Raw genomic sequence first — 121,896 nt, 5'->3', positions numbered from 1 at the left:
TTTCTCTTTCTTTGTTTCTCTTTGTCTCTTTCTCTCTCTGTGTCTTTTTACCTTCTTTTACTCTCTTCCATTTTTCCTTTTCTCTCTTTTCCACTCTCCTGCTTTCCCCTTCTCTCCTTCTCTTTTCTCTCCTTCCCTCTTTCTATTTCTCTTTTGATATCATTTTTCTCTCTTTTTCTTTCCCCCTCTCTATTTGTCTTTATATCTTTTTGTTTCTCGCATTCTCTCTCCCTTTCTCTCTTTCATTGTCCCACCCTCTCTCTTTTTCTTTCCTTCGCTTTGTCTTATTTCTTTCTCTCTTTTTCTTTCTCTTTAATATACTATTCCGGCCCCCGAGAGAATGTTTGTTCTATCGTGTGGCCCCCGAGGTAAAATTAGTTTGACACCCCTGATTTAGGGGGTTTGTTTTTTTCATTCCTTGGCAATTTAAAGTTTCCCAGGAGTCTACTGTCATATTTTTAGAATACCATCCATCTTAGATGCGTACAACAACGATGCACTCTAAAGTAGCTCGCCAAAAAACAAGATTCCAAAATAGTTAGTCATTTAGCGCAGTCAGATTTCATTTTTGATTTTAATTTGCAGACCTAATGACCATTTTTCCCAATGATGATTTGTAGAACAATTTTCAATGTTTTTTTTCCAAAATATTCTTGAAAATCTGACGAAGTGTACTGAAATGAAAGGATTGGTGGTTGGCTGGTTTTAGGGGCACGCTAGTCAACTTTTACATTTACACAGTCTGTCTTGCTGTGAGTAAATAGGCGCCGCCTCGTGTTTGTAAGGTTTATTATCACTTAATAAGGAGAAGTGCAATCATTAATACGAGGGAATCAATTGGCTGAGTTTGACAGATAGGTATGGGGACTTTTGCAACCGTGACAATGTAAAAGAAGAAAGGAATACAAGTGGACAGACATTTCAGAAAAAGAACAAAATTGTTGATGAATGCAAAAGGGACCAACAGTAAAGAGAGAGAGAGAGAGAGGGAGAGAACAAGTGAGAGAGAGACAGAGAAAGAGAGACAGTGAGAGAAAGAGGAAAAAAAGGGAAAGAGGAAGAGAGAAAAAGAAAGAAAAAGATTGAGAGAGAGAGAGAGAAAGAAAGACAGAGAGAGAAAGGGTAGTGGGAGTGAGAAAGAGAAAGAATAGGGCGTAGATAGAGAGAGAAAGGGTGATGGGGGACAGAAAGACTAAAAGAGGGAGTGAGAGAAAGAGGAAGATTGATAAAGGTACAGAGAGAGAGGGAAATAGCAAGAGAGAAAGGAAGAAAGGATGAGAGTGAGATAAAGACAAAAAGAGAGGGGGATAAAAATAAAAGTGGCTGGGATAGGGTATCTAAGAGAGAAAGAGGTAGTGAGAGAGAAATAGAGGGAAAAGGGTAAGAGACGGTGAGAAAAAAAAGAGCAAGAAAAAGAGAAGAACAGAAAGAGTAAGAGAGAAAGCAAAATCAAGAGGGATTAGAGAGAGAGAGAAAGGATGGGAGTGAGATAAAGACAAAAAGAGGGGATAAAAATAAAGGTGGCTGGGATAGAGTATCTAAGAGAGAGAGAAAGGGGTAGTGAGGGAGAAATGGGGGGAAAGGGTTAGAAAGAGAGAAAAAAAGAGCGCAAGAAAAAGAAGAACAGAAAGAGGAAGAGAGAAAGCAAAATCAAGAGGGTCTAGAGAGAGAGAGATTCAGGAAATGGAGAGAGAAAAGAGAAAGGATGGGAGTGAGATAAAGACAAAAAGAGAAGGAGAGAAAAATAAAGGTGGCTGGGATAGAGTAAGAGAGAGAGAGAGGTAGTGAGAGAGAAATGGAGTGAAAAGGGTAAGTAAGAGAGTGAGAAAAAAAGAAAGAGCAAGAAAGAAGAACAGAAAGAGTAAGAAAGAAAGCAAAATCAAGAGGGATTAGAGAGAGAGAGAGAGAGATGTGGGAAAGGGAGAAAGAAAAAGAGAGAGGATGGGAGTGAGATAAAGACAAAAAGAGGGGGATAAAAATAAAAGTGGCTTGGATAGAGTATCTAGAAGAGAAAGAGGTAGTGAGAGAAAAATGGAGGGAAAAGTCTAAGAGAGTGAGAAAAAAAGAAAGCAACAAAAAGAAGAAAGAGTAAGAGAGAAAGGAAAATCAAGAGAAAGATGTGGGAAAAGGTGGAGAGAGGTGGAGAGAGACAGACAGAAAACAAGATAGAGAGAGAGAGAGAGACAGAGAGTAGGGAGGAGGTAAGAGAGTGAGACAACCCAGAAAATGACACAAAATTGTCTGACCTGAACGCAACACGGACTCATGTTGCGCAACAATCAAAGGTGGGTGTGTTGTAGAGAGTGGGCGTGGTTCTAAAAGGGGGGCGTGGCTTGTCCTCTGTCAGGAGAACAGAGGTTAGAAAAAAGCGGGAAATAACGATAATGATAAGCAAAGGGGGCTGTTTAATTGGCCGGGGGATGCGTTTATGGCCCCTCCCTCTTTACAGCTTTCTCGTGTGGGCGTCGGCTTCATGAAAAGACGGTGGTCCCTAGGGAGAAGGGGAGGGGAACTCTCCTTCCTACGCCGATCTCTTAATTAGGAAAGCCTTCTCATTAGGCAGCCGCCTCCTTTTCGTTTTGACATTCTCTCTTTTCAAGACGCCGCTGAGGACAAAAAATGGCCGTCCCGTGACATTTCAGGACGAGCCTAATAGGGAACCTTGAGTCTTCTGGGGGCCGTGATGGTGACAAAATGGCGGTCCAGGCGAGGGGGGGTCAATAGACCACCTCGTAGACGGTGGCCTTCTTGTCCCCCGAGCCCGTCACGATGTACTTGTCGTCGGGGGACACGTCGCAGCTCAGCACGGAGGACGACTCCTTGGACTGGGGAGGGGATGAGGGTGAAAGAGAGAGAGAGAAAGAGAGAAAGAAAGAGAGGGAAAGAGAGAGAGAGAGAGGGTAAAAGTGAGGGATAATGGGAGAGGAAAAAGAGAAAGAGAGAGAGAGGGAGAGAGAGAGTAAAAGTGAGGGAGAATGGGAGAAAAAAAGACAAAGAGAGAGAGAGAGAGAGAGAGAGAGAGAAAGAGAGTAAGTGAGGGATAATGAGAGAGAAAAGAAAGAAAGAAAGAGCAAGAGAGAGAGAGAGATGGAGAGGGAGAGAAAGTAAGTGAGGGATAATGGGAGAAGAAAAAAAGAAAAAAAGAGCAAGAGAGAGAGAGAAAGAGAGGGAGAGAGAGAGAGTAAAAGTGAGGGAGAATGGGAGAGGAAAAATAGAAAGAAAGAGCAAGAGAGAGAGAGAGAGAGAGAAAGAGTAAAAGTGAAGGAGAATGGGAGAGAAAAAAGAGAAAGAAAGAGCAAGAGAGAGATGGAGAGGGAGAGAGAGTAAAAGTGAGGGAGAATGGGAGAGGAAAAAAAGAAAAAAAGAGCAAGAGAGAGAGAGAGAGAGAGAGAAAGAGAGGGACAGAGAGAGTAAAAGTGAGGGAGCATGGGATAGGAAAAAGAGAGAGAGAGGGAGAGAGAGAGTAAAAGTGAGGGAGAATGGGAGAAAAAAAAAGAGAAAGAAAGAGAGAGAGAGAGAGAGAGATGGAGAGGGAGAGAGAGTAAAATTGAGGGAGAATGGGAGAGGGAAAAAAAAGAAAAAAAGAGCAAGCGAGAGAGAGAGAGAGAGAAAGAGAGGGAGAGAGAGAGTAAAAGTGAGGGAGAATGGGATAGGAAAAAAAGAAAGAAAGAAAGAGAGAGAGAGAGAGAGAGAGAGAGAGAATGAGAGTAAAAGTGAGGGAGAATGGGAGAGAAAAAAGAGAAAAAAAGAGCAAGAGAGAGAGAGAGAGAGAAAGAGAGGGGGAGAGAGAGAGTAAAAGTGAGGGAGAATGGGATAGGAAAAAGAGAAAGAAAGAAAGAAAGAGCAAGAGAGAGAGATGGAGAGGGAGAGTGAATAAAAGTGAGGGATAATGGGAGAGAAAAAATAGAAAGAAAGAGCAAGAGAGAGAGAGAGAAACAGAGAAAGAGGGAGAGAGAGAGTGAAAGTGAGGGATAATGGGTGAGGAAAAAGAGAAAGAAAGAGCAATAAAGTTTTTTAATCGTGACAAAGAAAAAACAGACAAAAAGAAAGAGCAAAGCGTTTGAAACCGTCACCTGGAAGATGCTAGCCCCGTACGGCGTCCTCCACGCGTTCAGGAGGTTGTCTTTGCCCGTGCTCACAAACCACTTGCCTGAAAACACAAGGGTGCAATTTAGTGCCTCAAAAAAGGTCAGGTTTCTAGACTGGGTTTCAAAAGACGGTCTGTATTTAAAGATGGTCTGAATCATAGGGTGGGGGATTCAATTTAGGATAGGGGTTTCAGAAATAGCTTTCACATTTTGTACTCCGGGTGAAGTTAGAAATTAGGGTTTGAATCAGGCTGATTTTTGAGTTGAGGTAGGGTTTCCAAAAAGAGCTTAATGCCTTGAATTGGTCTGAAATCAAGAGTTGGAGTTCTAATTTAGGGTTAGGGTTTTACAAATGACGTTTAGAAAAGCATTCACATTTTACAGCCCGGGTGAAGTTGGAAAATTAGGGTTTGAATCAGGCTGATTTTTGAGTTGAGGTAGAGTTTCAAAAAAGGGTCAGAAATCAAGATTTGGGGTTTCAATTTAGGGTTAGGGTTTTACAGATTACGTTTAGAAGAGCATTCACATTTTGAACTCTGTTGAGTTTCAAATTAGGGTTTTAATATAAATGATTTGGAAGTTGAGGTAAGGGTTTCAAAAAAAGCTCAATGCCTAGAATTGGTCTGAAATCAAGAGTTGGAGTTTCAAATTAGGGTCAGGGTTTTACAAATTTCGTTCAGAAAAGCATTCGCATTTTACACTCTGGTTAACGTTTCAAATTAGGGTTTTATTAAAAATGGTTTTGGGAGTTGAGGTCGGGTTTCAAAAAAAGCTCAATGCCTAGAATTGGTCTGAAATCAAGAGTTGGAGTTTCAATTTAGGGTTAGGGTTTTACAATTATGTTCAGTCCGCCTCAAGTTAGTCAGGTTTTAAACTGAAGTTGAACTTTAAACTGGGTTTAAGGTTTCAAATTGGGTTTCAAAGCTGGTCTCATAGCTTGAATTTGGTGTATAAACTAGGTTAGGGTTTCTGATGTGGTTTTATAAAGGCCTTCAACTGCTTTTATTTCAAGTCAGTTTATAATTAAAAGTAGGATTTTAAACTCAAGTTTGGCTTTTGGCATAAGGTTTCAAATTAGCATTCATGTTTCAAATTAGGATTGCAAAGCAGGACTGTAGGGTTGGGGCATATAATTGGGGTTCCTTAAAGGGCTGGGAGAGCTTTTATTTTGAAGTCTGTCTCAAGTTAGTTGGGTTTCAAACTGAAGTTGAACATCAAACTAGGTTTAAGGTTTCAAATTGGGTTTCAAAGCTAGTCTCATAGCTTGAATTTGGAATAAAACTAGGGTTAGGGTTTCTGATTGTGGTTTTAAAAAAAAACGCTTTTATTTTTCAAGGTCAGTTTATACTTAAAAGTAGGTTTTTAAACTCAAGTCGGACTTTAGGGATAGGGTTTGAAATGACGGTCGGCGTCTCAAAGGCCGGTTGGGACTCGGAGCGGGGTTTTCGGGTCTCACCGCAATAGGCAAACTTGAGGGAGAGGACGCAGCTTTCGTGCAGATGCAGTTGGTACTTGTCGGGTTTGGAGACGTGAAGAACTTCCACGTTGCTGCTCTCCATGCCCACCGCCAGCCACTCGCCCGTCGGGCAGTAGCCCAAAGAGAAGATCTAGAAAGAGGAAGCGGGCGGGTGAAAACTCCAACTCTTGATTTCCCGCCCGGCCACGGCTCCGCCCGGCCACGGGCCGTCCAATCACCTGCGAGGTGAAGTCGTGCTGCTGCAGCTGCCGGCCTTCCCTCAGGTCCCAGCATCGGACCGTGTTGTCCAGGCCGCCCGTCCACAATTTGGTGCCGTCGTTGGAGATGTCGATGCAGCTGGCCCCGTCCGTGTGGCCCTGGAACTGCCTAGAGAGGGGGGGACCGGGGGTCGCTCGCTGTTATCAAACTCGTTATATATACGGGAGTCGGGCGATAAGAAAAAAAAAAAATCTCGCTAGTAGGTTTCAGAGAAAGAGAGAGAAAGAGAAGGTCAAAAGAACAAAAGCCCAAGAGAGAGAGAAAGGGAGTAAAAAGAGAAAGAAAGAGAGGAGGAGAGAAATAAAGTGAGACAGAAAAAAAACGAGAGAGAAAAAATGAGCATGAGAAAGAGAAAGATGGAGAGGGAGAAGGAGGAAAGAGCACAAGAAAAAGAAAAAATAGAGCAATATAAAAAAGGAAGGAGACAGGGTAAAAAATAAAAAACAAAAAGACAGTAGGAGAGAGAAAGAAAAAAAAGAAAAAAAACAACATAGAGAAAGAGAGAGAGAGAGAGAGAGAAAGCGAGAAAGAGAAGGTTAAAGAGACAGAATAATAATAATAATAATAATAATTTCCTTTGTATTGTCATTCTTTGTAAGAACGAAATGTCGATACACCTGACCCGCTGTAGCGAGCCGATGCAGCCGCAGCCAACAGAGGGCGCCGCCATTTTACCAATGTTATAAGTCTTAGGTATGACTCGGCCGAGGCGCGAACCAGCGACCTCCCAGTCTCAAAGCGGGCGCCCTACCATCTAGGCTACTGAGCTGGTATAAGAACGAGCGAGAGAAATGAAAAAAGCCCAAGAGAGAGAAAGGGAGTAAAAAGAGGAAGAAAGAGGAGGAGAGAAAAAGTTAGACAGAAAAAACAAAAGAATGAGACAATAGAAAAAGAGAGTGAAAAAGAGAGAGAAAAAATCAGCATGGGAAAGAGAGAAAGATGGAGAGAAAGTGATATAAAAAAGGAGGGAGAGAGGGTAAGAAAGAAAAAGAAAGAAAAAAAGAATGTTACAAAGAGAAATACATAGAGAAAGGGAGAAAGAGAAGATGAAAGAGGGAAGGAAAGAGAGCGAGAGAGAAAGAACTACGACTACAGATGCTTTGCCTGGCTTGGGTGACATCAAGTGGACATTATCAAAACTGCAGGTGAAAACCTTCGGTGGGCTCGATCCGGCCGGCGAACCCCCCCCCGTTTGACACCCCCCTCCCTTTCATGCCGGGAGCCCCGGGGGCCCTTTTACCTGACGAGGGTCTGGTTGTGCAGGTCCCAGACCACGATGTTGCCGTCGCTGCAGCAGGAGAAGCAGACCTTGTTGTCGGGCGAGATGGCCAGGGCGTAGCAGGCGGGGGCGGAGGAAGTTAGCTCCGCCTTAATTCGGGGGGTGGGCGTGGCCAAGTCCCAGATGGACAGCGTGCTGGCTTCGCCGCCCACGATCAGCGTCCGGCCGTCCGACAGCAGCTTGCACGAACGGATGTAGTTGTCCCGGTTCTGTTCCGGACCCAAACGCGTATCGGCAATTTATACCTTTACTAAGGAACGCTAAATACTACTATGCTACTAATTAGCGATAGCATTGGTCGGAAAAACACTCTCAGAGTGGGCAGTATTACCCTAGTCATATTTCTGTCACAATAATTACGGAGAAGTGTGACAGTAAATGTAGTATTTATATCGTGGTAAATATCTAGTATTTCTCTCATATTATTTCTTCAGTAGTATACTTTAGTCGTATTTTTGTCATATTTCCGTTGTATTTTTTTCTTCTTACATGATAGGAAAATAACATGTTTTAAGCACTAAATTTGATATTTTGTTTTGTAGCAATCTTGTAGTATTTTTGCAGTATTTAGTGGTAGTATTTTAGTCAGGCTAAAGAATGATAAATACTACTAGGCTACTAATTAGCGATAGCATTGCCCACATGGTAGAAAAACACTTTCAGAGGGGGCAGAATTACTGTAGTCATATTTTTATCATATTTCTGTCACAATATTTATGGACAAGTGTGACAGTAAATGTAGTATTTTTGCAGTATTTATATCGTGGTAAATATCTAGTATTTCTGCCATATTATTTTTTCAGTAGTATATTAATAATAATAATAATAATAATTTCCTTGTATTGTCATTCTGTGTAACAATGTACACAGAACGAAATGTCGATTGCACCTGACCCGTTGTAGCGAGCCGATGCAGCCGCAGCCAACAGAGGGCGCCGCCGACCACTTTTTAAGTCTTAGGAATGACTACTTAAGAAGTATTTTTGTCATATCACCATTGTATTTTTTTCTTCTTACATGAAAGGAAAATAATATGTTTTAAGCACTAAAATTTAATATTTAGTTTTGTAGCAATCTTCTAGTAATTTTGAAGTATTTCTATGGTGGTAAATATGTCGTATTTCTGTCATATTATTTCTTCAGTAGTATATTAGCATTACTTAAGAAGTATTTTTGTCATATTTCCATTGTATTTTTTTCTTCTTACATGAAAAGAAAATATGTTTTAGGCACTAAATTTGATATTTTGTTTTATAGCAATCTTGTAGTATTTTTGCAGTATTTCTATCGTGGTATATATGTAGTATTTCTGTCATATTATTTCTTCAGTAGTATACTTTAGTAGTATTTTTGTCATATTTCCATTGCATTTTTTTCTTCTAACATGAAAAGAAAAAAAATATGTTTTAAGCACTAAATTTGATTTTTTTTTGTAGCAATCTTACAGTATTTTTGCAGTATTTACGCATTAGTATTTTAGTGAGACACACAGAAGGATAACGCGGACGCCCCAAGAACCTTTTTTCCGTTAGTAGTACTTTATTGCCTATCGTCATTATATTTTGACCATTTTCGTTTGCCGGGCCGCACGTGGCCCGCCGGCCGCGGTTTGAGAAACCTAGCAAGAAACGGGTACTTGCCAGACAGTCGAGCTGGGCCATGGGGCTTTTGACTCCGGTCTGCGCCACGTCCCAGACTTTGACGCATCCTTTCCCGCCGGTGTAGACGTGTCGCGTGGAGGCGCTGATGGTGACCGCGCAAACTACCTCGCCGTGGCTCAGGCTGTGGATTTGCCGGGCGTGGCGCGGGATGCCCGGGCCCACCAGGGCGTCCGGAGGGAAAGGCACCGGCTGCATCTGACCGTCCGCGCTCACGTGGAAGGAGTACGCCCTGGTTTGGAGCAAAACGAGAAATGATATTGTGGAAGGATTGATACTGGAGATGATGGGTTAACCATAGCCGGCCACCAGGTGGCAGTAGACTTAAGTCAAAGAAAGGAGATTCTCAAATTGGGTAATTTTATTTGATTCAATGCAGGGGATTTTTTAATGAAGTCATGCTTTAAAAATTTAACGATTATTATGTTTTTAATTGTTGTTTTACTTTCTTTTACTTTACTATATTTTGAACCATAATAATACTTTTATTTTTATTTATTTTATTTTAATTCATTGTCAATTTTTTTAAGAAATGTTTACAAGAAAGAATTCATTACATTATTTATTATTATGTTTGAAATATTACAAGGAGTTCAATAAGTAAAACAAGAAATATACAATTTATTGTTTTAAAAACGTTTTTAAATTTTGCTTATCTATCCTATTTGCATGAAGTATATTTATGCATTATGATGTTTGTAATTTTAGAAGATAACAAATAATTAAAAAAAAAATCTTTATTTTTGAAACACGTTTTATATTTCAATAACATATTGCATTTATATGAAATATATTTATAAATTATTATGTTTGTTTCAGAATAAAATAAATAGGTAGCTGACGAAAATACATGTTTCTAATACATTCTATCCTTAATATGTACTGTATCTTGTTTATGTTGGTGATCGGAAGGAGTGGAGAGGTGTTGTGAAAGGATAGTGGGATGTTTGGACGTGTTCAAAGGGATGGGCAGGGCACCTCTATGATGCAGTAGGGGTAAACCAGTGAAAGCTGTCGAACAGAAGTGTGTGTTGCGTCACCCTGACCCGAGTGACACGGCCTCTTTCTTATGTCCCGTTTCATCTGGAGGGACGAAAGCATGACCACTTGGATGTCGAGGTGCCTAACTTGTTTGGGAGTTTGGGCATTTGGGTTGGCCATGGTCCCCCCCAAAATTTTGTGTGTGTTTTTTGCTCCTTTTTTCCCTTTTTAAAATTTTTTTCTTTATTTTTGTATGTTTTTGTCTTGCTGTCAGTCATCCCTTTTGAGGGATATGACCAAGATAGATGTCTAGATAGATGTATAGATAGATAGATGTCTAGATAGATGTCTAGATAGATTCTAGATAGATAGATAGATGTCAAGATAGATAGATGTCAAGATAGATGTCAAGATAGATGTCAAGATGGATGTCAAGATGGATGTCAAGATAGATGTCTAGATAGATGTCTAGATAGATGCCTAGATAGATAGCTTTCTAGACAGATGTCTAGATAGATGTCTAGATAGATAGATGTCTAGAAAGATGTCTAGATAGATAGATGTCAAAATAGATGTCAAGATGGATGTCAAGATAGATGTCTAGATAGATAGATGTATAGATAGATGTCTAGATAAATAGTTATATAGATAGATGTCTAGATAGATGTCTAGATAGATGTCTAGATAGATGTCTAGATAGATAGATTCTAGATAGATAGATGTCGAGATAGGGAGATGTCAAGATAGATGTCAAGGTAGATGTCTAGATAGATGTCTAGATAGATAGATTTCTAGACAGATGTCTAGATAGATGTATAGATAGATGTCTAGATATTTAGATGTCTAGATAGATGTATGTCAAGATAGATGTCAAGATGGATGTCTAGATAGATGTCTAGTTGGATAGATGTATAGATAGATGTCTAGATAAATAGTTATATAGATAGATGTCTAGATATTTAGATGTCTAGATAGATGTCTAGATAGATAGATGTCTAGATAGATGTCTTGATAGATAGATGTCTTGATAGATAGATTTCTAGATAGATGTCTAGATAGATTCTAGATAGATAGAGGTCGAGATAGATAGATGTCTAGATAGATAGATTTCTAGACAGATGTCTAGATAGATGTCTATTTGGATAGATGTATAGATAGATGTCTAGATAAATAGTTATATAGATAGATGTCTAGATAGATGTCTAGATGTTTAGATGTCTAGATATTTAGATGTCTAGATAGATGTCTAGATTGATAGATGTCTAGATAGATGTCTAGATGGATAGATGTCTAGATAGATAGATGTCTAGATAGATGTCTAGATAGATGGATAGTTCTCTAGATAGATGGATAGATAGATGTCTGGATAGATAGATGTCTAGATGGATAGATGTCTTGATAGATTTCTAGATCGATGTCTAGATGGATAGATAGTTTTAGAAAAAAAATACTTCATATAACAATTTTACATACATACATGCATGCATTCATATACGCGTACATACATATAGTTAAATATTATCGATAATTTTTAAAATGAGTGTAACTATCTGTGAGTGGAAAAACAACATTTTACTTGGAAAAATGAATATACAATTTCTTTCTTACTAAACGATTCGTGGTGTTATGCTAGTGAAGGAATAAAACTTTTTTAAAAACTCACGGTTTTCCGCCAGATGACCCAGATAGAGAGGACGACAGACCGGGGGCTCTCAGATGGGAGCGGGAGTCATAACCCACCTGGCGGGGGGGGGGGACAGAACCCCCAAAAACAAAGCGTTTTAGGGATCAAATCTAGTATGTTATTAGATTATAATCCATAAAAGGTGGGGGGGGTCTCACCATGGGGCTTCGGACATAGGGGCCGGCGGCCGCACTGATTTGGGGCGAGAGGCTGAGGGCCCCCCCAAATCCTCCGGGACTCGCCAGCTCCCCGTTGATCCCTGCGTGGGACACCACGCCAAAGTGAGCCGGGTAGGACCCGGGGGGCAAAGAAACGGGGCTGCGCAGTGCTAGGAGAGTCAGGGTGGGGATAAACCACAACGACACATGACAAACAAGCAGGGTTACACAACGGGAAAAACGAATGGAAAACATTGAAATCATCGGTATCGGCATTTTTTTTCATTCAACCAGCCGATTGTTAAGTTTCATGCAGCCGAGATTCTTTCGCTCTCGCTCCTACTCCTCCCCCACCTTGTACCCTCCCCGCTCCTTCTGATTGGATAAACGACCGGGGGCTGAGCCAATGAAGAAGGAGAGAGCGCCAGCTCAGCTAACTTGTCCCGGGATAGAAAAGCGTGTTTGCGATTAAGAGAAAGTGTTTAGATAACTTGTTTTGGAGAGGTACGTTCAGGTGATTAACTCAAACAATGAATTAAATCACTTATCTCTTATCATAACCTAAGTTCGTCAATCAAGCGTGTGTGTTTGTGATTGCGAAAAAGCAAAAACAAAAAAAAAAAATGCTAAAAAGTAAAACGTGTAGTTAATTTGTTTTACGGAAGCACGTTGAGGTGGAGACTGATACATTAGCTCTTATCACATCATCAGTTCGTCAATCAAGCAAGTGTGTTTGTGATTAAAAAAAGTCTAAAAAGCAATATAAGGTGGAAGGCTGAGTGATTAGCTGTTACCATAACATTAGTTCGTCAATTTGGCTTTAAAAGTAATATTTGTAAAAAATTGTACTTCTTTTACGGATACTTATTTAAGTACTATCAAAGTTAAAGCTTTATAACTAAACTCTGGGGTAAAACCTTTAAACCAGCTTTAACACTGGAGTTAAAGATTTAAAACCCACCTAATCTATGAGTTAAAGCTTTAACTCCAAGGTGTATTTGAGTAAGAAATGGTAAATATTGTACACTTTTACAGTTGAATATTTTAGTGCTATCGAGCTTTAGACCAGCTTTAACTAGGAGTTGGAGCATTAAACCAGGTTTTTTATTTTGAGTTAAATCTTCAGTACAAAGGTAAAAAAAATAATCACTGAAACCCATGGTACTAACAAAATTAAAGCTTTCTCTGAAGTTAAAGCTCTTTGAGTTAAAGCCTCAACTCATTGGTGGAGTAATATTTGTAAAACAATGTACTTATTTTAGAGTAACTTATTTAAGCGCTAATAAAGTTAAAGCTCTGTAATTGAACTCTGGAGTTAATGCTTTAAATCTGCTTTAACTTTAGGTTAAAACTCAGAGGTACATAATTCAGTAATAATTATAAAACATTGTACTTATTTCACGGAGCGTCATCTTAGTGCTATCTAAGTAAAATGTTTATCATTCAAGTCTGGAGTTAAAGCTTTAAATCAACTTTAACTTTGAGTTAAAGCTTTAAATCTGCTTTTACTTTGCATTTAAGCTTTAAACTGACTTCATCTTTGAGTTGAAGCTTTCAGTCAGAGTTATATGAGAATAATGTTTAGAAGACTGTACTCATTTTATAGCAACTTATTTTAGGGCCATCAATATAATATAATTTATAATTAATATAATAATTTCCTTGTATTGTCATTCTGTGTAACAATGTACACAGAACGAAATGTCGATTGCACCTGACCCGTTGTAGCGGGCCGATGCAGCCGCAGCCAACAGAGGGCGCCGCCGACCACTTTTTAAGTCTTAGGAATGACTCGGCCGGGGCGCGAACCCCGACCTCCCAGTCTCAAAGCGGGCGCCTTACCATCTAGGCTACTGAGCTGGTGAAAGTTAAAGCTTTATAATTTAACTCTGGGGTTAAAGCTTTAAACGGACGTTTACTTTGAGTTAAAGCTTAAACCCATAGGTAAGTTAAAAAGAAAAAGAAAAACATTGTATTTATTTTATTGTTTCAGTGCTATTGAAGTGTAGCCTTTATAATTCAACGACGAGTTAACTCTGAGTTAACGCGGCGTTAACCCAGAGTTAACGCTGAGTTGAAGCTTTGTCTGATATGTACCGTAAATTCCGGACTATAGAGCGCACCTGATTATAAGCCGCACCCACCACATTTCGGGAGGAAAACCAATTTTGTTCGTACACAAGTCACACCTGTATATTAGCCGCATGCGCCCACATTGAAAAAACGCAATACAAACACGAAATTAACCCATACCCGATACACTCCAAAAACACAGCCGGCAAAATGAACGGAAAATGATACCGGTACTTAAGATTTAATGCAGACCTGCAGAATCCGGGTGCCCGTTGAAAGTAATCCAAGGAAAAAAGTGTATATTTCTAAAGGTAAGGGTGAGAAAAATATATATCCACTATTGTCGGCCCAGTCCACAAACACGTTTCACTTTTACTCCACTTCCCGTCAGCCCGCGTTTGCCCAGCCCCTTCTTTCTTTTTTGCTCGTACAAAACATATCAGAATAAGTTTCTAAAATACATTACAAAAATATACAGTTGCAAATACATATTATACATGGTTACACATATTTACAAAGAAAGACAATACACCGAGAGAGTTTTCAAAGCTTTAATAATAATATTATAACTTTCATCCCAAACCGTGCCTGTGAAGGGTAGCAAAACGCTACTAGCAACACGCTCGCTACACAGTAAAAAAACATATCGTACCAATAGTGATCTTCCTCCTTATAACTGATGTCATTAAAGTCGTCTTCCTTCATTATGGGAAAGAGACTTTGTCAAATAGACGTCGTCCCACGCTCCCTTATCCAAAAACGCGCTAGCATCACGCTCGCAAAGGAGAGTTCCCGTGCGGTAGCTCTGTTTCCTTCTATATCGGACTGCTCGATTGCGTTTAGCTTGAAAGTTGCGTCATGTGCCTTTCTTTTTGCAATTTGCATGATGAGGATATGTCCACGCTAATTTAATCTGTGCACAAGCTAAGAAGTTGCAGTCTAAATCTTACCTTTTGTACTCGAGCGCCGCTGGCGGCCGTTAAAAAAATGACATAAATTGGCCGCATCACTGAATAAGCCGCAGGGTTGAACGTTTGGGAAAAAAGGAGCGGCTTATAGTCCGGAATTTACGGTAGATGAGTAATAATTGTAAAGCATTGCACAATCAGTGCTCTCACACATTCAAATAGCATTCATTTCATCGGGTCTAAACGTCATTCAATATGAGTTTGTTGATTACCAATGACGTCTATAGCCGTCAATAGTCAGGCTTTCAATGCTCTCACCGAGGGGGTCCGCGGCGGAGGCCGTCTTGCTGACCAGTCGAAGGCAGGACGTGCTGGGGCCGGGGGCCCCGCCGGCCCCTGGGGTGAGGGCCTCTCGGTGGGACGGCGATGGGGTACCGGACTTGGATAGGGGCGACTGGGACTTGTCCGTCTGCAGGAAGGGGGGGCGGGGTTTCAATGACACCTCCATTGAAGAATTCGGCTTTCTTCACAATTTTATTACCTGTGCAGGTTCTTTGGCCTTGCCTTGAGCAGGACTGCACGGGTTGGGGGTGGTCGGGGCCTCGGCGGGGCCCGAGGATCCGGCCAGCTCTTTCCTTAAGGCGGGGGCCCGGTCCAGACCGTTCCCGCGGGGGGAATGAGACGGACTGACGGGTGCGGAGTTGGGCTCCTGAGAGCACAACCAACGAAATTGATCGAGGGACCCGGTAATCCCTTTCCTGTGATTTTCATTGTGCATTGTGTTCTGCATTATAATTGGCTTCCTCTTTAGGAAGATGCTTTCTATCGCCAACAAAGTTGGACCTCTCCACCCTCTAAACCTGCTCTGGAGCCACACGCAGGTCTTTTGGTGCTTCCCAGTGCTTTTTCATGTTTGATCATGGAAAAATATATGGCTCCTGTTGGACATAACCAGAAGGTAAATGCAGTTTCCCCTAACGTCCACTAGATGGCGGCAAATTTTCACGGGAAGTAAAGTTGATTGAGTCTTTAATCCATACAGTGGTGCAATAAAACAGCAAGAATCTTTTTGAAATTATGATTTTTGAAATTATGATTTGACAGACAAAACGTTATTTTTCCCAAAAAATTTGTAAAGAAATAAATATTGAGGGAAAAACCCTCAAAAGATTATTTTATCATCAAATCTTATAACCCTAAATCCTAATTGTAAACCTTTTAAAACATTTTAGCCATTTAGGAAGCTATCTAGCGTTTTACATTTTTGAATGCGATCTAGCTAACATTTTACCTTTTTGCTAGTTATCTAGCTCAATTTGAAACTCCTTTCTAGATAGCTATCTAGCTTTGTTTGTAGCTTTCTATCTGGCTTTTTACTCTTTTAGCTTTTTACCTGTTTACCTTTCTAACTCACTATCAAGCTACCCTTTTACCTATTAACCAAGCTAGGTAATTTACTATTTTATAAATTCATTTTGAACTGGGTGCCCTATGCGCTAATTAGCAACTAAAATTAGCTCTGTGCTTGAAAAAGGACCCCTAGTTTATAGGGTCAACAATTTCAAACATGTTCAAGCATTTTCCTGTCCTTGAAAACTTAAAATTCAAGCCTGTTCAAGGTCATTGAAGGAAACAACGAAAAAAGTAAGAAAAATCAAGTAATGCTAAGTAAAAAAGAAGCAAATGAATAGAAAGTGGAAAAAAAGAGAAAATAGAAGTCAAGCCATGTTTATTTGTGTGGCCTTTAGTCACAATAAGTCTCGAAGGGCTGTAAATAATGGAAAACAAAGAAAGAAAAAGAAAGAAAAGAAAGCTAAAGAAATGGAGAAATAAAAATAAAGAGAAAAAGGGAGAGAGAGAGATGAAGAAATTGAGGTAGGGGAATAATAATTACAGAAGAGAAAAAGAGAGGCAAAAGGAGACAGAGAGAGAGAGAGAGAGAGAGAGAGAGAGAGAGAGAAGAAAAATAGAATGAAAAAAATGAGAAAAAAAGAATAACAAAAAAGAATGGGAAAAATGAAAAAAATAAAGATAAGGATAGTAAAAAAAGAAAGAAAGAAAGACAGGAAGAAAAAAAGATAGAAAAAGAATGTGGAAAAAAAGACAAAAAAGAAAAAAGGAAAGAAAAAATAGACAGAAAGAAAGATAAAATAAAGAAAGGAAGAAAAAAGAAAGAAAAAAGAAAGTAGGTAGTTGCCTTGCCTAGCTAACGCTGCTATGGGTTAGTTAGTGTGTAAAAGGGAAAAGTGTGAAGCACATTGTAAAGCCCTTTGGGAGGTCTTCTCGAAAAGCGCTATATAAATGCAGACCATTTCCATTGACATTCAAGGATTTCAAGCACCCGTACCAACCCTGAATGTTCCTACAGTTTCCTCCCTTTTGGTTTTCAAATTGTACTTTTTCACAACGTCAGTTCCAATAAACCTTTCGGGGAAACCCACCTCATTGGAAACGTCCACCACCAGATTGTCTTCACTTTTGTCTTCATCGCTGTCCTGCAAGCAAAAAAAAAGAGAAGACTGCCATGAATTTCCCCAAAGACTTCCTGACACCAACGCCAAAACTGCCCGCGTGCCCTTGAGCCATCGATCCGTCGCTGCCAGTTGGACATTTGCCGCGTCTCTTTATCGATTGCGGCGCTCGCTTTTCCTCCATCAGCCGGCACTTTTTGTACACTTCGGGTTTTTTTCCCTCCTTTCTTTCCAGGGCAGGGGTGTCAAACTCATTTGAACTCGGGGGCCACACGATTGAACAAACATTCTGTCGGGGGCCGGACTAGTAGATTAAAGAGAAAGAAAAAGAGAGATAAAAAAATGAGAGAAGGAGGGAGGGAAAAGGAGAGAGGTCGGGACAAAGAAAGAAAAAGAGAGAGAGAAAGAGAGCGTGAGAAACAAAAAATAAAAAGTCGTGAGAGAGGGGGAAAAGAAAGGGAGGAAAAGAAAGAAATTCAAAGAGAAATAGAAGGACAGAAGGAGAGAAAAGAAAGCGCAAAGGGTTGAAGAGAGAAATATAAAAGAGAGAAAAGGAAAAAAGGAAGTTAGAGCAAAAGAGGTTAAAAGACATAGAGAGAGAAAGAGACAGAGCAACAAAGGAAGAGAAAAAGAGAGACATGGAGAGTGAAAGAGACAGAGACCGAGTGGGAGAAAAGGGGTGGAAAAGAAAGAGCGACAGAGAGAGAGAGAGAAAAATAAAAAATACAGTAGCTTTGGCAACATCAAGTTGACATATTTCAACCTGCAGCTTGTTTTTCTCTTGCACTTCTCTGAGTGTTGTCTCGCAGGCCGGATTCAATCCTTTAGCGGGCTTGATCTGGCCCGTGGGCCGCCTGTTTGACACCTGTGTTCTAGGGCGAGGACGGTGGCTCTTGGTCGTCATGTCAACCAAGCTTCCATCCCGCCGAAAAATTGAGACGGTGAAACAAGAAAGGGGAAGTATGGCGGAGAAATCCAGACTTTTAGAGGGATAAATGGCGGGATATCCATCCATCCATCCATCCATCCATTCTCTGCACCACTTATCCTCACTAGGGTCGCGGGGGTGCTGGAGCCCATCCCAGCTTTCTTTGGGCAGTGGGCAGAGGACACCCTCAACTGGTTGCCAATGAACCTGACATGCATGTTTTAGGAATGCGGGAGGAAACCGGAGTGCCAGAAGGAAACCCACGCAAGCACGGGGAGAACATGCAAACTCCACACAGGAGGTTCGATTTCATGACCTCAGAACTGTGCCGCACACGCGCTAACTGCTGCGCCGACGTGCTGCCCTTGCATTTTATCATCATTATTATTATTATCATTATTATTATTATTATTGTCTTGTCATGGATTTTGTGTTGTTGTTTGACTTTAAATCTGTTCAGAATAAAGAGCTAAAATTGTTTTGTATTTTACACATTTTTTGTAGATCTGTGAATATTTACATTGATAAATCATATGAAATGATCAATTTCTTAATAAATTGGTGGCTTAAATGTTATTGTTATTATAATATATCATTAAAAAACCTGGCTCTTCTCAGTGAGCCGAGCCAAAAAAGCTGTTTTTCTAAATAGAGCTGTCCTCTTGGGTGTGGTGATGCTTCATATGACAACGCCATAATGACAAGCCACCACAGCAGTCGTGTCAGCGTCATTTTCACGTACCTTTTTGTACTTTTTATTTATTTATTGCGCGGTTTATAGTCAGCCCACCAAGGAACATTTGCAACAATTTCAAGCATTTTCAAGAACTTCGCCCGAAATTGCTAATCTCCCTTACCTTGAAAACACAACATTAAAACTCGAGCGATGTCGAGGATTTCAAGCACCCGCTGGAACCCTGATTCATGAAAAGGCACCACGTACGTATGAGTGCGACGCGAGGGCCTCTTTGTCGTCACAGCGCCTCCTTTTGGGTTCGGCCCCTCCCTGCGAGGACGCGTATCCGCCCGAGGGCCCCTGACGCTCCTCCGGGACCTGGCTGTCTGTGGACGACGCCGATTTACTCTGTAAAAGAATATTTCCAAAAATAAATTTGCAACTTATTTTAGGGCCATCAAAGTTAAAGCTTTATAATTTAACTCTGGAGTTAAAGCTTTAAACTGCCGTTTACTTTGAGTTAAAGCTTTAACTCATAGGTTAAGAAAAAAAAAAGTAAAACATTGTATTTATTTTACTGTTTTAGTGCTATTGAAGTGTAGCCTTTATAATTCAACCCAGAGTTAACTCTGAGTTAACGCAGAGTTAACTCGGAGTCAGCAGAGTTAACTCAGAGTTAACTCAGAGCCAGAAGAGTCAACTCAGAGTTAACTCGGAGTCAGCAGAGTTAACTCAGAGTTAACTCGGAGTCAGCAGAGTTAACTCAGAGTTAACTCGGAGTCAGCAGAGTTAACTCAGAGTTAACCCTGAGTTGAACCTTTGTCTCATATGTAGATGAGTAATAATTGTAAAGCATTGCACAATCAGTGTTCTATAGCTGGCTGGATTGAATAGGGAAATACAGTCAAGCCCCTGGATACGGCGCCCCACCTTATGACATTTCACTTTGGGATATTGAAGATGTTCACACTTGCAAATCCTTCGGCAATACAACCCCGGGTTACACCGTCCTTACCTAGCTTTCACGCTAAGAAGTGGAATAAGATTTTTTGAGCGGATTGAATAGGGAAATACAGTTGAGCCCCTGGATACAACGTCCCCACCTTATGACATTTCACTTTGGGGTATGGAAGATGTTCACACTTGCAAATCCTTCGGCAATTACACCCCCGGGTTACACCGTACCTACCAAGCTTTCACGCTTAGAAGTGGAATAAGATTTTTTTGGCGGATTGAATAGGGAAATACAGTCGAGCCCCTGGATACGGCGCCCCCACCTTATGACATTTCACTTTGGGGTATGTAAAATGTTCACATTTGCAAATCCTTCGGCAATACACCCCCGGGTTACACCGTCCCTACCTAGCTTTCATGCTAAGAAGTGGAATAAGATTTTTTGGGGCAGATTGAATAGGGAACTACAGTAAAACCCCTGGATACGGCGTCCCCACCTTATGACATTTCACTTTGGGGTATGGAAGATGTTAAAACTTGCAAATCCTTCGGCAATTACACCCCTGGGTTACACCGTCCCTACCTAGCTTTCACGCTAAGAAGTGGAATAAGATTTTTTTGGGCAGATTGAATAGGGAACGACAGTAAAGCCCCTGGATACGGCGTCCCCACCTAATGACATTTCTGCCTCTTGTTACAGCATTTTCACACGACACCATCTCAACAATTATTTCGTATGCCCAAAAACATACCAAATTGAAACTTTACGGTGTTTGTGAGTATGACATGTTACGTCTCTAGGATACCTGTGTGCTATTGGTTGATGTCAGAAAATGCTGGTCTGCTATTGGTTTGTGTCACAGCATCATAAAATGCTGATATTCTATTGGCTGAATTACCTCCCATGATGCTTTTCTCTCTTTTTATTGTAGCCCTTTACAACTCATTGCCATGAAAGGCTATACAAACTCTTATTATTCGCTTCGGCTACCAAGGGTTGCAGTGATGCTAAAATGAGAATAACTAGAGAAACAAAGCTTGCGATTATCAAGAAATACGAAGATGTCAACTATCGGGACCATTATCAAAAATATGGGTGGGATTAAGGCAATACAAATATTCTAAGGACATAAAACCCCCCTTTAAAATGTAAGTTTTAAAACCAGTTAGAATTTTAATACGCCCTCTCCTCCTTCTCTTCATCCACCTGCTACTCCACTTTACCAGCTCAAGTCAGGTAGCAATAAAGGAACATCAAATTTCAATTTTACTTTACATTTATTTATAAGTTTAATCATCTACATATTGATTACACATAAGTAGTACTGACTATATTAGGTAAGCATTACAATAGGTTTCTATCCCCCGCTATATGGCATTCCCAGCATAAAAACAGATTCTAGGGTCTACTATACTTTTTTTTTTTTTTTTTTAAACTTTTCATGTCTGGCGCCATCTAGTGGTGAGCTAAAGGATATCATGTTGTCTTTTCTGTTTTTTTTCTTCTTTTAACCACACCAAATACAGCTCCCGAGTCAAACGAGAGGAAGTATAGATAAAAGCATCAAAGTGTGGGTTTGTTTGGGTTCATATCTGGAGTAGACCCCCATCCCTGTATTGGGGGAGATCACAACGCAGGAAGGAGCTCACAGGGAGTACAGGAAGGAGGCGAGCAGAAACAACAAAAAGACTTAAAAACGTCGCACTCCTGCCAAATGTTCTTCTGGAGTGCATCTCCCCTCCCCCTAATGCATCCACCTGCTACTCCACTCGACCAGCTCTATTCACATCAGGGGTTAATATAATTTCATTTTTCCTTAACATGTTTATTTATTTCTAATTTTAATAATCTATATTTATAGTACACATGAGTAGTACATATTATTTTGTAATGTTAATAATTTTACCTGTGGGAATTGGGGGTTTCGAAAGCATTATCTACGCGTTAACATAGGTTTCTATACCTTACTGTTTTTTTCTTTGTTAATTAATGTAATGTCTAGTGCCATCCAGTGGTGACCTAAAGAACATTGTATTTCAGAGTCAGTATACATAAACGTGTGCCATCAAAGTGTTGGTTTGATTGGGAAGATAGGGTTCATCTGGAGTCCCCCCCCCCTTCCTTGCATCCACCTGCTATTCCACATGACCAGCTCAACTTACATCACACCAAAGGTAAATATAATTGCATTTTTCCTTTGCAGGTTGCATATTTATAATGTTATTGTATCCCATACATGTATATTACACTTGGGTACTACTTACTAAATACTATTTTGTAATTTTAATAATTTAATCTGGGGTAGCGGGGGTTCAGAACGCGTTAGCTACGCATTGCCATAGGTTTCATTCCTCTGCTATAGGACAAATTCACCTTGCAATTTCCACCTTAGAACAGAATAATGTATCCCAGGATCTATCCATCCATCCATTATCTGCACCGCTTATCCTCAGTAGGGTGGCGGGGGTGCTGGAGTCCATCCCAGCTATCTTTGGACAGTGGGCAAGGGACACCTTGAACTGGTTGCCAGCCAGTTGCAGGACAATTCACTCGTTCATTCACACCTAGGGACAATTTGGACTGGCCAATTAACCTGACATACATGTTTTTGGAATGTGGGAGGAAACCCACGCAAGCACGGGGAGAACATGCAAACTCCACACAGGAGGTTTGATCTCATAACTGTGCCGCACACGCGCTAACCACTGCGCCGTCGTAATGCCTCCCGGGATCTACTGTACTTTCTATTCCTTTGTTCTGTTTTTCAATGAATGTGCCATCTAGTGGTGACCTAAGAAAGGTAGTATTTCTTTAATATCAAATTGTGGGTTTGTTTGGGAAGATATGGTTCATATCTGGAGTAGACCCCCATCCCTGTATTGGGGGAGAACACAACACAGGAAGGAGCTCAGAGGGAGTGCAGGAAGGAAGCCAGGAGGAACAACAACTTTTTAAAAACTTTCCCCTCCAGCCGAATGTTAATTGACGGCTCGATTCTTTATTTTCCGGAAAAAAAAAAAAAAAAAAAAACAGTACAAAGATAATACCTTAAAATCAAAACATTTCTGGAAATTGACTACTTTCCTCCTTTTTTCAGGATTTTTTTTCTTTTTTTTGAGTAAGACAGATCGATAGAGAGATAAAGACAGAGATAGAGAGATAGATGTAGATAGATAGAGATGGATAGATGGATAGATAGATAGATGGATAGAGATAGATACAGATAGATATAGATAGGGATGGATAGAAAAAGATAGAGATAGATAGGGATGGATAGAAATAGATAGAGATAGATAGGGATGGATAGAGATAGAGATAGAGATAGACAGAGATAGATAGATGGAGCTAGAGATAGATATGAGATATATAGATCCAGATAGAGATAGATAGGGATGGATAGGGATGGATAGAGATAGATAGATGCAGATAGATAGATGCAGATAGAGATAGATGGATAGAGCTAGAGATAGATATGAGATAGATAGATGCAGATAGAGATAGATAGAGATAGATAGGGATGGATAGAGATAGATATGAGATAGATAGATGCAGATATAGATATAGATATGAGATAGATAGATGCAGATAGAGATAGATAGGGATGGATAGAGATAGATAGGGCTGGATAGAGATAGATATGAGATAGATAGATGCAGATAGAGATAGATATAGATATGAGATAGATAGATGCAGATAGTGATAGATTGGGATGGATAGAGATAGATAGGGCTGGATAGAGATAGATAGAGATAGATAAATAGATGTGAGATAGATAGATAGACAGATAGATATAGAGATATCGATAGTTAGAGATAGATGGAGATAGTTAGATAGAGATAGATATAGAGATAAATAGATGGAGATAGATAGAGATGGATAGAGATAGAGATAGATAAGTCAATTCGTTCAAAATCAGAGTGGAAAAAATGCATTTAGAAAGGACAATATTAATGTGTTTTTATAATGGGTTAAGATGAATGAGTATATTTGAGTCTATTAAGGAGGTCGTCATGAATTATTCATGTTGCATGAATTGTCTTTGACTTTTGAGAAATTCCTTCATTTTAGCAGGGACGGAGAATCGGACATCCCTGCACTTCCCGTAGCTTCGCATTCTCCGATTCGCAACTCGGAAAAGTGTTAAAGCGGCTCTTGCAACACGCACTTTGCTGCGCTGGTATATTTCACAGGTTTATCTCCAACACACACACATAAGCACTTACCCTGCTGGGTGCGCCCTCTGGGATTTGGGAGGAGGAAGCATGAAAAGAAAAAAAGGGGAAAAAAAATGTCAGATAAGAAGAAAAATGTCGACGTCAGTGCTGATGTTGGCAACGGAAGGTCTCCTTCTTTCAAACGTGCGAAGAAGCGCAATCTGCAAATACTGGATGAACACAAAAGGCTTGTTTTCTTTTTCTTTTTAAACATCGTTTCAGCTGTGTTTTTATTCACGGGTTTCTTGGCAAGGCGCTAGGAACACATACGCTATGGAGGTGAAGGAAAGTTCATAAACACCAGCTAGTGGTAGCCTCTGGTACTGCTCGCCAATTAGATTATCCTGCGTATAATAATCAAGATTTTTTGTTTAACCCCTTAACGTTTCAGTATAATTGGCCTAAAATCCCAATCCAAGATGTACCCAAAGTAAATTAAATGTTAGAGGAATATGGTTTTGAAAGGTAACGCTCTGACATTTTGCCCAAATTGAAATAATCACTGCAAGTGCTACTAACATGGAGTAAACTGAGTTGGAACACACAGAAATAGAAAGGTTGTATCCTCTTTGAGATGTTTCTTGCAATCAAATGCCTGCAAACAGGTGAGAGAGAGGCAGAGAGAGGCAGAGAGAGGCAGAGAGAGAGAGAGAGAGGGGGGAGAGAAAGAGAGAGAGGAAGAGAGCAAAAGAGAGAGAAAGACAGAAAAAGAGAGCAAAAGAGAGCGAGAGAGAAAGACTGAGAGAAAGAAAAAAAGAGAGAGAGAAAGAGAGAGAGAGGGGGGGGAAGAGAGAGAGAGAGGGGAAAGAGAGCAATAGAGAGAGAGACAGAAAGAGTGAGAGAAAGACAGAAAGAGAGAAAGACAGAAAGAGAGAGAGAAAGAGAAAAAGAGAGACAGAGGGATAAAGAGAGAGAGAGAGAGAGAAAGAGAGAAAGAAAGAGAGAGAGAATGAGAGAGAGAGAAAAAGAGATCAAAAGAGAAAGAGCGAGAGAAAGAGCAAGAGAAATAGAGAAAGAGAGAGAGAAAGAGAGAGAAAGAGAGCAACAGAGAGAGGGGGGAGAGAGAGAGAGAAAGAGCGAAAGACAGAGAAAGAGAGCAAAAGAGAGCGAGAGAGAAAGACTGAGAGAAAGAAAAAAGAGAGAGAGAGAAAGAGAGAGGGAGGGGGAAAGAGAGAGAAAGAGAGAGAGAAAGAGAGAGAGGGGAAAGACAGCAAAAGAGAGAGAGAGAGAGACAGAGAGAGAGGAAGACAGAAAGAGAGAAAGACAGGAAGAGAGAGAGAAAGAGAGACAGAGAGAGAAAGAGAGAGAGAGAAAGAGAGAGAATGAGAGAGATAGAAAAAGAGATCAAAAGAGAAAGAGCGAGAGAAATAGAGAAAGAGAGAGAAAGAGGGCAACAGAGAGGGAGAAAGAGAGAATGAGAGAAAGAGAGAAAGAGAGAGAGAGAAAAAGAGCAACAGAGAGGGAGAAAGAGGGAAAGAGGGAAAGAGAGAAAGAGAGAGAGAAAAAGAGAGATAGAGATAGATAGATGTCTAGATAAACATTTATTAAATGAAATTTTTTTCGGTTTTGTTTATTTTATTTTACTTTTATAATGAAAGAGTTGTCGGCCACCCGGGCAGAGACGTTTTGTGAGTTGTACGCCCGACGTAAAAGATGCACGCCCCGGGCGTCCGGGCAGACCTTATTTCAAACACTGGATTACTGAATAATGGGGACTCAAATCCTGACATACCTCGGAGGTGTTCTGGGTCGAGATGGTTGCGCTCGTCCTTGCCGGCGAGGTGAGCGGAAACGCCCAAGGCCCCCGTTAACGCCAGGAGCCCGGAGCCCCCCGCGCCCAAAGACAACCCGGACGGGTGCGGGGTAAGGGGGATACCCGGGGCATGGTGAGACAGGTGCTGGAGCTGCTGCTGCTGCGGCCACAGGAACAAGAGAAAGGGGGAGGAGAAAGAGAGAGGGAGATTATTAGGTAGGAGTTTCAGGTCGATGGGCTCCAGCACCCCCGCGACCCTACTGAGGATAAGCGGCGCAGATAATGGAGTTTCAGGTCACTCAGATATCAAAAGACCTCAGTTGACGGGCTAAGTTGCTATGATCTGACACTGCTTTGGCGCCTGCTCATCTAAAAGCACTCACACACCTCTTCACGGCCAAATTTAAGAACCTTTTTAATGACATTCTTAGTCAAATTTCTAATTTCTCACGCATCATTTAAGGAAGAAATGAGGTATGATTCATGTATTTTTCAGAGGCACAAATATATCTGTGATTTACATCTATGATCTGCTATGATCTGATACTGCTTTGGCGCATGCCTATCTAAAAGCACTCACACACCTCTTCATGGATAAATTTAAGTATTTTTAATGACTTTCTTAGTCAAATTTCTAATTTCTCACGCATCATTTAAGGAAGAAATGAGGTATGATTCATGTATTTTTCAGAGGCACAAATATATCTGTGATTTACAGCTATGATCTGATACTGCTTTGGCGGATGCCTATCTAAAAGCACTCGCACAACACTTCATGGCCAAATTTAAGAACTTTTTAATGACTTTCTTAGTCAAATTTCGAATTTCTCAAGCACCATTTAAGGAAGAAATGAGGTATGATTCATGTATTTTTCAGAGGCACAAATATATCTGTGATTTACATCTATGATCTGCTATGATCTGATACTGCTTTGGCGCCTGCTCATCTAAAAGCACTGACACACTTCTTCACGGCCAAATTTAACAACTTTTTAATGACTTTCTTAGTCAAATATCCAATTTCTCAAGCACCATTTAAGGAAGAAATGAGGTATGATTCATGTACTTTTCAGAGACACAAATACATCTGTGATTTAAATCTATGATCTGCTATGATCTGATACTGCTTTGGCGCCTGCCTATCTAAAAGCACTCGTACACCTCTTTATGGCCAAATTTAATAACTTTTCAATGACTTTCTGTGATTTACATCTGCGATTTTAATCTTGTGTGTGCATTTATCAAAATATAGGATTTTTAGACCTTGAGTAAAGAGCAAATATATTTGTTTTTTTTAGAATTTTTTACTATTACAATATACCACTGGGAGACGCTTCCCTAATTTTCCATGCCTCATATTAAATATCAATCGATACGTAATCCTTGCACCTGTTCCGTAGGGGTTTATGACGCTTCATAGGACATTGCATTACAAACTAAAGGCAGCTGCAGTAAATCACGAAAGGAAAAAAATGCAATGTCGAGATCAATTTTAAGCAGACTTGGTACAAAACATAGCAACAATTTCAAGCATTTACAAGCACTTCACCTTAAGTTTAAGCACTTTCCACTAAAATTCAAGAATGTTTAAGGATTCCAAGCACCTGTAGGAACCCTGCAAACTAGACGTCAGGTCTTTTACCCCTTTACCTCCCTCTAGTGGCTGGAAGGAGCATTTAGTTTGTATTTATTAGAAAGAAATCATAACTTTTTATAAATTGGAGTTAGAGATTTGCTTTTTTGGGGGGCATACTCAGAAAATGTACGAGGAGCAGGATTATATCATCTAATATGTTTAAGCTAAAGCACAGGTGTCAAACAGGCGGCCCGAGGGCCAGATCAGGCCCGCTAAGGGATTGAATCCGGCCCGCGAGACATCAACCAGAGAAGCACAAGAGAAAAACAAGCTGCAGGTTGAAATATGTCAACTTGATGTTGCCAAAGCCAGGTGCCTCAAACAAAGTTACTGTACTTGTATTTATCTCTCTCTCTCTGTCTCTCTCTCTCTTTTCCACCCCTTTTCTCCCACTCTCTGTCTCTGTCTCTTTCACTCTCCGTGTCTCTCTTTTTCTCTTCCTTTGTTGCTCTTTCTCTCTGTGTCTTTTTAACTTATTTTGCTCTAATTTCCTTTTCTCTTTCTCTCTTCCTACCCTTTGCGCTTTCTTTTCTCTTTTCTCTCCTTCTGTCTTTCTATTTCTTTTTGGATTTCTTTCTTCCTCTCACTTTCTTTTCCCCCTCTCTCACGACTTTTTATCTTTTGTTTCTCACCCTCTCTCTCTTTTTCTTTCTTTGTCCCGGCCTCACTCCTTTTCCCTCCCTCTTTCTCTTATTTCTTTATCTCTCTTTTTCTTTCTCTTTAATCTAATAGTCCGGCCCCCGACAGAATGTTTGTTCTCTCGTGTGGCCCCCCAGTTCAAATGAGTTTGACGCCTCTGCTCTAGTGGCTGGAAGGAGCATTTAGTTTGTATGTATTAGAAAGAAATCATAACTTTTCATATATTGGAGTCAGGGACATGCTCAGAAAATGTACGAGGAGCCTGATTAAATCATCTAATATGTTTAAGCTAGAGAGTGGTGGCGATGAGGCAAAAGGAAGGAAATCGGAAGATGAAGGGATGCCGAAGAGATTAGCGGATTAAGATGTCGCCACAAAAGGAAGGAGAGGAAAAAAAGGAAATTGAAAGATCAGCAAACAAGGGGGAAGGGAAAAGGGGAGGAGGATATGACCATTGTGTGGGGGTGAGGTCGGACTGTATGAGATCATAAAACAATTCATGGGATGACAGTAAAAAAAGCAGAAGGGGGAGAAAAGCAAGGAGATAAGAGGTGGGGGGGGTGATGTCTTCTCTCGATGAAAGAGAAGAACGATAGAAGAAGAAAAACATCAACGTGTGCTTAGAAAACGGCTACAAAGAAATGGGGAAATTCCAGCAAAGTGGAAAAAAACTAAAATGTAAATAGATCAAAATAAGGTGTAAATGAGCGAATGAGTTGTCTGTCCCTGTGTGCCCTGCGATTGGCTGGCAACCAGTTCAGGGTGTCCCCTGCCCACTGCCCGGAGATGGTTGGGATGGGCTCCAGCCCCCCCGCGACCTTAATGAGGATAAGCAGTGCGGCTAATGAGATGAGATGAATATTATACATTAATATAATTTGTTTATTCAAAAATATTAAAGTTGTTGGGGTCCGGTGCACCCCCTTCCACCAGAGGGTGCCCAATAGATTCGGAATTGGGACAGGCGTCTACAATGACTACACAGCGGTCCCTAATCTTTTTAAGGACATTTTGGACAGCGCGCAATGTCGGGTAATGACTTTTCACCTTCAATATCAGTTTTCCAGCTCCATCCTGGTTTGTGAGGTTTGGTTTTTGTTTGCAGTTTAGAGGGAGGGAGAGAGAGAGAGAGATAATGGGAGAGGAAAAAGAAAGAGCAAGAGAGAGAAACAAAGAAAGAGAGAGAGAGAGAGGGAGAGAGAGACCGAGACCGAGGGATAATGGGAGAGGAAAAAGAAAGAGCAAGAGAGAGAAACAGAGAAAGAGAGGGAGAGAGATTGTAAAAGTGAGGGAGAATGGGAGAGGAAAAAGAGAAAGAAAGAAACAGCAAGAGAGAGGGAAGGAGAGAGAGAGAGAGAGAGAAATAGGGAGCGAGAGAGAGAGAGATAGATGTCTAGATAGATAGATATGTGGATAGATAGATGGATAGATAGATATGTGGAGAGAGAGAGAGAGAGAGAGAGAGAGAGAGAGAGAGAGAGAGAGAGAGAAAGTGAGGGGTAATGAGAGAGGAAAAAGAAAGAGCAAGAGAGAGAAACAAAAATAGAGAGGGAGAGAGAGAGTAAAAGTGAGGGAGAATGGGAGAGTAAAAAGAGAAAGAAAGAAAGAAAGAGCGAGAGAGACAGAGACGGAGAGGTAGAGAGAGTAAAAGTGAGGGATAATGGTAGAGAAAAGAGAGAAAGAGAGGGAGAGAGAGAGTAAAAGTGAGGGATAATGGGAGAGGAATAATAGAAAGAAAGAAATAGCAAGAGAGAGAGAGACACAAAGAAAGAGAGGGAGAGTAAAAGTGAGGGATAATGGGTGAGGAAAGAGAAAAAAAGAGCGAGAACGAGGGAGAGTGAGAGAAAGAGAGAGAGAGAGACAGACAGACAGACAGATAGATAGATAGAGAGATAGAGAGATGGATAAATAGTTTATACTTTATACTTTATTCATCCCCGTAGGGAAATTCACACTTCCAGCAGAATCCTTGTGTTGTTTATTGACAGATTAACAGGATGGGTGCTGTGTCGTAGTTTAGCAACAGCGGGGTGGATGACGTCACACGCTAGGCCAAAAGTTCGACGTCCCTGCAGCAGATGGAAATCTCTGTGCCCAGGGTTACACCGCCACGTACATAGTGAGTCTGCCTCCTCTCCGCTTCCCACAGGCTTTTTGTGTCTCTGTCTGTCCTAACAGCGCTAAAGCCTGGTAGCTCCACGTTAGCGTCCGGATGCTAGACGTGAGCCACGTTTCCGTAAAACACAGCAAACTGCACTCCCTCTCCACTTTGATGTTTTTCACCAGCACAGCCAGTTCATTGAAGCTGAAGGCTTATAACGCCGCTAGCCGCTTAGCCTTAGCTCCAGCTCTGCATCCACGATAGGGCCCCCTCATCACGCCGGCACGAGAGTACTTCAGGGTAAGGAGTTGATTCCTCGAATAAACGCATTTTTGCACGTTAAAACCCATCACCATAGGATAGAAAGTAATCCAAAGTGTCGTTGTCAAATGGGACGAAAAACACCGAAAATAGAAGCAGACACTTAAAACAATAAATCACATAAAGAGCGAAATAACACAGAGCTGCGGGAAAGGCTGCCGCTCGTGGCGGCGCCTATGATGTTCTATAGGGATAGGTTGGTTACTGTTTGTTACGGCAGTAGTTCAGGAAGTTGCACGCTCGTCTTGGAACCAAGAGGTCGCAGGTTTAATTCCCGGTTTCTCCGCATTTAGTGTCAAAGTGTCCTTGGGCAAAACACTAATGCCGTAGCAGGTAGGCCTTGCTTGGCTGACCGATATCACAGTGTAAGTTAGTGTGAATGGATAATTGTGAAGTACATTGTAAAGCGCTTTGGGAGGTTTTCCCATTTGTTTGTTACTTTGTTTTTTTCTTATCAAATGCCATCGCTTTTGAGCACCTTGTCATGAGTCTTGCTTCCCTGCGTTTGGGTCCAACACAAATCATAACAAAAGTTAATTCTAGCATAGTTTGTCCCTTTTTAACTCATGACTGCCACCTGTGGACAAGCGTGAAAATGCAGCTAGAGATTCCGAAACGATACAGGATGCCTGATACATTTGAAATAAAATTGAAAATAAGAATGAGTAAATCCCTGCAAAAATGAAAAAAGGAATCATAGTGGAAAACTAACAAAGACTATACTAAATACTAATATTTATAAAGGGCAAATATATATATAGATTTAGATATAATTTAACTAAAAAAATGTAAATACTAATGCCCTGCGACTGGCTGGCAACCAACTCAGGGTGTCCCCTGCCCACTGCTTGCTGGAATGGGCTCCAGCACCCCCGCGACCCTACTGAGGATAAGAATGAATGAATGAATGTAAACATTAAATCTGGCATAGTTTTTCACTTTTACTCATGACTGCTACTTGTGGACAAAATTGCAACTGCAGCCAGAAATTCCCAAAAGAAGCAAGATCTTTAACGTAGATGCAATTAAAAAAAAGAAGAAGAAAATAAAATTTACCAGAAAATTGGTTAGTTGACACACCAAAGTGGAAAACTAGCAAAAACTCAAAATACTAATAACTAAAAAAGGTATATAAATTAAAAAAATACATATTGATATGTATGATTTAAAGAAATCATAAAAGTTAATTCTGGCATACTTTATCCCTCTTTTACTCATGACTGCCTCTTGTGGACAAGAGAGAAACTTCAGCCAGAACTCGTCAAAACATCAAAGGTTTTAGGTTTAATACGTGTAAATTATCTAAACAGGTTTGGAGCGGACTTACCCCGATGATGGCGTTGAGCTCGGCCATGGTCACCTGCTTGGCCCGCTCCACAGCTTGGACCACCTGTTGCTGGTGCTACGCACCAAAAATACACAAATAATGCCACACGATTAGTTTTGTGTCCTTTTTTTGTCCCATGACCGTTATTCTCTTCCAATTTATTCCAATTCTTGATTGATTTCAGTTATCACTAGTGTTGGGACTAGCACAGTACAAAGAAACACAATTACCACGTCTACTGTTGTTACTATAAAGCGCTTTACTGCATTATACTAATACTTGTATACAAGTCTTAAGTTACAGTGATACCCGAACAACTCACATTTTCACATACACTTAGAGGGGTGGCCATATTTATATCAACCTTCAGAGTACTATACATAAATACAGTCATTGAGAAGCCATCTCAAACACAAAGTACAAGGATGCTGAATTTCTGCTCATAGAGATATTCTCCCTGCCGTATCTACTTGCGTCAGAGCTGAATTTAGTCGCTTTACTTCCGCATCCTCTCACATTTAGTGACAAGGTGTCTTCATTTTCCTCATGTTGAAGTTTTTGAGTTTTTCCTTGCCCTCATGTAGGTTTTAGATCAGGGGATGGTGTCATAATAGTTTGTAGTTTGTGCAGCCTTTTGAGACTCTTTGTTATTAAAGGTGTCACAAACATGACTATAGGTAGTGAGCTTAAGTCACTAGCTCAGGAGGTCGAGCACTCGATCAAGACGTCACAGGTTTGATTCCCGGCTCCTCCGAGTTATATGTCGAAGTGTCCTTGGGCAAGACACTGAATCCCTAATGCCCCCAATAAGCAGGTAGGCGCCTTGCATGGCTGACTCCCTATTGGTGTGTGAGTGTGTGTGTAATTGGGTAAGCACGGCGGAGCAGTGGTTAGCGCGTGTGCGGCACAGTTCTGAGGTCATGGGTTCAAATCCAGCTACCGGACTTCCTGTGCGGGGTTTGTATGTTTTCCCCGTGCTTGCGTGGGTTTTCCGGGCACACCGGTTTCCTCCCACATTCCAAAAACATGCATGTTAGGTTAATTGGCCGCTCCAAATTGTCCTTAGCTGTGAATGGGCGAGCAAATTGTCTGTCCCTGTGTGCCCTGCGATTGGCTGGCAACCAGTTGAGGGTGTCCCCTGCCCACTGCCCGAAGATAGCTGGGATGGGCTCCAGCTCCCCCGCGACCCTACTGAGGATAAGCGGTGCGGATAATGGATGGATGGATAAGACGTTTAGGTGGACACTGATACATTAGCTCTTTAGTTCGTCAATCAAGCAAGTGTGTTTGTGATTAAAAATCTAAAAAGCAATCTAAGGTGGAAGGCTGACTGATTAGCTGTTACCATAACATTAGTTCGTCAATTTGTCTTTAAAAGTAATATTTGTAAAAAAATTGTACTTCTTTTACAGATACTTATTTAAGTTAAAGCTTTATAACTAAACTCGGGGGTAAACACTTTACACCTGCTTCTAAATCTGTGTTGTGTTGAAATTTGTAAGATTTTCGAAAATTAGATTTAAGACATTTTAATGCCTTATTTCAAGGATATATTCAATGCCTTTGAAGACTTTGAGAATCTGCAGGAAGCCTGCACGCTCAAAGACACACGAGGAGTGTGAATATCGATCCAAGCGACAGAGCCGTGACCTTCCTGTCTGCAGGATGTGGATTCATCACGCTAGCGAATTTGCATTCTGCGCACACCTGACATAGTTTGCAGCGTCACACTTGCCTCGGGCAGATTGCTAAATGCCAACGCTCGCTGACCTTAACAAAGCTAATTTGCTGCAAAAATAACCGGGTGCTGGCGAGCACCTGTTGCCCTCTTGTGGTTGAGATGTGCGCTTGCTCGTCAAGTTGTAAAAAGATGATATATTGCGACGTATTTGGGGATTTTTGTTGCTGCGAAATGGTATTGCGCTTCTTTTCATCGCACTGTTGTTTCTGTTTTTTGCACTTACGCACGATTCTTTTTGGCTGCTCTATTATCAATTGGGCCAGTCCAATGTTTTTGATTCGGCCGGCGAAACAACACCCGAGAGGCACAAGAGAAAAATCAGCTGCATATTGCTATAAGTCCACTTGATGTTGACAAATCCAGGTGTCACTCGCAAAGCAACTGGAGCTATATGGCTTTCTCTACTCTTTTTCTCTCTCTCATTTTCATGCTCTCCTTTTTACCCTCTTTCTCTCACTTTATTTCTTTTTCTCACTTTCTCCTTCTCTAGCTTTCTGTCAGTCCTTTTCTTGCTTTCTTTCTACATGCCTCTCTTTTTTGTTCTGGCGTTCCCCCTCTCTTTTTTGCACTCTCTTTTTCCACTCTCTCTCCCTTTCTCTTTTCCACTCTTTTTCCCCTCTCTCTCTCTCTCTCTCTTGCACTCTTTCCCCCCCCATCTCTCTCTCTTGCCCTCTTTCTTCTTCTCTCTCTCAAAAACTGCTCTGAACATTGACAAATGTCATATCACCCAAAGTGACTCAGTCAAAAATCTAGGTGTCACATTGATCTGTCCTTACAAACACACGTGAAGAATATGACTAGAACAGCTTTTTTCCATCTTTGCAACATTGCTAAAATTCGTCCTATGCTGTCTCAGTCAGATGCGGAGATTATAATTCACGCGTTTGTTACTTCCCGTCTCAAAGACTGTAACGCACTACTCTCCGGTCTCCCCAAGTCCAAAATCAAGAGCCTTCAGCTGGTACAAAATGCTGAAGCGAGACTTTTAACTAAGACAAGAAAGTGTGATCAAATTACCCTGATTTTAGCTAACCTGCATTGGTTCCCTGTTAGCTTAAGATGGGATTTTAAGGTTCTGTTGCTAGTATACAAAATCATACATGGACTTGCTCCCTCATATCTTTCAGATTTAATTTCCTCTTATGTTCCAGTCCGGAGCCTTCGCTCTGAAAATGCTGGTCTACTAGTGATTCAAGAGCCAAGAAGAGATCCGCAGGTTCAAGAGTGTTCCTTATTCGGGCCACGGTGCTGTGGAAGGCTCTTCCCCCTGAGATTCGATCTGCAACCTCAGTGGAATTGTTTCAATCTAGGCTTAAAACACACTTATATTCTATAGCATATGAATAACCTAGATTTTATGTTGACAATATTTGTGTATTATTTGCCCTCATGTAGGTTTTAGATCAGGGGATGGTGTCATAATAGTCTGTGGTCTGTGCAGCCCTTTGAGACTCTTTTTATAAAGGGTGTCACAAACAAACATGACTTGACATGTTTTTGAGTTTTTCCTTGCCGTCATGGAGGTTTTAGATCAGGGGATGGTGTCATAATAGTCTGTGGTTTGCAATAATCTGTGGTCTGTGCAGCCCTTTGAGAATGTCACTTCTCAAAGTTTCTCTATTCTCCTCATGTTGAGGTTTTTGAGTTTTCCCTTGACCTCATGTTGGTTTTAGATCAGGGGACGGTGTCATAATAGTATGTGGTTTGCAATAATCTGTGATCTGTGCAGCCCTTTGAGACTCTTTTGATAAAGGGCGTCACAAATAAACATGACTGGACATGTTTTTGAGTTTTTCCTTGCCGTCATGGAGGTTTTAGATCAGGGGATGGTGTCATAATAGTCTGTGGTTTGCAATAATCTGTGGTCTGTGCAGCCCTTTGAGAATGTCACTTCTCAAAGTTTCTCTATTCTCCTCATGTTGATGTTTTTGAGTTTTCCCTTGACCTCATGTCGGTTTTAGATCAGGGGATGGTGTCATAATAGTATGTGGTTTGCAATAATCTGTGATCTGTGCAGCCCTTTGAGACTCTTTTGATAAAGGGCGTCACAAATAAACATGACTTGACATGTTTTTGAGTTTTTCCTTGCCGTCATGGAGGTTTTAGATCAGGGGATGGTGTCATAATAGTCTGTGGTTTGCAATAGTCTGTGATCTGTGCAACCCTTCTAGACTCTTTGTGATTAAGGGCGAACATAGCATACATAAATCACATCCTTTTTTGTGCCGCAAAGAAAACCCAGTAAAACAACAAAACAAAAACGAAAAAGAATATGAACGTGCATCTGGCATAGATGTCGCTCACCTCTTGAGAGAGAAAAGGGATGATCTGAGCGCAGATGGCACTTAGACGCTTCACGATCTCGGCCTGTGAATCACAAAAAAAGCAGAGGGAAAAAAAAAGAGCGAGTGAGCTGGAGTTCACGTCACATATGGAAACACGCACAAAGAACATATGAGCGGCATTTACAGAACGTTAAATCTAGGCCGCATCAAAAGAAGACGTTTCTAACGAGGTTGAGGAAAAAGTAGCTTAAAGGCGAGCTGTATTTTGTTTTTTTCTATCCATGCACTGCACACTTCATTAGGGAAACCTGCACACGAATATGTGGATACACGAAACTTATAGATGTTAATACCGTAAATTCCGGACTATAGAGCGCACCTGATTACAAGCCGCACCCACCACATTTTAAGAGGAAAACCGATTTTGTACATACACAAGCCGCACCTGTATATAAGCCGCATGCGCCCACATTTAAACATGTAACACAAACACAAAATTAACCCAAACCCGACTTCAAGTCCCGCGATTGAAACTAAATGTCCTTCATTAAAGTCCACAGTCCAAAAATCACAGCCGGCAAAATGAACAGAAAATGATACCGGTACTTAAGGTTTGATGCAGACCTGCAGAGTCCGGGTCCCGTTGAAAGTAATCCAAGGAAAAAGTGTATATTTCCAAAGGTAAGGGTGGGAAAAATATATCAGATGAACACATTTACTCACGCAACTCCTTTTTCTTCAACCAACTTTTTACCCCCTCTCCTTTCCTTGTCTGTCCCTGACCTTCAGCTGTCCCCCTTAAACCCGTCACCCCGCGTTTGTTCCGCCCCTCCTTTTTCATTCACCCGTGCAAAACATATCAGAATAAGTGTCTAAAATCAATACAAATAAACACATTACAAAAATATACAGTTGCAAATACATATTATACGTGGGTTACACATATTTACAAAGAAAGGCGGTACACCGAGATTTACTTGACATGTTTTTGAGTTTTTCCTTGCCCTCAAGTAGGTTTTAGATCAGGGGATGGTGTGATAATAGAGTATAATCTGTGGTCTGTGCAGCCCTTTGAGACTCCTTGTGATCAAGGGCGTCACAAGTAAACAGGGATTGACTTGATGTTTTTGAGTTTTTCCTTGCCCTCATGTAGGTTTTAGATCGGGGGATGGTGTCATAATAGTCTGTAGTTTGCAATAGTCTGTGCAGCCCTTTGAGACTCCTTGTGATTAAGGGCGTCACAAATAAACATGACTCGACTTGGGTCATGCAGACCACTGATGATCTAAGAGCAGTGTTTTTCAACCTCATCTCATCAGCCGTACCGCTTATCCTCATTAGGGTCGCGGGGGGGCTGGAGCCCATCCCAGCCATCTCCGGGCAGTGGGCAGGGGACACCCTGAACTGGTTGCCAGCCAATCGCAGGGCACACAGGGACAGACAATGCATTCGCTCATTCACACCTAGGGACAATTTGGACCGGCCAATTCACCTGAAATGCATGTTTTTTGGAACGTGGGAGGAAACCGGAGTGCCCGGAGGAAACCCACGCAAGCACGGGGAGAACATACAAACTCCGCACAGGAAGTCTGGAGCTGGATTTGAACCCACGACAGGTTCCCATGACATGAACTGTGCCGCACAAGCGCTAACCACTGCGCTGCCGTGCTGTCCCTGTCCACTCAGCAAAAATCAAAACTATCCAATATGCATGCCAGTGCGGTCTAGCGCCTGGCAGAGTACTAACGTAGTACTCTTACATAACATCAGCAGCGGCTAGCTAATTACAGGGTTTGTACACCGTTTTCATGGCGAAATTCAAGCACTTTCAAGGCCAATTTGTCATTTTTTTCAAGTACATTCACAGTATCAGATGATGAAGGTGCTGTATCCAAGTCAGATCAAGAACGAGGGTTCTCTGGATACTGCTAAACCATGGGAAGCAAATGTTTCAAGAGTAGGGGAAAACCCCTAGTCGGCCTGGAGAGGGATGGGCGACAACAGTCTGTACTTGCCCATGACACACCACAGGAAGTGGTGGTTCAGGGATCCAGATTTTGTGTCCTAGTCATTTACAATATAGACATATGCGCCGTGGTACAAAAAAGCATGAACCTCAGCCTCATTTTATGTCTGTGCCTGCAACAGCTCTACCGCCAAGCCATTATTACACCATCCCATAAAAACATCCTCCAACCCCCCCCTTCTCCTTTGGCTTTTGCTCATCTTTCTCTCTCTCTACTTCCTTTTAATTTCTCCATTACCGGCCTCCCTCTTCATTACCATGTCGCTTTCATTTGCTAGATCCCTCGACTTCCCTCACCGCAGGGTAGGTGGGCGACGATAAATGGGGGTGGGATGTGAAAAGGTGGCGGTAAAGAGCATTGGTTATACAAAAAAGCTCATCTGTGAGGTAAATCTGACTGTCAATCACCACCAGGGTTGGGTAGGGTTACTTTAACTGGATTACTTTCAATTACTTTTGGATTACCCCAATACCAAATATGCTGGTAAAAGACTAAAGAAACTAAATATGAATAAAATGATGACTCACAACACGTGGTAAGCTTTCTCTCCTGGCTTTGATCTCTTTGATCTCCGGCAAAACGAACATCAAATGCGACAGAAACAAAATGAAAATAAATCCAAACAGCTTGCCAACATCATTTTTGCCGTTCCATGTGTTCCGTTACTCCCCAAGCCTTCACAAAATTTAGTCATTTTATTCATATTTAGTTTCTTTTGTCTTTTATTAGCATATTTGGTATTAGAGTAATCCAAAAGTAATTGAGAGTAATTGAAAGTACTCGTCGGTGGTTCGCGCCCCGGCCGAGTCATTCCTAAGACTTAAAAAGTGGTCGGCGGCGCCCTCTGTTGGCTGCGGCTGCATCGGCTCGCTACAACGGGTCAGGTGCAATCGACATTTCGTTCTGTGTACATTGTTACACAGAATGACAATACAAGGAAATTATTATTATTATTATTATTATTATTAAAGTAACCCTACCCAACCCTGATCACCACCGATGCAATCGTAAGAGATGCAAGCACAATGTTGTTACCATTAGGGATGCTCAATAAGCGTTTTGATTGACTCAAATATTGAACTCTTGATGAATTAACAAAAGAGATACCAGGTACTGGGCATTGTGACTTGTTCCCAAAAACTTCTCTGAACATTTTTAGATATTTTTTATTTTTTTTCTGAACCAGTGTTCTCGTTTGCCCGCGTCCCTGCGTCCTAGACGCATCATTTTTGCTAGGGACGCATTGCGTCTAATCAACGTGCGTCCCCGGGACGCAACTTTTTTGACACCAAATTGTCAATATTACCCGATTACTTTTTTTTTTTTAAACAAAGAATTACAGCACTCCAAACTTTTCGTCAGGCAGAGCCGCCATTGTTGTTTTGGTCTCGGGGTTCGAGTTTTCGTCTGCACGCCGATCTCGGCAAACGAGATCTCGTTGTTTCGAGATGACGTCGTTGTTCTGGTGGTTGTTGAGTGAAAGAGAAGTATGCCTCCGTAAAAACAGTTGGTATTAGGTGCAAATCAACAAAAAATTGGTCATTTCTTCAGTGTCGGTAATAAGTCAAAACATAATACAGAAAGTGGTAACAACGGCAATAATTCCGGCACGAAAAAAACGGCGGAGAAATTCTTCAGAAGACCGCGAAGGCAAGGAAAACACACGCGTTGACGCGAACGATTTGACGAAAGATTAACAAAAGAATACCCCTAGCAAGAAAATTACTTTTCTGCCAAAATGGACTCAATTATATTCCTGGTTACGCTATGAGGAGGATGATAATGGAGGCTACATGTTCTGTGATGCGTGTACCCAGCGTGACAAAAAAACTGGACTGCATAAATCATTACGCAATACGAACTTTCAGAAAAGCACATTGGATCGGCACAACGACAATGAAAACCACAAATTAGCTATGGAAATTCCGTTTCTGCAATTGGACCTTGAGAAGGCATTATAACTGTGGCGGGACAGCAAACCATGAAGAATATATGAACTGAAAAATCTGAAGTGATTAAAACTGCATGAATATATAGACTAAGATTTCAGCAATATCATTTTGTATAATGTACAATATTTTTGTGAACTGAAAAATCTGAAGTGATAACTGCTTTGTATTACCAATTAAGTGTGATGATTAAAACTGAATAAATATATAGATTTTTATTATATATTTGTCGCTGATTTACAATGTCAACCTCGATAACACTATATTTTGGGGAGCCATAGATCTCTGTTGGGACCCGTAGATTTTTGCGCATGCGAGTCCCCGGGACCCATCACTTTTCACAGGTCAAATGAACACTGCTGAACCTGTATTTGTTTGTCGATTGGAACGTTTCCTTTCCGTCTTTCCTTTGCAAAAAAAAAAAAACTGAACCGAATGGCAAGGGACTCTCTGGAAGCCCACATGGTCGCGCTCTGGCTAATCATCGGAACGGAGGCTAACAAAGAATTTGAATCAACAACATCTGCGATCGGGCGAATCGTCCTCCCTTTTGGCAAAGCTTCTCGCAATCTGGAAACCATTCAAGCCGTCCGCTCGCCAAACTTTGATTGAAGACACAAAAAAAGGGAGTGGAGTCGCCTCGTGTTAGCAACGCACGAGATTTGAGCTCTGGCAAGAACGGCCGCCTTTGTAAATAGGCTCGCCTTGTTTTATGAGGTTTTCCTGGAAGACGGGTCGTAAACAACCGTGCGTCGGTCCAAATTAAGCTGATTTATTTCATTTAAAATGAAATACTATCAATCTATCTACCCTGGTCATATCCCTCGAGAGGGGTGACCGTCAGCAAGACAAAAACATGCAAGTCGGTCATGCTTTCGTCCCTCCAGATGGAACGGGACACCAGAAAGCGGCCATGTCACTCGGCTCAGGGTGACACAACACACTCTTCTGTTCAACAGCTTTCACTGGTTTACCCCTGCCGCATCATACAGGTGCCTTGCCCATCCCTTAAAACGCGTCCAAACATCCCACTATCCTTTTACGACACCTCTCCACTCCTTCCTATCACCAACAAGAGCTCTCGCCTCCACTATATTTAGACCTCTTTCCTGCAGTGCACTCATAACACCATCAATCCACGTCAATCTCTGCCTTCTTCTTGGTCTCCTTCCATTGACTTCCGCTCAGTAGATCCTCTTCAACATTCGCTCCTCATCCATCCTCTCCATGTGTCCAAACCAAACAAGTACGCTCTTATCCACACGCTTGCTCCGTTCCACTACTACTCCAGTTTTGTCTCTCACAATTTCATTTCTCAATCTATCCACTCTTGTCACTCCGAACATACTCCTCAAACACTTTATCTCAAAAACATTTAACTTCCTTCTCAAATCTGCATTCAGGCTCCAAGTGTCTGCAAAATGAAATACAGTGCATCATAAACAGATGTGTACCCCAAAAAGTGATCCTGGAGAATATGGGCAGGATAGCTGTACTTTGGGCCTTCACGAATGTCTTTAGCTAGGTTTCGTGTTGTAAGGTTTTAACATTTACTAAACTGAAAAATGACTCCTTAGACACTTCACGTGTATTGTCCAATTCCTTACAGTTGGAGCATGCCCAGAAGTCGGAGAAATTATTGAGCCGAGTGCGTATTAAATAGTATATAACTTCAGTGTCAAGGGACCGTGAATAAATACCAACAAAATCGATAAAGATCTGCTTTAGAGTGGTCTAATTTCGTGGGGTCTGTAACCCCCACAGGCGGCCTAATTGGGTGCTGCAGATCCTGCCCACCGACGACTCAAAGCAGCCAAATCCAATCTTCTACCGGCCTGATAACTCATTTACTTGTACATGATATTAGTATTTTATGCTGAATCTTTTTATTTGAAAGGGAGCACCAAGAGCCTTCAGCTAGTACAAAATGCTGTAGCAAGGCTTTTAACTAAGATAATCACATGTCATGTATAATCACATGACCTCGATTTTAGCTAACCTGCATTGGCTCCTTGTTAGCTTTAGATGTGATTTTAAGGTTCTGTTGGTAGTATACAAAATCATGCATGGACTCACTCACTCATATCTTTCAGATTTAATTTCCCCCTACGTTCCGGTCCGTAGCCTTCGCTCTGAAAACGCTTGTCTACTAGTGATCCCAAGAGCCAAGAAGAAATCCACAGGAGAGTATTCTCCATTCGGGCCCCGGTGCTGTGGAATGCTCTTCCCCCTGAGATTCGATCTGCAACCTCAGTGGAAATGTTTAAATCCAAGCCTAAAACACACTTCTATTATATAGCATATGAATAACCTATATTTCATGTTGACAATATCTGTGTATTATTTGCCCTCATGTAGGTTTTAGATCAGGGGATGCTGTCATAATAGTCTGTAGTTTGCAATAGTCTTTGATCTGTGCAGCTCTTTGAGACTCTTTGTGATTAAGGGCCAAAAAATAAACATGACTTGACATGTTTTTGAGTTTTTCCTTCCCCTCATGTCGGTTTTAGATCATGGGATGATGTCATAATAGTCTGTGGTTTGCAATAATCTGTGGTCTGTGCAGCCATTTGAGACCTCTTGTGATCAAGGGCGTCACAAATAAACATGACTTGACTTGATTCATGCTGAGGTTTCAAGTTTTCCCTTGCCCTCATGTAGGTTTTAAATCATGGGATGGTGTCATAATAGTCCGTAGTTTGCAATAGTATTTGATCTGTGCAGCACTTTGAGACTCTTTGTGATTAAGGGCCAAACAAATAAACATGACTTGACTTGACATGTTTTTGAGTTTTTCCTTCCTCTAATGTCGGTTTTAGATCAGGGGATGCTGTCATAATAGTCTGTGGTTGTCAATAGTGTTTGATCTGTGCAGCACTTTGAGACTCTGTGATTAAGGGCCAAAAAAATAAACATGACTTGACTAGATCTTATCAATTCAAGAATGATTAAAATTCACTTTGATATCTGTGCCCCAAAGACACTAAAAATACAGCACTCATGACACAGAAAAATAATAATAATAAAAGGAAGTTGACCCCCTTTGAAGCCACACATCTCTGCTTCCTTCCTTTCATACAAAAGCCAAAGTGATCCAATGTTACAAAAGGGGCAGTAATTCTTCCAACAGATAAAATCTTCCTTTTTTGGGGGGTCGTTTTTCACTCTGGATATTAGAAGAGCGAGTGCCAAATCGAAAGCTGCCAAAAAGCCAACGAGGGGCCTTTGCGCTATCGTAAAAGCCAGCTAGCCAGGTTCCAAAAACGAGCATTGAGATGCCCGCTTTGGGCATGCCAAAGCCATGGCGCCAGGGAGCGCTGGCAAGGGATGGAGGGAGGTGGGCACAGCTACAAAGAGGGGCGATAAACACCTGAGGGCACAAAAGCTCCCAAGCACACAGACAGAGTTTGAATTCTATTTGAGGTTTGACAACAAGAAGTACAGCTTTGGTTTTTCAAGAAAGTATTATCCCATGATTTATTCGTCTATTTTTAAAATTGGGGTGTGGCGTTTGAGGTGTCTTTAAGATAATTAAAGTTAGATAATTTATCCATTAAGAATGTGTTAACAATTCCCAACTGATTTCAAAGAGCCTTTATGCTTTATTATGGAATATATGCTATTACATGAAATTGTGACAATACAGTATATACACTATTGCACAAAACCGCAAATATATACCTTTATGTACATTATACATTTTATATATATATATATATATATATATATATATATATATATATATATATATGTATATAGGGCAGCAAGGCGGCGCAGTGGTTAGCGCGTGTGCGGCACAGTTCTGAGGTCATGAGATCGAACTCCTGTGTGGAGTTTGCAAGTTCTCCCCATGCTTGTGTGGGTTTCCTCCAGGCACTCCGGTTCCCTCCCACATTCTAAAAACATGCATGTCGGGTTGATTGGCTTAACCAAAATGTCCCTAGGTGTGAATGAGTGAGCGAATTGTCTGTCCCCTGCCCACTGCCCAAAGATATCTGGGATGGGCTCCAGCACCCCCCCGACCCTACTGAGGATAAGCGGTACAGATATCAGATACAGATACAGATGGATATATGTATGTATATACATACATATATATATTTATATATACACCTTTGTTGCTGCTAATGTCATGATCACCGATGTGATGCACCTGTGCCCGCTCCTTTGTCGCCAACGACCTCGGACTCTGATTGGCTCTCTGTCACTATTTAAACCCACGTATATCTGTCACCTGTTGTCAGTCCGTCTGCGAACCTCAGTGTACTCTAGGCAAGCTTTTCGACCCTGACTCCCTCCTGTTTTGGCTCCAGTCTGTTTCCTGGCTTCGACCAGTTTTTTTTATCCTGACCACGTCTACTCTCCCCTCCTGGCTTTTGACTCGTTTCCGATCCCGACCAAGTTTTTTGCTCTCCTGTCCCGGCTACTGACCTGTTTTTAGCTCCCGACACCGCCATCGCTCGCCACGGAAGTGCCACTTCCGCGTTCAGAGCAACCTGCTCCCCGCGACCAGCGATCATCGGATCGTGGGTGCAACCCTTTTACTTTCTTCCAATAAAACTGAGAGAAACGTAACGCAAGTGGGTCCTGTCTCCGTTCTGGTCTTGACAACTATACCAGCTCAGTAGCCTAGATGGTAAGGTGCCCGCTTTGAGACTGGGAGGTTCGGGTTCGCGCCCCGGCCGAGTCATTCCTAAGACTTAAAAAGTGGTCGGCGGCGCCCTCTCTTGGCTGCGGCTGCATCGGGTCAGATGCAATCGACATTTCGTTCTGTGTACATTGTTACACAGAATGACAATACAAGGAAATTATTATTATTATTATTATTATTATTATTATATGTTATTGCACTTCGATCTACTGTTATGATGCTGTCATAATAGTCCGCAGTTTGCAATAGTCTGTGGTCTGTGCAGCCCTTTGAAACTCTTTGTGATTAAGGGCGTCACAAATAAACATGACTTGACTTGACATGAAGCAAAATATTATTCATCATGTTCAGGTTCATTTCACATTTTCATTGAATAGCTTGAAAGATGATTTTCGGAAGACAAACACACTCACCGAGATCTCTTCCGCATTACTTTTTTTGAATTGAATTGAACTGGGAATTCAATCCCTCGGATTGATTTGACATTTTCTGGCATTTATTTGAGAGCTTTTTTTTCTCGAGTAAAGACGTGGCTGCCTAAAACGAGCCCGGGTTCCTGCCGGGTCAACGCCCTGACTGCGGTAGTCAATCACAGAGAGCGAAGAAGGACTCTGAGACGAGTCAACTGGCGTGCACGGGGTCACACTAGGCGGTGCTAGAGCTCGTGCGGGGTTGATACAAAAAGGCAGCGGCAGTTAATCAGGAGGTGAAGAGAAGATTGTGGGAACACACGAGTATTGTGCATTGTCAGGCACTAGGTCACTGGTGTCAAACAGGCGGCCGGCAGGCCAGATCAGGCCCGCTAAGGGATTGAATCCGGCCTGCGAGACAACGCTCAGAGAAGCGAAAGAGAAAAACAAGCTGCAGGTTGAAATATGTCAACTTGATGTTGCCAAAGTCAGGTGCCTCGAATAAAGACACTGTACTTGTATTTATTTATTTATCTCTCTCTCTCTCTGCCTCTCTCTCTCTGCCTCTCTCTCTCGCTCACCCCTTTTCTCCCACTCTATGTCTCTTTCTCTTCCTTTTCTCTCTGTGTCTTTTTAACTTCTTTTGCTCTAATTTCCATTTCTCTCTTTTCTCTTTCTTTTCTCTTTTCTCTCCCTCTGTCTTTCTATTTCTCTTTGTATTTCTTCCTCTCCCTTTCTTTCCCCCTCTCTCACGACTTCTCTTTTTATCTCTTTTGTTTCTCATGCTCTCTGCCTCTCTTCCTTTGTCCCGCCCTCTCTCCTTTTCCCTCCCTCTTTCTCCTATTTCTTTATCTCTCTTTTTCTTTCTCTTTAATCTACTAGTCCGGCCCCCGACAGAATGTTTGTTTTATCGTGTGGCCCCCGAGTTAAAATGAGTTTGACACCACTGCACTAGGTGGTGCTAGAACTCCTGAACTGGAAGTCAATGAGACAAGTGGCGTGCATAGATTCACACTAGGCGGTGCTAGAGCTCATGCAGGGGTGGATACAAAAAGGCAGCGGCAGTTAGTCGGGAGGTGAAGAGAAGATTGTGGGAACACACAAGTATTGTGCATTGTCAGACACTAGGTGGTGCTAGAGCTTGTACAGTGGCTAAACCGTTAGTGTTGGTGGTCACAAGGTGGAGAGAAGCTTGTGGGAGAAACAGACAAGTGGTGTGCACGGGTCGACACTAGGTGGTGCTAGAGCTGGTGCAGGGTCAACGCTGGTAATGACGGCAGTTAGTCATGAGGTGGAGAGCATCTTGTGTGAGGAACAGAACTTACAACTGGTGTGCATGGATAGACGCTAGGTGGTGCTAGAGCTCCTGCCCCTCTGCACTCTGACAAAGAGCATCTTTCTTGTAAGCTTATTTCAATGATTAGGATATCGTGTTTGGATGTAGTTTATCATTTTTGCATTAAAGGTAAACGTTTAAAAGAAAAAAAAGCACAAGGGAACTGAATTTTCACATTTTTTCTTTCTAAACAAGCTAGCAAAGTGAGCCCCAAGCAGATTTTCCACTCATACTTCTCCTATTCCTTGTTTGACAAAAATCACGGCTGTGCGTGACCTAGCAAACACGGCATAATAGCGACATGACCACCTTGGAAAAGTCAAGTATGCCTAAGGAAATTGTCAAACAGTACACCGTAATTTCGACAGAGCACCCGAAAAATTTTAAGACTGCACAAAAAGCTATTTTTAAATGCTTCTTGTGAATGATAGGTTTCCTTTAATACTAGTTTTAAATGCAAATCCCCATAAGAAGAGGAATGTGAATATTTGTCTCAATCTGATTGGCTGCCGATACAGTCCAGGCTCCGCCTCCTGTGTCACTTGGAATAATGGTGAGCAAATTCCAAAACCCGAGATGAATCATGTTGCATTTTGCTAGCTTTCTGGCAATACGAGTTAGTTTTTCACATTTAATAAATGAGCTAATGTAATATTAGAAAGGTTGCCTGGCCCACAGATGTCAAATTGTTTTTACAACAACTTTTACATGAGATTTCTGGATCTTTTGTTACATAATACTAACATTTTATGGATTTATTGAGTCAGTTGCACAATACGGGGCTGTATTTAGTCATACTTTTTGAGTGAAAGTACAATCTGTGTATTATTTGTCATTGCAACACCCATTGCAGCCTAGTCATCCCTTCTCAAGGTTTTCATTTTCCTCATGTTGGGGTTTTTGAGTTTTTCCTTGCCCTCATGTCGGTTTTAGATCAGGGGATGGTGTCATAATAGTCTGTAGTTTGCAATAGTCTGTGCACCCCTTTGAGACTTCTTGTGATTAGGGGCCAAAGAAATATAGACGACTTGACTTGAGATGTTTTTGAGTTATTCCTTGCCCTCATGTCGGTTTTAGATAGGGGGATGGCGTCATAATTGTCTGTAGTTTGCAATAATCTGTGGTCTGTGCAGCCGTTTGAGACTCTTTTGTAATTAAGGGCTATACAAATAAACATGACTTGACTTCTGGTAAAATATAGAAGAACAAGCTTTAAAATGACCTTATGTTGCGGAAACATTTTCTCATTAGAAAAAAATATTTTCTAATGAGATTAGTAATACTTGAAATGGGGAAAATGATGTTTTTTTGGTTCATTCGTTTTCATCGTTTTTTTTTTCGTTTTATCATGTTTTTATTAAAATATAAATAAGAAATACAGTGGAACCTCAGTTCTCGACCATAATCCGTTCCATTTCTTTGTACGAAAACCGATTTGTACGATCACCGAAGCCGTTTTTTCCCATTAAAAGTAATGTAAAATTGTTTTAATCCGTTCCAACACCTTGAATGTTTATCTTGAATATTTAACGTAAAGCTAACCCAGGCTAATCGTACGTTCGCGTTAGCGTAATCTTCCCTACGAAAGATTACGCTAACATGAACGCGTAAAAATAAAAAATTCAGGTCGTTTACACGTCATTTAGCACCCGGGTCTCCACAACAAGTGGTGAGCGGTTAAAGGATAAAGAAAAGAATTATGAATAGGATTTCTTACCGGTCGGCAGAAGCCATGCTGTATTGCTGAAAGAAGGGAAACTCGCACACCTTCTTCATATTTTGCTATTATTTCTTTCTTAAATGCAATAGTTGTACGCACTACTCCTCTTTTTTCACCTGTAGCAACTTTGCTGCTTGCACCAACCTTCTTCCGAGGCATAATTAGGGGTTAAAACACTCCCTTCACCGCTTTTGAAAAACGAAAACAGAAAAGGAGTGCGCGTTGCCATGACAACAGTTCTTCACGAGGGGTGGGGGCAATCTACACTCGTACGCCGCTCAGCGTCGCCCCTAGCGTACCGGCGTCCGAACTCCGATTTTTTGAACGAAAAGCGAAGCAAGAATTTCTCGAAATTTTTGGTCGAGAACCGATTTGTTCGAACTGAGAGGCGTTTGAAAACCGAGGTTCCACTGTATAGCAAAATAAAATAAATTCTTGACATGTCTTGACAATCTTCTTTGTGAAATACTTTTATTAAAAGTATTACTTGTCATTATTAAATCTTCTCGAGCAATATAGGAAAAACCAAGCCTTAGAATGATATAAATTGCCTTAAGTTCTAGAATTCTTTTTTTTCGTAGTTTAAATACAATAATCTTCTAAGCCAACAGACAGTGAATCTTATCAATAACCCCGACCTTGCGTAAATAGCCGAAGGTCAATAACTGGCTCTAATCCAGCACTGATTGCTGGTGAATACCTCGGATGACATCATCACCTTCATCCTCTCCTCCTATCTTCACCTCTTTTCTTCTCCTTTTGCCATCTCTCGCTCCGCCTCATCGCACTTGGACTTACTCCTAACTCCCATCCGTGCCCCCTATTCCCTTCCTCTCATCTTTTCCTCCCTCGATCCTCTGGGCAGCCTGCCAACTCGTCCTTCCCTGGCATGACGCCAGCTTCTCATCCCCCCTTTTTTTTCATCAGTGATTGATGGCCCTGCTGTTATGGAGGAAGAGGAAGGGAAATAGGGAGTAAAAAAAAAGGCAAACACACACGAAAGGACCATCACACACACCACACAGCGGGTCTAAATACAGCTAAACACACAAAAGGATGCACGCTCGCACACAGCGAAGCAATGCAAACAGAGGAGAGTCGTGCACACAAGCAGTACAAAGAGTTGTGTGCAGAGTAAGCAAAGCCTCCCAGCATGAAAGCCGAGAGTGTGCACGGACGCTCGTGCACGTGTAGAGGCAAGATCCGTAGAGGGGAAGATGGGTGGAAGGAACGTTTATCAAGGGAGATGACCAGGCACACGATTGTGTGCGGTTACAAAAACATGAATAAAAGGTTGCGGTTGTCGCACAAGAACAAAACTATTTTAATAGAGAGATAGATAGATATAGATAAATATAAATAGATTTAGTTAGATAGATAGAGATAAATAGAGAGGGATAAAGATAGATAGATATAGATATATAGAGATATATATAGATAGAGATAGAGAGATAGAGATGGATACATATAGATAGAGAGACAGATAGAGAGATAGATAAATAGAGATAGATAGATAGAGATAAAGAGATAGATAAATAGAGATAGATAGAGCTAGAGAGATAGATATAGAGAGAGATAGAGATAAAGATATAGAAAAATGGAAATCGATAGATATAGAGAGATAACTAGATAGAGAGATAGAGATACATAGAGATAGAGAGACAGATAGAGATAGAGAGATAGAGAGAGGGATAGAGATAGAGAGATGGAAATTGATATATATATATAGAGAGAGATAGCTAGATAGAGATGGATATAGATAATAATAATAATAATAATTTCCTTGTATTGTCATTCTGTGTAACAATGTACACAGAACGAAATGTCGATTGCATCTGACCCGATGCAGCCGCAGCCAAGAGAGGGCGCCGCCGACCACTTTTTAAGTCTTAGGAATGACTCGGCCGGGGCGCGAACCCGAACCTCCCAGTCTCAAAGCGGGCGCCTTACCATCTAGGCTACTTAGCTGGTAGAGGGACAGATAGAGATAGATGGATAGAGGTAGAGAGATAGATAAATGGAGATAGATAGATGGATAGAGAAAGAGATAGATAAATAGAGATACAGAGATAGAGATAGATAGATCGATAGAGATAGATAAATAGAGATAGAGAGCCAGATAGAGATAGAGCGATAGATATAGATAGATAGAGAGATGGATAGAGAGAGATAGAAAGAGATAGAGATAGAGAGATGGAGATCGATAGATATATATATATAGAGAGCTATCTAGATAGAGAGATAGAGATACAGATACAGATAGAGATAGAGAGATGGAGATCGATCGATAGATATATATAGAGAGATAGCTAGAGAGATAAAGATAGAGAGACAGATAGAGATGGATAGATAGAGATAGATGGAGAGATAGATAGATACTTTATTCATCCCCGTAGGGAAATTCACACTTCCAGCAGTATCCTTGTGTTGAAAATAAAACAATAATAAAGTAAAATGAATATAATACATAAATACCAATGTAACGTGTTGTTGTCAAAGAAAAAGAATCTTCATTTATTGTGTGGTCCATAGAGTCAGCCTGCCAAAAACATGGCAATGGCAACAATTTCAAGCATTTTCAAGCACTTCACCCAAAACTCAAGCATTTTCAAGCACCTTTACGAACCCTTATGGACCGATCAAAATGGATAGATGGTGTTACATTCTCTTTCTTCCCCCTCATACACTACTGACAACCTCCCACCCAAAACGTCACAGAGCCACAAAGCCCCGACATTAAAAGGCTCCCTCGGCGGGAATTCCGCTTTCTCTTCACTCGTTTCCGCTCCGGTCGCATTTTACGCTTCGCTTTTTTTCTTTAGTCGCTTTGCTTTTGCCCGCCGCATTAATTCATCTCACCTCTGAACGCTTCCAGCTCTTGCTGCTGCACTATTAGCCAATGAGCCCCCACACAAATGAGCAACACACATACACAATGCTAATGTTGCATTGGTGATCACAAAAATGGCAGCGGTCATCTTACTGCTGCCCACTTGACCCAAATAGGCGAATCGATCCATTAAAATACCGTATTTTTTAGACTAAAAGGTGCGCTGGGTTATAAAGTGCTATGAAAAAGTATTTTCCCCCTTTCTGAATTCTGCGTTTTTCGCATTTTTATCACTCACAAAGGTTTCAGATCATCAAAACTATTTTAATATCACACAGGGTCAACCCAAGGAAACACGATAGAGATAGATAAATAGATAGATAGATAGATAGATAGATAGATACTGCAGATAGATACTGCGGATAGATACTGAAGATAGATATAGATACCATAGATATACTGTAGATACCATAGATAGATAGATACCATAGATAGATAGATACCATAGATAGATACCATAGATAGATAGATAGATAGATAGATAGATGGATAGATATATTCTTTATTCATCCCCGTAGGGGAATTCACACTTCCAGCAGTATCCTTTTGTTGTTTATTAGCAGATTAACAGGATGGCCTCGGGGTGCTGTGTTTGTCGTTTAGCAACAGCGGAGTGAATGGCGTCACGCGCTAGGCCAAAAGATCGACGTGCCTGCAGCAGATTTAAACCTGGGAACAGTGGCAAACTTTACCAGGGAGTGGTTCACCAACTAAGATGACTCCAAGAGTGTTACAATGGCTCCTCCAGGAGGTTACAAAAGAACCTCTAAAAACATACGAGGGACAGCAGGCTTCGCTGGCCTCAGTTGAGTGTTAATGACTGTACAAGAACGACACTGGTATCCTTGAAAGAGTTCCCAGGCGAAAACCACGGCTGTCAAGAAAGGAAAACAGATTTGTCTCGCATTTACCAAAAAGCATCTTGATTATCCTCAAGATGTTTGGAGAAACATTATGTGGACTGATAAGTTTTTGGAAAGTGAGCACCCTCTTTCATTTGACCTAAAAAAGTGGCACAGCATTTGACAAAATCCTGAAGAACGTCATTAACAATTAATGTGAATTTTTGATTTATGTAATCACTGCCAAAAGGTGACTCAACTCGCTATAAAGGTTTTGATTTTTTTTTGTTCCTTAATAAATGGAATCAAGATTTGTATTTCCTTGCGTTGTCTCAGTGTGACACTAAAATTGTTTTTAAGGATCTGAAACCGGGCAGCACGGTGAAGCAGTGGTTAGCGCGTGTGCGGCACAGCTCTGAGGTCATGAGATCGAACCTCCTGTGTGGAGTTTGCATGTTCTCCTCGTGCTTGCGTGGGTTTCCTCCAGGCATTCCGGTTTCCTCCCTCATTCCAAAAACATTCATGTTAGGTTAATTGGCCTAACCCAATTGTCCCTAGGTGGGAATGAGCGAGCAAATTGTCTGTCCCTGTGTGCCCTGCAATTGGCTGGCAACCAGTTCAGGGTGTCCCCTGCCTGAAGATAGCTGGGATGGGCTCCAGCACCCCCGCGACCCTACTGAGGATAAGCGGTGCAGATAATGGATGGATGGATGATCTGAAACCTTTGTGAATGACAAATATGCAAAGAACACAGAAATTAAAAAAGGGGGCAAATTCCGTTTTCATGGCACTGTAGATGGATCCCTTTAAATATATAAAAACATTCAATTAAATCAAGAAAAGATGAATAAAAAGGAGCGTTTGGCTGAAATTTGAAAGCGTCTCTTATTCCCTCATCTTCCCCTTGTGAAGGAAATGAGGATTTGGGTCACGACTCCCACCAATTTCTGCACATTTTGACTTTGTTGCACAAATTGTTGGCATGGTCGATTGACTTTGGACGCACAAAAAAGACAACCAGTGGGGGTGAAAGGAGCGCAAGGGGACTTTTATAGGAAGGAAGGACAGCCAGCTTCTTGGCGGGTCTACAGAGGAAAGCAGCTGGATGACTATCCTGACCCGTCCTGTTATCTGGAGAAAGAACCGATACCTCAAAATATGGTCTGGTATCGACTCAATACTGATGGATTTTATCGATAATGTGTAATGTGATAATATAATGTGATCTGTAGTCCCCCCCGCCCCCCCCTCTGCTGGATCAAAGTGGTACTACAAGCATGTCGCCTCAACAGCCCAACTTACACTACAACAGGGATGTCAAACTCAAATGCACAAGGGGCCAAAATTCAAATCATGCTTAAGGTTGCGGGCCAACCAGGATAAACATTAATTGAACACACTTAAACTGAATGTTTTTGGAACATAAATATGAAAAAAACAGACAAGAATATTACATTTAACCCTTAAATCACTTATACAGTATCTATTATTTTGCAATAAATAAAAATAGCTTGTTAAATTATACAACTTAGAACTTAAACAACTTAACATTAAAATAACGTTCAAATTTCTTTGCTCCTCTGTCAATGTATATATTAAAAAAAAACCTTAAAAATCCCACAAGATTTTGCTCTCGTTAATATATCTCCTGTCAAAAGTAGAAATATGAAAATGCTACACAAATTATTTTGTAAAAACGTCACAACAAGCCTGATGTGCTTACCTTTGGCGCAGACGGCGTAGGGCGAGAGATGGGAGGGAGTGCTTGCACTTTTTGCATAGCTCCACCCATCCCTCCCACTCACCCAATCAAATAACTTTAAATTCTCTTCCGGTGTTTTGGCGTATTTACGATCTGTTCCGTGGATTCATCAAAAAGTATCTGAACACTGAACACAGATTATATAGTGAGCTTTTATACAAAGGATTCTTTAGCGTTGTACAGCCAAAACGATTTTTTTTGAATGACACCTTGACTGTAAATCGTAGTGAAAACGTGCCCAATATCTTCTGAAAAGTACGGTTTTGTAATGCAGCTTTGGTTTGGCTTTGCGTGTATCAGAACAGGATTAATGGCTCAAGTTTTGAACGAGATGGAGAAAATTTGCACGCAATTAAATTTGTCTCTGAGCCATAAGTACTCATAGAAAGAGCCATAGGTTCCCGACCCCTGGTACATAGTATACCGTATTTTCCGCACTATAAGGCGCACCTAAAAGCCTTTATTTTTTTTAAAAGCTGACCATGCGCCTTATAATACAATGCGCCTTATTTATGGATCAACATTAAGTTTTCCAACTAACTTGCAGCCGCCGACTCGATTTTCCCCCGAACGCCAAGTAGTACGCGGTGGATGCTGGGATTTATTTACCGGCGTTTCATTGGCTAACCAATGTGTCAATCATCAGTTGAATCGATCACTATTGGCTAAAGTTATTTGGAGGTCAAGAGGCGGATCCTTCTTATCATTTACAGACTGCCATTGGCTCAAACGGCAAACAAAGCCTGCAATTGGCCGAAAAAGATGTGTCAATCATCAGTTGAATCGATCACTATTGGCTAAAGTTATTCGGAGGTCAAGAGGCGGATCCTTTTTATAATGTACAGGCTGCCATTGGCTTAAACAGCGAAACAAAGCCTGCAATTGGCCGAAAATGATGAATGCGTATAGCATGTGGCCGATGGCATAGAGAAAGCATTTTTTTCTATTCTGTATTTGTAAATAATGTATTCTCCTGGATTTACTACCCTCACGGATATAAGAGGACATTGCCTGCACATTATTATGAACACAATGACTTCGGTGAGCTATTCCCGGTTTTATATTGTCTTGTTTCAGACTGAACTCGATGTTTCTGTGATAAGCGGTGCAGATAATGGATGGAATGGAGTGTCTATTTTTAAATTCAACTCAATTCCAAGTGTTTCTTGTCATATGCACAGTAAAGTTGCGAGCGAAAAAGAAAATAGATACGAAGGAATGGTTATCATTTCTTGAATCCCAAGACTTTAACCTTCCGAATGATGGAACGATGCATTTGAGTGACATCTTACGGACACCGCATTCGCACGTGTTCTCGACACGTATTTGCGTCTTTGCAAGCTTTGGGAATGTTAAGGGGGTAATAAGTTGGACTGAACTATCTGACTGTTTTGTCCACGTTCCCATTGTAGCGCCTTATAATCCAGTGCGTCTTATATATGTCAAAAATAGGACCAAAAACTATTTTTTTCGGGGTGCGCCCTATAACCCGGTGCGCCTTATAGTGCGGAAAATACGGTAGTATACTACATATATGAAGGAATAGGCACAGTGACTAAAACATCAGAATATGACATCCGGGGATGAGAAGGCGTTGTTCATATTGACGGGCCATTTAATAACAATCATGTAAAATGGTCTTGCGGGCCGGATATGATTACACGGCGGGCCGGGAGTTTGACACATGTGCACTACAACAAAATTTAATGATTGACGCATAAATCGAGCAACACAACCATTCAATGAAAAAAAAATTGCCTTTAACTCATCCAGTGACATAACATATAAATACATTTTCAGAGGGCACTGTCCCAAAATGCCAAAACCAAAAATATGGTATTTTTTTCAAAACAATTCTAAAGGTTTTTCCGCTGCTAATCAGTTAGTATCAAGCCTCTGGGAATGATTCAGTATGACGAAATCACTAATAGATAGCAGGAATGACTTCGAGAGTGACGATCCACACCAGGGTTGGGTAGGGTTACTTTAACTTGATTACTTTCAATTACTTTTGGATTACTCCAATACTAAATATGCTAATTAAAGACAAAAGAAACTAAATATGAATAAAAAGACTACATTTTGTGCAGGCTCGGGGAGTAACGGAATACATGGAACGGCAAAAATGATGTTGGCAAGCTGTTTGGATTCCTTTCATTTTGTTTCTGTCGCATTTTAAGTTCGTTTTGCCGGAGATCAAAGAGATCAAAGCCAGGAGAGAAAGCTTACCACGTGTTGTGAGTCATCATTTTATTCATATTTAGTTTATTTGTCTTTTATTAGCATATTTGGTGTTGGAGTCATCCAAAAGTAATTGTAAGTAATCAAGTCAAAGTAACCCTACCCAACCCTGGTCCACACATAGAAAAAACAGACACTTCCTCATGTTGCTTCCTCTATCCAGCGATTTAGAGTGTGTAGGCGGCCCTCGAGTGACCGAAACCCTGAGATCATGTCACCGGAAACATTTGAGCTTCAAAAGTTCAATAGTGAAAGGTCTGCTGGAAATGCTTCTTTTCGCAAAAAGATGTTTTGTCTCAGAAGTTTTCTTTGAAACCAATATTTTCCTGAAACTGAGCAAAGTTTAGCTGTTGTTTACTAAACAATGGTAAAAGCTAGAAACATGTTTTTTTTCTCTAATCAAAGATGAGGGTTGAAGCTTTTTTTTTTTATATGTCCTATTATTTCGTAGCTACAGGGAAAAACAAATCTGTGGAACTTCAGAAATGAGTCAAAATGGACAAAAATTGTCTTCTCTCATTTAATGAGTTTACTAGCAATTCTAATCGATTTTATTGATTGGTTGTTGCAGCCCTAATGATGAGGAGGCGATAGAGAGCGCTAACAGGATGCTAAGAGGAAGCTGGACGCGGCAGAAAAGGAAGAGGGCAGGAAATAAGAGCAGTCAATCTATTTACGATTCATTATTTCTCAGTTCCTTGATGTTTACTTCCACCTTTTACTCAAGACCCCCTTCTCCCTTCCTTTTTTTCTCCATCTTTGTCTCATTTCTTCTCTTCCTAAAGGTCTTTATCAATCACCACTTCATCTTCATACCTCCTGTTTACGTTTGCGCCCCCCTTTTATCCCGCTAATTTATCTTCGTCTTTTACACATTTCTTGGCGATATTTCAGTCGGCGGTTCCCCGGGTGACTTCAAAGATTGATGTTTATGGAACAAAAAAGGGAACCCCCTCCTTCGACATACCAGACCGTCGGTTGTGATTATGGTTTTACATTTAATGATAATATTTCAATTGATTTGGTCCCCTTAGGGCACAGATGTCAGACAGGCGGCCCGCGGGCCAGGTCAGGCCCGCTAAGGGATTGAGTCCGGCCCGCGAGACAACACTCAGAGAAGCGCAAGAGAAAAAAAAGCTGCAGGTTGAAATGTGTCAACTTGATGTTGCCAAAGCCAGGTGCCACGAACAAAGACACTGTATGTGTATTTTTTTTTTTCTCTCCCTCTTTTCCTCCCTTTTTCTCTCACTCCCTGTCCCTCTCTCTTTCACTATCTGTGTCTCTCATTTTCTCTTCCTTTGTTGCTCTTTGTCTCTTTCTCTCTCTGTGTCTTTTAACCTCTTTTGCTCTAACTTCCTTTTTTCCTTTTCTCTCTTTTCTCCTTCTCTCTTCGTACCCTTTGCGCTTTCTTTTCCCTTCTGTCTTTCTATTTCTCTTTGAATTTCTTTCTTCCTCTCCCTTTCTTTTCCCCCTCTCTCGTGACATTTTATCTTTTGTTTCTCTCTCTCTCTCTCTCTCCCTCCCACCCCTTTTCTCCCACTCTGTCTCTTTCACTCTCTGTGTCTCTTTTTCTGTTCCTTTGTTGCTCTTTGTCTCTTTCTCTCTGTGCCTTTAAACCTCTTTTGCTCTAACTTCCTTTTTTCCTTTTCTCTCTTTTCTCCTTCTCTCTTCGTACCCTTTGCGCTTTCTTTTCCCTTCTGTCTTTTTTATTTCTCTTAGAATTTCTCTCTTCCTCTCCCTTTCTTTTCCCCATCTCTCGCGACATTTTATCTTTTGTTTCTCTCTCACCCCTTTTCTCTCACTCTGTCTCTTTCACTCTCTGTGCCTCTCTTTTTCTGTTCCTTTGTTGCTCTTTTTCTCTTTCTCTCTCTCTGTGTCTTTAAACCTCATTTGCTCTAACTTCCTTTTTTCCTTTTCTCTCTTTTTTCTTTCTCTCTTCATACCCTTCACACATTCTCTTTTCTCTCCTTCCGTCTTTCTATTTCTTTTTGGATTTCTTTCTTCCTCTCCCTTTCTTTTCCCCCCTCTCTCACGACTTTTTATCTTTTGTTTCTCACGCTCTCCCCCTCTCTCTCTTTTTCTTTTTTTGTCCCGCCCTCTGTCCTTTTCCCTCCCTCTTTCTCTTATTTCTTTATCTCTCTTTTTCTTTCTCTTTAATCTACTAGTCCGGCCCCCGACAGAATGTTTGTTCTATCGTGTGGCCCCCGAGTTAAATGAGTTTGACACCCCTGCCTGAGGCGGGGTACAGTAAGTTCTGTCACAGCAGAGCATGCGCCAAATGACCTGGTCTTCCCAGGCGGTCCCCCTTCCTAGTGCTAACCAGGACCGATACTCTTTTGCTCCCGTGATTGGGCATAGTCGGGGTAGTATGGCCATAAACCGGTCATTGAAATCATGGAAATCAAATTTTTGTTTTGTGCATATTTGCCCTGCACCACCCCAAACATAAAAAAAGGTAAATCCATCGTATCCTACGCTATTTCTTTTCCCAGCTCACTGTAATTTCTACTGAAAAAAATATGGATACAAAATAATTCAAATATTTATTGAGTTAAAAGCAGTACATTTCCCTGAACGGTTCAAATTTGATGAAGATGTATTTTTAATTCTACACATCCGAAAGTTCTTTTTCGGTTTTTAAGAAGTGAGTGAGTGAGTGAGCGAGCGAGCGAGCGAGCGAGCGTGGTATCTAAAGTGTGAAAGAGCTAGGAAGAGCAAAAGAGTGAGCTAGAGAGCAAGACAGAGGGTTAGCAAGAAAGAGATGAATATAGAAAGAGAGCTAGTTATAGTGAAAAAAAAGAGAGAGAAAGACAAGAAAGAAAGAGAAAGACGACAAGAGAAAAAGCTCAAAAGTGAGAGAAAGCTAGGGAGTGTTGATGTCCTATCACTGATCTAGATAGGACTTGATAGAGCTAAAAAGTGCTAGAAAGAGAGAGAATGGGGATATAGCATGAAATAGCTATATATAGAGAGCTAGAAATAGAGAGCTAGATAGAGCAAGAAAGAGATGGAAAGAGAAAAAGAGAGTGAGTTAGTCAGAGTGAAAGAGAACTTGTGAAACTTAGAGAAAGAGAGGAAGAGAAAGAAAGAGTGAGAAAGAAAGAGAAAGAATGACAGAAAGAAAGAGAAAGAAATAGAAAGAAAAAGACAAGAAAAACCTCACAAGCGAGAGAAAGCTAGGGAGTGTTAGGCTGATCTAGATAGAGCTAAAAAGTGCTAGAAAGAGAGATAATGGGAGATAGATATAGCAAGATATAGCTATATACTGTATAAACAGCTAGAAATAGAGAGCTAGATAGAGCAAGAAAGAGATAGAAATAGAGAGAAAAAAGAGAGTGAGTTAGTCAGAGTGAAAGAGAGCTTGTCAAACTTAGAGAAAGAGAGAGAGAAAGAAAGAGAAAGAGAGAGAAAAAGAAGGAGAGAAAGTAAGAGAAAGAGAGCTAGGGAGAACTAAATAGAGCTGGTGCAGGGGCTGTGAACCTCTGGCACACGAGCCAATATAGTTCTTATTATGAATACAAATGGCTCGAGATTAAAATACTTCTAGCGCACTGTGCATAACCAAGCAATTCTAATTGAAATTGTTCGGTCCAATATAAAAAGGGCACAGTTGTACCAACAGTTTTCAGCCAAGGTGTCACACAAACAGACCACATTTTGGTTGAACATCGCTCAAGAAATCTTTATATATTAGGTTAATTAAATACTGTATTCACTGTTGAGGCACTTTATGATAAAAACCCACAGAACAAACTGTAACTACCCACAAACCCTAGCCAAGCACGCAGAACAAGCGGTAAGCATGCTCCTCTCTCTTCCTCTGAAGGGAAATACATTCATAAACTTTTCGGTCACATTTTTTTTAACATAATTACAAAAGAAGCTTGCTTGGCACCTTGTTTTGAAACCATTATTCACGAAAAAAATGAAGGCCAATATGAGCCTCATGGATCTAAAGTAACTGTGGGAGGCAGACAAGTTTAAGGTGGTATATTTATTGATATGGGCCAATGGCATTATTATTTCAGGAATTTGAAAAAAAAAATACATTTTTGCTCAGCAATACTTTTATCATTTTACTAGATAGATACTTGATTCATCCCCGTCGGGAAATTCTCACTTCCTGCAGTATCCTTGTGTTGAAAAATAAAATAATAAAATAAAAGATATAGAATACAAAATAGAATATTTAAATAGTGCTACGTAAAATACACACTGTAATAGAAATAGGGTAATATGCAAATGTGGGGGTGGGGTTTAATGTGGGCTTTTACTCCCCCAGGTGGAGTTAAAGAGCCTCATGGCATGAGGAAGAAATTATCTCCTCACTACTGTTGTTATGAATTTTTTTGGGGGGGGGGGGTAAAAAATGGTTATTGAAAAAAAGAATACTTATCCGACTTGAAAGATTATTCTTTAAATTTGCTCTCATGTATTCATAATATTATTTATTGTCACTATTTACTATTGTATATTTGTATATTTTTAATATAAAATACACTTCAAAGATAATGAAAATTCAAATAAATTAACAAGTTTTAGATTTTTTTTTTTTTAAATCTTACTAGAAAAAGTTGATGGTAATTTTATTCTGCTGAAGAAACACAAATGGGGTTCCGGGGACTCGCATGCTCAAAAATCTATGGGTCCCAACAGAGATCTATGGCTCCCCAAAATTTAGTGTGCTCCATGCCCTTACAAACTGTCGTATTTTCCCTTACAAAATACAAAAAAATCTTTTTTTTTTTTTCAAACATGTTTATTTATGTAGTTTAACATGTTATATTGTACATGTGTTTTCTTATATCATATATATTGTTAATGAACATTTTGTTGTGAGACACCGAGTTGCTCGACATGAATGAGGTTTATTATAAAAATAATTTCAAAAATGAAGTCGCTTGGACGTTCACTGTAGAAGGAAAAAAATACATGCAAATAGAATTAAGTAGAATAATACATTTTCTTATTCAAATGATGAATTCATTTTCTGCATTCAATTATTGTTGGTAATATACTGATTAAAAGGGATCACCACAAACCTGTCTTTTTTCATTTTCTCCTTTTATACTTCCTTTTTTTCTTAACTTCTTTATACAACATCATCATTCGTAATATAATGCATCAAAGCAAGTGAGCCGTTGGAGAGCCGGCTCTTTTTAATGAGTTGAGCCGAAAAAGCCGGTTCTCTAAAAAGAGACGGACTTTCACTACACAACTCGAACTTGAGATCGGCGTGCAGAGGAAAACTCGAACCGCGAGACCAAAAAAACAATGGCGGATCTGCCTGACGAAAATTTGACAATTATGTGTCAAAAAAATTGCGTCCCGGGGACGCACGTTGATTTGACACGATGCGTCCCCAGCAAAAAGAATGCGTCTAGGACGCAGGGACGCGGGCAAACCAGAACACTGAAATGGCCTCGAATCTATTCTTATCGGCTGATCCTAATATTTAATATTTATTCCCCAAGTTAATTTCAAGTGCTTTAAAAAATGACAGCCTCGCTGGTTGTGACAGTAGCAAAGTGCTGCATTTGAGCGAGCGTTAGTGCCGCAAGCGTTTTTGGGGCAGAAAGCTAGCAGTTGGATATAAGAGCGCTATAATTACCTTAACTGACAAATGACACCGTAATTACGGTGTCATAGCGAGAGGGGGAGCTCTCGTTTGACTGCATTAGAATTTTACAAATATGGAGACGCGGAGCTGGGTAGATAGAGAGCAAACTATATATAGATATAGCCAGCTAGCTAGCTAACAAGCTATATATAGAGATTCTAGAACAAAAGATTCTAAAGAGAGAGAGATTTTAAAGAGAGAGCGAGAGAGAGAGAGCGAGAGAGAGAGAGATTCTAGAGAGAGCGAGAGAGAGAGAGAGAGAGAGAGACCGAGAGAGTGCGAGAGAGAGAGAGAGAGAGAGGAACAGAGAGAGATTCTATAGTGAGAGAGAGATTCTATATCGAGAGAGAGAAAGAGAAAAAGAGAAAGAGCGCGAGAGAGCACGAGAGAGAGTGCGAGAGAAAGAGAGAAAGAGACCGAGAGAGAGACCGAGAGAGAGAGCGAGATTCTATAGTGAGAGAGAGAGAGATTCTATAGCGAGAGAGAGAAAGAGAAAAAGAGAACGAGCGCGAGAGAGCACGAGAGAGCACGAGAGAGAGAGGAAGAGAGATTCTATAGTGAGAGAGAGAGATTCTATAGCGAGAGAAAGAGAGCGAGAGAGCGCAGGAGAGAGAGTGCGAGAGAGGAAGAGAGAGAAAGACAAAAAGAGAGATTCTATAGCGAGAGAGAGAGATTCTATAGCAAAAGAGAGAGAAAAAGAGAGGAAGAAAAAAGTGAGAGAGAGAGAGCACGAAAGAGAGTAAGAGAGAGATAGAGCGAGAAAGCTAGAAAGCTACAGCTAGATAGATCAAAAGCTCTAGCTGGTTAGACAGAGATAAAGATATAGCTAGAGAGATAAAAAGATAGGGAGATAGAGGCAATAGAGAGCTAGTGAGCTACAGCTAGATAGATATCTAACTAGATGTAGGTAAAAAGAGAGATAGAGGAATAGAGCGATAGAGAAATAGAGAACTAGATAGGTAAAGGGCTAGCTATAGCTAATGTAGCTACGGCTAGATAGAGAGATAGATGGCTAGATGTCAATAAATGGAGGGCAAGATAGGTAGGGAACTGGAGAGATAGAGAGATAGCTAGCTAGTGCTGATAGATGCAGTGTTAGCTAGCTAGATGTAGATAAATAGAGCGCTAGAGAGCTAGAGAGATAAGAGCAAGAGAGCTTTAGCTCACTATAGGTAGATAGCTCTAGCTAGCGAGCTCCTATCTGATAGGGAGATAGCTAGCTATATCTAGTTAGAGAGCTAAATAAATAGAAGTAGATATATAAAGAGCTATAGCTAGCTATAGGTAGATAGATAGAGAGGTAGCTAGCTAGAGCTGATACAGAACTAGCTATCGAGAGCTGATCATGAGCTAGCTAGATAGCATTTTGACGCAAAAGCTAGCGGTTAGATGTCATAGTGCTATAATTACATTGAGTGACAAATGACTGAGTGATTACGGTCAAATAGCGAGAGTGGGTGTTCTCGTTTGACTGGGTTTGAATTTTACAAACACGGAAATTGGTGACATTCTCTTTCCATTGGGTACAAAAGGAATGCGACTTACTGCTCATTTGCATAAAAGGTAAAACATGCACTAATGATGCTCGGATTCTATGATGAGAGATAAAACAAAAATAGAATGAAAGATCGTTAGAGCTATAGAGCTAGATAGCTCGAAAGAGCTATAGAGCTAGATAGAGCTAAATAGCTCGATATAGCTTGATATAGCTATGGAGCTAGATATATAGATTTAGTTAGAGCAAAAGAACTACATATATAGAGCTAGATTATGACCAAGAGAGAGAGATCTAGCTAGACAGAGAAAGAGACAAAGAGACGGATAGAGCTAGACAAAGCTAAATAAGTAAAGCTAGAAATTAGATAGGTAGATGGCTAGATAGAGCTACGGAGCTCGAGAGCTAGTTACCGACAGTAGATAGAGCTAATTACAGTTACATAGAGCTAGTGACTGAGATAGAAATAGAGCTAGAAAGCCAGATAGCTAGAAGGGGATAGCGTCTTGATAAAGTGCTGGATGTCTAGATAGTATTAGACTTAGTTTGCTAGATAGAGCAAGAGGGCTATATAGATATTGAACTAGGAATCCAAATGGCTAGTGACCTAGATAGGGAGCTAGATGGCTAAATAGGGCTAATGGGTTAGAGAGATAGTTAGATAAATATCTAGAAAGCCAGATAACTAGTTGGGGAGCTAGATGGCTAGATAGAGCTAGTTACAGCTAGTTAGATTTAGAGCTAGAAAGCCAGATAGCCATGTGGGGGTAAGACCTAGATAGTGAGCTAGGGAGCAAGTGGGTTAGTGGGCTAGAGAGCTAGATAGAGCTAGAAGGCAGATAGCTAGATGGGGCTAGAGACCGAGATAGAGGGCAAGAGGGCTTGATAGAGCTAGGGAGCGAGATGGTTAGTTAGCTAGAGAGCTAGAGAGCTAGATAGAGCTACATGGCCAGATAGCTAGATGGGGCTAGAGACCTAGATAGAGAGCTAGATGGCTAGATAGAGCTAGGGAGCTAGGGGGTTAGTTAGCTGGAAAGCTAGATAGTTAGATAAATCTCATCTCATCTCATTATCCTCATTAGGGTCGCGGGGAGGCTGGAGCCCATCCCAGCCATCTCCGGGCAGTGGGCAGGGGACACCCTGAACTGGTTGCCAGCCAATCGCAGGGCACACAGGGACAGACAACTCATTCGCTCATTCACACATTCATTTGGACCGGCCAATTCACCTGAAATGCATGTTTTTGGAACGTGGGAGGAAACCGGAGTGCCCGGAGAAAACCCACGCAAGCACGGGGAGAACATACAAACTCCGCACAGAAAGTCTGGAGCTGGATTTGAACCCACGCAGGAGGTTCCCATGACATGAACTGTGCCGCACAAGCGCTAACCACTGCGCCGCCGTGCTGCCCTAGTTAGATAAATATAAAGCTAAAAAGCCAGATAGCTAGATGGGGCTCGAGACCTAGATAAAGAGCTAGATGGCTAGAGAGCTAGAAAGTTAGTTAGCTAGAGAGCTAGATAGTTGGATAGATATAGAGCTAAAAAGCCAGTTGCTAGATGGGAATAGAGATCTAGATAGAGAGCTAGATAGCTAGACACTGCTAGATAGAGCTAGTTACAGCTCAATAGCTATAGAGCTAGAAAGCCAGATAAGCATGTGGGGCTAAAGACATTCTGTAGAAGCTAGATGGCTAGATAAAGCTAGATAAATGGAGTGTAATAGGTAGGTAGGTAAATTGGTATCTAGATAGATACTCTAATTACATCAGGACTGTAATTGGTTAACAAAAAACAGGGTGGGCTAATATGCCCACCTCGTTTAAACACACGGGGGCGTTGTCAACAAAGGGAACGAAACTCAGTGAAATATATGCTCACCCACGCAAAAAGACAACGGCGGCATTTGTTGTTGCGGTGGGTAAAAATCAAAACAATGACCTCCTCCCACACACAAACACAAAGCGCACATACAGGTAGCCATGCCGTCGCCCCTAGCAACCGAAACGGACTCACCTGTTTGTGCATCTCGATGTTGAGTCCGTACGACATCTCGTAGTACTGCGGAGACAAAAACGCAAAAGCTGTCGTCAAAAAAAGACCGATGTGTCAAACTGAAAAAAGGAAAAACTATTGAGACGATAATCGTGAAATAGACGCATCTCCTGAATCGGGGGTGTCAAACGTTAGCTTGGGGGCCACAAAGTAGGGAAATAAACCTTTCAAGGGGGGCAGACTAATAGATTAAAGCATTACAGCATTATATCCAGACAGAAGAGCAGCTTCAGCGACAGACTGCTGTCACAGTCTTGTACCACGGACAGACTGAAGAGATCTTTTCTTCCTCATGCCATGAGGCTCTTTAACTCCACCCGGCGGATTAAAGGCCCACATTAAACCACACCCCCTACATTGCTTATTACCGTACTTTTAATGCAGTGTGTATTTTATGTAGCACTATTTAAATACTCTATTTTGTATTAGATGATAGAGATGGAGGGAGAGAGGTAGGCAGAAGGATTCTATACTTGCTGTATATTGTTTTTGGAGAGAAAATAAGAAGGAAAGAATGAGGAAAAGAAAGAAATAAAAAGCAGGAAACGGAATCAGCGAGAGACAGAAAGACAATAAGAAAATAGTTAAAGACTGTGTAAAAGACAGAAATATAAATATAGAGAGACAGAGAGAGAGTGATATAAAAAAGAAAATGAAAGAGAAAGAAATAAAGACAGAGAAAGGGGGAGAAAGAGAGAAAGGAGAAAAAGACAGCTTACAAAGACAAAAAAAGGGAAAAAAAAGAGAAAGTGAATGAGAGAGAAAGACAGACAGGGAGAGAGATTCCTTTTCTAAATCTCTCAACTTCTTTTTTTTACTCTCTCTCTCTCTCTTTCCTAATCTCTCTTATTCCATCACTCTTAATATCTTCCTCCTCCTCCCTCTCCCTCCTTCTCCCCCCTATTTCCCTCCCTCAGTAAGAAAGGGAGAGCGAAATATTGTGAGCGAGAGCTAGATAGAGCAAGGTAGAGAGAGCTATAAAGTAAGAGAGCTAGATAGAGCAAAAGAAAGTGCTAGATTGAGTGAGAGAGTGAGATAGAAAAAGCTAGAAAGAGCGAGCAAGAGCGCGGAAAAGCTAGATAGAACAAGAGAGCGAGGTAGAGAGAGTGAGACAGAAAGAGCGAGATAGAGTGTGTGAGAGAGGGAAAAACTAGTGAGAGAGCAAGAGAGGGATGGGGAGAGTTACATAGAGCAAGAACAAGCGAAATAGTTTTTCTTCTTCTTCATTTATTGCGTCGTCTAAAAAGTCGGACTGCCAAAAATCATGGCAACAATTCCAAGCATTTTCAAACACTTCTGCCAAAACACAAGCATTTTCCGACCTTGAAAACCAGCATTTTTGAGGATTTCAAACACCCGTACGAACCTTGATTTAAAGTGTATATATGAGCCATTTTGGATGTTTCCGAATAGTTCCCCGGGTGTTTATTTCCTCTTCTCTTAATTTTGGTTAATCTTTTCATTTTATTCACTTAATTAAAACACAAATCCCTTTCTTTTTTTGCGGCTCTCTCTCCCCGTCTCTCTGTTTTCCGCGTACGAGCTTCTCAGCTTCACACTGCCAACTGGAAGCTATTAGAGCGCTACCCGGCGTGGCATCAGCATAAAAAGCGTGCCACGTTTCCACTTTGTACAGTCTCTCTCTTTTCTCTCAGCCATTTTTTCATCAGCCTCTCCTCCACCCTGCCATCATTACTGCCACCTTTCTCTTTAACTCCATTCCTGCCACTCCACACTTATTCATTCCCTCTCCTCAGCCTCTTCACTATTACGCTACTCAGGCCATCTTGTCAGGAAGACTTTCATCTCGCCCTCCTTTTTCTTTCCGTTATTCTGTACCGCTTATCCTCACCGGACTCCGGATACAAAAAAGTGATAAAACCAAAAGCAAATGGCCGAAATCGACCGGGACGGCGACCTTTAAGAGGACGGGTTCTATAAAAAGAGATGGATGGATGCTAGGCTAGTTCAAGGGTCGGGAACCTACGGCTCGCGAGCCAGATATAGATAGAATAGAATAGAACAGGGGTGTCAAACATGCGGCCCGGGGGGCAGGTCAGGCCCGCTAAGGGATTGAATCCGGCCCGTGAGACAACGCTCAGTGAAGCACAAGGGAAAAACGAGCTGCAGGTTGAAATAAGTCCACTTGATGTTGCCAAAGCCAGGTGCCTCTCACAAGACAGTGTACTTGTATTTCTCTCTCTCTCGCTCTCTCTCTTTTCCTCCCTTTTTCTCTCACTCTCTGTGTCTCTCTATCACTTTCTGTGTCTTTCTCTTTCTTTGTTTCTCTTTGTCTCTTTTTCTCTGTGTCTTTTTACCTTCTTTTGCCCCCTCTTCCATTTTTCCTTTTCTCTCTTTCGCTCTCTCCTGCTTTCCCCTTCTCTCCTTCTCTTTTCTCTCCTTTCCTCTTTCTCTCTTTCTATTTCTCTTTGGATATCATTCTTTCTCTCTCTTTCTTTCCCCCTCTCTCACTATTTGTCTTTATATCTTTTTTGTTTCTCACATTCTCTCTTCCTCTCTCTTCTCTCTCTCTTTCTCCCATTCTCTCTTTCATTGTCCCACCCTCTCTCTTTTTCTCTCCTTCACTTTGTCTTATTTCTTTCTCTCTTTTCCTTTCCCTCTAGTATACTAGTCCGGCCCCCGGGAGAATGTTTGTTCTATCGTGTGGCCCCCGAGGTAAAATGAGTTTGACACCCCTGGAATAGAATTTACCTTTATTGTCATTGTTACAAAATGGGTTAACATGTTGTGACAACGAAATTGGGCATGGCACTCCAGGTTCACATATTCACAGTGAGGATAAAAGAATATATGGCTCTTTTCATGAGTATATATGCAGTGTCTGATACAACGTCTGCCCGTCCGAAGCAGAATGCCGGAATTTATGTCAGTTTATAGCAGCCCATTGACACAAAAATATTGTAGATCATAGATAGCAGTGTCTGAAATAACGTATGCCCGGACGCCCGGGTGGCCGACAACGAAAATCGTTTTTGTTTTTTTTCTTTCCCAAAATCCAACGTTTGCTTTATTCTGATTTCGAAATCTTCGCTCAGCTTGGAAATTTCGAAATTTTGGTTTGTTTGGCAACTTGCATACTCAGCAGCCAATCAGAAGCCTGCATCAAATAACTTCGTGCTTCCAGACTTTCCCGAGCGTTGTAAGGTCGGGCATTAGCATATCATTTTCCAAAGTAGATGCACAAAGAACACAAGAAAAATGGTTAGAAATCAAGCCATAACCTCAGCCCCTGAAGAAAGATTCAAAAGAAGCTAACAAAATTTATGATGCTACAAAACGTAAACGTACATTAAAAGCATCGTGGAAAGAGGAGTTCACGTGGCTTGTAGCAGACGACGCAACGCAAGCATTGCATGAATGAAAATGGTTAAATACAGATACATACTGATGGCAGATGGAAAACAGCCATGTCATATACATGCAATGAATGTTATAAGTAGATTTATGATGAACTTAATTTTAAAGTGTTGTTCTGTTATATATTCTGATTGTCAATCATTGATAGTTTGCAACAATGGATTTTTTTCTTATTGGATTACAAGTTGTGAAAAATGGGGCAGACAACTTTCTGGCAGGGCAGGCAACTCTTCAGAGTTGTCTGCCCTGCTGTCAGGAGTTTCAGACACCGATATCCAGCTCGGAGATCATGCAAACTTCTGCCAGAGCGATCCAATTTGAGTTAGGGCATAGTTTAGTTCGCATAACAGACGGGACACCATTTATGTCAGCGGTTCCGGTCAAGTACATCAAGGGCACGGTTCAAACTAAAGTTTACAGTCAAGATGCAACACCAACACACCCTGTTTTGGCAGTAAATCGGTATGGAATCCTTTACACGGAAGCTCAGTAATCAATCTATATTGTCGATTGAGACTTTAGGATGAAAACCCACAGAACAAACGGTAAACAGCCAGAAACACCAGCCAAGCATGCAGAGCAATGTGATAAGATGGGCCACACTATGCACACAGCGCAAGTCCCCGCTTTTCTTTACCCAGCATCGTCTGGACTGCAGGTAAAAGCGTTGGTTTCCTTGTTTGCAGTATTTTGCGACATTTTTAAAAAGCACTATGCTTGGGGTGCACACAGAGAGACAGAGAGAGACGGAGGGATAGAGAGAGGGACAGAGAGAGAGAGAGAAAGAGAGAGACGGGGCGAGAGAGAGAGAGAAAGAGACGAGGTGAGAGAGAGAGAGAAAGAGAGAGACGGGGCGAGAGAGAGAGAAAGAGACGAGGTGAGAGAGAGAGAAAGAGACGACGGGGCGAGAGAGAGAGAGAGAGACGGGGCGAGAGAGAGAGAGAGAGAGAGAGACGGGGCGAGAGAAAGAGAGAGGGAGACGGGGCGAGAGAGAGAGAGACATGGCAGGAGAGAAAGAGAGGGAGACATGGCGAGAGGGAGAGATATAGAGATAGGGCGAGAGAGAGAGCGAGAGAGACAGAGACAGAGAGACACAGAGAGAGACAGGGCGAGATAGAGAGAAAGAGAGAGAGAAAGACAGAGACAGACAGACACAGAGAGAGAGAGAGATAAAGAGAAAGAGAGAGAAAGACAGACAAGGACAGAGACACAGAGACACAGAGAGAGAGAGAGAGAGAGAGAGAGAGAGAGAGAGAGAGAGAGAGAAAGAGTGAGAGAGAGAGAGAGAAAACGGTGATTGCTTAATTGTAGAAGAGGCAGAGATGGGTAGAGTTACATTTACTCTTTTACATTTACTCGAGTAAGTTTTGGGAAATTTTCTACTTGTAAAGAAGAAACTGTACTCTTACTCTGCTACATTAGGCTACATTAAACCAGTTTCTTAAATCCCCTTCACATAAGTACGCGACTGTGTCTCTGCTAAGGCGCATTCATTTTCTTATATTTCGATTTGACAGCACACCAAAACAACCACCAGGTGGCATGATTATGAATAATAGAGATGGTTCTCCCTTTCGCTTTCAGTCCCAAGGGAGCTTTTGCTCATTTGTCTCTCCCCAGCAGTCGCACCTTCAAGGTTTTGAGAAAACTCCCGTTTTTTCCCCTCTCTCTTTGATATATTCAGCAGGGAAAGCCAGCGCCTTAAAAGGATCTTTCCAAGGTTTATCTAAAAGGGACGTCGGGTGTGTTTACCGCAAATCTTCCCTGCGAGTGGCGCGTTCCGATTCATAAAACATTGCTTGTGTGCGGTGGTGGGTTCAAGTCCGCGTGTTGAAGGTCTTTGGAAAACGCATTGTTCTTGAACGTCTCTCGGGTGAGCTTGTCCGGCTCATCTAGACCACAGGTGCCAGATCAGGCCCGCTAAGGGATTGAATCCGGCCCGCGAGACAACATTCAGAGAAGCGCAAGAGAAAAACAAGCTGCAGGTTGAAGTATGTCAACTTGATGTTGCCAAAGCCAGGTGCCTCGAACAAAGACTCTCTCTCTCTCTCTCTCTCTCTCTCTCTCTCTTTCTCCTTTTGCTTTAACTTAATTTTTTCCTTTTCTCTCTTTTCTCTCTCTCTTCCTACCCTTCACGCTTTCTTTTCTCTTTTCTCTCTTTCTGTCTTTCTATTTCTCTTTGGATTTCTTTCTTCCTCTCCCTTTCTTTCCCCCTCTCACAAGACTTCTCTTTTTATCTTTTGTTTCTCACGCTCTCCCCCTCTCTCTCTTTCTTTGTCCCGCCCTCTCTCTCCTTTTCCCTCCCTCTTTCTCTGATTTCTTTATCTCTCTTTTTCTTTCTCTTGAATCTACTAGTCCGGCCCCCGACAGAATGTTTGTTCTATCGTGTGTTAAAATGAGTTTGACACCCCTGATCTAGACGCTCACACATCCAAACGGACTCCGACAGCATGTTAAATCATTTATGAGAGGCTGGGTCTTCAGCACAGAGGAGGTCAGGTTAGCGAGACTCTATTGCCGACTCTTGCCAACAGTTTCGTCAGAGCGGGATTCGAAAGGAGGTGGGCAAAGTACGGCCCAGGGATTGAGTTTGGCCCGCGAGAGAAGCACAGCAGAAAAAAAGCCGCATCACGTCGAACAACGTCGGCAAAAGACCAGCGCCGGTCCGAAAAACAAACCCACTGTAGCTGTTTTTGCTGACTACTGTTTATCAACCAGAGAACATAGAGAGAGAGATAGAGAGATAGAGAGAGACAGAGAGCGATAGAGAAAGAGATATTTAGAGAAATAGAGATAGAGATATATATAGAGAGAGAGCGATAGAGAGAGAGACAGATAGATAGATATATAGAGAGATAGAGAAAAAGAGAGATAGAAAAAAAGAGATAGATAGATATAGATGTATAGAGATATAGAGATATATATATATATATATATATATATAGAGAGAGAGATATAGATATATATAGAGAGAGAGATATAGATATATATAGAGAGAGAGATATAGATATATATATAGAGAGAGAGAGATATACAGTAGATATAGAGAGATAGATATATATATATATAGAGAGAGAGATAGATATAGAGAGAGATAGAGATAGATATAGAGAGAGATAGAGATAGATATAGAGAGAGAGATAGAGAGAGAGAGATACTTTATTCATCCCTGTAGGGAAATTCACACTTCCAGTAGTATCCTTGCGTTGAAAAACAAAATAATAAAAGAAAAGAAATAAAATACAGAAATACCCAATATAACGTGTTGATACAGAGTATTTAAATAGAGCTACATGAAATACACACTGTAATAAAAATATGGTAATATACAAATGTAGGGGTGGGGTTTAATGCGGGCTTTTACTCCCCCGGGTGGAGTTAAAGAGACTCATGGCATGAGGTAGAAATGATCTGTCCGTGGAACAAGACTGACATTCAACGTTTGAGAAAACCATCCGGATGTTATCGATCTATCTGAACTACTTCACAACTCCCTATTTGTGATTTTTTTTTTTGTGACTTACAGTGTTGGGAATAATGCCATTATGTAACGGGGTCCAACTACTTTTTCTGCAGTTACAACGCCGTTATCGCTAATGGCGGATGTAAATTAAGTTACTTTCAGTTATTGTGTATTTCTCAGACTCCTATGTTACAAATTAATGAAATTAACCTGTTTTTCTATTTCAATACACAAGTAATCATTCACACACACACATACATAGTCTCATTAAAAAATCCATTCCATTTTCCATTGTATGTAATGTACTGCGCATGCGTGACTTTTCAATAAATACGCGCGACTGAACCGGAAGTGGTCAGAAAGATCCGGACAACCGAACGGGCCACGTTGATCTAGCTGGCGAATCGTTCTCCTACTGCAGTAGTCCTTTTAAACGTTATTTCCTGCCTCTGCCTGAATTCCTTGGTCAGCCGTGGGTTTATATTTTTTTTAAACTCAACAGCGGACAAAAGCGGAACGCCAACGTGTCTCCGCAAACCTGTCTCCTTGGATCAGGGGTCACCAACTTATGACACGTGTGCCAGCAGTGGCACGCGAGCGCACGGCACAATAATATTTTTTTAAAATGCGCATTTTTACCTGAAATTTAGACATTTTCAGTTGCGCGCCGTGTTATCTAGAGGCTTTACATTAACGCCCCTCCGTGTGTCAGTGCGTGTTTGCGCGGCGCCTCAGAGGAGAAAGCCGTGTTTTACTCCAGCCGACGAAACACACGCGCGCGATAAATGAACGAATCATGTCGGCTCCTCTAGCGAAAACATCTCGTTCTTTCCAGCGAGCGAGGACAGACGAATGAGGCTTTGTGCAAAAAATGACCGTGCTGTTTGTGCATTATACCTCGAGAGCCTTGTACCGCGCACAGCAAGTTTAAACGTCGTTACGAAACGAAACATGAACATGAATTCAAGAATGAGTCTGACAAGGCAGAGACATGAAAACACGCAGTGTCCAGGTATGGCCAATAAACACAGACCCTGAAAACCTTTGTCACTGCTAAAAACACCACCACTGAAGCAATTTATCACATTGCTCACTGCATAGCAAAGCACAGAAAACCATTTACTGATGGCGAATATCTTAAAGAAGCGTGTGTGCGCATTAATATTCTTTGAGTGTCTGAAACGTTCGCTTTATGGACAAAATAAAACATAACTTGTGCAGGTAAACGAGAAAAAAATGGATTGGCTTATCTTTTATCCCTATGTAATGCAGAGTTATCGGATTTAAGACTATCGGCAAAAATTGAATCCATCTATCAGCCCTATGCAATTTTAATCAACTCGATGGGGCTCACGATTCGAAACGTTTGCGCTACAGAGGTATGCGAAATTTTAAGGAAGACCTGAGTGTTTTTTTCTTAATCCTTCATTCCCGCCTTGTACTGAGACTCGTCAGACTGTTTTAAGGCTCTTAAAACATCAATCCCGCCTATGCATCTGGCCTTCTTAAATCCAGAGAACCTCAAGTCTTACACTTGAAGGCTAAAGCAATCCCTACAAATCTTATCCGAAATGTTGCAAAGCAGTTTTGCGTCATCATTTTTTGACTTTTACGTAAGCTCCGGGAGGGCAATAGGTTTTTGACAGAGGAACATTGTTTTATGATGAGAAATTTCAACATAATCTCGCAAGACTGTTGCGTCAAATATTTAGAATAGAACAGTGTCAAGGAATTCAAAGCTGCCCCATATGATGCACATATACACATTTACTTTAAAGTAACATAGAATAAATTCTGCCCATAGAGGGATGATCTGGTCAAGCGTCCCTGGTCCATATAAAAAGAGGAACTGAACGATAGTTCGCTCTCTTTTCTACTGCCTCGCATGACGGCTCAAATTTAACACCATGATTCCTGGTTTTTGGGAATCAGCGGTTTTTTCTGTACAGGGGAATCTCTCCAAATCGATGAGCATTATAGCAGGAAACTTTTTTTGTGCTAGTAACTTTCAGCAGTCGAAAACTCCCATAATCTCAGTCCCCCCCCCCCCTTTTTTTTGTCTATCATTGATTCTCTGTGTCAATAAATTCTGTGTGTGCTATTTCAATCGGCCTGGTTCATTGATTCCATTTTCTTGGAATTAGTAATTCATTTCAGAACTCAAAGAACTCCAGTAATCACATAATTTAATTTTATCAGTGGAGGATATTCGAGCATACTTCAGAGAAAAAAAGATTTATGGTAAGAGGCAAATGTGTTTACTGATTGCAGTAAAAAATAATTCATTTCAATCTTAACGATTTTCAAAATTAAAACTTGAAAAATCCCTACACGTGCATGATCTGCCTGTAGCGAGAAATGATAAAAGACGTGCTATCTGCTCTCATGTTGTTTATGTTTATGATGTCTTCTTTTTTTCAAACATTTATAAAAACAGCTCGGTGGCCTTGGGGGGTATGGCGCCCGCCCCGAGCCTTGGAGGTAGTGGTTCAAGCCTCGTCTTACCTAAGACTTAAACATTGGTACCCGTTGCCTCCCTGCTTGGCGTTCAGCATTAGGGGTTGGATTTGGGGGGTTTGGTCACCTAATGACTCCCAACACCTCAGTTGGGTTGAGCGAGGGGGCTGGGAATCCCCTCCTCTGAATCAATCTCCCAAAAAGAGTCAGAAATGACTCTCGCCACCTCCCACTAGGGGGATATGGCTGTGGTATATATACATTATATATATATATATATATATATATATATATATATATATGAATATTATAAAAACAGATAATTTTATAATATATATATGTATTATAAAAACAGATAACTTCACTGTACGAGCACATATTTACTACACGATGAAATTCTAATACTTTATTTAAATGTGGCATGATGCAATCATTTATTCATTTCAAACTAGCTTTTTTAACAAAGATTACAGAAAACGAAGACATCACCGTCGTCATTTGAGCGGTAAAAATCAGCGAGGATGTTCAAATAGCGCCTGATGTCATCGTGCCTTGGCCTGGTAAATCGGGATCCTAAAACTGATGAATAGTAATGGTAGGAGCAGTGCAGCGTGGCGAGCAGAGCGAGGAAAGAAAAAAAAAGGAAAAAAAGGAAAAAAGAACCCCACTGCACTCACTCAGCCCGGATAGAAATGGGCCTCAGTGTGGATGACAGGCCTAACAAGCTAAATATAGCCTTCTGGGTTATCTCCTCTGTGGGCACCCAGTCAGTTGTTGCCTTGCGTTATTTACGTGCATCCACACACAAACACAAACATTACGTCACTATCCGTCTCCATAGTGAGGGCTCTCTTTTTCATTCATTGCCACTTTTCTCATGCATCCCTGTCTCTTTTCGCTCGTCATAGTCACTGCCGTCTCATTTTCGGGTTCGCACACCCTTTTCATAGAGAGATAGATGTCTAGATAGAAGTCTAGATAGATAGATATATATACCATAGATATAGATACCATAGATAGATAGAAACATAGAGATAGATAGATAGATGTCTGGATAGATAGATATAGATACCATAGAGACAGATAGATGTCTAGAAAGATAGATGTCTAGATAGATAGATAGAAACATAGAGATAGATAGATGTCTGGATAGATAGATAGATAGATAGATATAGATAGATGTCTAGATAGATGGATAGATGTTTAGATAGATGGATAGATGATATAGATAGATGGATGGATAGATAGATAGATGGATAGATGTCTAGTTAGATGTCTAGATAGATAGATAGATGTCTAGATAGATATAGATAGATGTCTAGATATAGATAGATGTCTAGATAGATGTCTAGATAGATATAGATAGATGTCTAGATAGATAGATGATAGATGTCTAGATAGATAGATGGATAGAAGTCTAGATAGATAGATGTCTAGATAGATGACTAGATAGATAGATGGATAGATGTCTAGATAGATAGATGTCTAGATAGATGGATAGATGTTTAGATAGATGGATAGATGATATAGATAGATATAGATAGATGTCTAGATAGATAGATGGATAGATGTCTAGATAGATAGATGGATAGAAGTCTAGATAGATAGATAGATGTCTAGATAGATGGATAGATGACTAGATAGATAGATGGATAGATGTCTAGATAGATAGATGTCTAGATAGATAGATGTCTAGATAGATAGATAGATAGATACTTTATTCATCCACGCAGGAAAATTCACATTTCCAGCAGCATCCCTGCGCTGAGAACATACAATAATAAAGCAAAAAGAACACAATATGCAAATACCCAATGTGACGTGCTAATACCCATTGTAGCGTGCTATATAGAGTATCTAGATAGTGCTACACAGAATACACATTGCAATAAAATACAGTAATATGCAATGTAGGGGGTGTGGTTTAATGTGGGCCTTTACTCCGCCGGGTGGAAATAAAGAGCCTCATGGCATGAGGAAGAAAAGATCTCTTCAGTCTGTCCGTGGTACAAGACTGTGACAGCAGTCTGTTGCTGAAGCTGCTTATCTGTCTGGATATAATGCTGTGTAGTGGATGTGATGAATGGCCAGATTCAAGCACTTTCAAGGCCAATTTTTTACATTTTCTAGTGCCTTCATAAAAAGAAATCCAGCGCTGATCAAAAAAACGTTTTTGATGACTAACATAAAATCGCTATCTTGCTACTAGCACATACTTTGTGCTATTTTGGGCGGTTCCTGTCTAAAGTGTCTGAAACTCATGAGAAAAAGTTAGCGGACACCAGGGCAGACAACTCCATTGGCGCAAAGTATTAAGGATTGATAATCAGAATATATATAACAGAACAACACTTAAAAATGAAGTTTATTATAAATCTACTTATAACATTCATTGCATGTACATGACATGGCTGTTTTCCATCTGCCATCAGTATGTATCTGTATTTAACCATTTTCATTCATGCAATGCTTGCGTTGCGTCGTCTGCTACAAGCCACGTGAACTCCTCTTTCCACCATGCTTTTAATGTATTTTTTCGTTTTGTAGCGTCATCAGTTTTTTTAGCTTCTTTTGAATATTTCTTCTGGGGGTGAGGATTTGGCTTGATTCCTAACCATTTAAAGATTTTTCTTGGGTTTTTATATCCATCCATCCATCCATTATCTGCACCGCTTAACCTCAGTAGGATCACGGGGGTGCTGGAGCCCATCTCAGCTATAGAGACAGACACTCAGTCACTCGCTCATTCACACCTAGGGGCAATTTGGACCCACCAATTAGCCTGAAACGCATGTTTTTGGAACGTGGGAGGAAACCGGAGTGCCCGGAGGAAACCCACGCAAGCACGGGGAGAACATGCAAACTCCACACAGGAGGTTCGATCTCATGACCTCAGAACTGTGCCGCACACGCGCTAACCACTGCGCCGCCGTGCTGCCCTTGCGTTTTTATATATTATTAAATTATACAGATTTAATATACAGTTAAGCCCTGTGATTGGCTGGCAACCAGTTCAGGGTGTCCCCTGCCCACTCCCCGATGATAGCTGGGATGGGCTCCAGCACCCCCGCAACCCTACTGAGGATAAGCGGTGCAGCTAATGAGATGAGAGATGAGGTAATATACAGTTATATAGCATTTAAATTATATTCATTTTTAAGGAGTACCAAGCATTTTTGGGGAATATCGGAATTCATAATTCCAGCCTAGGTACGAAAAAAAAAAGAAAACATGTATTTTGCTGCCTACATTTACAGTATATGTACATTTTTTGGTTTCTCACCTTACATTTATTAGTTGAATTCTCTCTCTTCATCTTGTTCTCTCTCTCTCTTGCCCCGTCTCTCTTTCTCTTTTCTCTCTCCCCGTCAGCCCCTTTCTCTTTTTCTCTCTCACCGTATCCCCCAGTCCCTTTCTCTCTTTCCCTCCCTCTCGTTCTCCTCTCATCTGTCTCTTCCCTTCTCTCTCTCTCTCTCTCCCAGTCTCTCCCCATATGTCTCTCTCCCAGCCTCCCAGTCTCAATCTCTCTTTCTCCCCTCTCTCTCCTCGTCAGCCTGTTTCTCTCTCTCTCTCTCTCTCTCTCTCACCGTCTCCCCCAGTCCCTTTCTCTCTTTCCCTCCCGCTCGCTCTCCTCCCATCATTCTCTTCCCTTCTCTCTCTCTCACAGTCTCTCCCCATGTCTCTCTCCCAGCCTCCCAGTCTCAATCTCTCTTTCTCCCTTCTCTCTCCTCGTCAGCCTGTTTCTCTCTCTCTCTCCCAGTCTCTCCCCATGTGTCTCTCTCCCAACCTCCCAGTCTCCATCTCTCTTTCTACCTTCTCTCCCCGTCAGCCCGTTTCTCTCTCTCTCTTACTGTATCCCCCAGTCCCTTTCTCTCTTTCCCTCCATCTCGCTCTCCCTCCCATTTGTCTCTTCCCTTCTCTCTCTCTCCCCCAGTCTCTCCCCATATGTCTCTCTCCCAGCCTCCCAGTCTCAATCTCTCTCCCCCATCTTGTTCTTTCTACCCACCTCCCCGTCTAAATCTCTCTCTGCCCGTCTCTCTCCCTTATCTCTCTCTCCTGTCTCTCTCCCTTCTCGTCCCTCCCCCATCTCCCCTGTGTCCCTATCTCCCTCACTGTCCGTCTCCCTCGTCGTCTCGCTCTGTCTCTCTCTCGTTTCCCATGCATCTATTGTTAAATTCAAGCCCTCCCATCTGCGCATCTATCCAGCTTAAAGTCCTGATCCGGCCTGCCCTCACGGGTTTATAAAAGGCCAATCGCTTCGCAGACGGCGCATATCAAATTCTGGATTTTGTACTACTGACTTACGGCTTACGGCGCACGAGAACCTTTAGTCTCATACGGTCACCCACAAAGAGGAACCACAGCAGCCACAAATGGAGAAAATTGTGATTTTTTTGTGTGGGGCCAAAACACGCTTAGATCCATTAATCTGAGTCATCAAGAAGTACCAAGCGCAGATAACACCAAGGAAGCAAACATAGAAAGTAGAATGAGGGGACTCAAGTGTGGCTATGTTTGGGGAAACGTGAGCATAGACTCACCATGATGTAATGCCGCTGCATCTCAGTCTTCTCACTGGCGAGCTTCTCACATTCCAGCTTGAGGCTACGAGGACACATCAAGATGTGAGAATGAAATAGTTCCACTGGATTCGAGTGCATGCATCATCACCAATGTTCCCTGTCATTTTCCACGGGTCGGAGCGTTCACACAAAGTCGGCGAGCAACGCTTGAAACAACAGTGAGCAACAGCAATCCCAAGTGTGGCAACTAAGTCATTACCAAACATGTCCAAAACTTGACATCACGTTTCATTTTGCTGAGTTTCCGGCAATGCAAAATTCTTTTTCACTTTTGAATGAATTGATTCATGTACTGTTGCAAAGGTTGTACGGCCTACAAACGTCATTTGTTTTTACAATACTTTCACAAGATTTCCATTTTTTTTTTCTGGTATCTTTTTTTGAATAATACTAACATTTTGGGGGGCTTATTGAGTCGGTTGCACGATACACAACTGTATTTAATTACATGTTTTAGTGTATCTCCTTTTATTTGAAATTCCTTTTTAAAAAAATGTCATTGTGTTTATTTTTTCCTAACTGTTACTTTTTTCTTGCTTTTTTGTTCTCTATTTACTTTTTTTTCCTTTGTTACTTTCTTTTCTTTTTTCTGGCTTTTATTTTTGAATTTTTCCTTCTTTTTTTCTCTTCCTTTTGTTTCTTTTTTCTCAGCTTTTCACTACTTTTTCATTTTGGTATTTTTTTCTTTTTTGTTCTATTCCCCCTTCCTTTAAGTCATATTGTGCATAATTCTACATAATATTTGGTCATATAGGGATGAAAGAAGCAAAAACAACCTGAAGAGCCGTTTTGAACCCGAAAGCCGGTTCCTTTTAATGAGCCGAGCCGAAGAAGCCAGTTCTCGAAAAACTCTACTGACATTACTCAACTTCATTTTACTTCGACCTTGACTTCCAAATACCGCATTTAAAACACAGTATCAGGGGAACCCGTGTATTTTTACCTTCATGCATCGTAACTTGACTTAATTTGCTTCTTAATTCCAATTTCGAGCCGTGATTTTTGTGAGCTGGCTAAAATTTCTTGTGCGCGGAAAAGCTCTCGGTAGTGCGCAATTGCACACGCACGCAGCTTAGAGGGAATATTGATCATCACAAATGTAAAAAGGAGTACAATTGTATGCTGATTTCTGCGTCCATGGCAAAATAACGCTGGCAAAAAATAGTAAATAATAAATAACTGACAATTACCGTAAATTCTGGACTACAACACGCACCTGATTAAAAACTACGGCACTGGATTTTAAGCGACAGGCTTGAAAATAAACTTATTCACGTCCATTCCTGACATTAAAAGAAAAAAAAACTGTGGGGAAATGTCTAGTACAGAAAAGTAACACATCGTGCCGCAAGTTTAATGCTCGTTTGCGGACTGAGTCCGCAGATGTCAATATCAATTAACAAGTGGAGCAGTTAATATTTCAATTTGCATTAACATATATGCACAATTGCGTCAAAAACAGTCGCAAAAGAAAACTCAATGTACTTCTTTCATCAGTATTCGGACCTTTTCCATCGCCAATTTCAAGCACTTTTCAAGGATTAAACTCAACATTAAAATTCAAGCATTTTCTAGGATTTCAAGCACCTGTACAAACCCCATTTAATTTTTGCCCTTACAATATATCCCCACAATAGTAATTGATGAATAAACAGCAGATACATAATCTCAAAAGGTACCTGTGATATTGGGCCTGGAGGAACTGGAATTCCTCCTTGATGCGGTCCAGAGTTTCCAGGACGGTGAACTTGAAAGACTGTCCAGGTTGCAAAGGGACCTTGGCGAGAAACAAAAAGGACACACGTGAAGGCAAAATGAAAGACGGACAATTTTCAATGCACCCGATGAAAGTGAGGAAAGGTCACTTCCTCTTCCCACGCATCATAAAGCGCCGTCCTCCGCTAATGACTCTTCCACCTTCCTTCTTTTTTCGCACGATCGCTCTTGCACATTAGCATCTTGCCCGCTTTTCTCCACGGCACGCTAATGTATTCCAGCCTCTGAAGGACTGCGACGGACGGGAACGTCATTAGAATAACTTACGGAGGGATCAAGGCACCTGCTAAAAGCTAAACAAGGACCGATGGGACAAAATGCCTCTCGGGGGAACGGCCGTCATCCCCCATGTTTGTAGTCTGAGATAGATAGATAGATGTCTAGATAGATAGATGTCTAGATAGATAGATGGATTGATAGATGTTCAGATAGATGTCTAGATAGACGTCTACATAGATAGATGTCTAGATAGATAGATAGATGTCTACATAGATAGATGTCTAGATAGATAGATAGATGTCTAGATAGATAGATGTCTAGATAGATAGATGTCCAGATTGGTGTCTAGATAGATAGATGTCTAGATAGATGTCTAGATGGATGTCTAGATGGATGTCTAGATGGATGTCTAGATGGATGTCTAGATAGGTGTCTAGATGGATGTCTAGATAGGTGTCTAGATGGATGTCTAGACGGATAGATGTCTAGATAGATAGATGTCTAGATAGATAGATGTCTAGATAGATAGATAGATAGACAGATGGATAGATAGATGTCTAGATAGATAGATGTCTAGATGTCTAGATAGATGTCTACATAGATAGATGTCTACATAGATAGATGTCTAGATGTCTAGGTAGATGTCTAGATAGATAGATGTCTAGGATAGATAGAGATATAGAGATATAGAGATAGGTAGATAGAGAGGTAGATAGATAGATAGCGTATTATTTTTGTAGCGTTTGTGTAGAAGATTTTCGAAGAATTACAATAGTAGTATTTTTGTAGTATTTCTGTCGTAATATTTCTGTAGTAGTGTTTCGTATTTTAGTACGACTGTCGTGTAGGTTTGTAGTATTTCTGTGTTGTATTTCCATCGTATTTTTATATTATTTCCATCGTAGTATTTCTTTATTTTATTGTATTACTGTAGTTGGCTTTTTTTTTAAATTTCTATTGTAATATTCCTGTAGTAGTATTTTTGTATTATAGTATGACTGTAGTAGTATTTTTGTAGCATTTGTGTAGAAGATCTTTTGAAGAATTACCATAGTAGTATTTTTGTAGAATTTCTGTAGTATTCTCCTAATAGTATATTTGTAGTATTCCTTTAGTATTTTGAAATATGAATGGCATTGTATTTGTGTAGTATTTCCGTTGTAATATTTCTACCGTTGTATATTGGGATAATATGATTACTGTTAGTGACTTCTTCTTTAATCAAATAGCAGAAGATAAACAACCTAATTTATTCATTTGTCTCCCTCTTCAACACAATGGAAGCGCTTCTTTTCACAGCCAAAGGGAAAATAATAGGAGGTTTCACTCGCCAACTTCATTAGTCTAAGACCAGCGCAATTCTATTAGATTTCAATTAGTCCTACAGCCGAGGCCAGAGAGGGCTTCCCCTTCCGCCCCACCAGCGATTAATCCGAGGAGCCGAGCTCAAATCGAGACCGGGCATAGCTGGGGGGGTCGAGATCTTTCAGAGAAATGGGAAGGGGTATTCCAAGACTAGGGCTGCAACAATAAGTCAACAAAAAACGATGATGGGAGTACATTGAACCTCGCTAGTTCGCGGTTCCACTTTTGCGGGTTCAGAGCTATACCTTACCTTCTCAATAAAAGCATTTATTGACTTGAGCAAGCGCGAGCTTATGTCAACCGAGGACACGCTGTGGACACTCTTATTTACTTTATCACAAGGAGTCTCAAAGGGCTGCACACACCAAAGATTACTGCAAACTACAGACCATTATGACAGCCTCCCTTGATCTAAAACCTACATGAGGGCAAGGAAAAACTCAATAAAAGATGCATTTTTCACGGTACCTATTTTTCTTGTGTTCATCATCATTTTCCACATAATCAAATCAACTTCACTCCAAACTTAAGTATAATAATTATCCGATTATTCGACTAATCGTTTCAACAGTTTGTGACTAGTCTATTAAAATAATAGTTGCAGCCCGAGCCAAAGGACTGACTTTGATTCATGCAACAGTGAAAGATAAATATGTACAGTAGATTACTAGTTGAGGCATAACGTCAAAGAGTGACGGAGTGATGAAAGCGAGGCCGACTGAAAAAGGAGACAAGTGAAGTCGGTGATAGACTTCTCTGACGTTCCTTCTTGCAGAGATTCGCGAAAGAATGAGAGAGTGACTGACTGGGCGAGATAAAACGCCATCCATCCTTGTCACATCCCCGGGATGGAAGGCACAAGATGAAGGGAGGCTTTTTTTTTTTTGCTGTAGTCAACATAAGCGTGTCCATGCAGTCCCTGTAATACTTGCACCATCTGCTAGTATCAACACAACATAGGAAACGGACTACAAAGATCTTTGCTTTGATTTGAAAAGCTTCACAGGAAAGAGAAAAAGGATCTGGAATTGACAACAGCGACAAGGTTTCTTGCAAGTTCTCGAAGTTGTGTGGTCCGCATAAAAAGACACTGTCAGGTTTTCAATGTAAATCTCTTGAATTTCTGTCTCAAGGTAATTAGCTTGTTTTTATATTACTAAATATAAAAACAATGTTTCTCATACACACACACATCAAGTAACGTTTCAACAATGAGTGTAATTATATCTCTTGTACGTTTATCAATCTTGTATTCTTTTATTTTGAAGTCATGTTCTTGTGTGTACTGATTTCTCGGACGCAAAATAAACCACTCCCTCTCTCTGTTTGGACTTCATCCAGGACGGCCTTAAGTTCTTTCTGCCATCATCATGTAGTATTAAACTATATACATGTATTTTATCCGTGCAAATATAGCCACCAAATAGTCTTAATAATGATTGACTTTAACAGACACACACAACGACACGCTGTCCTGTTAGCTGAATCCCCTAGCTCAATGCTAATACATAAAGCAAAAAAGCAGTAGATCGGCTATCAAAACTAGTATGGACTCTGCTGCAAACTTCTAAATGAAGTTTTGAATGAATTGAAGACAACAAAAAAGATCATTTGATCTTTAAAAACAAAAACATTAAATGTGTGCTGGGACGGACAGTGTGCCTCGATATTTTAATGAGAAAAAAAATGTGCCTTGGCTCAAAATGGTTGGGTAACACTCAATTAGACAATATGCACACTATTATAAGATAATGAAATGTCGATCTGTTTTATAAAGTCGATTGCCTTTGCAATGGATAGAGAGAGAGAGAAATCGAGGAAGACATGGAGAGAGCAAGAGAAAAAAAAGAGTGAGACAGAGAGAAAAAAAGGCAAGGAAAGATGAGCGAAAGAGGGGGACAGAAAGATGGAGAGATGGAAATTGAGAGGAAGACAAAGGGGGAGAGAGAGAAATAGAATGACAAAGAGGGCGAGAGAGGGAGAAAGACAGAAACAGAGAGGGAAAAAAAGAGAAAGATACAGTATGTCTAGGGAGAAAGAGAGGGAAAGAAAGTGTGTGTGTGTATAAATATATATAAATATATAAATAGGGCAGCACGGCGGAGCGGTGGTTAGCGCGTGTGTGGCACAGTTCTTGGGTTCAAATCCAGCTACCGACCTTCCTGTGCGGAGTTTGCATGTTCTCCCCGTGCTTGTGTGTGTTTCCCCCGGGCACTCCGGTTTCCTCCCACATTCCAAAAACATGCATGTCAGGTTAATTGGCCGGTCAAAATTGTCCCTTGCTTTGAATGAGCGAGCAAATTGTCTGTCCCTGTGTGCCCTGCGACAGGCTGGCAACCAGTTCAAGGTGTCCCCTGCCCGGAGATGGGCTCCAGCACCCCCACGACCCTACTGAGGATAAGCGTTGCAAATAATGGATGGATGGATATATATAAATACATATACACAGAGAGAGACAGAGACACAGACAGACAGAGACAGAGACAAAGAGAGAGACAGAGACAAAGAGAGAGAGAGAGACAGAGACAGAAAGAGAGAAAGAAAGAGACAGACACAGACATAGAGAAAGAGACAGAGAGAGAGAGAGACAGAGACACAGAGAGAGAGACACAGAGAGAGAGAGAGAGAGAGAAAGAGACAGAGACACAGAGAGAGAGAGGAGAAAGAGAGACAGAGACACAGAGAGAGAGGAGAAAGAGAGACAGAGATACAAAGAGATAGAGAGAGACAGAGACAGAGAGACACAGAGAGACAGAGACACAGAGCGAGAGAGAGAGACAGAGACACAGAAAGAGACACACAGAGCGAGAGAGAGAGAGGGATAGCGAGCGAGAGAGAGAAAAAGAAAAAGGAGAAATAGAAAAAGATGGATACATTCATGAATGACTGAATGAATGAATGAATGAAAGAAATGGTAGAACCACTTGAAACCTGCCACATCCCCGTCCATCATTTAAACAACAATACCAAAGACGTTCTGTGACCTAAAAACAAGGTAGCGAGATTCTTCGCGACGGTCTTATAAGTACAACCGACTCAAAAAGGGGGAAGAAAAACCTTCTCTTCCAAAACGATAGCGACGTCCCATTCCTATGTAGGCCACAGCTAACATTTGTTGTTGAAGTGTGTCAGGTCTCTGCAGCGCCATGACAGATGGCCTTGCAGACTGTATGGGGGTTCCGTAGCCTGTCACCACAGATTCCCCCACCACCCCCCCAAAAAAATATTTGTGTGTGGCATCCGTCACAGAGAATCAGATAGCAAAAACCGATCCTGTTAATCTGGGAGGTGGATGGGGGGGGGGAGGCGCTTAACACCCATGCATCCATCCGCACTCACATTCACGTAGACAGCAGTCAATCACAATTTGGACGAGCTGGAGCAGGCAAAGCAGGGAATTAGGAAGGATTATCTCTGGCGAATTCTGAAGGCGTGGGAGGTAAACAAAAGGGAGGGAGGGGGAAGCGGGTAAGGACTGTTTTGACTCGTAACAGGATCGAGTCATGGCCTGCCCCCCGTGGAGGGGGGGTTTTACCTGCCACCTGTCTCCTAGCTCCTCCTGTTATATGTACAGACACCCCTTCCGTTATCCCTGGTTTAGTCCTTTGCGGATTTTCAATGGAATTCATTTTGTCTTTATTGTCATTGATATCATTGTATCGTTCATTGTGTTCTGTTAGACAGCAGACTGCGGGGACGGATTAGAGAGGGCGCTCTGTTGGGTGTGTGTCACTGTCTGTGTTCGCAGCTGATAGGATGGTGTAAGCTGTCGGTCAAACAGCCTCAGTAAACAATCTGGGGAGCACAGCGGTCGCTAGCTTTTAGTGGCTAGTAACATTGAAAATAAATGAGTCATTCTAAGGAAAGTTAGAAAACCGCTATGAAATTGTGATCACCGGCAACAACGGCTAGGCTTACAAATCTTCGAAGCCAGCGCTGCGGACACTGTATCTTGCCAACGCCAGGTCCGTTAGCCAGAAAACGGATGACTTGGAGTAAAAAGGAGTTTAATTCAAACCCTTTACTGTTCCTGTAAACTTTGCCTAAATCCAAGACGTACCCAAAGTAGATTGAGTGCTGTTCTTCAAGCGTTTGAAGAATAAGAACAGTTTTGGTCTGTTTTGGAAGGTAACACTCCGAAGGTTAGTCCCAAACTGAAATAACATTGAGTAATCTGAGTTGGAACATAAAGTCAATCAAGTCATTTTTATTTGTATAGCCCTTAATCACAAAGAGTCTCAAAGGGCTGCACAGGTTATTACACAGACTATTTTTCAGACTATTATTACACCATCCCCTGATCTGGAACCAACATGAGGGCAAGGAAAAATTCAAAAACCTCAACATGAGGCAAATGAAGAAACCTTGAGAAGGGACCGCACATGTGGTATCCCCCTTTCAGGATAAAGAAATATTTTTTTTTTTCAGTAACAGGGTAATGCAACTTATTTTATTCTCCTAAAATATAATGCCGTTACCATTGGAACTGTCAAAAGCGATGCGTTACTTGGTCTAGTAAAAATCAGCATAGATAAGCAGGAAATCCTCGGTCAGCCTTTTGGCATATTTATTTCCCAAAAATACGCGAACCTAAAAACAACTCTCATTCAACCTAACATGGACGACAATATCATAAGATAGTTTAATTTATGTATTTTACACTGCAATGTTGAATGCACTTCATACTGTTGAACGGTTTACTTTACAGTATCATATGTCCACTTGAGCAGTTGTCTGACTTGAAATTGTGATTTATTCTATAGAGTGAAACTAAATTTATAATGCTTTACAATTGACCTTTGTGAACAACTTACTTAAGCTAGGTCTACTTGACCAGTTGTCTCAGGCTGTGAGAGTTGCATTTATTCTATTAAACTCACTATACATTGTTAGCCATTTTTCTTGTGGCTACAAGGGCCTATAGCACAACTACCTCTCTGTTCTTCTCTATTCAACTGACTCAATGATGTAGGTACTTTCCCTGGTAATTAGTTTATTTTACTATAGAGTAACTCAGTTACTTTTGGGAAGAGGTACTAACTAACTACAACCAATTCAAGTCAATGAAGACCTCCCAAAACGCTTTACAATGTGCTTCACACTTACCCATTCACACACACACTCACACACCAATAGCGGCTATGCAGCCATGCAAGGCGCCAACCTGCTTATTGGGGGCATTAGGGATTCAGTGTCTTGCCTAAGGACACTTCGACATATAGCACAGAGGAGCCGGGAATCGAACCTACGATCTCTTGATCCCAAGACGAGCGCGCTACCTCCTGAGCTACTTACATTTGAATCACACCGCACGGAGATCATTCGATGGGGGGGAAAGCGAGGTTTGGATAAAATATATGGGGGTGATAACAATCCGCTGTCAACATCCATGAGTACTTTCGCAAACAATTCAATTGCGTTTCGTGTCCTCTTCTGCGCATGCGGGACACGTTTGTGGCGTTCACACAGGAGATGAAGTCACATAGATGTCGCATTTGGTTGCAAATGTGAACGATCTCACAAAAACATCGGAATTGGGCATTAAGCTCTGCAGTCGGACCAAAACGTATGAATTACCTCCTTTCACAGTTACTCTAGCACTCGTCAAAGAGTGCCGAATGTTTGTGTGATTGAGTAAAAGGGGCGGGGCTTAGCCATAGGTCAATTCCACGCTCGTTTTTGGTGCTGTCTACTAGCAAGGCGGCGTGTTAGCGGGCATGCCCGTGCAGGAAAGCGTCCTAGTCCTTTTTTTAACGCCTGGCTTTTGGTTTTTGAAGGAGGAGGAGGACGTCTCAGAGACAGGCACAGACACATTCGGATAGCACATGAAATAATCATCGGCTGATGAAATATTTAGCGGCAAAAGACACGGGAGAAATGCCAAGCGTTGGACGCTTTTCGAGGACGGATTTGCTGGAATTTGAAACGCGGAACAACTCATCGATTCATTGACAACGGCCCCATTAATATATATGTCAACAACAAAGCTTTTTCAAGCACTTTTTAAAGACTTTCAAAGCCAATTTCACAATTTCTCCAGTACCATTGAAAGGAAAAATCAGCTGCGATTCCTGGATTTTGCAGAGCCACATATCTGGAGTTTGCATGTTCTCCCCGTGCTTGCGTGGGTTTCCTCCCAGGTTCCAAAAACATGCATGTTAGGTTAATTGGCCGGTCCAAATTGTCCCTAGGTGTTATTGGGCAAGCGAGTGGTCTGTCCCTGTGTGCCCTGTGATCGGCTGGCAACCGGTTCAGGGTGTCCCCTGCCCACTGCCTGAAGATAGCTGGGATGGGCTCCAGCACCCCCGCGACCCTACTGAGGATAAGCGGTGCAAATAATGGATGGATGGATGTTAAAAGCGCCGGCAACTAATTACCTTGTAGATTCATCGTGTTGTGCAATTTATGAGCCACTAAGCACGTTAATCAACACAAATAATAATAAGTTTGTCCAGCAGAGGGCGCTTTGAGGCCTTTTTTATAAAAGTATCTTTTTATAATCATTATTTCATTGGACGTCGTATCATTACAAACAAAATTGGCATGTAACAGTCAAACAATACAAAGTTAACGAGGGAACAGAAAGTTGATGCCGAAATACAGAGGAAAACAAACTACTGAGGATAAGCGGTGCAAATAATGGATGGATGGATTTTTAGATCTCGAGTAAGTTGAGAATATATTCGTTTTTGTCACCCAATATAGGTTTTGGGTGATAATGGCGGTAATATGTAGCATCCATTTTAGGTTGCAGGAAGTTCTTCCCGTTACGATTTACCACTGGGAAACGCTACCTTCATTTTTTGCATGCCCCAGAATAAATGTCCATAATTAATACACAATTCTTGCACTACTAAACATTTCATTTTGGCCTTTTTAGTTATAGCAAGCATTTGTCCCCTTAAAGCTTCATATAACAATGCCGTACAAACAAATGCCGGATGCAGTTAATCACAATGGAAAAAGAAATGCATGGGCCACCGAAAAGCAGTGTCTGCGTTGTTTAAAGGCAGAGGTGTGAAACATGCGGCCTGCTGGCCAGATCTGGCCCGTCAAGGGTTTTTATCCGGCCCACAAGACAGGACTGAGAAAAGTGCAAGAGAAAAACAAGCTGCAGTTTTAAATCCGTTTACTTCATATCACCAAAGCCGTTTGCGAGTTCTCTTCTCGCTTTCTCTCTGGTGAAATAGTTTAGGAGTCAAGTCTAATTGTATAGCCCGTAATCACAAGAGTCTCAAAGGGCTGCACAGACCATTCCAGACAACAGACTATTACACCATCCCCTGATCTAAAACCTACACGAGGGCGAGGAAAAACACAAAAACCGCAGCATGAGGAAAATAAGGAAACCTTCAGAAGGGATCGCACATGAGGCTCCCCTTTTCAGGATGACCAAAAAAACATGGATGTTGCATTAACAAACAATAAAATAAAAATATTAAAAATAATAATAATTATAATATCAGGTAAACATCCCAGAAGTCCTGATCAAATAATTATGGTTCATATAAAGCACATGTGTCAAATTCATGGCCCACCAAATAGTAATACGTGGCCCGTGAGAAAATTCTGAGAGAAGCACAGGGGTAAAATAAGTCAATGACCTTCAGTTTTAAATATTCCCACTGGATATCGCCAAAACTGACTACCAATAATCAATCAGAGAACATCGAGGAAACTCGTCCCGATAATATTTTACCTAGAATTTAAGTCACTGAAGCACGGTTTAAGGCAATAAAAAAATACAAAATAAAACAACACAGAGTTTCATTGCAGAAGTTTAAATAAACTTTAGTTCCTTTGTATATTAGATATGATATTTAGAAGGTTCCCATTTCAGTTAAACATTTACATAAACAAATCAAAAGCAGAAATACTTTCAAATCATTACAAATAATATTTTGAATACATTTTTTGTGACTTTTCAGTCTGTGATATTCCCCTAGTTAAATAAACTGTAGTGGAAATGAAATCAATTGTTGTTTTGCTTATTTTCACAAATGCAGTTGATAGACACCACAAGCGATGAAATCGTAATAAAGGAAAAAAAGAAGGCAGCATGGTGGAGCAGTGGTTAGCGGGTGTGCGGCACAGTTCTGAGGTCATGAGATCGAACCTCCTGTGTGGAGTTTTCATGTTCTCCCCGTGCTTGTGTGGGTTTCCTTCGGGCACTTCGGTTTCCTCCCACATTCCAAAAACATGCATGTCAGGTTCATTGGCAACCAGTTCAGGGTGTCCCCTGCCCACTGCCCAAAGATAGCTGGGATTGGCTCCAGCACCCCCGCGACCCTATTGAGGATAAGCGGCGCAGATAATGGATGGATGGAAAAAAAAGAAAAAAAATGTTTGGAGAGATCACAGGATTGATTCCCGGCTACTGCGAGTTAAATGTCAACGTGTCATTGGACAAGACACTGAACCCCTAATGCTCCCAATAAGCAGGTAGGTGCATTGCATGGCTGTCGCCGCTATCGGTGTGCAGTGTTCTGGTTTGCCGGCGTCCCTGCCTCCTAGACGCATCATTTTTGCTGGGGACGCAACTTTTTTGACACGAAATTGTCATTATTACCCGATTACTTTTTTTTTAACAAAGATTTACCGCACTCCAAATTTTTGTCAGGCAGATCCGCCATTGTTGTTTTGGTCTCGCGGTTCGAGTTTTCGTCTGAACGCCAATCTCGGCCAACGAAATTTCGCTGTTTCGAGATTACGTCATTGTTGTGGTAGTTGTTGTCAAGGGAAGGTGAAGGTTAAGTATTCCTCCGAAAAAAGTTAGTATTAGGTGAAAATCAACACAAAATTGGAAATTTCTTCAGTGTCAGTAATAAGTCGAAACATAATGCAGAAAGTGATAATGGCAATAATTCCGGCACGAAAAAAACGGCGGAGAAATTCTTCAGAAGACCGCGAAGGCAAGGAAAATATGCGTTTTGAAGCGAACGATTCGACGAAAGAAAATAAACAAAAGTATTATACTCCGAGCAAGCAAAGGACTTTTCTGCCAAAATGGACTCAATTTTATTCCTGGTGGATGATAATGGATTGGACCTTGAGAAGGCATTACAACTGTGGCGGGACAGCAACCCACGAAGAATATATGAACTGAAAAATTTGAAGTAATAACTGCTTTGTATTACCAATTAACTGTGATGATTAAACTGCATGAATATATAAATATTTCAGTAATATTATTTTGTATAGTGTACAATATTGTGAACTGAAAAATCTGAAGTGATAACTGATAGTGTATTATCAATTAACTGATGATTAAAACTGAATGAAAATATAGATTAATATAAATTTTTCAGCAATATTATTTTGAATAATGTGCAATATTGTTGGGAACTGAAAAATCTTGAAGTGATAACGGATTTGTATTACCAATAAACAGTGATGATTAAAACTGAATGAATATCTCATCAGCGGCGCAGCTTATCCTCAGTAGGGTCGCGGGGGTGCTGGAGCCCATCCCAGCTATCATCGGGCAGTGGGCAGGGGATACCCTGAACTGGTTGCCAGCCAATCGCAGAATGAATATATAGATTTATATTATATATTTGTCGCCGATTTACAATTTCAACCTCGATAACACAAAATTTTGGGGACACATAGATCTCTGTTGGGACCCATAGATTTTTGAGCATGCGAGTCCCTAGGACCCATCACTTTTTGGAGGTAAAATGAACACTGGGTGTGTGAGTGTGTGTGTGAATGGGTGAAGCAGATTGTATAGCGCTTTGAGAAGTCTTCAGTCACTATAAAATGAACCATCTACCATTACCCTTGTCTTACATGGGTACTGGTGCTCACAAACACCACGTTGATGGCCCCTGGTCTTAATTGTTAGAGCAAGTGTTTTTTTTCCCCGTCAATAACAATCCTCCTTGATAATTAGTCGTACCGAGACACAAACGTGAGACGAAAGGACACGCATGAAAAGACACAGCACAAAACAAACGGTAAGAAAAACATCCAGTGGAACCAATTACGCGGCTGCACACGCAAGCTAACATGTCTTCGATACGCACCCGAGTGGCCTTTGAAGCGTTCGGAATTGAATAATAAAAAGTAATCCTGCCTCCAAGTCTTTTCTTCCCCTTTTTTTTTGTCGGTTGTTTTACATTGAGGTTAACTCGCGACATCTGTAGAATCGAAATTCGCTGGAATCAAAATCATCTGTTGCCGGGTCTGCCTGTCACAATTTGATTTCTCCATCCGTTTTCGGGAGGGTGATCAAGTAGATCTAGTCCCTATTTCAGGCTAGGGGCCATAAGGGAGAAAAAGAGAGAGCGAGAGAGAAAGAGAGGGAGTGCGAGAACTAGAAAGAAAGAAAGGAAAAAAAGACAGAAAAATTGGAAAACTAAAGAGAGGGAAAAAGAGAGAGAAACAGAGAAAGGGAGAGAAAAAGATTGAGAGGAAGAAATAAAGAAAAAGAGCGAGAGAGATAGCAAGATAAAAAGAAAGAAAAAGGCTGAGAAAAGAGAAACAAAAAAGAGAGACAGACATTCAAGAAAAAGAGAACGAAATGCAATGAGAGAAAGAAAGAAGAGAAATAGAGGGACAAAAAAGAGGTGGAGAATGAAATATTGGGGGGCAAAGAGAGAAGAGTAAGAAAAATAGAGTGAACAAGAAAAATAGAAACAAACCATGAGAAATAGGTAAAGGAGAGACAAGAAGAGAAAGAGAGGTGAAAGAGGGAGAAAGAGAGAGAGAGAGGAAAAAAGACAGATAAAGAGAGAGGAAGAGAGAAAAAGTAGGAGAAAGCAGGAAAGAAAAGACAAATGAGACCAAAAAGAGGGAGAGAGAGAGTGGGGAAGAGAAAGAGAAAGGGGAGAGAAAGAGAAGGAAGGGGTAAGAGAGTGAGAGAAAGACAGAAAGCAGGAAAGAAAAGACAAATGAGACCAAAAAGAGGGAGGGAGAGAGTGGGGAAGAGAAAGAGAAAGGGGAGAGAAAGAGGAGGGAGGGGTAAGAGAAATGACAGAAAGAGAAGGTGAAAAAGAAAAAGACAGATAAAGAGAGAAAGAGAAAAAGAAGGAGCAAGCAAGAAAGAAAAGACAAATGAGACTAAAAAGAGGGAGAGAGAAAGAGTGGGGAAGAAAGAGAAGGGAGGAGTAAGAGAGTGAGAGAAATAGAGAGAGAAAGAGAAACAGAAAGAAACAGACAGAGAAAGAGAGGGAAAGAAAAAGAGTTGACAATAGAAAATAAAAACAGACACAGAGAGAGAAAGAGAAAGAGAGAAAGGAGGAGAAAAAAGAAATAAAACTACAGGAGTTCTGGCAGTAGCCCCAAGTGAACGTATTTAAAACTGCAGCTAATTTTTCTCTGAGCTGAATTAAAACCTTTTGCGGGCCTAATTCAGCCCGCAGGCAGAATGTTTGACACCCTTCATTTAGGGTGATAAACACCCTGGACTCGTCACCTATAAGCTCCACGCCTTCCTGTTCTGTAATTTCCCTTTTTTCTAATGTGGCCAAAATCCTTTCCGAAGTAGCGCATTAGCATGAAACGGAACAACAGGAAATAAATATTCCAGTTAAGCTCAGAGAGGAAGATTGGCGGAGAAACAGGATGAACTGCGCTCGTGTTTGGAATAGTATCGACGTGCTGTTTAAAAACAAAGAAATAGGGAGTGGAGCTAAATAGCTTAAATAAATATTAAAATGTAGCGTTTACCAAATTGTTCGAATGAGTTATCCGACTCCATTAACCAAACACAACCTACATTTTCCTATCAATGCGCGCTCGTTTCTTGATGGAAAAATGAACAAGAGACCGGCATTTCCACACGGGGGCAGATTTCATTTCTTATATAATAAACTAAGTGAATTCCATCGAATTAGCCGAATTAGTGTCGCTCGAGCCTCTGTCAAGCCTCTCGATCATCTGCTTATCTCCTCTCGGCCCACGTTTTTTACGCAAGCTGGTGTGCCGGCTCCCCCCATGGGCGTGCCAGGAAAGCCCCCACGTGGGCTTTACCACCTCGCCTACCGTCCCCTGTCAGAGTCCTGTTAGCAAAATTCCCCAGCCAAAACATTCCGCATTTGGAACAGCGTGACCTGAAGCCCAGTCAGTGAAAATCTTCATTGCACTAAATAAATGTAACTTGTATTCAATCGTATAAAATCCCTTATAGTCAAATGTATAAAATCCTTCAATGTGAAGACACAGACAAGAGCAAAAGCTCTTTGATCCACTTTCCAAAGATTAGCGATACTCGATACTTTGCAGTGATACTACGAACTGCCATATCAGAGGTCGTTCGTGTTCCAACACATTCCGCGTTGTTTTTCTTTTCAGGTTTTGTTTTAGTTAGAGCTAGTTGGTGTTGAAACATTATGTAGCTGTTCTACCCACGAGCGAGTTTGATCCCTGGGTCCTTGTGTTTTCATGTTTTGTTCATTTAGAACCAGTTAGAGTTCGTTTTCCAACATATCCTATCTTGTCTTCCTTTCATGTTTTTGCTCTGTTCGAGAGCTAGTAACGAAGGAACATTATGTAGTTGCTCATTCCTCATGAGACTGCGTACCTGCGTCCTTGTCCTTTCATGTTTTGTTCCATGAAAACCAGTTGGTATACCACCATATCCTGCGTCTTTGTTCCATCTGAATTAGCAAGAGTTACCAACATATGCCCGTTTGTCCTTCTTTTATACTTTTTTGTTTAGTGTAAGCGTTCCAATGTACTCTGTATTGTCCTTCTTACATGTTTTGATCAGTTATCTAACATATCTTGCTTTGCCTTTCTTTTATGATTTGTTCAGTTAGAGATGTTTGGTGTAAGAACATTATGTAGTGTATTTTGTGTTTCGTTCGGTTTTAATCAGTCCCACCATATCCTGCTTCTCCTCCCTTTCATGTTTTGTTCATTTAGAACCAGATGGTCCTACACCATATCCTGCAGCTTATTTATTTCATGTAGTTGTTCAGTTTGAGTTGGCGTTTCAACATATCCCCGAGTTGTCTTTCATGTTTTTGTTCAGTTAGAGCTGGTAACGAAGGGACATTATGTAGTTGCTCATTCCACATGAGACTACGTATCTGCGTCTTTGTTCTTTCATGTTTTGTTCCATTACTACCAGTTGGTAAACCACCATATCCTGCGTCTCTTTTGTTCCATGTGAATTAGCAAGAGTTACCAACATGTGCCGGTTTGTCCTTCTTTCATACTTTTTTGTTTAGTGTTAGTGTTCCAATGTACTATGTATTGTCTTTCTTACATGTTTTGATCAGTTATCCAGCATATCTTGCTTTGCCTTTCTTTTATGATTTGTTCTGTTAGAGATGTTTGGTGAAAGAGGATTACGTAGTGCATTTCGTGTTTTGTTCGGTTTTAATCAGTCCCACCATATACTGCTTCTTCACCCTTTCATGTTTTGTTCATTTAGAACCAGATGGTCCTACACCATATCCTGCAGCTTATTTATTTAATGTAGTTGTTCAGTTTGAGTTGGTGTTTCAACATATCCCGAGTTGTCTTTCTTTCATGTTTTTGTTCAGTTAGAGCTGGTATCTTAGGAACATTATGTAGTTGCTCATTCCACATGAGACTACGTATCTGCGTCTTTGTTCTTTCATGTTTTGTTCCATTACTACCAGTTGGTATACCACCATATCCTGCGTCTTTTTTGTTCCATGTGAATTAGCAAGATTTACCAACATATGCCGGTTTGTCCTTCTTTCATACTTTTTTGTTTAGTGTTCCAATGTACTCTGTATTCTCTTCCTTACATGTTTTTGTTCAGTTATCCAACATATCTTGCTTTGCCTTTCTTTTATGATTTTTTCTGTTAGAGATGTTTGGTGTAAGAAGATTATGTAGTGTTTTGTGTGGTTTTAATCAGTCCCACCATATACTGCTTCTTCTCACTTTCATGTTTTGTTCATTTAGATCTAGTGAGTGTTTAAATATAATGTAACAGGGATGTGTCGTCCAGCCCGTGTTAAAACTTTGAAATCCTAGTAAAACTTTGCAGTTCTGTTTCTGTACACTATTCGATTCGGATTCCTTTTTTTGTCATTTTGTGTCTACGTATATAGACAACTTCCCTTGCATGGCTGCACGCTTGTCACGTGTGCATGTTTGGCGCTCTCACAACTCGCCGCGGATCCAATTTCATTGCAGCAACAGAAATAAAAATTTGCTGGCAGGTGGGACGTTCTCTCCAAGGACCCGTTTGGGTGTCCGACTTTACCACAAAGTCACCTCGTCCGGCTTTGTGGGAGGGATCGCCCCAGTTTGCATTTTTTCTCTCTCTGACTTTTCGCCTCTTCGACTTCCTGTCCGTCCTATTAGCATTCTCCTCGCACAGATAATTGATTCCTCATGCCCGGATCTTGTGAAATGTCATTCATAATTCTGTGTGATTGTTAGCCTGCACGCAGCACTGTGGCCACTGACCTATTTGGAGTGCCGACACAGAGAATGACAAAGCTGATTGCGTTATTAAATATGATCTCGGGGCGATTTTGAGTATCCTACAGGAGACATTTATGACTCTGTTAAGCAGCGGGACATTTAAAAACAGAGAAATGGAGATGCACTTACCGGGTGCCTTCCCTGAGGGTACATGATCCCAGGAGAGGAGAGACTCCCGGTTCGTTTGATGGCCAGGTCAGTCCCCTGGCCCTCGACTCCTCGGCCCTCCACTGGTCTGCGGTCCACGTCCCCCCTTCCTCAAAGTCAATCCAAAGAGGGTCTTTCCGACACTGAGAGAAGACACGAGACTTAGTTTCCACGCTGGCCTCTTATCGGGCTTCCTCCTGCTGCGATCAGTCAAGGTCCAAACATAGCGACGTGACAATTACATCCTCTCTTCCCCCTCTTCTGCTTCTTCTCGGTCTCGCCCCCTCGTGTCCCTCACGGATGTCCCTTCTTCACCCGGTTGTCCACTGACAGAAACATCAACACACAGATGAATGCTCCTCCTCCTGCAGAGGGATGGGGAGGAAAGAGTTCTCTGAATAGGATTAAGGGTCTTGCAGAAAAATCAAATAAATTAAACGTGCAAATATAAGCAAGAAGAGCAGGTCGGTGGAGGATCCGGCAGGCTTTTCAGCAGCAAACCCTAGACTGTAATATATTGTGCCTGTTGGCTTCAACACAAACAGGACAGGCTGCTAAAGCTGCTCTTAAGGTGGAACGGAACAGATAGAAGGAGAGAGAGAGCCCGAGATGCCTCTCACACATACACCCACAGAGCAATCAGTCATGCACAAAGACCGATAAGGAATGGCGATTCCCAAACCGACATTCATACAGCGATTGGTGACAGTTATCGGCGTTATTACTCACAAGGTTTTCTGGCGGTGATAACGCTATGCATGCTTGCTCGACACGATGTGAGCTGACATGCCGGAGATAGGTTCACTGCACTGAAAAATGGCGCACTATATCTTAGACAATTGGAATCTTATATTCATTTGCAATGATTCCGTTCCACAGAAACGGTGGTCCTGACCTGAGAACTAAATGGTTCCACTTAATATTACATTTGAGGAGCAAAAGACTCGAGACCAATGCTCCCTCTAAGCTGCGCGCGTGCGCGATCGCGCACTGCTCGCACATTCTCAGCGCACAAGAAAATCTAGCCAGCTCACAAAAATCAGGGCTCGAAATTGCTAATTAAGAAGCCAATTAAGTCAAAGTTACAGTAAAAATACGCGGGTTCCGCTGACGTTGTGTTCTAAATGTGGTATTTTGAAGTCAAGGTCAAAGTAGAACAAAGTTAAGTAATGTCAGTAGAGTTTTTCGAGAACCGGCTTCTCCGGCTGGCTCACTTAAAGGAACCGGGCTCTTTCGGGTCCTAAACGGCTCTTCATGTTGTTTTTGCTTCTTTCATCCCTATATGACCAAATTAAGTAAAATTATGCACAAAATGACTTAAAGGTAGGGGGAATATAACAAAAAAGAAAAAAATACCAAAAGGAAAAAGTAGTGAATAGCTGAGAAAAAAAGAAACAAAAGGAAGAGAAAAAAGAAGGAAAAATTCAGAGAAAAAAAACAGAAAAAAAGAAAAAGAAACAAAGGAAAAAAAAAAGGAAATGGAGAACAAAAAGAAAAAAGTAACAGGTAGGAAAAAATAAACACAATGAGATTTTTTTTTAAAGGAACAGAACCGAGTTAAAAATTACAATCTCTCTGAGTTAATAACTGCATGCTAACATTTAAATGCTAACAACTCAACGCTACCGGTTCTCTACCATCATCTTCCAGATCCATCACAACTCTCACAATTGCCGCGGGAATTGTCTAGTGTTAACATTATTTTTGTTGTTGAGTCAGTTTTTGTCCTGTTTTATTTTATAATGTTCGAAATAAAGTTTTCATTCATTCATTCATGTATAGAAATGATTTAAAGCTGTTAAAAGTTCCAATCAAATGACGGTCCCTAACACAGCGTCAACCGTCACAACCTGAGATTAACACTGCAACACGTTGCGAACCCCCCTCACGAGGAAACCTAAAATAGTGCGCCTTTCTTTTTCTGTCCCGCCGCTACCCCCTTTCCATGTTATTTACGGGACGACCCGCTAAGTCGCGTTATTTAAAGTCTTTCCGCGCCGAGAGCGGCATGTCGCCTTTTGGCCGGCACGGTAACGACTTTATCCGGGGCAGCTCTGCCTTTGAACGCCATCAAACAATCGTTAATCCGGCCCTGTTGAATTGGACGCGGCCTGTCTTGGCATGCGGGTCCCTGGCTTTTCCAGTAAGGCGTTTGATAACAAGAGGGTCAGCCAGAGGGCGGCCCCCGAGCGTTAATTATACTCCGACATCCCATTAAACAAAGCGGGACATACACAAACCACGCCGGGAAACGCCCCCTAGAACAAACCCTAAATTCCAGTTTGACTTCTTGCATTGCTCAGAGCTAAGACAATGGAACAAGCCTTCCTTATCCAAAGTGGAGTGGAAAATACCGCAATTAGGTCTGAATACCAAGCTGCCAAACAGATATACGAGCTATCGCTAGTTGGATTATTGCTCTTAGCATTGGCTAACTTTGGTGGCAAATTGTAGACCAAGTATTTTAACTGAGAGTTGTTTACACTTAAGCTAAAGATTATAAAAATGTTATGTTATTACATTATTATTATTCCTGTAGGCGCCATCAACTGGCTGAAATTATCTATGTGAATTTCCTTGATGAGCTTTTTACTTTTTGGGGGTTTGGGTTGGACTTTGAAACAGTCCTTTTCTTACTTTCACCATTTTCATCCTAGAATAAAATAAAATAAACGGGAGCACGTACGGGAAACATTCTCCTTCTTTCCATCACCCACGGATTCTTTTCTCCAGCGTGATGCACTCCGGAGCTGGAACACTGAGGGTAAAGATAAGAAAAGAGCAGATAGGTGCGGAGAAAATAAGATATAGAGGCTCTTTGAACTCAGTTGGTCATTGTTGCCGCATACTTAATATAGAAAAAAACATATACTTTTAACTTTTAAAGGACACCCTGAAACGACACACCCCACTTTTCATAAAACCACTGACTTAGGCAAGTCTTTCAGCAAAATGCTAACACACAAAAATACAGTAGGATTTCTTACGTATAACAAGTTATGAATATGCCAAATAACCATGGAACCAAAGCTTGTAACTTTTAACAATAAAAAGAAGGCACAGACATTGATATTGTTAATAAAGAATATGAGCGTAACTAAGTGATAATCAGGACTAAATATGGAGGCGTTTATAGCAAGGAAAACTTCAAAAAGCCTCATCACAAATGAAAGTTTTTAAATTAGTTGCATATTTAAACCATTGTTGCCGTCTCGCCCACCACCTGCATCCACCCGCTACTCCACTCGACCAGCTCGTCACCTCACACCAAATTTAAATACTATCTATTTATCTATCTACCCTGGTCATATCCCTCGTGAGTAGAGTGAACTTACTTTCTATTGTTTTACAGGTGGCTTTTGTTGTGAACAAAATGCTTGAAGTACAGTAGCATAGGTCTACTTGAACAGTTGACTGACTAGAGATTGTGATGTACTGTATTCTGTAGACTGAAACTGACTTTCTATTGTTTTAAAGTTGAGCTTTGTGTGTGAACAAAATACTTGAAGTACAGTAGCATATATCTATTTGACCAGTTGTCTCAGGTTGCGAGTTAGATTAAATTTATTAAACTCACTTTATATTGTTTACAGTTGACTTTTGTGGTGAACCAATTACCTGAAGTACAGTAAAATAGGTTTACTTGACCAGTTGTCTCAGGTTGAGAGAATTCATCTTAATTCGTTAAACTCATTTTATATTGTTTAATGCTGATTGTTATTTTATGACAGGAAGTAGTTACTTTCCCTGGTAACTAGTTACTTTTACTATAGAATAATTCAGTTACTCGCACGGTTACTTTAGGGAAGAAGTTGTGAGTTACTAAAAGTGATTACTTTTGGAATGTAGCGTGCCCAATACTGCTCATAACAGTACGGGGACGGATATTTTTTAACCAATAAATAAACATGACTCTAAATAAGCTTACATGGCGGTCAAAAATATTAGCGTAAAAATGTAAACGCACCGCGTTATCTTCTACTTCCTGGTCCAACAACAGTCTTGAGAAAAGCGCGGGAAGACTCCCTCCAGTCCTTCTACGCCTCAATTTGCTTCCATTTCCTGGTTCCACCTTAAAAAGACAGCAGCCGGGATCTTCTCGCGCGTTCATTGGACGAAACTACACCAATCATGTTTATATCAACCCCACGTTGGGTCCTGACGTTGCACAAGCCATTGTCCAATGAGAGTGAGGAAGCGGTCGTGGAATGGTCGGCGGAGAAGCTTGAGGAGTCTTGTGGGGATTGTGGGCATTGAAGTTCCAATTATTCTGCTCGTGCGCGCACGCGCGTGAAAAGACGCGCGCGAGAACGTGCCCGCGCCCGCGCACTCTTTCGATAGGCACGCTTGGCTCGGCGGTGTCAATTCTGTGGCGCGCGGGCCGGATTGGGCCCGCCAACGGATAGAGTGTGAGAGAAAACTGAGAGAAGCACAAGAGAAAAATGAGTTACAGTTTTAGGTGCCGCACACAAAAGCAACTGTGCTTTATCTCTCTCTCTCTCTCTCTCTCTCTCTCTCTCTCTCTCTCTCTCTCTCTCTCTTTCTTTCTTTCTCACCTTATTTCATGTCTCTCTTTCTCTCAGCCTCTTTATCTCTCTTCTCTTTGTCCCATTCTTTTTTCTTGCTTTGTCTCTCTCTTCCTCATTATCTTTTTCACAATCTTTTTCTTTTTTACTCGCGTTCCCTTTTTCTCAGTCTCTGCTTTCTCTCCTTTTCTCTGACCGTCTCTATTTTTTTCACTTTTGTTCTATCTATTTTCTCTCTTAGTCTCTGATTCTCTATAATATCTATCTATTTCACTCTCTTCTTCATATCTCTTTCTTTCTCGTTTTCTTTTTGTCTCTTATCTCTCCCTTTTTCTCATTGTCAATGTTTTTCTCACGGTCTCTCTTTTTCACGCTTTTTCTCCCATTCTCACTCTCGCTTTCCTGTCTCTCTTTCTCTCTTCCTTTTCCTTTCTCTCCCCTTTTCTCTCCTTCTCTTTCCGTCTCTCTTATTCACTTTCCCTCCGTCTCTCTCGTTCTCTCTTATCTCTCTCACTATTTGTTTCCCTTTCTCTCACTCTTTCTCACTCTTTTTCTCACAACCTCTCCACCTCCCTCTCTCTTTCTCAATCAATCTCTTTTTTGTCTCTAGCTCTTTCTTTCTCTTTTTCTTTCTCTGTCTTCATTCCTCTCTTTCTTTATATTTTTTTCTCTTTTTCATTCTCACGTTGAGCTCTTCCTCTCTCTTTGTCTCTCTCTATCGCTCTATTGTTTCTCTCATTCTCCCCTGTCTCTGTTTTCTCTCCATCTTTTTATCCCCTCTCATTCTTTTTCTATCTTTCTTTGTCTTTCTCTTTCTTTCTACTTTTATTTCCTTCTCTTTGTTTCTCTATGTATTTTATTTTCTCTTACTTCTTCTGTATATTTCTTCATTCTATCCACCTCTCTCTCCTTCTCCGCTCTTTCTTTTTCTCTCCCTCTTTATTTTTCTTTCTCCGCTCTTTCTTTTTCTCTCTCTTGTGCCCTCTCTCTATTTCTCTATTCCCCCATCAATTCATTCCGTTCTTTTTCACTCTCTTCTCCCGTCTCTTTCTTTCTATCTAGTCTACTTTTACTTTTCCCCCGTTTTCTAGCATGTTTCCACCGTTCAGTTTCACATCGCTAGCTAAAACCTTGCTAACTGTTAGCTTTTATTTTGAAAGGCCTGAAGAATACAGGAAGTAACACAACTTGACTGTTCTTTTTAATCAAATCGGCGACATTAATATATTTATTTTTTAATTTATTCATTATTTCACAATAAGAGACGTTTATCTTAGATATAATTTATGAAATCATTTACTTTTTATCGTTTCGTAGGAAAATTTCTCGAAAAACAATGATTAAAAAAACATGAGACGGGCTTCGTGTAATTGCCTTCTTCCGTTCGCATACGCAGAAAAGATCAATAATTTAGTAGCGCAATTTAATGATTTATTTTTTTATTAATATTCTTTTTAAATTGTTTCCCGTTGTTTGTGTGCAATAAAAAATAAAAAGGTAGTCGCGATATTTTCAAGGTGACGGTAGAAACGTAGAGAAGGAAAAAGAATATTTCTGTGCGGCTATTACAAAATGCGTCCAAATAGCATCTATTCGTTTTTGGAGTGTTTCTCTTTTACTTGTTATTAACTTATTCCGTGCCGTATTTTTACGTCATTTGCGTTTTTTTTGCGTTGCAAAAAAATGAAGAAATTAAAAAAAAACCTTACCCACATTGTCAGAAAATGTTGCTCATTTTATTTGTATTTTTTGTAATTATACGATATTTCAACCTCGATTCGGGGGAGGTTTTAGAGCATGGGTGGACAAATATATATACATATATATACATATATATACATACATATATATATCAGGACCCAAATGCGTGACATTTCTCACACAAGCCTTTTATTTTAAGGGAAATGGGGAGTCATGCACGTTAGACAGCAGTCTGGCGCGGAATGACATGAAGCCAGAGGCCGAAAAGATCGATACCAATTGCCCGAGAAGATATCTGACAGATGGGGTCCATACCGGACAGAACGGGACGGACAGGATTGATATCTAAACAGGATATCGAAATTAAACAGGACAAACTAGACAGGAACGAAACTGGAAACCGATATTAAACAACGGGACAGACAGGAGTGACATCAAAAAAGGATATCGAAATTAAACAGGACAAACTAGACGGGAACAAAACTGGAAACCGATATTAAACAACGGGACATACAGGAGTGATATCAAAACAGGATATCGAAATTAAACAGGACAAACTGGACGGGAACGAAACTGGAAACCGATATTAAACAGGACAAAATAAACGGGAACCATACCGGACAGAAAATACCAACAGGAAACGGGATCGAGTAAAAACCCACATCTTGCGGGGCAGGGGTTTGTTGACGGACTGACAAAGGAAGATTGAGAGCACTGAGCTTAAATAGACGGAAAAGCACATCTGTCAACAAGCCGCAGCTGCCGCCACACCGGCGGGGCCAATTGGGCGCCATGGCAACCCTGACAATATATATATATATATATATATATATATATATATATATATATATATATATAATTTTAAGTGTGATTGTTTTTCTGATTTTGAGATAGCAATATTTTTACTCTAATTGCCTACAAAATTGTATTTTAAAAAGACAAATTAGTCTATTCTTGTCTTGAATACATATTTTTTGTGCTGGTGGGAAAAAATGACGTCATATGAGACTACTGTAGTTATGAGTCACACAGACGAAGGGAGTTTGGTTGTATTATATGACCGCTAGATGTCGCTGTATTCATTTTACTTTTATTTCATTTGGTAGAACATATTTGTAAGATCTGCAAAATGATATCTTGCTTACTTTAACCTTGATTTTTTTTCCCCATCTGATTTTAAAATATTTTGACTTCAATTTATAACAAAACAGTATTCTGAAATAGATAGATAGATAGATAGATAGATAGATAGATAGATAGATAGATAGATAGATAGATAGATAGATAGATAGATAGATAGATGGATGTCTAGATAGATAGATAGATAGATAGATAGATAGATAGATAGATAGAAAGATAGATAGATGTCTAGATAGATGTCTAAATAGATGTGTAGATGGATAGAGATAGATAGATAGATAGATAGATGTCTAGATAGATGTCTAGATAGATAGATAGATAGATAGATAGATAGATAGATAGATAGATGTCTAGATAGATAGATAGATAGATAGATAGATAGATAGATAGATAGATAGATAGATAGATGTCTAGACAGATAGATAGATAGATGTCTAGATAGATGTCTAAATAGATGTCTAGATAGATAGATAGATAGATAGATAGATAGATAGATAGATAGATAGATAGATAGATAGATAGATAGATAGATAGATAGATAGATAGATGTCTAGATAGATGTCTAAATAGATGTCTAGATAGATAGATAGATAGATAGATAGATAGATAGATAGATAGATAGATAGATAGATAGATAGATAGATAGATAGATAGATAGATAGATAGATGTCTAGATAGAAAGATAGATAGATGTCTAGATAGATGTCTAAATAGATGTGTAGATGGATAGAGATAGATAGATAGATAGATAGATAGATAGATAGATAGATAGATAGATGTCTAGATAGATGTCTAAATAGATGTCTAGATAGATAGATAGATGTCTAGATAGATGTCTAAATAGATAGATAGATAGATAGATAGATAGATAGATAGATAGATAGATAGATAGATAGATAGATGTCTAGATAGATAGATAGATAGATAGATAGATAGATAGATAGATAGATAGATAGATAGATAGATAGATAGATGTCTAGATAGATAGATAGATAGATAGATGTCTAGATAGATGTCTAAATAGATGTGTAGATGGATAGAGATAGATAGATAGATAGATAGATGTCTAGATAGATGTCTAGATAGATGTCTAGATAGATGTCTAGATAGATAGATAGATAGATAGATAGATAGATAGATAGATAGATAGATAGATAGATAGATAGATAGATAGATAGATAGATAGATAGGTAGATAGATAGATAGATAGATAGATAGATAGATGTCTAGATAGATGTCTAAATAGATGTCTAGATACTAATAATAATAATAATAATTTCCTTGTATTGTCATTCTGTGTAACAATGTACACAGAACGAAATGTCGATTGCACCTGACCCGTTGTAGCGAGCCGATGCAGCCGCAGCCAACAGAGGGCGCCGCCGACCACTTTTTAAGTCTTAGGAATGACTCGGCCGGGGCGCGAACCACCGACCTCCCAGTCTCAAAGCGGGCGCCTTACCATCTAGGCTACTGATAGATAGATAGATAGATAGATGTCTAGATAGAAAGATAGATAGATGTCTAGATAGATGTCTAAATAGATGTGTAGATGGATAGAGATAGATAGATAGATAGATAGATGTCTAGATAGATGTCTAGATAGATAGATAGATAGATAGATAGATAGATAGATAGATGTCTAGATAGATAGATAGATAGATAGATAGATAGATAGATAGATAGATAGATAGATAGATAGATAGATAGATAGATGTCTAGACAGATAGATAGATAGATGTCTAGATAGATGTCTAAATAGATGTCTAGATAGATAGATAGATAGATAGATAGATAGATAGATAGATAGATAGATAGATAGATAGATAGATAGATGTCTAGATAGAAAGATAGATAGATGTCTAGATAGATGTCTAAATAGATGTGTAGATGGATAGAGATAGATAGATAGATAGATAGATAGATAGATAGATAGATAGATAGATAGATAGATGTCTAGATAGATGTCTAAATAGATGTCTAGATAGATAGATAGATGTCTAGATAGATGTCTAAATAGATAGATAGATAGATAGATAGATAGATAGATAGATAGATAGATAGATAGATAGATAGATAGATAGATAGATAGATAGATAGATAGAAAGATAGATAGATGTCTAGATAGATGTCTAAATAGATGTGTAGATGGATAGAGATAGATAGATAGATAGATAGATAGATAGATAGATAGATAGATAGATAGATAGATAGATAGATAGATAGATAGATAGATAGATAGATGTCTAGATAGATAGATAGATGTCTAGATAGATAGATAGATAGATAGATAGATAGATAGATAGATAGATAGATAGATAGATAGATAGATAGATAGATAGATAGATAGATAGATAGATAGATAGATAGATAGATAGATAGATAGATAGATAGATAGATAGATGTCTAGATAGATAGATAGATAGATAGATAGATAGATAGATAGATAGATAGATAGATAGATAGATAGATAGATAGATAGATAGATAGATGTCTAGATAGATGTCTAAATAGATGTGTAGATGGATAGAGATAGATAGATAGATAGATGTCTAGATAGATGTCTAGATAGATAGATAGATAGATAGATAGATAGATAGATAGATAGATAGATAGATAGATAGATAGATAGGTAGATAGATAGATAGATAGATAGATGTCTAGATAGATGTCTAAATAGATGTCTAGATACTAATAATAATAATAATAATATCCTTGTATTGTCATTCTGTGTAACAATGTACACAGAACGAAATGTCGATTGCACCTGACCCGTTGTAGCGAGCCGATGCAGCCGCAGCCAACAGAGGGCGCCGCCGACCACTTTTTAAGTCTTAGGAATGACTCGGCCGGGGCGCGAACCACCGACCTCCCAGTCTCAAAGCGGGCGCCTTACCATCTAGGCTACTGATAGATAGATAGATAGATAGATGTCTAGATAGAAAGATAGATAGATGTCTAGATAGATGTCTAAATAGATGTGTAGATGGATAGAGATAGATAGATAGATAGATAGATGTCTAGATAGATGTCTAGATAGATAGATAGATAGATAGATAGATGTCTAGATAGATAGATAGATAGATAGATAGATAGATAGATAGATAGATAGATAGATAGATAGATAGATAGATAGATAGATAGATAGATAGATAGATAGATAGATAGATAGATAGATAGATAGATAGATAGATAGATAGATGTCTAGACAGATAGATAGATAGATGTCTAGATAGATGTCTAAATAGATAGATAGATAGATAGATAGATAGATAGATAGATAGATAGATAGATAAATAGATAGATAGATAGATAGATAGATAGATAGATAGATAGATGTCTAGATAGAAAGATAGATAGATGTCTAGATAGATGTCTAAATAGATGTGTAGATGGATAGAGATAGATAGATAGATAGATAGATAGATAGATAGATAGATAGATAGATAGATGTCTAGATAGATGTCTAAATAGATGTCTAGATAGATAGATAGATGTCTAGATAGATGTCTAAATAAAAGAGACACAATTAAAAAGTCCCCGAATGGATTTTCTTCTGCCATTAACGGCGTTGCCAGCAATCAATGGCGAAAATAACATTCAGAAAGCTATTTGTCAAAAAACCGCAGAGTCTGATTGGTGATCGATAATAATCGATTCTGGCGTTTTCACTGCGACACTCAGCCGATCGATACAGAATTGACCCGTTTACTCGGAAGTCTGTGGTCTCTGAAATACTGTTTTGTAACCCTCCGTGCCGGCAGGGGGCGCTAGTTAGTCATATCAAATGCACGGGGAGACTTAACTCATATCACCCGCATTTTTTTTCAATTTATTTTGAAAGTGTGTTTTTTTTCAGGTGTTTATTTCACAATTAGCATTTATTGACTTATATTATTATTAAACGACATTTTGTTGTGTCATCCAGGGATTCCAGGTGAAGGTTGCTTAGTCTAAAAAGTGGAAATGAGTTCAAAGTTCAATAAAATAAGTGTTATTATAATTTAGTAGAAAATTACACATATTTAAAAAAATGTAACAATTACGTTTGTACAGAATATGACATTGGAGACAGAGAAAGTGAAATAAAGAAGAGAGAGAGAGAGAGAGAGAGAGCGAGAGCAGGAGGAGAGAGACACAGAGAGAGACAGACAGACAAACAGACAGACAGACAGAGAGACAGACTGACAGAGAGAGAGAGAGAGAGAGAGAGAGAGAGAGAGAGACAAAGACACTGAGAGAGAACAAATAGTAAGAATGACAGAGTAAACAAGAAAGAGCACAAGAGAGATAACCAGAGAGAGAACAAGCAAGAGAGAGAGAGAGAGAAAGGGAGAGAGAGAGGGAGACAGACAGAGAGAGAGACACAGAAACACAGAGAGAGAGAGAACAAATACTGAGAAAGACATAGAGTAAACAAGAAAGCACAAGAGAGATAACCAGAGAGAGAAAGAGAGAGACAGAGAGAGAGAGCCAGGGAGAGAGAACCAAAGAGAGAGAATAAGAGCGAGAACCAGCGAGAGAGAGAGAGAGAGAGAGAGAGAGAGAGAGAAAGCGAGAGAGAAAGACAGAAAGAAAAGAGAGACATTTCCTCTACGTATTTGAGAGACAGTGATTTAGTGAAAGAAAGAAAGACAGAGAGATAGAGAAAAAGAGTGGTAAAAAGAGAAATAAAGAGAAAGAAGAAGAGAAAGCGAGAGAAGGAGTTGTATAGAGAAAGAGAGAGGCAGTATGATAGGTCCAGTTGCTTTGCGAGTGGCGCCTGACTTTGTCAACATCACGTGAACATATTTCTTACTACAGCTCATTTTTCTCTTGCGCTTCTCTGAGCGTTGTCTCGCGCGGGCTGGATTTAATCCCTTAGTCTTAGTGGGCCTGAGTTAGCCCGCGGGTAGCATGTTTGACACCTGTGCTTAAAATAACACCATACAAAAAATAGGGTTTGGTTTTGTCTACTTGCAAAGAACACAAGATTCTGAACTGAATGAAGGGAAAGGTATTGTGGGAGGTAGTTCAGCCAATAGCGTATTGGCATTTTGATGGTGCCTTTATGCAAACCAATAGCACACGAGTATTTTATGAGAGTTCGGCCAATAGCAGGCAGGCATCTTAACGACGTCACTTGTCATACACGTGAACAAAATAATTTGGTTTTGATGTCGTATGGTGGAGAAAATGTCGCAAAGAGGGTCTGAGTAAACATCTTATTCTAAAACATTGTAAAGCGATGTCACGGTATCCTGGGGGTCTAATGTAGTACTTAAACGAAAGTATGAGAAAACATGCCACTAAAACCTCCATTTTATTCGTTTTAGAATATAAACTTTTTATTTGACGAAACTTCAGTCATTGAAAAATCTCCCTACTGGCTATTTGGCGCCATCTCGTGGCAAACACCAAAAAGCCAATACAGTATTATCGTTTTTCGTTCCTGTAATTTTTAAATGACATTTTTTACTTTGAATGTTGTAAGTTAACATTGAAATATATATATTTTTTCTTTTTTTAAGCATCTACATGTAAAAATTATTTTTTAAAACAAAAACGTTTTATGAATCTGGTTTTGATAAAGCAAATAAAGCAAATAATATATATTAGGTCCCTTGTTTTAAGCACCAAATATATTAGGATATTTTCTTTTCTAGTATTATTTTTTCTTTTTAAAGTATTTTTGTAGTGTTTCTGCGGTGGTATTTTTAAGTATTCTGCTGTATTTTTGTAGTATTATTTTAAAGTAGTATTTTATTGAATTTTTGTAGTATTTTTGTAGTATTTCCATTGTAGGTTTTGTTGTAGTACCTATGCATTATTTTTGTAGTATTTCTGTAGTAGTATTTTTTATTATAGTCTTACTGTGGTGGTATTTCCGAAGAACTATTTTTCCAGTATTTCTTTGTCATATTTTGGGAGTATTTCTTTCGTATTTTGTGATATTACTGAAGTTTTATTTTTATAGTATTTCTGTTGTAATATGTTGTCGTATTTTTTATTGTAGAATTTTCGTCATAATATTTCTGTAGTAGTATTTTTATAATAGCTTTACTATAATGTTCGTTGCTATATTTGCTTCCGTGCTATATTTTGTATGTTTAAGGGTTATAGAAGTACTTGTAGAAGTAACATGTATTGTTTTCTACTAAAAAAAATAAACATTTAATAAAATAATAGACTCTATAAAGATAAATAAAGTGAAGTTTAACTTACTTTTGGAAGATCAGCTTCAAGAGTCAGGTGACTTCCTCCTCCGTGGCAAAAAGTGGCCGAAAAAAAGCGTTCCGTCCATTTTCTCAACCGCATCGAGCTTTCTTATTCCACTTTCGTTTCAAAAGAAACGGCTTGCCTCTGCTTTACACTTTACACCAACCATATGGAATGGAGGCACGAGATATTAAACCCTAAAAATGTCAATGTTTTTAGCGCGCTGGAGATACAGTATAGAATGTTTACACACGAACTAGGAAGAGGAAGCGGATAAACACTTCATAAAGTAATATACTCTACAAAGACAAATAAAGTGAAGTTTAACTTACTTTTGGAAGATCAGCTTCGAGAGTCAGGCAACTTCCTCCTCCCTGGTAAAAAGTGGCCGAAAAAAAGTGTTCCGTCCATTTTCTCAACCGCATCAAGCTTTCTTATTCCACTTTCGTTTCAAAAGAAACGGCTTGCCTCTTCTTTACACTTTACACCGACCATATGGAATGGAGGCACGAGATATTAAACAATAAAAATGTCAAAGTTTATAGCGTGCTAGAGATACAGTGCAGTGTGTATAAACACAAACTGGGAAGTAGAAGCCGGAGCTCTTCTTCGGCGTGGATGCTGGGTGACCTCTCACAGCGCCACACGCCGGTAGTGGTGGAAAAAAACACTGCAGTGCTGTCCTTTATTCTCGAAAAAATGTTCGTATCTACGTAACTTGAATGTTGGTACGTAGGGGAACATCTGTATTTCACCGGTCCTTCCCGAACATTTATTGACGTGTGCTAGTTTGCGCGTGTTTCCTTTTTTTTCAGGAAATGTTTTGACACCAACCCGTATGCTAGCGCGTGGTGGCAGATTTAGCGCCGAGCAACTTGTTTCCTGCTCCGGGCTAAAGGAAAAAAATGGTGTCGCTGGCTTTTAAGTGTGTATTTGCGTATTGTTTGACTGGTTGGATATTTATGCGCTGGCTGTTTACCGGATTTATTATGGATGCCAGAGGAGCTTTGATGCCAAGCGTCATCTGGAATGAATTCCTTTCAGCTGACATTCGAAAGGGAATATTGTTAACATTGGTGTCGGTTTCCCTTCCTGCCAATCCGTTTGGTTTAGCTCGGTAAGTTAGCATTGAGCTAGCAGACTTTTGCTGGATGAAATCGGCGGTTAGATATAGAGAGATCCATGGGTTTTTCGAATAGAATAGAATAGAATAGAAAATACCTTTATTGTCATTGTTACAAAATGGGTTAACATCGAAATTGGGCATGACACTCCAGTTTCACACATTCACAGTGAGGTAAAAAAAAAAGAAGATAAAGGAACAGAGAAGATAAGGTTATAAAACAAGGGGGATACGGTCATAGTTATAATTATTAAAGTTAAAACTTATATAAACTCTATGTTGGCAAAATTATTCAAATAAAAACAAGCATTAAGGTATTTAATATTCCCAAGCGGGAGAGCACTGTCCGGTGGCCCCCTCCGGCAGCCCTCTCCTCCCGTGTGTGAAGGTAACTTTTATTCACACAGGAAACAGAAAAATACACCGGAAATGCAACTTCAAAATAAGTACAAGACTGATAAACGTACAAGAGATGCAATTCGACTGATTATTGAAACGTTACTTCATGTGTGTGTGTGTGTGTGTGTGTGTGTGTGTGAAAGATTGTTTTTATATTTAGGAATATAAAAACAAGTTTTGTGCAATATGCATTTGGTGCAAAAATAGTCATCATAGTGCAAGAAATAGTCAACATGGCAAAAAATAGTCAACATACAAAAAATAGTCAATAGTCAGTTTGCGGTCAATAGGGACCAGAACCACCCGCGAAAAGTGAAAATCCGGGAAGTAGCGTTGCACCGTTATTGTCACGGACCAGGGCAGGAAACAGAATTGAGAACCCAATAGCGTAACATACTCATAATTTATTAGGGAGAGGAGAAATGCACGCACACTCAATCCGCGGATCGAGTGGATTGAAATCCAAACAAAATCAGGCCAAAAATAAAACAGGATCAAACGCAGGCAAATTCACAGAACTAGGCTTTTCACAGAGTTTAACTATTCCCAAGGAGCAATCAGTCAACGCGTCTCAGCCGGTGTCCATGGGCAGGGCCATTTGGGCTCCGTGGCAACCGTAACAGAACCCGGCGCCACCCGGCTGGGACCAACTGGGCGCCATGGCAACCGGACCGTTATAAAACCTCCCAAAGAGTTATGCTTACTCCAAGATGATGTCATTACCGACTGAGAGTATACGACTGTAACAAAATAGCAACTATAGATCTACAAATAATAACACACAACACATGATAGCAGTTGAATGAACTATTTTGTCATTGTACAAAAGTCAAACGAAATTAGACGGCTTCTCCTTTCAGTGTAAGAAAGCAATTTAGAGAGAAGCTGGCTAGCTGCGCGCTAGCTTGTGTGTCCTCGACTGGAGCAGTTCATTGAATGTAGCGGTTTCCCACAGGTTGTTGATCCGGGTCATCTGTTTCATGGCTAATGGACCTGGCGTTGGTAAGATACAAGGTCCGCAGCAGTGCCTTCGAAGAGTTGTTAGCCTAGCGGTTAGCATTAGGTGGGACCGGAAGCACCGCTCATGTCTTCTCCCAGATTCTGTCAGAATCGCTTCTGGAACCCGCTAAAAATCCACGAAACACCCAATTTTGTTGCGCTCTTTTGAGTCCGAACTAATTGATATTCAAATTAAAGAGCCGCTAAAAGCTAGCAGTCGCGATGCTTCCCAGTTTGTTTTGATATAAAGATGTTGGCTGCAAATGCCCAACCTGACTGTTTGACCGACATCATACCCCAGCCTATCGCAGTCGGACACACAGTCTCACCAGTCTATATTAATCTGTCTACCGTCTAACAGAACACAATGCATAATACAATATCAATGACAATAAAGACAAAATCAATTCAATTCAAAATCCGCAATCGGGTAAACCAGCAATGACCGAAGGGCGAGGTTGCAAGGGGTCTCTGTAATGGGCAAGCAGTGGTGGGCAGTCAGGGCCTTAATAATATCTGACTCATGTAATGTAATAATATTTCGTCCATGATTACCTACCACGGGGCAGAATTGTAGGCAGCCATAACTCGAAAAATAAATGTTTTTTGTTCAGGTAATATGCTGACACACAATGGCTGCTTTGTTTTGGATGTAGCCCCCAGGGACCAACTTTTTTGACCATTCAGTCGTCGGCATTGACTGACCGACCCTTGGACCGTGTTTTGGAACCCTTGACAGAAGCGGTACATATACGGTGGTGCCAGGGACCAAGAACCAGGTACTTTTTCGTAATGGAAATTGGATGTAAGAGTGCATTTTTACCAGCCTTGTTTTTAACTGGACTATGTTTTTGATCGTTAGCTTCCTTTTTCCTTCCTTTTTGGAGCGCCTTTTGTTTATCCCCTTTTCCCATTTAAACTCTCAATGTGACGCTTGTGTCTGCGCTTGGATGCTGCCCGGCTCACCTCCTTACCTTCTAGAGATGTAAAAGCGGCATTAAAGCTTTTGAACCTTAAAAGTTTAAAAACGGGTTTAAAGAAGATAATGGGGGCTTGGCCTGATGTCCCGCGACAGCGCCTCGCCACGCTATTAACGAGCTTTAACGAGATCCGACAGTCGAGGAAATGAGGCGAACTAGCGCCTGGGCGTCCGCATCACTCAATGTCTTTCCCTGACACGCGACAATGTAAAGAAAGATGATTGGCTGGGACGTTGCTACAATTCCTTCATCAATTTAGACAAGTATCGGTGATAACTCTCGGGGGTGGGGGATCGTGACTAGGATCTGCCATCCCACCATCCTCCAGAGGGTGCCAACAGGTAAAACGACTGGAAATCCCCACTCCTGTTGAACATTACCCGCACCTGACTCTATTCAGAATCTGAGTATTTAAGGACTGTGCCCACAGCAGAGCTGCCGGATTGTTGTTGTTTCTTGAGGGTGGGAAAATGGTTAAAATGGGGCTGGGGCTGTTGGGATCCAGTGGACCATTGTCCTCTGGAGGGTACCAACAGTTAGAGGGATTGGAGGCCTCAATCACCTCAATTCCCGCACCTGACTCTAATCAGAATCTGAGTATTTAAGGGCTGTGCCCACAGCAGAGCTGCCAGATTGTTGTTGTTACTTGTGGGTGGGAAAGTGGTTAAAATGGGTTCGGGGCTGTTAGGATCCAGTGCACCAATGTCCTTTAGAGGGTACCAACAGTCAGAGGGCTTGGAGGACTCCACACCTCAATACCCGCACCTGACTCTAATCAGAATCTGACTATTTAACGACTGTGCCAACAGCAGAAGCTGCCAGATTGTTGTTGTTTCTTGTGGGTGGGAAAGTGGTTAGAATGGGGTTGGGGCTGTCAGGATCCAGTGCACCATTGTCCTTTAGAGGGTGCCAACAGTTAGAGGGGTTGGAGGACTACACACCTCAATACCCGCACCTGACTCTAATCAGAATCTGAGTATTTAAGGACTGTGCCCACAGCAGAAGATGTGAGATTGCTTTTGTTTCTTGTGGGTGGGTAGAATGGGGTTGAAGCTATTAGTATCCAGCCTGCCACTGTCCTCCAGAGGGTGCCAACAGTTAGACGGACTGCAGAACCCCACACCTCATTACCCGAACTTTATTTTGTAAAGCATCAACAGGGCACGACCCCGGTGACGGATGACATCAGCTGCGTTTAAAAGCCCGGGCGCGAATGCCTCTCTTTCACTTTTTCCTCACACGCTCTTTCTTGCGAGACAGCAAGCCCAAAGGGAGGCCCTGGTGGCCTTTGCCCCCTGGGACCATGGGGACAAAGGAGGCCTTTTTCCCTTTCCATTGGATAAAAAATAGGTACGATAGAGTCAAAGGGGATGGATAGCCTTCACGACTCTGGATGCTGGAGCGGCAGCCGAGCAGGTGACGAGAGAGGACGGGAGAAAGGTGAGAGCGCCGGAAAAGAGAGCAAGAAGCGTGAGAGGAATAACGTCCACAACATACAGATGGTCGACGTCGGTGTTGAAAAATTCATGATGCCGTGTTTAGGAAATTCTCGGGGGGATTTGTTGTTGTTCAACCGCCGGCCTTAGCGATGGTACCCGTACATGCACAATCCGTCACGTGTGTCGGTGATATGGGACTGCGAAGATATGTGGGCAGAAAATACATGCATGGGATTTTGGGGGTGCAGGGAGCTTGGAATTAGACTCAGTGGGGTTCGGTTCTTGCAGAGTGACAGAGTGAATATGAGTGTGAACAGGGTTGGGTAGGGTTACTTGAACTGGATTACTTTCAATGACTTTTGGATGACTCCAACAGCAAATATGCTGATAAAAGACAAAAGAAACTAAATATGAATCAAATGATGACTCACAACACGTGGTAAGCTTTCCCTCCTGGCTTTGATCTCTTTGATCTCCGGCAAAACGAACATCAAATGCGACAGAGACAAAATGAAAATCAATCCAAACAGCTTGCCAACATCATTTTTGCCGTTCCGTGTATTCCGTTACTCCCCAAGCCTGCACAAAATTCAGTCATCTCATCTCATCTCATTAGCCGTACCGCTTATCCTCATTAGGGTCGCGGGGGGGCTGGAGCCCATCCCAGCCATCTCCGGGCAGTGGGCAGGGGACACCTCAAAGGCATCATTTGGACGGAACCTGGATGGATGGATGACGTGGATGGCTGGATAAAAGAATGAAAGGATGGATGGATTGATGGATGGAGTAATGTTAATGGAGAGATGAAAAATGGGATGGGTGACAAACATGGATTAGTGGATTGATGAATGGAAGGATGTATTGATATATAGATATATTGGAGGGAAAACTAACAGATAGATAGAGGACTAACAAATGGATGGATGGATGGATGGATGGATGAATGGATGGATGGATAAAAAATGAAATGATGCATGGATCGCTGGATGGATGAGTGTATAAAAATGAAATGATGGATGGATGCATTGATGGATAAAAATGAAATGATGGATGGATGAATGGATGGATGGATGAATGGATGAAAAAAGGAAATGATGCATGGATGGATGGATGGATGGATTGATGGATAAAAATGAAATTATGGATGGATGGATTGATGGATAAAAAATGAAATGATGGATGGATGGATGAATGGATGAAAAAAAGGAAGTGATACATGGATGATGGATGGATTTATGGATAAAAATGAAATGATGGATGGATGGATGGATTGATGGATAAAAATGAAATGATGGATGATGGATTGATGGATACAAATTAATTGATGGATGGATTGATTGATGGAAAAAAATGAAATGATGGATGGATGAATGGATGGATGGATGAATGGATGAATAAAGGAAATGATGGATGGATTGATGGATGAAAAATGGGATGGGTGACAAACAGATTAGTCGATGATGAATGGGAGGATGTATTGATATATTTTGGAGGGGAAAAAGATAGATGGAGGATTAACAAATGGATGGATGGATGGATGGATGAAAAAAGGAAATGATGGATGGATGGATAAAAAATGAAATGATGCATGGATGGATGGAAGGATTGATGGATAAAAATGAAATGATGGATAGATGGATTGATGGATAAAAAATGAAATGATGGATGGATGAAAAAAGGAAATGATGGATGATTGATGGATGGAGTAATGTTAATGGAGAGATGAAAAATGGGATGGGTGACAAACATGGATTAGTGGATTGATGATGAATGGAAGGATGCATTGATATATATAATGGAGGGAAAACAGATAGATGGAGGATTAACAAATGGATGGCTGGCTGGCTGACTGGTTAGCTGGATGGATGGATGGATGAATAAAAAAATAAAATGACGGATGGATGTATAAATGGATGGATGGATGGATGGATGGATGGATGGATGGATGGATGGGTGGATGGATGAATAAAAAAATAAAATGATGGATGGATGGATGGCTGGCTGGCTGGCTGGTTGGTTAGCTGGATGGATGGATGGATGAATAAAAAAATAAAATGACGGATGGATGTATAAATGGATGGATGGATGGATGGATGGATGGATGGATGGATGGATGGATGGCTGGTTGGTTGGTTAGCTGGATGGATGGATGGATGGATGGATGGATAAAAAAATAAAATGATGGATGGATGTATAAATGGATGGATGGATGGCTGGCTGGCTGGCTAGCTGGCTGGCTGGTTAGCTGGATGGATGGGTGGATGGATGAATAAAAAAATAAAATGATGGATGGATGGATGGATGGCTGGCTGGCTGGTTGGTTAGCTGGATGGATGAATGGATGGCTGGCTGGCTGGATGGCTGGCTGGTTAGCTGGATGGATGGGTGGATGGATGAATAAAAAAATTAAATGATGGATGGATGTATAAATGGATGGCTGGTTGGCTGGCTGGCTGGTTGGTTAGCTGGATGGATGGATGGATGGATGGATAAAAAATAAAATGATGGATGGATGTATAAATGGATGGATGATGGCTGGCTGGCTGGCTGGCTGGTTAGCTGGATGGATGGATAGAAAAATAAAATGATGGATGGATGTATAAATGGATGGATGGCTGGCTGGCTGGACGGCTGGCTGGTTAGCTGGATGGATGGATGGATGGATGGATGGATAAAAAAATAAAATGATGGATGTATAGATGGATGGATGAATGGATGATGGATGAAAAAAGGAAATGATGGATTGATGGATGGGTGGATAAAAGAATGAATTGAGGGTTAGATGATTGATGAATGGATAAATGGATGGATGGATGGATGGATTCAAAAAGGAAATGATGGATGGATGGATAAATGAACGGTCGATGTATGGGTGGATGTATGGATGTATGTATGTGAGGATAAAAGAATGAATTGAGGAATAGATGATGGATAAATGACAAACGGGTGGGCGGATTAATATAATTTGTTAGTTAACTAATAAGGATGTTGAACCTTAGGTTCCAATCCTAGCCCTAATCCTGTTTTGGAACCATAAAATACGTTTAAAAACCCTTATTTGCAGCCCAAACCCTAGCTTATAACCCTAGCCTAGCACCTAACCTAGGAAACACGGCAAGTGTTTACAAGCACTTCACTTTGAAAACTTGACATTTTCAAGGATTTCAAGCACTCGTAGAAACCCCGGAGGCAAGAGGATGAAGGATGGGAAGGAAGACAGCCAAAGAAAGAAGAATAGAATGAGAAAGTGTGAGAATGGGAGGAGTGCGGAAGAGGAGAGGTCAGTTGAGGACGAGCAGAGTGTGAGAGAACGAGAGAGAGAGCGAGAGAGAGAGAGAGAGAATCCTCTCACAGTTTCCTGCTTTTGCAAAGAAGCAGCTGCTCCATGCACACACATGCGCCGCGCTTTGGGGAGATGCACTAAAAACCCGAACGCAAGATTAGAAAATCAGGCCAAGAGGACAATTTCCCATCATGCATTAGCAGAGACGAGCTGTGTCCACTCGTGATCCAGCTGAGGTCCTCTCCCAAGAAGCATTTTCATGCTCACATTTTAACATACTGTACATTTAGAGGTAAGATTTAAGGCCCCAACCCAACCTGAAATTCGGGTCAGTACTCCAATGTCAATCATTAACTCGGGTTCGGGCTGGGCCTGGGCTTCTCTCTCACTGTTTATTTTTTTAATCTTTATTTTATTTTGTATGAATAGTGATTTGTTGTCCGGTAAAAAAAACAGGTTGTCCCGAAGTTTTAGGGTCCATCGTGTGCTCAGCTAGCTGGTCTCTAATAATCTTGTCCTACAAATCGGTGACGTAATGGTGGATTGACTCACCTGCCGGGAGATAATCTGGAGAGAAAAGTCTGAAAGATAGATGTCTAGATAGATAGATGTCAAGATGTCTAGATAGATGTCTAGATGACTAGATAGATGTTTAGATGTCTAGAGAGATAGATGTCTAGATAGACGTCTAGATAGATGTCTAGATAGATAGATAGATGTCTAGATGGATAGATGTTTAGATGGATATGTCTAGATATATGTCTAGATAGACGTCTAGATAGATAGATAGATAGATGTCTAGATAGATGTCTAGATAGATGTCTAGATAGACGTCTAGATAGATGTCTAGATAGATGTCTAGATAGATGTATACATAGGTGTCTAGATAGATAGATGTCTAGATATGTCTAGATAGACGTAGATGTCTAGATAGATAGATAGATAGATGTCTAGATAGACGTCTAGATAGATAGATAGATGGATAGATAAATAGATAGATAGAAAGATAGATAGATGTCTAGATAGATGTCTAGGTAGATAGATAGATGTCTAGGTAGATAGATAGACAGATCTCTAGATAAATAGATTGATAGATGTCTAGGTAGATAGATAGATAGATCTCTAGATAAATAGATTGATAGATGTCTAGATAGATAGATGTCTAGATAGATGTCTAGATAGATAGATAGACCGATAGATGTCTAGATGTCTAGATAGATGTCTAGATAGATAGATAGATAGATAGACCGATAGATGTCTAGATGTCTAGATAGATGTCTAGATAGATAGATAGATAGATAGATAGATAGATAGATAGATAGATAGATAGATAGATAGACGTCTAGATAGATAGATAGATAGATAGATAAATAGATAGATAGAAAGATAGATAGATGTCTAGATAGATGTCTAGGTAGATAGATAGATGTCTAGATAGATGTCTAGATAGATCTCTAGATAAATAGATTGATAGATGTCTAGATAAATGGATGTCTAGATAGATGTCTAGATGTCTAGATAGATAGATAAACCGAACACAGTCCGCAGATTTCCTGGCGGTCCGAGGCTCCAGAAGATGCGTTGGTCTTCACTCCACAGGCTATGGATTAGCATTGCCTGTTTTCACACGTCGCTAGCTAGCCTCGGCTAGCCCGATGTCTTCAATAACAGTTTCAAAAGATTCTAAACAGCGAGGCCACGGGACTAGGGGATCGCCAGGCAGTGCGAGGAACGGAGGAAGGGGCGAGAGAGGAATCTCCAATTAGGCACTTTTCGGCCAAAGTCCCTCAAATCAAGTTGATTTGTCGGGCTTGGGCCAGGCCTTAATAGCCGCAGGTTAGGTCAGGCTGGATTTTTTTTCAGACTTCGTTTACAGTCAAGGTGTCACACCAACAGACCCTGTTTTAAATGTAAATCGCTGAATAATCCTTTATATGGAAGCTCATTAAACAAGTTGAGACACTTGATCATGAAAAACCACATAACCAACTGTAAACAACCCAGAAGCTCTAGCAAAGCACCAAGAGTGATTTGATTGGGTGAGTGGTAGGAATGGGCGGCGCAATACTCAGGACATGCACACTTCTTCTCTTTCTCGCCCAGCGCCATCTGTACTGAAGGTAAATACGCTAGTATCATTGTTTGCATTATTTTGTGACATTTTTTCCAAAGAACTTTGCTTGCACCTTGTTTTGAAGGTAATTTTTGGGACAAAAATAAGCCTCAACACTCTTCTGTAACAAATTTTAAGTGATGTATTTATAGTGACATGTGACACAGTGAAATACAATGTGCTGAAGAATTAGCTTTTGTATGGAGAGCAGGTTTGGTGGTTTTGTTGAATTTTGTCTTCAAATATGTGTCAAGACCAGAACGGAGACAGGACCCAATTGCGTTACGTTACTCACAAGTTTTATTGGAAGAAAGAGAAAAGGTTGCGCCCACGATCCGGTGATTGCTGGACGCGGGAAGCAGGTCGCTCTGAACGCGGAAGTGGATCTTCCATGGCGACCTATGGCGGTTTCGGGAACGGAAAAACGGGTCAGTAGCTGGGACGGGAGAGCAAAAACGTGGTCGGGGTCGTAAGCGAGTCGTAAGCCAGGAAAGGAGAGTGGATGTGGTCAGGGACGAAAAAGGTCGAAAGCCGGGACGGGAGAGTAGATGTGGTCAGGATCAAAAATGGTTCGAAGCAGGGGGACAGACGGGAGCAAAAAACAGGTGGGAGTCAGGGTCAAAAATTGCTTGCCTAGTGTTAACTGAAGTTCGCAGACAGACTGACAAAAGGGCACTGATAGGACTGGGTTTAAATAGGGACAGAGAGCCAAAAAATAAATCAAAATATTTTTTCTATTATGGCTCTTTGGGTCAAAAAGGTTCCCGACCTCTGCTGTAGAGAATAGTGCCAGATTGCAACAGACACGTTTTTTTGTGTTGTCATTGGTGGTATCTGCAGTAACGGACCAAACTGCATTCACTTGTCATCTTTCCTTGAGGATTAAAGGAAACTTTAGCGACATGACATTGATTTTACGGAAAGAAACGTTTTTGAAAGATAACTTCAACTGTCTTTCAATTCAGATGTATAAATCGAGGACTTGATTTGTGAGGTGAAATATCGTGTGTACATTGTAAATATTGAATAAAGTACTTTTTTGTTCCTCTTATGTATTATATGAATAATGTTGGCAAAAACATCAACTCATGTCATGTTTCCAGACGTGGTGTATTGCATTTACAGCACATATGTTGTGAAAAAGAGCAGCTTGCTGTTTTCCTCGGGGCCGACACGGAAAAAAAGACGAAGCAACACTGAATTGAAAGCTGCATCAATTTTTGACGTAGCAAAAAAGTAGCAGCTCTTGGTCCGAAATTTACAGTTATTAAAAGAACTGAACTGTCAGGACCAGAACGAAAACAGGACCCACTCGTGTAACGTTTCTCACAAGTTTTATTAGAAGAAAGGGAAAAGGTTGCGCCTACGTTCCGGGAATTGCTTGACGCGGGAAGCAGGTCGCTCCGAACGCGGAAGTGTATCTTCCGTAGCGAGTGATGGCGGTGTCGGGAACGGAAAAAACGGGTCAGTAGCAGGGACTCGGAGAGCAAGATGTGGTCGGGGTCGGAAACGAGTCGTAAGCCATAACAGCAGAGTAGACGTAGTCGGGAACAAAAAGAGTTCGTAAGCCGGGACAGGAGAGCA

At 40.8% G+C, this 121,896-nt stretch overlaps 1 protein-coding gene across 4 annotated transcripts; it reads right to left on the bottom strand.

Annotated features, from left to right (window-relative positions):
• Nucleotides 1-772: 772 nt before the first annotated feature.
• tle2b (TLE family member 2, transcriptional corepressor b) lies at nt 773-100,501 on the bottom strand. 4 transcript variants are annotated; one of them, XM_088350537.1, is made up of 23 exons: nt 100,379-100,501; nt 99,098-99,169; nt 96,654-96,776; nt 96,394-96,554; nt 80,169-80,266; nt 78,448-78,511; nt 64,570-64,614; nt 35,631-35,693; nt 31,586-31,660; nt 25,541-25,721; nt 23,818-23,834; nt 18,907-19,047; nt 17,006-17,059; nt 15,106-15,273; nt 14,883-15,033; nt 11,584-11,753; nt 11,405-11,481; nt 8,743-8,992; nt 7,064-7,311; nt 5,784-5,931; nt 5,545-5,695; nt 4,074-4,150; nt 773-2,825 (listed from the first exon to the last, which is right to left on the bottom strand). In XM_088350537.1, the coding sequence occupies exons 4-23, from the start codon at nt 96,415-96,417 to the stop codon at nt 2,718-2,720; spliced, it is 2,310 nt and encodes a 769-aa protein (XP_088206663.1). In that variant the 5' UTR covers nt 96,418-96,554; nt 96,654-96,776; nt 99,098-99,169; nt 100,379-100,501; the 3' UTR covers nt 773-2,717. The 4 variants fall into 4 exon arrangements, with proteins under 4 accessions (XP_088206663.1, XP_088206664.1, XP_088206665.1 ...); XM_088350538.1 differs by having other exon boundaries at nt 25,541-25,718; nt 96,394-96,776; XM_088350539.1 differs by having other exon boundaries at nt 11,584-11,684; nt 96,394-96,776; nt 100,379-100,500.
• Nucleotides 100,502-121,896: the final 21,395 nt, after the last annotated feature.

This window comes from Urocampus carinirostris, chromosome 12, assembly GCF_059441175.1.
Source record: "Urocampus carinirostris isolate Australia breed hairy pipefish chromosome 12, RoL_Ucar_1.0, whole genome shotgun sequence".
Taxonomy (NCBI): domain Eukaryota; kingdom Metazoa; phylum Chordata; class Actinopteri; order Syngnathiformes; family Syngnathidae; genus Urocampus; species Urocampus carinirostris.
Note: the sequence above shows the minus strand (reverse complement) of the source record. Positions and strands in the feature narration are given on the sequence as shown.

What these genes read in the sequence shown, in the direction of transcription:
- tle2b (XM_088350537.1), bottom strand. Translation starts at nt 96,417, where the DNA reads ATGTACCCTCAGGGAAGGCACCCG. An exon ending in ACATCGAGATGCACAAACAG is followed by an intron (nt 35,694 to 64,569) that starts GTGAGTCCGTTT and finishes TGTGATTCACAG; the next exon opens with GCCGAGATCGTGAAGCGTCT. An exon ending in TGGCCCAGCTCGACTGTCTG is followed by an intron (nt 7,312 to 8,742) that starts GCAAGTACCCGT and finishes GGTCCGGAACAG; the next exon opens with AACCGGGACAACTACATCCG.